At 44.5% G+C, this 114484-nt stretch overlaps 2 protein-coding genes across 2 annotated transcripts; both read right to left on the reverse strand.

Annotated features, from left to right (window-relative positions):
• Positions 1–15757: 15757 nt before the first annotated feature.
• LOC116991374 (late histone H2A.2.2-like) lies at positions 15758–17161 on the reverse strand. Its single transcript, XM_033049982.1, has one exon. The coding sequence runs from the start codon at positions 17108–17110 to the stop codon at positions 16658–16660; it is 453 nt and encodes a 150-aa protein (XP_032905873.1). The 5' UTR covers positions 17111–17161; the 3' UTR covers positions 15758–16657.
• A 5506-nt stretch (positions 17162–22667) lies between these two features.
• Positions 22668–102521, reverse strand: c2cd2l (C2CD2 like). Its single transcript, XM_033049986.1, has 14 exons — positions 101614–102521; positions 47604–47699; positions 45553–45672; positions 40332–40439; positions 37771–37884; positions 36205–36322; positions 33876–33999; positions 32729–32793; positions 32488–32615; positions 31574–31745; positions 30726–30818; positions 29366–29499; positions 27120–27408; positions 22668–25744 (listed from the first exon to the last, which is right to left on the reverse strand). The coding sequence occupies exons 1-14, from the start codon at positions 101971–101973 to the stop codon at positions 25509–25511; spliced, it is 2157 nt and encodes a 718-aa protein (XP_032905877.1). The 5' UTR covers positions 101974–102521; the 3' UTR covers positions 22668–25508.
• Between the last annotated feature and the right edge of the window lie 11963 nt (positions 102522–114484).

Here is a 114484-nt window from a genome sequence, read left to right on the forward strand (position 1 = left end):
TATGTGGAAAATGACGTGCTGCTCCTTAAGCTTGTGTTGAGCCTCTGTGTAATAGTGTAGGAGGCCACAAACGTATAGGTCAGAGAAAGGTGAATTGAAGTGACAGAAACAGTCCTGGGTTAGGAACACTCATCAATTAGACACTCCAACATAAAAAAACAAACTCGCATACAATTATTCAATTCAAAAGTCCAACGTATGTATATGTTCTTTCCTATACTCGGCAGAACTAATTTCCTCTCCACTTTTAGTAATTGCTCCTTCTTATCATGTGCTTTTTATGCCATTCCAACCCAAAATGTCATCTGTCCTTTACTTCCACAGATGCTACCTGACTCTTTAAGTTCCTCCAGTTTTGGTTTTGCTTATAAATCTTTTTAAGTATTCCAGTTAGCATCAAGAATTGCCTTTTGTACATCTGACTCAGGATGGTAATGGGAAGGGCTTCAAATTGGAATGAATTGCCACCTAGTGGTGATCGGGATATTGGCAACTTCAGAATTCATCAAAATGCACTGCCCTCTAGTGAAAATTAAAACTTTCATTGAACTGGTTCAAGATGTTCCCCTTTGAGAAACTCGGAACCTGAAAATGGGCAGTCCTCAATTTCAAGATGGACATGCGAAGGCAAATTTTATGACATGAGAAAGTATTTGTGGGAAATGGCATATCCTCTAGAAAGAAATTCCACAGTGACAGTCAGATAATCGAAAGGAACTGGCAGATATTAAAACAGAAAATGCTGCTAACAATCAGCAGGTCTAGCAACATCTGTGGGGAGAGAAGTAGCGTTAATGTTTTGGGGCCAAGACCCTTTGTCAGAACTAGGAAAGAGAGAAAATAATTATCTGAAAAAAGGGTCCCGATCCAAAACGTCATCTGCCCATTCCCTCCACAGATGCTGCCTGACTGGCCGAGTTCCTCCAGCACTTAGTGTTCTGCTCAAGATTCAAGCATCTGCAGTCTCTTGTGTCTCCATTGATGAGTTAGTGCTAGTTTACACAGAAGATGGAGGTTGAATCAGTGGGAAGGAATGGCGGAAATGGGAAGAACAAATGAAATATTATCGATAGGGTGAGACCAACTGAGTAAATGTGACAAATAAGACCAGTGTGCTTTCTCTGTGTAATGCTAAGTCTGTGGGACTAACCCAACAGAGTAAATTGTACAAATAAAATAAAAACTGGACCACAATGAAAACATGCAGATATAGCTACCTCTGATACAGAAAGGCAGAGTGAGTCGCTGACGTTGTAGAATTGGATACTACCGCCCAAAGGCTGTAACATGCCAAGAAAGAACCAGGATGGCAGAGACTTGCACTGGCCCTCATTGTAACAGTGCAGGAGGTCATACAAAGAATGATTAGAATGGGAGTGGAATGATGAATTAAAGTGCTCGGCAACAGCAAGCTTAGGGTCAATTAATGCAGAATGAATGCAGGTGCCCAGCAGAGCTATCAACCAATATGAGTTTGTTTTCTTCAATATGAACAAGGCCACATGGTGAACAGTGAATAGAATCAACTACATTTCACGTATGTGTCAATCGGTGTTTCCTGGAGGCGGGAAGGGAGAAAGTGAAAGGCATCGCTTCTCCTGCAATTGTATGGGAAGGTGCCAATAAAATGGGGAGTGCTAGGGATGGAATGGAAGAGTGGAGTGATTCTTTCAAAATGCCAGAAGGCTTTAGTTTAGTGATACAGTGTGGAAACAGGCCCTTCGACCCAACGGGTCCGTGCCAACCAGCAATCAGCCACACACTAGTTCTAACCTACATATAAAGGAACCCGGGTGAGTGGCGCTGTGCTGCCTGAGTGGGTAAATCTGGTGGTGAGATTTTGTTGGAGCTGGTGGTAAGTGCGAAGGATAGAGTTGAATGCTGAGATTGTCGTGGTGGAATGTAAGAAGACAGGGCCAAAGCAGAATTGTAGGGAATTAACAGAATGCAGTCGAGCAAAAGCCATAGTTCAAGAAGGAGGAAGACATTTCTGAGGCAACTGTGTAATGTTTTCTCAGCAGAATAATCTGTATGTATTCTTATTGCGTGTTTTGAAAGGCATTGCTACAAACCTCAGCTATTGTGCAAGCATTTCAATTAGACGGGCCATTTAAAGACTGTACATTCAGTCAATTATCAGGTAATGATGCGACTAATCAGAAATGACTATTATATTCTAGAGATGAGAATTAATTTGTCCTTCCCAGAGATTTTCACATTGAGAATTTAGAAACAGACATCATCACTTTGCATTGAATTTGCTTGATGGGGGATTCCATATCAGTATTGACTTCTCCCCTGATTCTGACTATGCAACAAAGCCTTTTCACAATTAATTGTTTAAGTTGAATTTTAAAGCAAGAAAATATGGCATTTGGGATTGTCCTTTAGGAGTAAAAAGTCTTCCATGGAGCATTGTGGCACTGAGTCAGCCATGGTTCAGCAGAGAACACTTGTAAGTCCACAGCCTTTGCAATCAGTTGACACTCTGTGCAACACTGTCCTCTGCCTGAGATGTTAAACTGAGGCCCTGTTTTTGCACTCCGCAAGATCCTGCGATTGTGTACCAAGATAACCAAAGACATTAATTATTCAACGAACATTCACCCGTTGCTATTAAAAGGCACCCACAAATCTCACACAATTCATACACACTATCTAACGCCAGCATATCTAGGCTATCAATCTCCAATTTCAATTGAACAGCACTGACATCCAGTAATAATTGTTTTAATAAGTGTGCAACAATAGTGACTAGTTAAAATTAATGGTTTATTTTAATTTTGCTACAATAATTATGGAAAGCACAACATTGATTTAAAAATGTGATGAAATTAACATGATTTAATCTGGTATTCTAATGTGAGAGAATACATGAATTAACATACATTTCAGATTTTGTCAGCCAATAAGACTTGCATTTATATTACGCCTTTTACAATCTCTGAGTGCAGAGATGTATTACAAAAATAAACAATTACAGTTGTAGGAAACAGCAGCCATTTTACACACAGCAAACAGCAATGCGAGAATGATCAAATCATCTGTTTTTGTGATATTAATAGTGATAAATATCAGCCAGGAAGCCAGGGATAATTCCCTTCTCATTTTTGAAGAAATCATATGGTACTTTCTCTACCATTCATACACAAGACAAAATGAAAAAACAAAGAACCAGAATTTGCTTTGAGAATAACAACGAGGCTCTCAGTGCTCACCATTATAAGAGAGAAAGCTTCATAGCAACAGCTGGAGAAACCACGTATAATTAGGTAGGAACTCCAGACCTCACTCTCTGAGATAACTTGTTGAAGCTTGGTTGCTGGGTTTTCCAGTACGATCATAAATTGATAGGATCTCCAAATGCGTGCCAACTATTCTGGCTGTAAAGTACCCTGACAATGTTACACATTGTTGATTGAGATGTGAGTTTTAAACAGCATAGTAAGCCATAATTACTATTTAGCAAACTCTGACCTTGAACTTCTAATCTTTTGTGAACTATCATTTCCTCGGCCAATAATTTCACAATTTCAGTTTTAAATGTTTAGGATCTATTTTAATTTCATGTGTATGCTTCTAATCTTTATTTTACTTTCTGCAAAATGTTTGAAGCAAATTAAAAATTAGCGGATAATGCTGTTCTACCATTCCCGAGAATTCAAAACTGTTATTGGTTGCTCAGTTACTTGGATCACATCCACACCAATAATATTGTGAGTACCTTTCTCTGAGATTGGCTGTTGCTTTATAATAACGCCCAGGTTATTATGAGTATCTTTAGGATAAAATCACATTTTTGTGAGATGTCCCTATCATTTAAGGGCCTTTCCCACTTTCACGACCTCTGCCGAGTTTGCCCTTGACTCGTACTCGCAGCATGGTCGTCACGAGGTCGAAGGTAGCTTGTGATGCTAGTCGTAGGTACTCGTGGCATCAAGTAGGTCGGGGCGTTTTTTCAACATGATGAAAAATGTCCACGAGTAAAAAAGGTCGTGAATTAGTTTGTGAAAGTGGGACAGGCCCTTTAGTAAGGAATGACTCCTGATGAAGGTGAATCTTCTTAACACCTGTGCGCATCATGAATGGGGTCAAGAAGACAAAGAACTGACGATCGTCTTCACTGATTTGGCCAAAGCATTCGATTCTGTTGGACACATTTGTGTAAGTCACTGGAAAGAATGGGATTGCCACGAAAGTTTATAGATCGCTAATAAGATCTATATTCAGAAACAACAAGGCCTTTCACTAATATGATCTATATGCAGAAACAACAACTATGGTCAAACCCGGCAGAGAAAACAAAGCCCAACTTGATAAACAGGAGTCAAACAAGGGGATCCTATGTCTCCGAACCTCTCCAATATCGCATTGGACTCACTGATTTGTACATTCCAGAAGAACGGACAAGGAGTGCTTTTGAAAAATGGAGAACAGCAGGTTAGCTGTACAGCTCTAACCTTCGCAGAAGGTATTGCAATCCTTAGTGATTCATGTAAAGGTATGATTGAAAATCCTGCAAACATTCTGCATGCATACAGGCTGGAAATTAATGTGAGAAAGACCAAGAGCTTCCATATGGTCACCAAAAGGAAGACATATGTCTTCAACCCTTTAAACAACTGGTTAATAAATAAGGGCTCAATCGAATACATAAATCCAGGGGAGATCTAGAAATACCTTCGTGCACGTATCGATCCCTGGTCTGGAACTACTGAAGAGAACTAGTACTCCAAGTTCGATAAATCGCTTGGCAGCCTAAAAGAACCCACCAACATTTGTTTTTATCTTAAAGCTACTTGGGTTAACGTGGGTTTTGTAATTGGCCATGAAGCAACAACCAAATCCACAGTCAAAACCATTGCAAAGGATTGAGACACTTATCCCTGTCCCACTTAAGCGATTTTTCAGGCGACTGTCAAGTCAAGTCAATTCAATTAAGACAATGAAAGCAGTGTACGGGAAGGGTCACTTAAGTCCTTTAAAAGAGGGGGGGGGGGGGGGGAGAGAAGTGGGGAGAAAGAGTGGACACAACTTTTAAGAAGCCAACAATACACGGCTGTGAAGTTCGGCGGACATTAACATTACCGGTCGGTTATCCTTGGTTCTGAAAACTACTGTTTACGTTTTTGTCCCCAATGAGCCAATGAAATTGGTCAGCACCAGCGACAACCTACGACCTCCTGGCGACCCACTACCACTGCACCTACAGCACGAGAATCCCCGCTACTCTCCATGGCAGCTTCATTCTGGTCGCTGCTAATTTTTCAACATGTTGCGGCGTTCAGTATGAAGCCGCGACTAGTTCCAAGAATGCGGGGACTATTCACGACCATGAAGGCGAACCCCCGGCAACTACGTGCGATCATTTGCCGACCGCATAGTCTCCTGTAGTCGCCTATAAGTGGGACAGGCCCATTAGGCCTCATGAGGTCCCAAACCTATATTTCCACCTTATCCTTATGAAAGCATCCCAGAAATCTAATAAAGACAACAGTGAAAGAGAGATGCCGAGTGCCGAGTGAGACCACAGACGATATCCTTCATGCACGGAACTTAAATGGAAGACTGAGCCTTCCAAGACTGGAAGTGCAAATACCATCAGCCGTCATCAGAAAAATACTATCTTTGGAAGTCAGATACAAACATCTGACCAAATAAGTAAGAACAAAATCAAAAGGACGAGCTGTGGAATACCTGAAAATAAGCCATTTTAAGACACTCGCAAAATATGTCTCCAACTTCACGGCACGGCTGACATGTTCATGGACCAGTAACTAAGACCAGACTGGAGCCAGAAACAAAGAACATAGCCACTTCCGATCATCACACTCGAACGTCCCCGGTAGAATGTGCAAGAAAAATCCTCTCAGGCAGCTCACAATGAATGCCTGAGTAAGGACGCTGTAACCCAGAGGCTCGTACCGGGTGAACAACAACCCATCAGGAGAGCTTGCAGCAGTCTACTGTGAACAGAAGCTACAAAATAGTTAGTTAGAGCACATTAATGACACATCAACGCGAATTTCAGTCGGGTTCACAACTCAACCACACCAAATAATGGAGGTATGTTATAAATATTACCTGTACTCACGAACGAGGGCACGCATCTAACGGCTAGGACAAGGAACCAATGTATTAAAATCAAATACCAAAAGAAATCCTGTGGTACAGAATCAACAGATTCAAGATCTTAAGAAATCTTAAACATTGACCACCCATAGAGAGCCCAGACCATTGGCTTTGTAGTGTAGAGTCGCAATGACCTCGCGCACAAGGCACATTAAACCTCGGAAAATGCACTTTTTGAGTGTGATAAATATGTCAATTTGGATCTCCCAAGAAAGCTGTGGATTACTGTGGTAGATGTATCGAATGGTGCAATGAAATACTGACACCACTTGAGGGAGACGTCCATCCACAGTAATACAGCAGTGATTCAAATGTTATCTGAGACATTGCAATGATCCAAATTGAAGTTCCTAAAAACTAGATGTTCTGGTGCCAATTTCTAGTTGATGCAATTCACAGAACATAATCAAGACGTCATGGGCAAATATTCAGCAAGTTTTGATCAATTTGTTTATTGCTAATGTGTCAGTGAAGGGTCTATTGTAAGTTAATCTTGGAGAAAATAAGTGTGGCAACATCAAGGTGTGTGCAGAGGAATAATGTTGGGTTTTACAATGGTCCATGTTTTACTTATTTCTGTTTTTATATCACAGAGAAAGGCTGTGCAAAGAAGTTTAAGGATCGAAAGCTGGGAGATCACACAACCAAGCACATAAAGCTTGACACCATCCCTGGAAAAACAAAGTGCTGAAGTAACTGAGCAGTTCCAGACAGCATCGGCGTAGAACAGGGACAGATGAGTCTGAAGAAGGGTCCTTGATTAGCAAGGCTTCTTGATTAGCAAGGGTGTCAGGGGTTGGCAAGGCAGGAGAATGGGGTTGGAAGGGAAAGACAGATAAGCCATGATTGAATGGTGCCATAGACTTGATGGGCTGAATGGCCTATTTCTGCTCCTTTCACCTATGAAGTTATAATGATTGGTAAATGAGTCAGGCAGGGAGAGAAGGGTGATGATAGACACCAGAACTGAATAGTTATCAGGAAAGATTAATGGGCGGGGACAGTTCTTCCAGATGAAAGGCCTGTTAGGGTCTTTTGAAATAGAAGGCTTTGATGGAGTAGGTATAGAAAATTAGATTTGCGGGCAAGACCAGAAGCAGCAACTATAAATGTGGGCTAGTTACTAAGCCATCCATAAAATTCAGGAAAGCGATAAGCACGTGGAACCAGAAATAGGTGAGATGATTAGCATTTAAAGGGAAACCAGATAAGCACCTGAAGGAAAAGAGATAGATGGTGTTCAGTTGGAGAGCAGAGAGGCGTTCACTTACACACACATGTTGGACACAAATGCCTGTTATGTTTTAGCTACTTTGTAAATATAAGCCAAAGTTGAAAATGTGATAATTACACTGAGACAGACCTGTGATAAGACTCTGCCAAGGAAGATAGAGGACATGAAGAACAGAGGTGCAGTAATTTAAAACATCACTGGCCATGTGGATCACTGTTACTTAAGTAGTATTGTAAAAGAGCAAAAGCACCAGGAAATTATTTGCTGGAATAGAATCAGGAATGAAATCTTTGATCGTATAGAGAAGTCAAGGTCGTTCTCCTTACAGCAGAGGTTAAACAGCAACTTAATAGTATAATAGTGAAGCTTTGATAATGGATTTCCGGTGAGAGGAAGGTAACCTTACAATAAAATGTGACAAAAGCGGCTGAAAGAAAAAAAGAGGGCATTTGGTAATAATTAGTGAATTATGCTCCAGAATACTCAGGTTAAGAACCAGATACGAGTTGCAGAAACAGTGTGTGATTAATGGTTAGATCCTATTTGGCAAAGTAGATTGCTTGGCAGTGATACCTGTATTTTGAAAAATACAGGTATCTTGCACATTGATTTCTGTTCAATTCTAAATTTGATCTCAGCTTGGATAGCAGAAGACATAACTGTGATTGGCAGACTTCCACCTCTCACTATTTGTGGCCAAGGAAGGAAATAATTTCCTTCTCCTCACTATTAGACCAATCCTCCCACAAAATTGCATAAATGAATATTGAGTGTGTGGGTTGAATCACTTGCTCATATTCAGTATTTAAATGTGAAAGAACCACTTATGAACAGGTTTCCCTAAACTGCTAAATTATTCTCTCCCATCCTTCCCCCAACCAAGCCTTAAAGAACTTGTACTAAAAAGTTAAATTGCAATCTCTTTGAATACTTAACAGAATGAACACCTAATTACCCATAAATATTATGTTGCAATACAACTTTACATAGAAACATAGAAATTAGGTGCAGGAGTAGGCCATTCGGCCCTTCGAGCCTGCACCGCCATTCAATATGATCATGGCTGATCATCCAACTCAGTATCCCGTACCTGCCTTCTCTCCATACCCTCTGATCCCCTTAGCCACAAGGGCCACATCTAACTCCCTCTTAAATATAGCCAATGAACTGGCCTCGACTACCCTCTGTGGCAGGGAGTTCCAGAGATTCACCACTCTCTGTGTGAAAAACGTTCTTCTCATCTCGGTTTTAAAGGATTTCCCCCTTATCCTTAAGCTGTGACCCCTTGTCCTGGACTTCCGCAACATCGGGAGCAATCTTCCTGCATCTAGCCTGTCCAACCCCATAAGAATTTTGTAAGTTTCTATAAGATCCCCTCTCAATCTCCTAAATTCTAGAGAGTATAAACCAAGTCTATCCAGTCTTTCTTCATAAGACAGTCCTGACATCCCAGGAATCAGTCTGGTGAACCTTCTCTGCACTCCCTCTATGGCAATAATGTCCTTCCTCAGATTTGGAGACCAAAACTGTACGCAATACTCCAGGTGTGGTCTCACCAAGACCCTGTACAACTGCAGTAGAACCTCCCTGCTCCTATACTCAAATCCTTTTGCTATGAAAGCTAACATACCATTCGCTTTCTTCACTGCCTGCTGCACCTGCATGCCCACTTTCAATGACTGGTGTACCATGACACCCAGGTCTCGCTGCATCTCCCCTTTTCCTAGTCGGCCACCATTTAGATAATAGTCTGCTTTCCTGTTTTTGCCACCAAAATGGATAACCTCACATTTATCCACATTATACTGCATCTGCCAAACATTTGCCCACTCACCCAGCCTATCCAAGTCACCTTGCTGTCTCCTAGCATCCTCCTCACAGCTAACACTGCCCCCCAGCTTAGTGTCATCCGCAAACTTGGAGATATTGCCTTCAATTCCCTCATCCAGATCATTCATATATATTGTAAATAGCTGGGGTCCCAGCACTGAGCCTTGCGGTACCCCACTAGTCACTGCCTGCCATTGTGAAAAGGACCCGTTTACTCCTACTCTTTGCTTCCTGTTTGCCAGCCAGTTCTCTATCCACATCAATACTGAACCCCCAATGCCGTGTGCTTTAAGTTTGTAAGCTAATCTCTTATGTGGGACCTTGTCGAAAGCCTTCTGGAAGTCCAGATACACCACATCCACTGGTTCTCCCCTATCCACGCTACTAGTTACATCCTCGAAAAATTCTATAAGATTCGTCAGACATGATTTACCTTTTGTAAATCCATGCTGACTTTGTCCAATGATTTCACCACTTTCCAAATGTGCTGCTATCCCATCTTTAATAACTGACTCTAGCAGTTTCCCCTTTACAGTGGGTGAAGTTCAACACACTCCCTAATACACATGGGGAAACTTTCCTTATTCACTGCCTACAGATTTTAACATTATGATTTTTCACTACGGGGTGGTGGAATAGCTTCTCAGGGAAGTTTGACCTCAAAATGAATCCAAAGCTGGTTGAAATGTAATGTATTCAAAAATGATAAAAAAACATTCAAGTTTCTCACAAATCTCCTTCCACCAAGATTTAAAGTATGTATAAATAGGATTAAATTAGCATAAATGTGCATTTTGTGTATGGAAGCATATCTTGGAAACCCCAATGTATTTAAATTTCCAATTCCTTCAGCCCATCCTCCACTGCAATTTCCCTTGTGGCCATCCCCCTCTGCAAAGATGATTTCCTGGAGCCACTGTTGCAATCTGCACTGTGGCAGATTGTTTAATCATCCCATTGACAGATGAAAATGCAGAAGGCTACAAATATCAACATATAAGGACACACGACTGCAATCTGGTGCAAAAAAAAATTTGATGGAAGAACTCAAGTGGAGATGCGGAGGGAAAGGGCCTCGACCAGAAATGTTGAGTAGTCCTTCCTTCTACACAGATGCTGCTTGACCCGCTAGAGTTCCTCCAGTGATTTGACATGTGACATTTTCCTATCTCCCCTCTTTGTCCAATGTTCACAGGTGTCCTTCCTTCTCAAATGTCTGGACCCAAATTCTACACTTCATCCCCTCACCAAAACTGTCTCAGCCTCCTTACCAACAATCAGTCAGGGAGTTCATGAAGTCTGTGAGTTCTGCCACCGCGCCCTCCATAATGTTTGGGACAAAGACCCATCATTAATTTATTTGCCTCTGTACTCCACAATTTGAGATTTGTTATAGAAAAAAAATAGCATGTGAAGTGCACTTTGTCAGATTTTAATAAAGGCAATGTTTATACATTTTGGTTTCACCATGTAGAAATCACAGCAGTGTTTACACAGAGCCCCCCCCCCCCCCCATTTCAGAGCACCATAATGTTTGGGACACACCAATGCCATATAAATGAAAGTAATAATAATAATAATAATGGATGGGATTTATATAGCGCCTTTCTAATACTCAAGGCGCTTTACATCGCATTATTCATTCACTCCTCAGTCACACTCGGTGGTGGTAAGCTACTTCTGTAGCCACAGCTGCCCTGGGGCAGACTGACGGAAGCGTGGCTGCCAATCTGCGCCTACGGCCCCTCCGACCACCACCAATCACTCACACACAGGCAAAGGTGGGTGAAGTGTCTTGCCCAAGGACACAACGACAGTATGCACTCCAAGCGGGATTCGAACCGGCTACCTTCCGGTTGCCAGCAATGCACGCCTAGTGTAGATACAAGGAACAGCAGATGCTGGTTTACAAAAAGAGACAATCTCCTGGAGTAACTTGCACCTCTGGAGAGCATGGACAGGCAACATTCTAGGTCAGGACCCTTCTTCAGACTGCTTGGTGTGGGGGGTGGAGAAAGTTGGAAAGGAGAGGTGGGAGTGGTCGCCTTATATTCCCTTCCCTCTACAGATGCGGCCTGACCCACTGAGTTCCTACACCGCTTTAGAGGGAATGGCTAGACAACATTTTGTGTCAGGACCCTTCTTCAGACTGATTGGAGAGGGTGGGGGGAGGAAGCTGGAAAAGAGAGATGGGGGCTGGACAGAGCCTGGCAAGTGATAGGTGGATACAAAATGCTGGAGTAACTCAGCAGGACAGGCAGCATCACTAGAGAGAAGGAATGGGTGATGTTTCAGCTTGAGACCCTTCTTCAAAAGTGATAGGTGGATATGTGTGAGGGAGACACAAGAAACTGCAGATGCTGGAATCTTGCATAGAACATAATTTAGTTAGATGCACAGAATCTCTTGCCCAGAGTAGGGGAATCGAGGACCAGAGGACATGGGTTCAAGGTGAAGGGGAAAAGATTTAATAGGAATCTGAGGGGTGACTTTTCAACAGAGGGTGGTGGGTGTATGGAAGAAGCTGCCGGAGGAGATATTTGAGGCTGGGACTATCCCAACATTTAAGAAACAGTTATAGTCAGGTACATAGATAGGCCAAGTTTGGAGGGATATGGACCAAATGCAGGCAGGTGGGAATAGTGTAGCCGGGACATGTTGGTCGGTGTGGGCATGTTTAGTAGTCATGTTTAGTATTTTGTTGCATATCCTTTGCATGCAATGACTGCTTGAAGTATGTGATTCATGGGCATCACCAGTTGCTTTGTGTCTTCTCTGGTGATGGTTTGCCAGGCCTGTATTGCAGCCATATTTCAGACTATGTATAAACACTGCTGTAATTTCTACATGGTGAAACTAAAATGTATAAAAATGTCCCTTATTAAAATCTGAAAATGTGCACTTTAACTAATGTGATTATTTTATATTACAAATCTCAAATTGTGAAGTACAGAGGCAAATAAATAAATGAGTCTGTCCCAAACATTATGGAGGGCACTGTATCTAAACTACACTTCTTCCCACCCTGCTCCCAATTCCTCCAACTACACATCTGCACTCAAGATGAGTTGTTCCATACAAGGACATCTGAGATGTCCTCATTCCTTTCTTTAGGGCATAGGGTTACACTAGGGCTTCCTCGATATCCCGCAGCTGTGCTCTTGCTCCCTACTTTTCTCCCCCCTCCCCCCCCCCCCCATCAGTCGCAAGAGTCCCCCTACTCCTCACCTTTCACCTCAGCCGTCACATACAGCACATAATCCTCCGAGTTTCCCAACCTCCAACGCGATTCCACCACTACACATCTTCCCATCTCCACCCCTTTCCGCAACTCCCAAGTTAACTCGTTTCTTCCCATTCAAACCACCCACTCCCCAGGTACTTTCTCCTGCAACCAAAAGAGGTGCAACACCTCCTCCCTTGACTCCGTCCAAGGATCCAGACAGTCTTTTCAGGCGAGGCGGAGGTTCACTTGCACTTCTTTCAACATTATCTGCTGTTCCAGGTATGGACTCCTATATATTGGCGAGACCAAGCACAGGCTCAGCAATCGTTTCGTGGTATGAATATTGACTTATCTAACTTTGTAGCCCTTGCTTTCCATCTCTCCATCCCTGCCCCTTCTCAGTCAGATCACATTTTACCTGTTTGCTATGTAGTTACACCTTCTCCTAGCTAACAATGATCTATTCTACATTTTCCCTGAACTTTGTCTCTTTTGATGTCTCATTTTCATACCTTACCCTTCCTTATCTGTGTCTCCCTCTCCCGACTGTCTGAATGCTCTTGGCCCAGTCACCCAATCCTTCTATCCAGTGATGCTGCCTGGAGGTTCCATTTCCGACACTTCCCTACCATTCCTTGACCTCACCATCTCCATCGCAGGGGACAGACTTCTGACCGACATACACTACAAACCAACTGACTCACATGGTTATCTGGACTACACGTCTTCCCACCCTGCCCCCTGTAAAGACTCCATACCCTACTCCCAATTCCTCCGCCTACGCCGCATCTGCTCCCAGGATGAGACGTTCCACACCACGGCATCGGAAATGTCCTCGTTCTTCAGGGAACGGGGATTCCCCTCCGCCACCATAGATGAGGCTCGCACCAGGGTCTCATCCATACCCCGCAACACTGCTCTCTCCCCATCCCCGCACTCGCAACAAGGGCAGAGTCCCCCTAGTCCTCACCTTTCACCCCACCAGCCGGCAAATACAACAAATAGCCCTTGCTGTCTCCTCCCCTTCCTTAACCCTCGAGCTGTCTCCTCCCATCCCCCCGCCCTCGGGCTCCTCCTCCTCCCTTTTTCCTTCCTTCTCCCCCCCACCCCCCATCAGTCTGAAGAAGGGTTTCGGCCCGAAACGTCGCCCATTTCCTTAGCTCCATAGATGCTGCTGCACCCGCTGAGTTTCTCCAGCATTTTTGTGTACCTTCGATCTTCCAGCATCTGCAGTTCCTTCTTGAACAACATGCTGCCTGGCTCGCTGTGTCTGTCATTCTCAGTAGCTCTTTTAGTAATTTTTCTGACTTTAAAAAAAGTTATATTAATACAAATGTCATATTTATTTTAATGAGTTGCATGAAGTACAATTTTCCAATGATCTCAATTGTTAACTGTGAATGATCTCATTTAAAAAAAAAAAGGTTACAGCGTGGAAACAGGCCCTTCGGTCCATTGAGTCTGCAATGACTAGTCAACACCCTCTACAAGAGCACTATCCTACACATTAGAGACAATTTACAGAAGCCAATTAACTTGCAAATTCAGTCAGGATTGAACCTGAGTCTGTAAGGCAGCAAGTTTACATGCCAGCCTCCAGATCTGCATGTACAAGTTGTGTGTAGGCTGTACCTCAATGTTAACAGCTATTTTATACAAGTTTTCAAAAATGTAAACTGCTTCTGAGGTATAAATAAACAAGACTCCTGCTGACAGCAATCAGTTTTTTTTTTAAAGAAATATTAAAAACCCTAAAACTATGACCAAACCTTTGACACTAACTACGACTTTTGACTTTTAAACACTACTCTCTGTGGCGGACTACAGAGGTAAGACTAAAATATTTCTTGATGTTTGGTATCAAAGCAGGCTAAATATTTAGTCAGCTCAAGCTGACTGAATTGGTGGAATAGATTCAATTTCCCTCCTGTATGGTCATCTACTACTCCTCCCATCCCCATTTATTCCCCTCAATCTGGCTTCACATTTCACTCATTCATTTGACACAATTCTTCCCCCCCCCCCCCCCCCCCCGCCCCGCCCCCGTCACTTACTCACCTGCTTAAACATCAACCTGCTAACACTTAATACCAATGGTCATGAAGAGGATCATGGAGATTTAGCTGGGAAGTTGAGAAATGTACAAACTAGTTTGTCGATGAAGGATAATTTGATGAAAAACTATTTCTTGCAAAGAAACACAATAGGACATTAAGTCAAGCCAATTAAAGGTGGAAAACACTGGTGGAACAGAGTACTGGATAGGTCAAGCATCACAGGGGAACACATCATTGATATGCATAATCTCTGGAAAGCAGGTGATGTTTGGGGTCAGGAGCCTTCTTCCAACTGAATGTCAGACATAACCATGTTTTCCAGATGTCGCCGAACCTTCAGAGTTGTCCAACATGTTGCATGTTTTAGGAAAACCAGCATCTGCAGTTCCTAGTTTCTAAATCATTGATATTTTGTGTCAAACACATGCGAGAACTGGAATTTTTTTGGAAAAGTTGCATTTTATGATTGCCATTGTCGGCATCTCTTCTTTACTCCACAACCCCACCTCAGAACTGGAGAAAAAAGGTAGTTTGACCGATAACAAAAAAATATTCCACATCCCACTAATACTGCTGAAATGCTGAATGATTTGGGCCAGACTCTGATGGGTGGAACTGGTGTAAATGGGGCATCAATATCAACATGGGCACGTCAGGCCTATTTCTGTGCTGCCTAACCATCTATATTCATGCTCCAATTATAGCATAAGATGACTGTTGATAAAAGTAATTATATATTAGCCATAATGTCACTAACAATTGTTTGAGCCAAATGCTATCCCATCATCCCTGGTGCTAAACATGCTCTATAATCATTTGCTGTTAATTGTGCCTTTTCAAATGGTCTATTGGAAGAACCATCAATTTTCCCAATTTCACATCGCCAGTTAAAAAATTGATTTCCTTGACATGTTTCAAAGTACATATTTTGATCGTAATCTCTTTAGTATCACAGCAAACATTGACAATTTCCCTATATAATGCCTGGCTGGCATTGTAGTCTGTGTATATGTATTGGTGGGCAGTAAACCAGGGTCAAGTGGGATATTCACAAGTCCATGTTATTGTGCAGTTATATTGCTGGAAAACCTTGTTTACAATGGAGAAACATCAAGGCCAGTGCAAAGAATGGTTTCACAACACAAGGATTAACCAGCAATAGACTTGAGTGTCTCATAGCAAAGTGTCGTTCTAAACTCACCAGGTGCAATATGCTACTCAATACACTACTGATGCTTCTGAGCAAAAAACCATAACAGAATCTATACAAATTCCAAGTTTATGTAAATAGGAAAATCTTTATTCTGAACCAGCAGTGTACACCTGCTAAAAAGGCAGCTTACTGGGTCTTCAAAAGTTAAACAATTCTTCTGGCCCCTGTACAAACTTACAGAATAATTGATTATGCAGTTTTTGAAATCCAACTCCAGTTATCAGACAGAAACCTACATGAGAACACAACCACCTCAACATTGTTACAAGAAGCCTAGTTGCAACAGCGGAGCCAGGCACGTTACAAAGGTAGCATCACATTTGTCGAAAACAAAAATGGTCACATCACCATTGCGCACAGGATCGGAGTAACCCAGGACTCCACTAAAATACACCCCACATTGGACAGCCATGTGCGTTTTGTTACAGGTCTCTGCACAACATCCTGAAGAAGGCACTGTTGAGAAATTGCTTGTGCAAGTTAATGGACCGAAACAACTTGAACAAGCCACTAACAGCCTATGTTAACACGGTAACTTGAACATAGACTTTAGCGCGCCAATTCAAAGAAATCAAAGGGGGGGGTGGGGGCAAAAATACATGAAGTGTAGACCTCCATCCGCTTACGTGGCAAAAAAACTCAAATTGCAATCACTTGACCAATTCTCACACCCCCAGAAAACAAAAAAATACATTTCCTTGTAGAAATAGCAGAACTACTTCAGGTTTCCCCCACCAAAATAAAATGAAACCAAAAAGAATTACAGATATTGAAAAGATTTTTTAAAAAATGGAAGTTTGTTCTTAAAAAAAAAAGCGTAAAACACAGGAAAAGCTAGGAGCCTCGCAGCCCCTTGTGTCCATGTAAGGTCCGAGAAGGGGTTCATGTTTAGTCTTTTTAAGGTCCATTTGCATGATTTCTCTTACGGCTTGGGGACGAGTCCTCCCGCTGGTTCTTGTCCCCCTCTAGAAGTCTTGCGACTGCTGCGAGCTCTTCTTGGCGCCGGACTTGCCGCCGCTGCCGCCGCCGCTCCCGGTCGCCGGCCCCGAGCCCGACTTCTTGGGCAACAAGACGGCCTGGATGTTGGGCAGGACGCCGCCCTGGGCGATGGTGACGCCGCCCAGCAGCTTGTTGAGCTCCTCGTCGTTGCGGATGGCCAGCTGGAGGTGGCGGGGGATGATGCGAGACTTCTTGTTGTCGCGGGCCGCGTTGCCCGCCAACTCCAGGATCTCGGCCGTCAGGTACTCGAGCACAGCCGCCAGGTAAACCGGCGCCCCGGCCCCCACCCGGTCGGCGTAGTTCCCCTTGCGCAGCAGACGGTGCACTCGGCCGACTGGGAACTGCAACCCGGCCCGGGAAGACCTCGTCTTGGCTTTAGCGCGGACTTTCCCGCCACTGCTTTTACCTCTCCCCGACATGTTGTGCGTCCCTCTGGTCACCTGTAAAATGGCGCCTGCAGCTTGGCGGCTGCGCGCCTTTATAGTCAGCCCGCCCCTCTGCGTCACGACGCCGACGCTCCGCCCCTCTGCGTCACGACGCCGACGCTCTGCGTCATGGTCTCGCCCGCCGCCTATTGGAGAACCCGACCCTCGGTCGGGACTCCTATTGGTCAGTCCCCACGTCAACCACGGATTTGCTCGCGCCATTCCGCGCCTCGCCCTGATTGGACGAGCCGCTCGGCCCTGCACCAATGGCTGGCCTTCCCGCTGCAAAACAGGGTTTCATTTTTTTCAATGAAAAAAGGCGCGCTGATTATAGAGTCAGGAGTGTTTCATTGTCGTATGTCCCAGATACAACAATGAAATACTTGCTTACAGCAGCACAACAGAATATGTAAACATAGTACAGTGTAATATAGTATATATAATATATGAGAAAATGTTCTGTGTGGGTATATATATATATATATTGCTCCCGTAGGTCAAAGTTCAGAGAAAGATATATATATATATATCTTTCTGAACTTTGACCTACGGGAGTACTATATATATACCCACACAGAACTTTTTCTCATATATTATATATACTATATTACACAGTGTACTATGTTTACATATTCTGTTGTGCTGCTGTAAGCAAGTATTTCATTGTTGTATCTGGGACATACGACAATGAAACATCGTATATATTTGCGTGTGTACGATACACACATGCACATATATATATATATATATATATATATATATGTGTGTGTGTGTGTGTGTATATATATGTGTGTGTGTGTGTGTGCGTGTGTGTATATATATGTGTGTGTATATATTTAAGTGTATATATTTTTATGTGTATATAATATATTTATATATATATATATACACACACATATAAAAGACAAACAATAATAGTGCAAAAAGACAAAACCAACTACCAAAGATTGAAGTTCAGAGCTTATTTGGAGGTTGTAGTGTTTGCTGTAGGGAAATAGCTGTTCATGAAGCGGGTTTTGCAGCGAAATCAAAGCAAAACAATCTATTTTTAATTATGCATTCTATTTAATTGTGCTGCATTAAAATATGATACTTTTTTTTCATTTTTTGTCTATTTTTAATCGAAAATAAAAACAATGTCAAGGCAGCGTGAATGTAGATACTGCGCCTAAAACTCGATTTCTGTGTGCTCTTTGTCAACTTTTGTAAAACACGGGCAAACTTTGTCGGGTTCAGCAAATGTCTTGTTTCTTTGTGAGTTCTTAGTTCTGCCTCTTTGGTTGTGCCGTGAGTGTTCCTGCAGCGGAAATGCTGTATCCAGAGTCTGTTTCAGCAAAGATACACAAAATGCTGGAGTTTCTGCAACTTTGTTTCCATCTGGCGATCGAGCCGTTTGAATGAAGATAAAATAACTCCAAAATTGACTGCAAATAACGCACGATTGAAAGTTTTATACAGCTCACGAACGTTAATTTTGCCACAATTGTCCATTTATTCACTTTCTATCATTTACTGCCTGTAATATTTAATGTAAAACATTCACAGATTGCAATGTGTGGGAGGAATAACAATTTCAGCTTCGCCTTGTTGCAAGAAATAGCCCACGCAAAAGAAAAGCGCCACCATGTTCATGTTGTACATCGTAACTGCGACAGGAAAATTGTTTTGAAATGAAAATGCTGTTTAGATCCTGAATCGACTTAGCGACGTTTCAATACATATTATGGGAGTGTGCAAGCCCTCTGCTGTTGTTTAATGGGAAGGCACTCGGCTCCACTTTCACCCTCTTAACATAAGTAGTCTTTTAGAGTATGGGTTTAGGTCAGGAGGGGCAGTGGAAACTTCTGAACACTTCCTCTTTAGATAACACGCTCTGTCTTCCTATCGTATCAGAAACATTTCCAACTGCCAAACTTTTTCCCCCTCTGTCTATATTCTGGCTTTTTGAACGGATCCCTGTGTGCTAGAATCTTATCAACCACAAGTAATAGTTCATAGAAGGTATCTTTGAACTATAGTGCATTATCTCATCTGCCACATGTGTTCACTCCAACAGAAATGTTGGTTTCACTCACATTTTGCTGCTATCCAGACTTGGTTTATTTTTTTCTTTCTCAGGTCTAATGGAGGATCCCTCATCTGAAACATTAACTGTTTCTCTTTGCACAAATGGAGACACAAGGAAATGCAGAAGCTGGGATCTTGAGCACAACAGACAATGCTAGAGTAACACAGCAGGTCAGTCAGGCAGCATCTTTGATAGGAATGGATAGACAACATTTCTGGTCAGGACCCTTCCTCAGACTGGATCCCGAACCAAAACATCACCATCTATTCCCTACCAACTCCATAGATGCTGCCTGACCCATTGAGTTACTCTAGCACTTTGTGTTTTGCTCCCTTTCCACGGTTGCTGTTCGACCAGCATCTTGCATTTTCTGTGTGTTTTTTAATCCCACTCGCTATGTTTGGCCTGCCAGACAAAACCCTTATCACTTTATCATAAACAACTCACTAAATTGGCCGAGAAGCTGAATGTGCTGATAACTGTTCTCGAGATCCCCTGCCCACCGCCCCGAGCAAAAAAAAACAAACTGGTGGAGAAAAAACAAGTCACAAAGTGCTGGAGTAACTCGGCAGGTCAGGCAGCATCTCTGGAGAATGTTTCCGGTCGGGACCGTTCTTCAGGCTGACTGTGAGGGGGACGGGAAGAAAGCCGGGAGAGAAGAAGGGCAGGACCAAAGATCATAGCGCTCTATGATGCTCTATGATCTTTGGGCAGGAGCACGCATGGTACATAATCGGTGGATGCAGGCGAGATGGGTGGGGGTTGATAGGCAGGTAGTTGGACAAAGGGCAGAGATGAAAATACAGGAGGTAGACAAAAGTGCTGGAGAAACTCAGTGAGTGCAGCAGCATCTATGGAGTGAATTTTCTTCACTAATAGAACTATGTGAACATCAGTTAATCTGCCTAATGTGCCGGTCACGTGATACTGATAGGCACTATTGCAGTTAAATGAATTGAAACTATTAGATTATAAAGAATGGCATTTTGCCTGTACAGTGATACAGATATAATTCTTTCCCATGTATTTGCAATAGGACCCTCCAAATTAAAACCTGAAAATCCAATGATGTTCTCAGAGAAGATGCTTCCACAGTATATTTTTGACCTATAGGAGATAAGAATTGCCATGTTAAAGGATTTTCAAGTCTAGTATTAAAGCTATTGAGACTAGAGGAGTTCATGCACAGCTCAAAACTCAGAATAGCAAAGTGAGCAAATGATTGGCATCAGTTAGATGGCAACCGTGCAGGTGGCATCACACACTGTGGGGTAAGGCTCTGTTGACAGTACTAGGCCACTTCATAAATGAGCTTTCAAAAGATATTACAATAAAGGTTAATTGCAATTCATTTTTAAAGTAAGATTTTGTACTCAGCTGTCATAAAATCACCAGAATTTGACAGCAGCATTATCACGCCACCCTCTGTTCCATTACCATCCATGGAATAAAAGGGAGGCTGGCATGCAGTGGTGTTCTGGCGATATAATTGTTCATCTACTCCACGGGAAAACTGTTGTAGCAAGAAATAAACTAGGTTTTAAAACATGTTCTGGTCATATTTCTCTGATCTATTAAAAGTGGGAAAGAGAATGTCACACAGAAAGAGCCTTTTTGATTTAGTAAGTCAATAGTTCTTTACAACCTAGGCTGATCTTCTTTCCAAACGTTGTTAATTCTGGCCAAATTGGAGCTGCCAGGACATTAATATTGAGACAAAGGCTTCTGTGCTGGCTAGGCCATTTGGTCAATTTAAATGTGCCTTCTGCAGAACTGGGACAAGCTGCTGAATGATGCCAGTTTGTCTGGAGCCTAGATAAGAGCTGCAGGGAAAGAATGGGACATTCTGCAGATTCTTACAATTAGGTGTAAATTGCATGAAACGGATTGGGTGACTGCAAACCAGACATACACATTGTAAATAATGTTGCAAAACTTTACTTTGCTAGATGTTGATTGGGTCAAGTGTTGAGCCTTGTCTGGGTTTCTTGAATATCTAGGCAAATGTTGCTATGTTTGCTTCCTTCCAGAAGCTCTTTTCGAATACAATGTATTAGTTACTGTATTATTGGGCTAGAGAACTGTATCATGTACTGTGTTAATCGATATTTGTTATTGAACTGTAGAGAGACCACCCCCATGTGGTTCGGCCCCTCTAGGTTCAGGGACCTATGAAAGGTGGCTCCCACGAGGTCCGATGTCGATATTCTGGAAGAACGCTTGGGACTGCAGGACCTTTTGGAGCGTCTCTGCTTGCACGCCGCTAGAAGGGCTTGGCCAGGCAGATACAAGGATCGAACCCACAGTGATTAGGTATAGTAGTGGGGAACTGTTATTTTGTTTTCCAATATAAAGTTTAGTTGCGCAAGTGCAACTAAGTATTTTATTTCAAAGAAAATGTATGTGATTTAAAAACTCAGCATAGCATGAAAAATGACTCACCTGGTCCTTAATGTGTTTGTAAAGTGAGACGAGAGGGGTGAACAAACTACAGCTCAATTAATACCTTGCCTCTACTTCTCAGTTTATTCGGTGATGTCTTAACTCGCCAACACATTGAAAGTTGAAGTGGAAATAGCAAATAACAGGTTGAAAATAAATGTTCAGCTCTCTAGTCACAACCCTAATGTAGGCACCATTCCAAAATCAGCACCTCATTAGGTCAGCCACAATCTTATTGAAAGCTGCAGAAACAAGGAAATGCAGATGCTGGTGTACAAAAAAACAACACAAAGTACTCGAGTAACTCGGTTGGTAAGGCAGCATCTCTGGAGAAGATGGAAAGGCGACAATAGACAATAGGTGCAGGAGTAAGCCATTCGAGCCAGCACCGCCATTCAATGTGATCATGGCTGATCATCCCCAATCAGTACCCCGTTCCTGCCTTCTCCCCATATCCCCAGACTCCACTATTATTAAGAGCCCTATCTAGCTCTCTCTTGAAAGCATCCATAGAACCTGACGTATCGGGTTGAGATCCTTCTTTAGAGCCAAAGTCTGAAACATCACCAATTCATGTTCTTCAAAGATGCCGCCTGACCTGCTGAGTTACTCCAGCACCTGCCATTGTTTATTGAGCAAGTACGAGGGATTAAATGGCCTGCTCTGGTAATTCCCAAATATTTGTGTTCTTGTCATTCCTAAGTGCCTTCAAAAAAGAGTTGAGATGCCTGGCTTGTTGTAGTTCCCTTTGTATGGCGTGATGTTAGATTGGGAGTTTCAGCATTTTTGATTGAAAGAAGAGCAGTTTATTTCCAAAGCAGGCAGTTTGGTTCTCATGTGCTTCCTACTATGGTCATTCTAAATGGAGAGATGGTGGGATTGGGAAATGCAGCCTGAAGAAGAAACATTGCCTAGATGATACATCAGCACCATGGTGGACAAGAGGGCGATGAATGGAATGTCAGTCGGGGAGAGTTGCTTTTTTCCAGGATGGAGCCAGGCCAGCTTTATGCAAATTGTAAATATACACATTAAAAAAAAAACAATCAAAATCTTTATTAAAACATGCAGTTGCCAGTGTGAACAATATGTTTTTTTAAATCAATATTTATTTTCAAGGAATTTAAGGAAATGTGTACACTCTTTTGAGTTTGGATTTAAAGTAGCATTCAGGACAGTGCAGCCCATAGTAATTTATGGGATAGTACCTACAGATCCCTCTTGAAATGGTATTTGTTACCTGGGGTTGAACCAGCCCCCATCATAACGGCTTGTACCACTTTGCAAACCAGTAGCATCTTCACTGTCTCGGCAGTTCAGGCTTTGAGCCAACTAACTGGTTATTCTTCAGAGGCAAATAAAACATCCACTATCTTTATCTTCCCACGTCTCTAGGAGGATTAATTATTGAGGTTTTTAAGGTTTTTTTTAAAATTATTTTTCACTCTCAGCAAAAACTAATTTCAGTATAGAGTCCATCCCATTGTCCCACCCTCTTCAAGAAATGGAAGCCAAATGGCTGTTAGTTATTTCCAAATCGTCACCTGCGCTACGAAATGACTAGAAGCTACAACAAAGTCGCATCATCATTATATTCATTCACCACCCTTTCCCCCAGCCCCAAAAAAGAGGCGATTAATGGTACAATGCTTTTTACATATGTATCTCCCAAGGAGCCACCTGCGGGGAGTATCGGAACAGTCACCCATCTCCTCAATATGGTAACTGAGATGCCTCAGTATTTGCCCATGATGGAGCAAAATCTAAACCAAAAACATTGTGGGTGGGAATCTAGTTCAGAAAACCAATGTGCTTCAAGAACTGGGCACAAAGCATTTGTTGTAGGCAGTCTCACCAAGTACTGCAGATTAGACCTTGCACTAACTTAAATCTATCTATATATATACAATGTGTATCATGAACAAGCCTCAGGCACCATACTAACTATTCCATTGTGGCTATGCCAAAGGCTATGCACCCTCTGGATATACGCGATAATGGTTGGGGAGGTCTCGCGTCAGTCCTTTCACCTGGGGTAAATATTACCTTCATGCTCAATTCCAGTCCAAACGTCACCCCTGTGCATGATTTTCTTTGACAAACACTAAAATACCGATGAGTGCCAGAAATCTCAAATAACATCTCAAAATACACGAAAAGCACTACAGGTCATAAAGCATCTTTGGAGAGGGTAACAGTTCATCTTTCAGGGCAAGGACATTTCACCAAACAGCACAGTGTCACAGCTGGTGGAGCTGCTACCTCACAGCCCTAAAGACCCGGGTTCGATCCTGATCTCGGGTGCTATCTGTATGGAGTATGCGCGTTCTCCCTGTGACCCCATGGGTTTCCTCCGGGTGCTCTGGTTTCCTCCCACATCCAAAAGACGTGCGGATGTGTAAATTAATTGGCCTCTGTTTCATAAACATTTACCCCAAATGTGTTGGGAGTGGGAGTGTGAACAGGTCGGGGGACTGAGGTTCTGTTTCTATGTTGTATCACTTAACTAAATTAAACTAACTGTTTGTAATGAACCTGACTGCATCAGCCTGAAATATTAACCCTGTTTTGCTCTCTTTCAATGTTCCCTGATCCGTGCAGTGTTTTGAAACAATTTCTAAGGACGTTAATTCAAGCAGTACAGTCTCTGGATCCAATTGAGGTGATGCGACATTCATAGAATCAAAGCATGATATATTAAGGAAGACATCGAAGCTCATTGTGCCTATGCCACTGTTTGAAAGCGAGATCCAAATAGTCGCACTTCTCTGTTCTCCCCCCATATCCCTGCAAATATTCTCCACTTCAAGTATTTCTCCATTTCCTCTTTGAGATTTGCTATTGAATTCATTTCTACTCTCTTTTGAGCATTTTACATCAAATAACTCGCATCAAATAAAATCTCTAAAAGCTTCTACCATTGGAAATTTCCCACCATTTACTTGTACCAAATGTCATCAACATTTTGGACAACTCTTAAACCTTTCACTCTACCTCTGCTCCAAAATGTCAGTTTGCCAAGTCTTTCCCTGTCACCTCAGACCTACATCTTGTTCCTGATCTCACAAATCTTCTCCGTACCTTCACTGGACTTTGACTGGACTTAGATTCAACGTCACAGCTTGCAAGGATAAAAAAACTGGATGCAATCTGCCAAAAGATCAGCGAATACAAAAAGTGCGACAATTGCAACTGGCCAGCATCATCTCCGTCACCCTCTGAAAGCACGCTCTGCCCCTCATTGATTTCCCATTGGTTTGGGTGCCATTCAGGGTCCAAAGAGTGCAATGATGTTATTTCAAGGTGACTTCCCTTTCTTTTCAAATGGAGAAAGAGTTAAAATTTATCTATTTGTTTATATTTTCAAAACAACAAGAAGATACAAATCAGTAAATGCAAGAATAGGCAGCAATCAGTGACAGTTAATTCCTCCCAATTATAACATTACAACAGTATTTCTATTAAAACATCTTGTACAGCTGCCAAAACCTGGCAAAGTTATAGACTTTCAATAAATAAAATTGGGGAAAGGTTAAGTCAGGTTGATAGTTTACATTCAAAACTAGTGTCACCAAACAAAGGCCTTTGCATCTTAGTCCTTGACTCAAGAATTTCCTTGGCTTCAGAGTGTCGAAAGGTCCGTTGTTTTTTTTGCCATCAACACATGATCAGACTTGGGAGAAAGTTTACTGCACAGTGGCTTTCACAAGTGACGGCACCACTCCAACCATCAAAGAAAGTCACCGAAAAGAAACCCAGGACAAAAGTTACTGCAACAATCATGGTTGGGCTCCTTGTGCTTTGCCCCTTGTTGTCCTGTCCCCAGATAGTTGACCCACCAGGTATCTAATCCAACAATGCTGTCTGGGTATCCTAGTGCATTCAGTTCCCCGTTGCCCCAGTATTGCCGTTGGTGTTAGCCTTTGACTTGGACTTGGACTTGGACTTGAAGGAGAAACGTTTGATCAGCTTCCGAGAGAAGCTTCCCGACTTCTTCCGCGTAGATGAAGGGCTATCACTGACGTGGGACAGGTCGTCGTGCGAGTGGCTGAAACCCGGCTCCTTCTGCTTGTGTTTCCTCCTGAACAAGAGCTTTGTTCCACTTCGGAGAAAGCCAACTACAGGGGAAAGGAAGAGAAAACGGAGAATAACCTGGGCAGAACCAGCAAGGGTCATGCATACAAGAATGGAGGAAAGATACACTACAATATAAAGAACATTCAAGTGGATGGTGGTCTAACAGTTCTGAAAATAGTTCAATGACCTAGAATTCTGACCCTGCCTCTTGTTCCCCATATGTTTTCTGGACCTCCTTCTGATTTTATTTTAGATTTACAGCATCTGTAATATTTTGCTTTGGGTTCCAGGCAAAAATCTATGCATGTGAATGTTTTGTTAGGATTAACGATTTTGGGCTTAAACACAATGTAATTAATAGCTCAATGTCCTGTGCCCTATAAAGACGAGAACAATACCATACTAATGTCTTAACATAGAAACATAGAAAATAGGTGCAGGAGTAGGCCATTCGGCCCTTCGAGCCTGCACCGCCATTCGATATGATCATGGCTGATCATCCAACTCAGTATCCCATCCCTGCCTTCTCTCCATACCCCCTGATCCCTTTAGCCACAAGCGCCACATCTAACTCCCTCTTAAACATAGCCAATGAACTGGCCTCAACTACCTACTGTGGCAGAGAATTCCACAGATATCAAATATCAAAACATGCCCATCAGGGCACTTCAGATGACTTTGGTCAGGAGCAGCACATCTATTGCAACCCCGAACAACGATATAATTACTAACCATCTAATCTTATCACCTGACAACACTTGTACGATCACAAAAGGTGGCAAAAGGAACTGGAATTAAACCTCTGCAGGTTGTTTCGTTAGATCGGATGAGGCCTAGGGATCTCACGTAGTTGAATGGATACCAAGGCCTCAATGGCACTTCTGCCTCAGCATACAAATGTACCTCAGGTGCGGCTGTGAACTACAGAGAGCAGGAAAATCCCAGACTTGGGTCTCTGGTGCGTTCATACATCTCAATCAGCTGAGCTAATGGCAAGCTGCAATTGGGCTCAGCGCCATCTAGCTTTCGGCTGTCTGGGAGTTGGGGAGGGGGCGGAAAAGCATCCAGTTTTTCCCGCTTATTTTCCCATGACTCCTGGAGCATGCATGAGGGTGGATAAGATCGATCTTTTATGTCATTGACTAATTGCTGACCCCATGACCCTAACGTGTGAAGAAGCACTTCATTGAAGTAGGAGGCTGCTACAAGCAACCAAATTATACTCCAGCAAGAAATATCACCAACTGGAAACAAAGAGTGGAGAAACCTGAGATCAGTCGCTACCATTTGCTCCACTGATGATGTGCACAGTATTGAGCATTGAATATAACTTGCATACCGTATGGAGGATTTACAGAGTGGAGAGGAGTCGGAGAGCCGCTAAAGAATGTCACGATTGACTCCCTTTCAGTTTACCTTTGTGATCCTTCAAGCTTCTGGTTTCAAGTGCTCCTGTTGACCCTGTTTCAGATTCGACATCATCCACCGACGGTCGCTCGGAAATGTCGGATGCAATGGCCTCGTCCGGCTCCTGGCTGACCGACTGCCGCTGGTTCGAAGGAGGATCCGTGGACTTGGGCGACTCCAGTGCAGTCTGGGTGCTGCAGTGGGGCAGGGCAGGCAACCCAGCCTCAGACTGCAGCGAGGCATCCATCGCAGCTGCGTAACCCACAGAGAGAGCCATTTCGTCCTGATCAATGGGGGACTAGATCGGAGTGAAAGAGAGGACATCACCTTGTACCTGTATATGTAGAGCAGACAATCCCTGTCACCATTATGTCAGCCCTCCTCCTCTCTGCAGCTTTCTCTGATTCTAAAATGCTCTCTGTTCCTCCAATTCTGGCTTCTCGTGGAACTCCATTTTAACCCCTGCACTGCCATCACCTGAGTACACTCGGGTCAGAGTATACAAGTGAAAAAAAATCTTGGCAGTGAACAGGTTAATCTACCTGCTACTGATGGTCATATTTCAAGCAGCCCAGGCCCTCAGCTCCCAAATTTCCTCCCCAAATCACTCTGGCTCTCTTTTTCCTCCTTTAAGTCACTCCTTGAAGCTTGGTGTCACATTTTGTTTGATCATTTTCTGAGAAGCCTTGGAATGTTTTACAGTGTTAATGAATCCATGCAGACATGGAGCAGTAGAGCACGGGAATAGGCCCTTCAGCCCACAATGACTGTGCCGAACATAATGCCCAAATAAACTAATCTAATCTGCCTGCACATGATCCATTTCCTCCTGTCTCCAGAATATCCATGTGGTTATCTAAATCCCTCTTAAATTACACCATAATAGTTGCCTTCAACACCACCCCCTGGCAGTGTGATCCAGGCATCCAACACCTCTTGTCAATGGCTACTTTTAGGTACCTTGAAGCAAATGATGAAGCAACGCTATGTAAATGGAATATAGGTACCTGATTAAACTATCAGTAAAATCTCAGTACGTACACACGACTTGTACATATATAGAACCTTAATGTTACAAGCTCATTACAATACATATACACTTTGACAATAAGCTCAGCAAGGATATTTTAGAACAGGTTAGGCTTGATCAAAAAGGTAGGTTTTTGTTGAAATGGAGAGAGAAGCTGAGAAGATTCAGATCTCCCCAGATCTGATTAAAATTGACGCTAAAGTTTGCTATGGCATGGCCAAGCAAGATAGTGCTCGCTCTCTACCTTCTCGTTTTCATTTTCACTCAATAGATGCAAGAACAATCTTCCAATTCTCTTATCCAAGGCTACAGCACAATGGAACACACCAGCACAGGTCACCTTGGCCTTTAAGTAAACACTTTGAGTAGCTCCTTTTTCTTGCCATTACCTACAAACCTTTCTCCCTCCAGGACACAAGCATGTGCCTGAAAAACACTCAATGCACCGACTGGTCAATCAAAATTATTCAAGCTGCCACTTGAATTTTTTAATTGTTCCCTTCAATGTCCCTATGGCCATGAGGGGTTGCATACCTTCTTGGTGTACTTCACTAGTTACTAGTAGGGTGGCGCAGCGGTAGAGTTGCTGCCTTATAGCGCCGAAGACCAGGGTTCAATCCTGACTACGGTTGCTGTCTGTACGGAGTTTATACGTTCTCCCCATGACCGCGTGGGTTAATTATGTAGGTAGGTTAATTGCTTGGTGTATGTGTAAATTGTCCCTTGTGTGTAGGATAGTGTTAATGTGCGGGGATCGCTGGTCGGTGCGGACTCTCTGGGTCGAAGGGCCTGTTTCCGCATTGTATCTCTAAACTAAACTAAAGTATAGGTCTTGCACGTCAAAATGAGCAACTGATTTATGTAAGGATTAAGCAAAAATGCAGTCTGAGATTTTGACTTTTTGGTCATTTGGCCATGTGTTCGTCTATAGCTTCCCATTGCATTGCAGCCTCTGTTAGGTACATAGAAACATAGAAAATAGGTGCAGGAGTAGGCCATTCGGCCCTTCGAGCCTGCACCGCCATTCGATATGATCATGGCTGATCATCCAACTCAGTATCCCATCCCTGCCTTCTCTCCATACCCCCTGATCCCTTTAGCCACAAGGGCCACATCTAACGTGCTGTGAGGCCGTATCTGACTGGAAGTTAAAGAGGCTAAGTAAAATTAATAATCCCACAAAACGCTGAAACCTAGTTCAAGCTCATGAGTGGAGAAAGGTTACCTTTGATATGCCGGATATGATCAGCGTGCTGCGTTTGGTGGGTGTCTTTTTGCTGGGCTTGTTAGCAGATTCTGTCAGTTGCTGTATCGCTGTCTGTACGACTGGATCCAGACCATTAGCAAGCTGGTTGCCCACTGTTTTCCAAACATACAAGGTTATTGTTAACATGGAAGCATGTGGGAGGATGAGAAATGGACTGGGACAGTGGGAGAGGTGCGATGGAGAGAAACGGGCTGGGGAGGATAGGTCGATAGACAAATTCGGAGGAGAGGTTTAGAGGAGAAGGAAAGAAAATGGATAGGGGGAAGGACAGAGCGGGTTAGATAAATGGAGATGCACATCGGCACACATGTATGAACGAACACACACACACACACACACACACACACACACACATACACGCACAAAGGGAAGCAGAGAGACAGAGGGAGACATAGCTTGGAGGTTCTGAGTGAGATCATCATTCACATTGCAAGCGTTGACTCCTTGTCTATGTAGAGTTCAACAGAAACTCCATTATCGCTGTGCATGGTTTGCCAATAAATGCCAGCTGGCATAAATATCACTAAGACGCATCATCAGACTTTCCAGAAATGCTTCACTTCACCAAAAGGTAGGATATGTGTTCACTGGCAGTTGCTTCCCTAACCCATGAGATTAACACAGACCTGGGACCAAACATGGAGATATTCACCAGGTGGATTCACCAAGCCAGAGATGAACAATGACTCATTCTGATGGAGCAGGAAGGGCAATGATCTCCTATCCTTGTGACTGGAAATGTTATAGAGTCATACCGCACAGATTCACACCCTCTGGTTCATCATATCGTTACTGATCCTAAATTACCCATCTACACTAATCCCATTTACAAACCGTTGGGACCCAGAGGATTTCAGAAAGAAAATAATGTAAAGGTTTAATGAAACATTTAAAACACAAAGAAAAATGCTGGAAATATTCAGAGGATCCAAAGCCTCTGTGGAGAGAGTCACATTCAACGTTTTAAGCTGATGCATGATCATTGCTTTGATAACAAAACCCCTCAGATGCTGCCTGACGTGAGACTTGCCAGCATTCTATCATTTTGTTTACAGCACCTACAGTTTTGTTTTTTTGATAAAGTGTTTGGTCATTTATTCCAAAGTCAGCACAATTGGATTGTAGCCCAGAATACACTGTTTCCCAAGTTTCATTTCCTTTGAAATAAATTAACATCTTTTAGGAGGTGGACCCAACACTGCTCATTTTGTCTAAGTCAGAATGATCCTCATCGGCTCAAAAGGGGCTACAGTCCCAGAGGCTTTGAAAAGGAGCAGCATGCCTAAAATCAGCGCATCCCCAGAGGAACACAATTTACCATTGTAGGGAAGTTGGCTGACTGGGCTATCATCCAGCTTGATGGATCTCTTCTCCGTTACTTCCACCTTGGAGGGTGACCTTGTGGGAGAATCTGAAACCAACAAACACATAAGTTTGTAGACCTTTAGCTTAGTTTAGAGATATGGCGTGGAAACAGGCCAACCCGCCCACGTGAACCAGCAATCCCCGCACACTTACACTACCCTACACTAGAGACAATTTTATTATTATACAAAGCCAATTAACCTACAAACCAGTACGTCTTTGGAGTGCGGGAGGAAACCGGAGAAACCCCAATGCAGGTCATGGGGAGAACGTATAAACTCCATACAGACAGCACCCGTAGTCATGATCAAAGATCCTGTAGCGAGCAAGATGGTCCACTCGGCGATAAAGACGTAGTACGGTCATGGGCAGATTCATGGGTAATTTAAGGTCTCATTTCCGTAACCGGCTTCCGTCTCCACACGAAAGATCCCATAGGAAGGATTACATTTAGCAGGAGTGGTCTATCTTGCTCCGCCATAGGATCTTTGGTCAGGATCAAACCCGGATCGCTTACATTGTAAGGCAGCAGGTCTACTGCTACACCACCGTGTAGCTCCAACTTGTTAGTTGAAAAGCTCTGAATATATAGCTGCAGCCATGTTTGATGGAGATTTCCAGGGGTGCAGTGCATCTTAATGGCGTCAAACATTAAATAGACTCCTTTATATAGAAGTAAATAAGAATACCAGAAAGAAAATGCACATTCAATCAGCTGTCTCCAGAAAGGAACTGCTAAACTAGATGAGCTGATTGTACAGCATCTAGATGAGTAAGCACAGTTATAAACAGGAGCCTCACCTGTTTTGCTGTCGAACTTAGGCCGCGATTGGATAGTTGTTACTGTGGTCACTATAGTTCCGTCCGGCATTACGGTTCGTTCCATTTCAATTTTTTTCGTTGGGGTAACAGTGGTCCGCAGTGGGACCTGTGACTGGGCTGTCTTGGCATCTGTGCGCTCCATGTAAATCAGCTGTGAAATAAAACGTTGAATATTTAATACTATACGAGCCATCTCTACTTCCTCCCCCGTCTCTACACCCGTTGTGCTCTTCCAACATTCATTATAGACAATAGACAGTAGGTGCAGGAGTAGGCCATTCGGCCCTTCGAGCCAGCACCGCCATTCAATGTGATCATGGCTGATCATCCCCAATCAGTACCCAGTTCCTGCCTTCTCCACATATCCCCTGACTCCGCTATCTTTATGAGGTGTTTTAACTTCAGATTTCCAGAATCAACAGTATCTTGCTTTCACAATTTTTTGAGACCAAGGTTTGAACGTGAATCCTTCACGTTCACGTGTTAAGTATTCACTCGTACAAGACGGATAGAAAATCACCTTTGGTTTTTTTTAAATACTAAATATAAAATATATTGCCGAATTGGCAGAAGAGACTGGAGGATGATTTTTACCTCAAGCCTTTCAAAGTTATTGTTTTCAGTTTCACTCTTTATCATTGCTGAGAGAAGGATGCAGCTGGAAGATACTTGTGGCATCCGTGTTGTGGTAACCAATTCGCAAATTCGTGCCAACAACATAATGAGCGGAAAACTGGATGCTTCGATTTAAGTACCCACTGGCTCAAGAACATGTCACAGCCTTCTCACTAAAGGAGGAACAATCACGCAGGCAACAGCACAGACCAACGATGACCTGAGATGAGGAAAATTAAAGCAACTAATAAAGATGAAATGTAGGGGAGCAAGACTACCTCCAGTGAGACTGATCCAGCAGAAGTGTTCGACGTTTCTGGAGAGGCTGCTAATGGAAAGCTCTGGCATCCAGATGGTGATCTCTGGGATAAATCCAGTGGGATCACACTCTGTCCCAATAGCACATCTGGAAAATAGTGAACGTGCAGGCTCTGTGAGCAATTAGATCAGTAAACGGCGCCATTGCTATCTCAACATGTGTTGTTAATGAGGATCTTCTTGCTTCGAATTGATACTTACTCTCACTTTGTTCAGACTTTTCCAGGACTTTCACTTTCATTTCCTTGCTTCCTGCTCCCAACTCACTAATGAGGAACACAAAACACATCATGTTACTTAAGACACAACAGTGAAGTGCTTAATGCCAGGCAATCGTATAGCAAAAAGAAACTCGGAGCGGGCAGGAACGATTAGGCACATCTTTCAAACCACCAGATGGATGGCCTCTTTGTGTGCCATCTGATGCTGTGACTTACGCTGACTTCACTTCTCCGCAACTCCCTGGTCAACACGTCCCTTCCCACCCAAACCACGCCCTCCCCAGGTAATTTCCCCTGCAATCGCAGGAGATGCAACACCTGTCCCTTTACCTCCCCCCTCGCCTCCATCCAAGGACCATGACAGTCTTTTCAGGTGAGGCAGAGGCTCACTTGAACCTCCTGCAAACTCATCTACTGTATCCACTGTTCCAGGTGTCAACTCCTGTATATTAGCGAGACCAAGTGCAGGCTCGGATAGCGTTTCACTGAACACCTCCGCTCAGTCCGCCTCAACCTATCTGATCTCCCCGTTTCTCAGCACTTTAACTCCCCCTCCCATTCCCAATCTGACCTTTCTGTCCTGGGCCTCCTCCATTGTCAGAGTGAGGAACAGCACCTCATATTTTCGCTAGGTTAGCTTACACCCCAGCGGTAGGAACATTGACTTCTCTAACTTCAAATAACCCTTACTTTCCCTCTCTCTCCATCCCTTCCCCTTCCCATCTCTCCAACCAGTCTCACTGTCTCTGACTACATTCTATCTCTGTCCCGCCCACTCCCCTGACATCAGTCTGAAGAAGGGTCTTGACCCGAAATATCACCCAATCCTTCTCTCCAGAGATGCTGCCCGACCCGCTGAGTTACTCCAGTGTCTACTTTTGTTGATTAGATACTCGTCAATTTGACCAACAGTTAGAACATAACGATCCACTCGTCAAAGCAGCAGAATATTTCAGGATTCTTAAATTATCAACTTATCATGTGGTCAACAAGTGGAATCTGCTCTTAAATCTATCTCTGTCCTATGATGATCTTCATGTGGCTAGATTCTGGAAATATTTCATCTCCTCTTAAGATTCCATATCTTGCAGTAAGGTATACGCGATGAACCATATAAAGATGCTCACAAGGATACTTCATCGTTCCACTTCAGAACAGAGTTTGGGCTCTGGGACTTGGGCATCACATATCTTGTTCGTTTCATCTGTGACGGGCTGTCAAGTTCCAGCACACAACACAACTCTCCACAACCTGCAAGTTACGAGATAAAAACATCAGGTCACACAACAAGATAGTACAGCTTTAATCCATGACAGCAGCGATGTTCTCACGACAGTTAAGACGTTTGGCATTGCTCAGTGCTCCCCGAATTATGGAGATTGGTGGTTAATGTCCCACTGCCAGATGTACACAGAAAACCAGAGAACATAGGTTTAAGGTGAGGGGGGGGGGAAGATTTAATAGGAACCTGCGGGATAACTTTTTCACACATAGTGTGGTAGGTGTATGGAACCAGCAGGCGGAGGAGGTAGTGGTAGCATGTACTATCGCAAGTTTAAGAAACATTTAGACAGGTACGTGGATAGGACAGGTATAGAGGGATATGGGTCAAATGCTAGAGTGGACAAATTCGGGCCTGTTTCCACACTGTAAGACTCTATGATACTGTGACATCATCTGTGCTGACATTTCAATGCATAATGGAGAGGGTGCTGCAATGTTTGAGATTATGCCTTTCTTTAATTAAGACTGCAAAATCATTCAATACTGTTGGTGGCACCTTGTGTCCAGAAAATACTTCCGCTGACTACAAAATTGCATTAGAAGTATTTGATTTAGTGTGAAACAATTTGTCCCCTGCCAAGGATGCAAAGGCAATCGTCAATATAGCTTTTTCTTCAATTGTCTCCGGCTGGCAGATTTAATGTCCATTACAATTTCCCATCTCATTTTCTTCTACAACCACTCTGCAGACAACAATCGATGGGAACCCATTAATAACCTCCTCCCATCTTCTCCGCTTCTGACAGGGAAATGCTTGGCTTGTTATTTACAGGATACCTTGAACCGAATGTCTGAGACTGTAAATAAGGGGAAAGTGGGTGATGCATGCATTGCCCCTCCTCCAGTGTGACATTTGTTACTAATATTTCTCCCTTTGAAGGAAGGATTTATTGCAGGCAATACCTCAAAAAGGCAGCCAATATCATCAAAGTCTCTCCCCACCCTGACCGCACTCAGTTTCCTCCTACCATTGGGAAGAAAATACAGGAGAATGAAATCAGTGATCACCAGGTTCAAGAATAGCTTCTTTCCAGCAACCATCAGGCTCCTGAACACGACATAACACAAATCTCAGCAACTATGAACTTCTGTGGACTGTGTCTATGGTTGTACTACAAATTTGTTTTTCTGCACCATGACTGTGTCTATGGTCTTAATTGATTGAATTTAAAAATATATTATATTTATCTGTGTGTATTGCATTTACTGCCCTGTTTAGCTGCTGCAAGTCAGAATTTTATTCTGTTGTCAGTACATATCGCAATGAAACACTCTTGACTATTGACTCTTTGATGTTATTTTCTTCCTAGTTCTGCCCTTCTCCCCGGGAACAATATGTTGACTAAAAAGGCACTGAACTTTCTGCGAATACTAAAGGGCCTGTCCCAGTGTACGAGTTCACCCAAGAGCTCTCCCGAGTTTAAAAAGAAAATCAAAATCGTGGTAAGCACGTAGAATGTACGTAGCGGCTATGTTGGAGCTCGGGGGCGTCTCTTAGTGGCTTGTAACGCTCACGGCAGGTACTTGGGAAACGCGGTAAGCTCGTGAAGACTCGTGAAGATTTTTCAACGTTGAAAAATGTCCAGGAGAGCCCCGAATGCCTACGAGTGGCTATTACCGTAATTCTCCGAGTTCGAATCAGGGGAAACTCGGGAGAACTCTAGAATTAGCTCGTACAGTGCGACAGGCCCATTAGACTGCACATTTGTGCCATATTCATGCACAGAAAATGTAGGACAATATAAGGAATGAACATGAACTGAAGCAGTCTTTTAGGTACAGACTAGAAGGTGACGTGAGAGAAGTCTTCTGAACAATGAAGACCTACAATCTCTAAAGGGAACAGATTTGTTCACATACTTTGTCACAAACCATTGTTAAACCAGAATTTTTAAGATTCATTTAAAAGAAAATTAGGTTGTTCTTTAATGGAGAGGAAGATGGAAGATGTGGTGCTGGCTCAAACGGCCAAATGGCCTACTCCTGCACCTATTGTCTATTGGAACATGGAAGGAGACTTGACATATATCAGCACTGATTTATGAGCTGAACCTCTTTCTGCACTCTTATGCAGGAACCCAAATGATCACCTCTCTGTCAATAACTGAAGGGCACTCTGAGCATCACCAAATTAGGGGATCAATAGCCTCACATGTAATCCAAAAGCCTTACCCGCTTCTTCCACTCTGCTGATATTTGCCTTCAGCTGTCTGATCACCAGCTTACCCCCTGCATTAAGAGCGACCTTTGATGGGGGAGCTGATGTCTTACCAAGTTTCTCCCCTGGCACCTGAATGGAAGGTGAAGAAATTATTACTTGGACAGATTAGCATGAATTCCATTGGGACAAATCCGTGCTTCCATGGTTCCAATTACAGACGCCAGCCTCTGTGGATCGGGAACTCATTCTGATTATTAGTCCAGATCTCTGGATTTCCAGCAAAATGCTAATGTTTACTTTAGAGATACACTATGGAAGCGGGTTCATCGGCCCACCGAGTCCACGCTGACCAGCGATCACTAGTACTACCCTACACACTTGGGACAATGTACAATTCTTACCAAAGCCAATTAGCCCACAAACCTGTACATCTTTGGAGTGTGGAAGGAAACTGAGTTTGGAAGTGGAAGGAGCTACGGTCACCCAGAGTAAACCCAGGGAGAACGAACAAACTCCGTACAAAGAGCGCCCGTCGTCAGGATCGAAACCGGGTCTCTGGCGCAGCTCTACTGCTGTGCCACTGTGTACCTACCATGGAACTTATCCGCCAATTAACCATGGATGTGAGAGCAGTGGTGGCAGCAAAATTCATAACACAATGCTGACAAGAGAAAACTGTACAGGGGCCGAACAGAAATTATACTCCACATTTTCTGCACATCACACATGGGCTGTCAACCTTCAACCGCAATAGGCCCGACTATGGGTGAACTGGGGATGGGGACTGGACATTGTGCCTTCCCCCACAGTGGGAACCATTGTGGGGGGATGTTTTTATGTTTATTGGTAAATTACTTTAATGTTATATCTAATCTTTATCTGTGTGCTGCATGGCAAGACAAATTTCACTACACCATTTGGTGTATGTGACAATAAATGTCCTTTGTCCTTTGAATACTCTTGCTCCTACCTAGTCTCTGAGTCCAACACTAGGTGACCAGTGATCACTGACTTCAACAGGATAGTGGCTGAATGGTACAACAGCCAGCAAATGCAAAGCTTTTGAGAAATAATTATGATCCTGCTATCTTCTGGCATGTATTTTTTAATTTTAGAGATACAGCATGGAAAGAGGCCCTTTGGCCCACCGAGTCCACCATGACCATTGATCACCCGTACACTAGTTCCATGTCCTACACACTGGGGGCAATTTACAGAAGCTAATGAACCTACAAACCTGCAGGTGTTTGGAATGTGGGAGGCATACAGAGCACCCGGAGGAAACCTATGCGGTCACAGGGAGAACGTACAAACTCCGCACAGACAGCACCGGAGGTCAGGATCAAACCCGGGTCTCTGGTGCTGGGAGGCAGCAGCTCCATGGCTGTGCCACCTCTGTGGCTAAAAAAGAAGCAAAGAACTCTACCCTATAAGCACTTATGTACGATACTGTGATAGAGGGGGATGTTTATCATATTGTTTACAGTGTATGAAATTCATTGTTCTATCCGGGACACATGACAGTAAAACATTCTTTACTCTTGTTTTCCTATACAAGTAATCCTTGTGTTACCTACCACAGTGTTTCCTATATGTGCCTTGAGATTGATCAACATGGCTGGACTGGTGCTGACAATTGTATCTTCAATCAATTCTTTGATGGTGGAGATGTCGGCTTTTCCATCATTCCCCTGTGCAGACAAAAATACAAGAAAAATAAATCCAGCAGCTCCCGCCCGGTGTGTTGTGTTGCAGAATTGACTTGCTAGCAGAACACAGAAAACAGACAACAACACAAAAGATCCAACAGAAGTAACAGCCGTCTCCTCCACGTGTGGTCTGTTGGCTTTGAGCAAATGCTGAAGAGAAGTCTAACGTCAATTTGACAAAGGGAATCACGCAGGTGGCATGGACCCACGTAATTCTGAAGAAATACCAACCTGCACTACACTGCACCTGGCTACAAAATGTTGTGAATGCCATGCATGCATTACCGCAATGCATTGTTTTATGAAAGGTAAAAACTGAAAGATTGATCCACTGATGGTGATGCCTTGAAAATAGCAATGTTGGAATAACACTAACTAGAAGATCAAGGTTTAGGTTTAAATTGTCACGTGTACCAAGGTGTACAATGAAAAACTTTCTTTCATATGCTATCCAATCAAATCAGACAATACAAAATATAAATACAATCAAACCACACTTGGAAAGATTCAGAGTGCAGAATATAGTTATGCCCCTAACCCACTTAGGAAACCTGAACAGAAACCTCTGGAGACTTTGCGCCCCACCCAAGGTTTCCATGCGGTTCCCGGAGGTTGCAGGTGGTTGCCGGAGGTTGCAGGTGGTGGAAGCAGGTAGGGAGACTGACAAAAACCTCCGGGAACCGCACGGAAACCTTGGGTGGGGCGCAAAGTCTCCACAGGTTTCCGTTCAGGTTTCCTAAGTGGGACAGGGGCATAATAACATCTAGAAATGGTGCTAGATTTACAGGTAATAATGAGGTTGAAAAGAGTAGGGTGACTGTATCGGATGATAGTAGATCCTCCTCTGGGACCAGCACATAAAGAATCAGCAGTCTCCAGAACTATCTTACAATGATGTGGAAAGAGTGGTGATCTGGATCAGGTTGTCGCTCTTCCAAGTATAAAGACATTTGCGATGGTTTATTTATATGAATGTGGTTTCAGGACAGAGTTTTAAAGCACACTTTTGCTGTTAAAAACCAAAGAGCAGGAAAGCTTTCACCATTCATTGTTGTACCAACTGATTGTTAACACAGTAATAACCACAAGCTGTTTTATAAAGAAAACCCGAATTATCTGGGGATTCCGTTTCAAATACTCAGGAAAGTATAATTGACCTGTGACCAGCAACACATGGAGAACAGAAATCAGATTCAGATTCAGATTCAATTTTAATTGTCATTGTCAGTGTACAGTACAGAGACAACGAAATGCATTTAGCATCTCCCTGGAAGAGCGACATAGCAAATGATTTGAATAAATAATAATAAGTGTCCGGGGGGGGGGGGGGTGATTGGCAGTCACCGAGGTACGTTGTTGAGTAGAGTGACAGCCGCCGGGAAGAAGCTGTTCCTGGACCTGCTGGTTCGGCAACGGAGAGACCTGTAGCGCCTCCCGGATGGTAGGAGGGTAAACAGTCCATGGTTGGGGTGAGAGCAGTCCTTGGCGATGCTGAGCGCCCTCCGCAGACAACGCTTGCTTTGGACAGACTCAATGGAGGGGAGCGAGGAACCGGTGATGCATTGGGCAATTTTCACCACCCTCTGCAAAGCTTCCTGTTATCTGTAATGACTTCCATTTAATACTTCCTCACTAAGACAATGATACATAAATATACACTTTTCCTAATCTGTTTTCATTGTTCCCTGTGCCTCGGGAAGAATTATAGGAGTCTGTTATCATCCCACGGGAAGAAGGTATAAGGGTCTTAAAGCCTGGTTCAGGAACAACTTCTTCCCAACAACCACCAGGCTACTGAAAACTACAAATACCAACTAAACTACAAACTGTCTTGAGAAACTCAGCGGGTGCAGCAGCATCTATGGAGCGAAGGAAATAGGCAACGTTTCGGGCCGAAACGTTGCCTATTTCCTTCGCTCCATAGATGCTGCTGCACCCGCTGAGTTTCTCCAGCTTATTTGTGTACCTTCGATTTTCCAGCATCTGCAGTTCCTTCTTAAATACAAACTGTCTTGGTTGTACTGGGGAATTCAGGCTTTTGCGTTGTATTGCACTAATATGTTTTTTTCTATTTATTGACCTTTTTTATGTTTGTCTTGTTATGTTATCTGTGTTTACAAACCTGTTATGCTGTTCCAAGTAGGAAGTTCATTGTTCCGTTTCAGTACATGTGATAATTCAACATTCTTGACTCATTGGAACACTTCACAGATCGTTGTGTGCTGGTCAACCATCACATGGATGAAATCACAAGCAGCAGCAAGCAGCAGAAATTGCCTGACTTCCGCACAAGGACAGGTGACCCGTAGGTCAACAAATCGAATCGCCTTTCATTATAAATCTTGCTCCCCTATTCACATATCATCACTCGATTACAATTCTAGTAGCAAGTAAAATTAAATTATTAAACTATTTTTGCATTCCCTTACCCCTCTCTGTAGTTTAGGGGTGACCGTGAGGGACAGAACAGGAGGCTCCTTGAACGACCATGTGACCAGCAGGCCTTTGATCTCTGCTTCTTCCAAACAGATCTCCATCTGTAATAACAAAATAAATCAGTTCACCAAACAGAGGTCCCGTCAAATGTACATTATCAACACACATCCATTTTTCGTCCTCACTGCCTCTCCTACTTCTGTCAACTTGCAACTTCAAGAATGTTCTCAATTCTGATGAAAACCCCTTCAGCCTGAAACATTCAGTCTGTCCGCAGGTGCTGCCTGACCTGTTGAGTGTTTCCAGCATTCTCAGCTTTGATTTCAGAGATTTCTAGAAATACTTTGCTTTTGGATCACAAGTTCTCTGGATCTATTGCCGTCTACTTTCACCTCGTATCACCATGTCTTCAGCCATTCCATTTTTCCTGCCTTCTCATCCCAGACCCTTCCAGTTGTCCTCCGCACCCCTCTGCCCTTACCCCGCAGTTTAAAACATATTTTGCATCCAAACTCTGTCTTAAAATAATTGACCAGAAATATGAATTCTCTTCCATCACATTTCCCAGTGTCCTGACCTGCTAAGTGTTGTCAGTATTTTCTGTTTTTATTTCACGATACACATTGATCCTGGCACCTTGAGCATGTGGTACACTGAACAAAGGAGCCAGCACCTCCTTAAAAGGTGTTTTATATAGAACCAATATATTTCTGTTAATAGACACAAAATGCTGGAGTAACTCAGCAGGACAAGCAGCATCTCTGGAGAGAAGGAATGGGTGACGTTTTGGGTCGAGACGCTTCTTCAGAATGACACTCAGCCACCCATTCCTTCTCTCCAGTGATGCAGCCTGGCCCGCTGAGTTACTCCAGCATTTTGTGTCTATCTTTGGTGCAAAGTAGCATCTGCAGTTCCTTCCTACACAATATATTACTGTTGTGGGCATGCGCCAAATGGAAAAAATAAAGATCTCCTTAATTTCCACCTTGTATTAGATTTCATAAATCAAATAGTGTAACCAGATTACAGCTTGCAAATGTGAGTGCCTGCAGCAGCAATCTAATTTATGAGTAATGCCTTCACAATCCCTTTTTCAGCAAAGAATAATAATCTCATCATCAAATAAACAATTTAAGAATATATAGGTAGGAAAAATTACATTGATTTCTTACTATCTTTGCAATAAATTCACATTAACAGGCAGCTCTTAGTAGCCATTAAGCTTTTTGCTATTCAGTTGCAAAGAATTTAAGTGCTTTTTTTCTGCAGAATAATAATAATAATTGCAATCACTCTGAAGAAGAGTTTCGACCCAAAACATCATCTATCCATATTCCCCAGGGTTACTGCCTGACCCGCTGAATTACTCCAGCTTTTTGTGTCTTATTCTTCAGTAATAATAGCTTGATTCCTTTTTTGTGAGATCCTGCTTGCTCTCTATCAGCTGGGAGACAGGTGGCGCCATTACAGGAGGGTGCAGCAGTGTCATGTATCTTTGTTCTGCTTTTATCAATTAATTAACAGCTCGTTAACAAGGCACAGGGGGCAAAGATCCGCTATAAGATCTTTGGACAGGGGAGCGAACTGGCCGTCTGGCTGTTTTCTCTGCATTGAACTAGTTTTGTGATGGAGAAATTAGAGAGAGAGTGAGGGAAAGATGCTCTCTTGGGGCCTCTTTCTACAAGGTGTCAACTGACTGATCTATTCTAATCACTTTGATCTACGCCAAACAAAGCATCCCACCATAGCCACAGTGCACAAAACGCAGTGCAATTAGTTTCTCAGGCTGCTCAGACAGTGCTTCATAAACTCGTGATCTCTACTCTCCAGAAGGAAGGGGAATATAATGACCTGGAGCTTTTCTTGCAAACTGCATAGCAGCCTTATGTGGAAATATATTGCTGTTCATTCACACTGATAGATCTAAATCCTGGCCCCATCTAATCAACAGCAAAGATCCGATAGGATCTTTGATCAACAGTGGGTGTATTGACCAGAAAGAATGCAGTGGCACCAGGGAGTAGCTCACCTTCTCTGGGGTGATATGGGCCAGGCAATAGATACTGGACCGCTCAGTCCGCAATAACCAACCTGACCTCCCGGTGGCTCAGCACTTCAACTCCCCCTCCCATTCCCAATCCGACCTCTCTGTCCTGGGTCTCCTCCATTGCCAGAGTGAGCAACAGCGGAAATTGGAGGAACAGCACCTCATATTCCGTCTGGGGACCTTGCGTCCGGATGGCATTAACATTGAATTCTCCCAATTTTGCTAGTCCTTGCTGTCTCCTCCCCTTCCTCAACCCTCTAGCTGTCTCCTCCCACCCTCCCATCCGCCCGCCCTCGGGCTCCTCCTCCTCCCCTTTTCCTTCCTTCTCCCCCCCCCACCCCCCATCAGTCTGAAGAAGGGTTTCGGCCCGAAACGTCGCCTATTTCCTTCGCTCCATAGATGCTGCTGCACCCGCTGAGTTTCTCCAGCAATTTTGTGTACCAATAGATACTGGCCTCTCCCTTAGCAACTCAGTAAATAAATAATTCCTGGCACAGGAGAAGTATCCCACAAAGAAAATAAAATGAATACAATCAGTAATATATCGTCTGGTGTTCAGAACAATGAGGATAGACATAACAGACCTCAACGGGACAGGCAACATCTCTGGAGAGAAGGAATGGGTGATGATATGGATCGAGATCCTTCCCTCTGAGGAAGGGTCTCGACCCAAAACTATGGGTTAAGTATGGGTTTTCTCCGGGTGCTCCGGTTTCCTCCCACACTCCAAAGAGATGCAGATTTGTAGGTTAATTGGCTTCAGTAAAAAGTTGTAAATTATCCCGAGTGGGTAGGATAGTGCTGGTCAGCGGGGGCTTGGTGGATTGAATGCGCTGCTCTGTATCTCTGTATCTCTGTATCTCTCAAATCTAAAAATAAAATTGCTGTGAAGCAATTTTAAGGCACAAAGAGGAGTTGCTGGCATCAATAGGTAGCCACAAAATAGCAGGCAAGTAACTCTAAGCAGGGCTTATTTGCTTATTTGTTCATTATTTTTTCGAGAGAAGATTCCAACCACCTTCGGGATAATGCTGTGGAGAACATTGGCAGCAGGAGGGAGCCACTCCGACCAGCTCCAACTCCAGGCATGCCAAATGACATCCCCAACAGGGTTGTGTGAGTTCAGCTATGCTTTTTACCTTTTACACTGATGATTGTCATACAGATACACCGAATCAATATATTCTAAAGTGCTCAGATGATACAGTTCTATTATCTCTGTTATGTAACTCAGACAACCCTGGGCTGCACCAATTCGGCGTGAACAAATAAAATAATTAGTGATTAGTGGACTGATAATAATGACCTTGAGATTAACACAAAGAAAACAGAAGAGATTGTATTTGGTTCACCATCTAACTCATAAAGTTTCTCTTGTTATCCATTATGAAAAAAATCAAGCAGGTATTTTCATTTAAATACTTGGGGGTAACGATAGACCATCAGTTATCATTGAATGACCACATTGATAAGATTTGCAATAAGACAAAACAAAGAATCTGGTTTCTCCGCCGACTTAGATCATTCGGAGCAAGTAGACAAATCCTTTTGTTATTTTTTTTACCGCTGTGATAATGAGTGTTTTGCAATAGTGTAAGATTACATGGTACAAGAGTTTGTCTGCTGCCACAAAATCAAAACTGCTCCAACAATTAAAAATCTGCTCAAAGATTGTAGGTCAACCACTTCAGAAATTGTATGAATCATCCTACCATAAAAACATACTAGGATGGCCAACAATATTTCTTCTGACCCCAACCACTGTCTGAACAGTGAGTACAATTTGTTACCATCAAATCGGAGATATAGGGTTCCAAAATTTAATAAGGTTAGACTGAAACACTCTTTTGTGTACTCCTGTCAATCCTCGAGCTAAATATGACGCTAAATCCCAGATCAAATGCATGCTGATGGGCCTCAAATGCTGTCTTCTGTTATTGTAATGTTGTGATTAGATTAGATTCGTTTATTGTCATTCAGACCTTTCGGTCTGAACAAAATTTCGTTTCCCTGCAGTCATACATATAATAAAAAATGACAAAAACACACAATCAACACAAATTTAACATCCACCACAGTGAGTTCACCAAACACCTCCTCACTGTGGTGGAAGGCAAAATCTTAAAGTCTCTGTCTGAATGTATGTATTTTTGGATCCTGTCTTGATGTCTTAATGCATGACTTGTCAAGTCTCTTTTATCTTTTATGTGATGCTGTTAAATGGAGCTGCTGCGATGCAAAACAAATTTCAGACTTTGTTCTGACAATAAAGTAACATCGTATCGTTTCGTACTCCCATTTTCCTTCAATGAATCCGAATCCATCTAAACATCCATCGAGAATAGTGAAAGGCCTGGAAGAGTGAATTTGGAGAGGATGTTTCCACTCGTGCGAGAGTCTAGGACCAGAGGCCACAGCCTCAGAATAAAAGAAAGGAGAGGAAGAGGAATTTCTTTAGTCAGAGGGCGGTGAATCTGTGGAATTCATCGCCACAGATGGCTATGGAGGCCAAGTCAATGGATATTTTTAAGGCGGAGATTGGCAAATTCTTGATTAGTGTTGGGTTAGGGCAGGAGAATGGGTTTGAGAGGGACTGAAGAGCAGAGTAGACTTGTTGGGCCAAATGGCTTAATTCTGCTCCTAGAACCTATGAACTTATGAAAACCCTTTCCTGCCAACCATGTATTGATCTTGCTTTTGAAATCGATACACTAGGCGACATCTACAGTGTTTTGACAGGAAGTTGTAAATTCTAACCGCCACATTATTCCCCAACATTCAGCTCTCATTAGAGGATCATGATTCCTCTACATTGACCCTACTGAACCCATTCAACACTTTAGACACTTCTGACAAGGATCCAAATTCATTAGAGCTGTTATAATAATGAAATCACTTCAACTTATGTGCCATGCTGACAAGTCTGCACTGTAACTCTGCACTCAAGAACCCCTTCTTGAGTTGGTGGGTTCAGTGTACCATCCCAGACTGGAAAGCTGGGAGAGGAGGGGGGCAGTGCAGGTAGCTGGTAGAAGAGCCGAGTGGGAGAAGCAGGTGGAGGTGATGAGGGGGCAAGAGGAGATGTAGAACAAGCATAGGATCGATGGTTTGCCTGGGCACGATGGGCCGAAGGGCCTGTTTCCATGCTGTTTAACTACACTGATTACCTGAGCCTGAAGTGGAGCCAGAATGACTTGGTAGGAATCCATAGACACGGCAGCTGGAGACTGCTGAGTGACAGACACGGGGAACTGTATTGCATCCACCGCTAAATTGCAGCAAAGTACCTAGAGGAAACAAATGGTTAACAATTTAACCCTTGTATAAAAAATATTTCAATCCCTGTCATTTTATTCCCGAATATTCCATAGGCTGTCATTTATAATTCAAAGAAGGGCAGTACATGGATATGGATTCTGTTGTGCCGAAGCAAAGCAAGAATCTCATTGTCCCATCTGGGACACATGACAATAAACTCTCTTGAACTTGAACTCTTGAAATAGATTAGAGGGATGTGGGCCAAACACGGGCAGGTGGGACTGGTGTAAAAGAGGCATCTTGGTCGACATGGGCAAGTTGGGCCGAAGGGCCTGTTTATGTGTTATGCGAGTCCATGAGTAAAGGTCTCCCTGGTGCCTTGGTCAACACTTACCCAATATCTAACATGATTAAGGATAGGTTAACTAACTATTACATGCCGTTACAGGGATGTGAATGCCCAACTTATGAACACTCCCACACACAAACAAACTCCCATGTTATTAAATTAAAACTATTAGAATCCATAGACACGGCAGCTGGTAGAGCTGCTGCCTCACCGCACCAGAGACCCAGGTTCTATCCTAACCTTGAGTGCTGTCTGAGTGGAGTTTGCATGTTCTCCCTGTGACCGGGTAAGTTTCTTCTGGTTTCCTCCCACACCCCAAATGTCGGTTAATTGGCAGCTGCAAATTGCCCCGAGTGTGTAGACAGTGGATGAGAAAGTGGGATAATATAGAACCAGTGAGCATGGGTGAGTGATGGTCAGCGTGGGCCAAAGGGCCTGCTTCCATGCTGTATCTCTACACTAAACTAAACTGAACGTTTGATTTATGTACTTACGTTTATTCCTACTAATGGCAGAACTAATTTCCCCCCTCTCTCTGCCCCTCTATATTTAGCAATAGTTTTTTCTTAACAACCTGATGAACTTTTGGCACCATTCATTACAGATGGCACAATGGGCTAAGTGTTCGGCTGGCGACCGGAAGGTGGCCGGTTCGAATCCCGCTTGGAGTGCATACTGTCGTTGTGTCCTTGGGCAAGACACTTCACCCACCTTTGCCTGTGTGTGAATGTGTGTGAATGTGTGTGAGTGATTGGTGGTGGTCGGAGGGGCCGTAGGCGCAGAATGGCAGCCACGCTTCCGTCAGTCTGCCCCAGGGCAGCTGTGGCTACAGAAGTAGCTTACCACCACCAAGTGTGACTGAGGAGTGAATGAATAATGCGATGTAAAGCGCCTTGAGTATTAGAAAGGCGCTATATAAATCCCATCCATTATTATTAATACCACGGAGGTATAGTTGCCATGGACTCATTTGTAGCATTTTCCACTTTGAGGACAGAATCAGCTTATGGCCGTCTGTGAAGATGGAACTTGTCTGTTACTGGGACTTCCTGTAAATGACCACTGCTCCACTGTCTCCAAGGACATTGTCTGCCATATTTCCCACATTGCAAACCATAGTTACTGGAAGTTATAGATCTACAGGGTATTGATGATAGCTTGAGTAATGATCAACAAAGCTGTAATGAACTAAGTAAAATCTATCTGTACTTACAGTCTGGTGCACAGCAGCTTAAGAGACGGCAAAAGTCACAGAATAAATTGTTCTTTTTCCTTATTTAACAGTTATTATTGTACTGCAATTAAAATATAACTGCACTAAAATGCAGTTGCACTAAACTCTAAATGACAGATGCAGGCCAATCGCCCCGCAATGTTTGCTCTGATTTATTACACCAGAGCTGATTTTTACTTCAGCACCATCTTTCCCCACTTAAACCCTTGTTTCCCTAATGTTTAAAATTCCTATTGATCAGTCTCAAATATATTCAGTGCCCAGGTTCCCACATCCCTCTTGTCTTGTGAATTCCAAAGGAGCACAATGCACAGCATGGAGTTGGTGGGCCGAAGGGCCTGATCCCATTCTCTGTCATTCGGATCAATCACACTTACCATGCTCTGCTCCGACTGGTCTATGCAAGTCACTTGGCTGATGCAGGCCGTTGATGGCAGCTGGGGACTTTCCTCAAAGCTGATTTGCACCGAGCTCTGGAGTAAAGAAAAGAAGATTAATCAAGCAAACTCATTACCAAACTCAGATTCTCAGAGCTTGCCCAAAGAACCGGAATTATCAATAAATCAGTGTAAAGCAATTATTTGATTACATTTTATCTCTGTTTGCTTTATTGTTAGCTTCGTCAAGGTAACAATGATCTATTCTACATTTCCTTTGACTCCATTCCCTTTGACCTATTTTCACACCTTACACTTCCTTATCTATGTAGCTCCCCCTGCCCTGACATCAGTCTGAAGAAGGGTCTTGACCCGAAACGTCACCCTTTCCTTCTCTCCAGAAATGCTGCCTCTCCCGCTGAGTTACTCCAGCATTTTGCGTGTATCTTCAGCGTAAAGAAATGCCTGACAACCAGTTTCCAATACGATGGCCACTTGAGATTGATTTAGGTCTCCCATACCCAATACATCCTCCAGTTGCAAACATCTGCCTCAATCCAGCTGTTTGCCAGTGGTGTAGTGGGCAAGAATGCTCAACGCTCGCTGACTCAGCATCCTGCGGTTTGATGACACTGGGCTCAGTATCACATTCCTCAACAAGTTAAAAGATTAAATGCTGCTGCTGTAACGTTTCCTAATTGATTTACACAGCAAGTTTCCTCAAAGCGACAATGGAATGCAATGAAAACAAGCCATATATTAATGACTTGGACGATGGAAGCAGATTGCAGATCTGGCCAAATTTGCAGATGACACAAAAATAACGAGAAGGCAAGTCATTAGGAAAATGCAAGCAGTTGACTGAAAGATATTGAGAGATTAAGTGCGTGGGCGAAACATTGGCAAATGCACCACGATGTGAGAAAATGTGAATTTGCTCATACTGGAAGGAGGAACAATTTTTCAAATGGAGTAAGGACTCACAATGCTGCCGTGCACAAGGCTTGGGGAGCCCTTGTGCATGAAACAAAGAAACCTAGCATACAATACAAGAGCAGCTGGTGACAGGGAAGGCTAATGGAGTGTATGCTCTGACTTCAAAGGGGTTAGAGCATTAAAGTGGGGAATTCTTACTGCATCTGCACAAGGCACGACAAAAATAAGTTTATGCACAGGCACAAAATGACAACCAAAACCACCTCAGCATCTCTTATGGACCTGCATTCATGCATCACCTTTAATACAGTGAATGTGCTTCAGCACTTTGTACTCCAAGGAACAGTGAACAGTTTTTGTTTAAAATGAGACGTCTCCATTTTAGCAGAGAGCAAACGAGATGATCATAAGGTCATAAGTGGTAGGAATAGAATTAGGCCATTCGGCCCATTCAATCATGGCTGATCTATCTCTCCCTCCTAACCCCATTCTCCTGCCTTCTCACAAATAACCTCTGACACCCGTACTAATCAATAATCTATCTATCTCTGATACAAGGAGTGTTTCCATTTATGTACCCAGCTAATAACTGCATTGCTGCATCCCCAACATTAAAATCTTCCACAAAGTCCCTTGGTGTACTAGCCCATTATTTACACCATCACAGCATCACAGTGCTCTCCTCTTTTAATTCAAGTCACTACACCTCAACACAGTTATGTAAGTGTGAATCATTGGGAAATATTTCTAATCTGATTAAAAAATTGCTCATTTTGTTTCTAGAAAGGACATGGCTACAACAGGAAGCAAGGAGTAACAATCATCCCTAACTACTCTAGGGAAGGCTCCAGGTTTGGTAGGGAATTTCACAAGACAATGGGTCTGGAGTCTGTGACTAGATAAGGGAAGCAGGTTGCAGTCCATGAGAGATATCAATGGCTGAATATTTACAGTTACCATTAGTGAAGCAAGTGTTTAATCACAGCTGCCATGGTAGCATTATAATTTGTGATTATTCCAGATTTCTAGATTACTCATCCGGTAACACCCATTTAATGGGAGAGTTAAATAATGGCTATAAAACAGAACTATTGATTTAGAGATTAAACTCCACCATTGTAAACTGCGAAAGTAATTCAGTAGTAACAAGCAAATTGCTGGAGAAACTCCCTCATTCGTCCTATCGTGACAACGCAGGCTGATCAAAAAAAACACACAAAGTGCTGGAGCACTTTGCCCGAAACGTCATCTGTCCATGTTCTCCAGAGATGCTGCCTGGCCCACTGTTACTCCAGCACTTTATGGCCTTTTTTTTAGTAAACCAGCATCTGCAGTTCCTTGTATTCACATTTTTAACTGGCTGATCAAAATCTAGTTAGGACTGAGACTTGGGAAGTATCATGAGCATGGCAAGTGGACATCCCGCCACTTATCAAATGCTGCACAGCACCTGTCTGAACTACCCATACTACTGTTTGGGTGACAAAGTTTCATAATCACTAATTATTTTCTTTTCTGCTTTGCAAATTGACTCCTTCCCAGGCATAAATTTATTTTAAAAAAGGATCCATTCGGCCCATCACTTCATTCATCTTTCCCTCTCAATCCCATTCTCCTGCCTTCTCCCCGTAGCCCCTGACACCCGTACTAATCAAATCATAATCATAATGGGAATGTTACCGTGCCAGCTTGCCATAGGACCCACAATCCTTGGCACCCAGCAACTCATCCTGCAGTGTGCAATGTTCCATTAAACATTCATAATCTGAGCCACCAGGAAAGGAAAATCTCTCTCGCCGCAAGCTAAGCACCCAGCACTTAGCAACTTGTGGAGAGGCTGCCCTCAGCCTAATTACAATAAGTAATCTGGGTGTGATTGGCACTCACAGTCAGCTACCAGCACTAATATATTCAGAACTGCAGCGAGCTGCTGTAACCCCAGTGGTGAGCGACAGAAGGTCATGCACATGGAAAGCGTAGGAGTGTGAAGTACGTCTGTGGGGAACAGCGCGGGAGTTAGACTACTTCAGGGGTGCAGGACACCTCTGACATTCACATTTTTCACAGCTTAAATCATCTTTGTGAGTGAAGTAAATTTAAGGCAGAGATAGATAGATTCTTGATTAGTACGGGTGTCAGAGGCTCGCTGCAGTTCTGAATATATTAGTGCTGGTAGCTGAAGGCAGGAGAATGGGGTTAGGAGGGAGAGATAGATCAGCCATGATTGAATGGCAGAGCAGGCTTGATGGGCCGAATGGCCTAATTCTGCTCCAAATGCTTATGAAACATTTCAAGATTTTTCACTGTACCCTGTACCTCGTGAGACTCTAGACTCTGACATGAACCTGAATACTTCCCTGCACACTCTCCATCCTTCCAAGAGTGTGGTGACGAAAACTGCAAGTGTGTTAACAAGGATTGAAGAGTGGTTATTCCATGGATGTCAGAGAATTGGAATAAATGGGTCTTTTTGCGATTGGAAAGACATAAACAGTGGAAGACCCCAAGGAACAGTCTTTGTTCCGCAATTATTATCTATACTAATGATTTTGGGGGGAGGGGCACAGTGTGTAGGTGTGGAGGTTTGATGATGACTCAGATAGGCGTGCTGCAATGATGACATTTGGACTCTGAATGGGCAAAAGTTTAGCAAATGCAGTTTCATGTGTGAGGAAGAGGAATCAAATGGTTTGAAATTGCAAATGAGGAGAATACAGAGTAATCGAAGGGTTTTTGTGCACATACCAGAAAAACAATTACCCACGCAGATGCAGTGAGGAATTAAGCAGGTGATTCGGCCTTGGTTGTTGTGGAGTTTAAACAAAGAGATAATGTAATAATTATACAGGGTGTTAATGAGGTTATACTATGCTATATATGGAGTACTGAGCACAGCTGTGATCCCCTTATGTAAGGCAGGATATACTAAACCGGAGGCAGTCCAGAAGTGATGCACTATACCAATTCCAGATTCCAGAATGTCCAATCATGAAACGCTGAAAAGGTTAATTTTGTACAGTTTGGAGTTTAGAAGAGTGGGATATTATATATGAATTATACAAGAGCCTGAGGGGGAATGAGATGGTCGATGTTGCTGATGGCAGTGGTTGAGATGTTGCTGTAAGTGCGATCATGTCAAACAAGGGAACGTAGTGATTAGATCAGAGGCTAGTCACTTCAAACCAAGACATGTCGGAATTTCAACTTGCAGAGAATGGGGAATCTCCGGAATTCTCTATCGTGGGGAGTTATGGGGGCGGGATCGTTGGACGTATTTAAAGAAGATCATGACGGATATTGAGCTCGACTGGAGCAAGTCTGCCATGATATTTGAGTTTAGTTTATTGTCACGTGTACCGAGGTACAGTGAAATGCTTTTCTAGCGTGCTAACCAGTCTGCGGGAAGACAATACATGATTACAATCGAGTCATTCACAGTGTACAGATACATGATAAAGGGAATAACATTCAGTGCAAGATAAAGCCAGTAAAGTGTGATGCAAAGATCTCCAATGAGGTAGATGGTAGTTCAGGACTACTCTCTAGTTGTGGGTAGAATGATTCAGTTGCCTGATAGCAGCTGGGAAGCTTATATTGAATGATGGAGCATGTTTGAGGGTGGCTGGTGGCCTCCTCACACTCCTATTTTCATGTGTGTTATTATCTAGAAATAGACTGTCTATAGAACAGGTGGAAAAAGATGAATGTTGGGATTAATTTGCAGGACTTTGGGGAAAGAGTGTGGGAATTCTGTACAAGGGGCCGGCATAGACTCAATGGACTGAAGAGCCTCAGCTTGTGCTGTAGCAATGCTGGTTCTAAGAACAGTAGAGAGAGAGGAATATTCAGACAGGTGCAGTTCAGGGAGAGAGCGATGTTGACTGTGTGAGGCTGCAGCTGAGGTACGCCTGCTGAGACAGAGCTGCTGATTGTTCTGTGGCTGTCACCCTACACCTGACCTCACGACTGAAGATGCATTCAGCCCCGAGCACTGACGAGCCACACATCTGCACACCCCCAAGCCACTTAAACAGCAGGGGAGGACAGGACAGGTCAGCCATCATTTAATTCAGCAAAGCTGAACTCCCGCTGAGCAGCCCAAGGATACACTGCAAATGTCGGAGATTCGGTCAAATCGAGCTCCTCTACTTTATCAGACACAAAGTGCTGGAATAACTCAGCGGGTCAGGTAGCATCCATGGCGGGCGTGGATAGGCGACGTATTTGGCCTGTCCATGTACTCCGCAGATGTTGCCTGACCCGCTGAGTTGCTCCAGCATTTTGTGTCTTTTTTGAAATATAAACCAGCATCTGCTGTTCCTTAGGTACACAAAATTGCTGGGGAAACTCAGCGGGTGCAGCAGCATCTATGGAGCGAAGGAAATAGGCGATGTTTCGGGCGTTGTTCCTTGTGTCTATAATTTACTTAGAAATTGGGCGAATCTCATCAGCAACGTATCACTTGGAATTTCGACAGAGCAACAATCCATCAGATTCCATGTATCTTTGAAATCCATGACAACCTTAAGACATCGAGGCTTTCCAAACATTTCTTTAACCATGGAAAGTTAACGGCAAGCAATATTTTTCCTTGTGTGCTGCACAAGGCACCTGTCACAGATTACAATAGTGGGCTTCATATTTAAACAGTGTTGCTCCTTTTAGATTTTAACACAATAGTATCGGTTTCATCTCTGGCTCACACTTGCAACTTGTGACTGACAATGGACTTGCAGCACACAGGAAATTCTCACCGTCCCGCTCCTAAGCAAGTTGTCACCTAGCACATTCGATCCTACCCCTGCTCAAGTGATCATCTCACACTGGCATCTTGATACAGTGAAGACTACATTCGACATAACCCAGCGACGCTCAAAGAGACAAACAATCTACCAGGTTAATTCCCGGGATGGCGGGACTGACACACAGTGCCCTCCATAATGTTTGGGACAAAGGCCCATGGTGAAACCAAAATGTATAGATAGATTAGATTAAACTTTATTAAGGTCATTTAATAAAAATGGCCTTTACTAAAATCTGCCGACGTGCACTTTAACCACATGTGATTTTTTTCTATTACAAATCTCAAATTGTGGAGCACAGAGGCAAATAAATAAATGATGGGTCTTTGTCCCAAACATTATGGAGGGCACTGTATGATGAAATAATTGGTCCACTGAGCTTGTATTCACTGAATCTTGAAGGATGAGAGGCAAAATATATTCTTATAGAAACATATACAATTCTCAACGGATTGGACAGGCTAGATGCAGGAAAAGTGGTCCCGATGTTGGGGGAGTCCAGAACCAGGGAATAAGGAGTAGGCCATTTAGGACTGACATGAGGATTTTTTTTTTTCCCCCAGAGAGTTGGAATTCTCTGCCACAGAAGGCAGTGGAGGCTAATTCACTGGATGTTTTCAAGAGAGAGTTAGATTTAGCTCTTAGGGTTAACAGAATCACGGTATATGGGGAAAAAGCAGGAAAGCATTACTGAATTTGGATGACCAGCCATGATCATATTGAATGGCGGTGCTGGCTCGAAGGGCCAAATAGCCTATTCCTGCACCTATTTTCCATGTTTCCACTTTTCTCCCTCATGATAAAATGAACACAAAGTGCTGGAGAAACTCAGCAGGTCAGGCAGCATCTGTGGAAACATGGAAAGGTGATGTTTCCAGTCGGGACTCTTCATGATTGATTGTAGTGAGGGAAAGAAAGCTGGAAAAGAGGTGGGGGGAAGTCAGTATCAGTAGTTTCTGGTTTCTCCATTCTACCTCATGCTTATTAAGCTCATCTTAAATGCGTCCATTATTTTCCACATAACTCCCACATATTAGAAAAGACAAATGTGTTAATCAACATGAACAACTTAAGGTTGGGGAGGAATGTTCATAAGTCTAGTTTAAAAGATTTGCCAGGCAAATGTTTTTTTTTAACACAGCAGGTGGTGGGTGCCTGGAACGCGCTGCTAAGGGTAGTGGAGGAGGCAGATGTATTAGTGACATTTAAGAGGCTTTAAGATAGGCGCATAGAATTGCAAGGAATGGAGGGATATGAATCAGGTTTAAATAGAGGAGATTAGTTTATCTAGGCATTATGTTCAGCATAGACATTGTGGGATAATGAGCCTGTTCTGGTGCTGTACTTTTCTATGTTCTATACAGGGAGATATTTAGTAGCACTGTTCAAAATCATGAATTTATATTTTGAAGGGTCCAATCCTGAAACGTCGCTATCCATTCCGTCTACAAATGCTGCCTGACCCACTAAATTACTCCAGTACTTTGTGTTTTGCTCATGAATTGATATGTTGTGTAAAATCGTGGAAGTTATTTCCAGTGGCTAACGTTTGCTAAAGTGAGGAGACAGATTTAAGGTTATTGTTTAGTTTAGTTTAGAGATACAGCGTGGAAACAGGCCCTTTGGCCCACGCCGACCAGCGATCCCCGTACACTAACAATATCCTACACACTAGGACCAATTTACAATTTTTTTACCAAAGCCAAATTACCCTACAAACCTGGACGTCTTTGGAGTGTGGGAGGAAACCGGAGCACCCGGGGAAAACCCATGCGGTCCCAGGGAGAACATAAATAACTCTGAACAGACAGCACCCGCAGTCAGGATCGAACCCGGTTCTCTGGCGCTGTAAGGCAGCAACTCTATCGCTGCACCACCGTGCAGCCCCTAAGTGGAGATGTCAGGGAAAACACACATGCTCTTATCGGGGAGAGTTTTGTCTGGAATATACTGGAGCATAATGGGAGTACCTTCAATAGTGGCTGTCAATAGAGACTTGCTCCAAATAACAGTGAATGTACTCCCAAATTAATTTCTTGATGAATGAAACACTTTGAAATGATCTAAGGGCATAATGAGGCCCTACAAGGATGCTAGTGCACTCTTTTGAATTCCTGCAGCAAACATTTGTGTTTCACATCCATTATCACCAGCATAAAGGCACTTGACTGGGAGATGCGATCAGAGCTAGTTGCAACTTGCAGGAAATATGTGCAGCAACTGATAGTGGAACATACAAACTTCTGACCTTAAGATTTCAGAACCCACATCGACCCACTACCAATGAAGAGTGATTCATAGGTTGATTGAAAGATACAGCGTTAGTTTTGGTCTCTTTAGAAAGATATGGTCTCCTTTCAATGATTCATTACAAGTATAGTATGATGCAACACAATTTTGGAATTAAACCGATTTACGGACAGGGTGATGGGTGTGGTGAGAAATGAAGCAGGTATATCAACATGTTTTGGTCCCTTCTTATTCTTTTTTATTCTTCTTATTCTTTTTAAGGTTTTTACATATTCACTCTTTGACTACACTATTTGATAGTTTAGGGGTTTACACATTCACTATTTCTTTCACTCTTTCTTGCACTTTCTCTCTTTTTCTATTTCTTCTTTGTCAAAATTAAAATGGAAGATGTACAATAAATGTATTTTGTCATATGCCACCGTTAATACTACTGTACACTGCTTCTAATAAAAATATTAATTATTATTATATATTTTTTTTAAAGATACAGCATTAAAAAGTACAAGCCCTTTAGCCCACCAAGCCGACACTGATCAATGTGCAGAGGTCAGTTAACCTACAAACCTGCACACCTTTGGAATGTGGAAGAAACCAGATCACGCAGGAGGAAACCCACACAGCTGCGGGGAGAACATGCACACTCCACGCAGGCAGCACCCAAGGTAAGGATCGAACCCAGGTCTCTGGCACTGTGATACAGCAGCTTCATCAGCTGAGCCAGTGTGCTGCCCTTGATATTGGCTCATCTAGCAGCAAAGGGATATTCTATCACAGACCTCCCTGCATTTATGACACACTCACAGTCCCAATCAATAGTTAAGCTCACAAGGAACATTGACAAATACTGTCACACTCACCCAAATCCCCACAAGTACCCACACATATCCCCATCCCAAATGCTTGGCACTTCCACATACCACTGTCCCAACGTCACAAGGGAATGTCCAAAGCCCTATCAGTATGTTTAATCCTTTCCCAATGAGCAACAGAATATTGTAGGCATAAGGAACTGCAGATGCTGGAGGCTTGCATAGGGCACTAAGTGCTGGAGTAACCCAGCAGGCCAGGCAGCATCTCTGGAGGACATGGATAGGTGACGTTTTGGTTGGGACTCCTCTTCAGACTCAACCCGACTCAAAACTTTGCCAAGCCATGTCCTCCAGAGTTGTTGCCTGATCTGCTCAGTTACTCCAACACTTTGTTCTAAAAATAAATACTGTGGCAATAGGTGAATAGATGCAGAGATTAATATACGATCATGGGAAAATGGAGAGTCTCCATTTTAGCAGAGAGCAAGCATGATGTTCATGTCATAAGTGATAGGAGTAGAATTAGTCCATTCGGCCCATCAAGTCAACTCTACCATTCAAGCGCGGCTGATCTACCTCTCCCTCCTAACCCCATTCTCCCTCCCGTACTAATCAATATAATGTGTATCCCTCAAGCTCTGGCCCTTCTGGTGTATCTAACAGCTGAAGATTATTGTTGAGATCTTTCCACTCGATGTCCTGAAACCCTACCATGTAGGATCAAGCAATGTCAATGAGGGTTTTGAGGCTGAGATAACCAAGCCCCTCCTTTGTCCTTGGATTAGATAACAACAACAGGGGCACAGGGGTCACGACAGCCAGCTCCCAAACAGGTATGACTAACACTGGCATCTCTGGCTCACTGCTCTAACTCGGAGTAACCCCAGCCGCTGGCTAAGCATCGAGTTACCGGCTCCGTCGCCGGATACAACAAACAGATCAATTCCCTCGCTGGCAGATGTCTGATACATGAAGTCTCAATCGGTGCAAAGCTCACGTGAGATCCGTAGTTGGAACCTCAACCATCCACCCAACGGTAATCGGTTCGTTTTCAACCCTACTGCTGGAATCGGGTAGGATTTCTCAAGTGCTTCCCCTTTTTTTCCCCAGCCAGTAAGCTTCATTCTCCTTTAGTGAGAGCTGCCTTGTACCTCATGGAACAAGGACAGTCTCAATTGTAGCTGAATTTAGTCAGCTGAGCTTTTAATCGGTCTGACGAACGGTTTCGGCCCAAAACGTTGCCTATTTCCTTCACTCCATAGATGCTGCTGCACCCGCTGAGTTTCTCCAGCATTATTGTGTACCTTTTAATCGGCCTTCTGGATCAGGGCTTTGCGACAAGAAATGACAACCTGAAGGCTGATTTTTGATTTGCATCAATTAATATGGTCTGGGATTAGAAACCTCCTTTCAATCCACTGATTGAGTAAAATCTCCCAGTGATGGCGTTTTAAAAGCAACAGTGCACTGTTTCTAAATAAATAGTACGTCACCTTACATGGTTTAATGAAGCATTCTAGTTTTACATGCAAAAGCTTCATGTGTAAATTTACTCAAAGTCTTGAATGACACATGACTCTTGAATGTTAATTCCAAAATTGAGGCCTAATTTGTAGGTCCTCTCTCCAGATTTGAACTGTCATCATAGGGGGTCAGTTGACTTTAGACTTTATAGAGATACAGCGTGGAAACAGGCCCTTCGGCCCACCGAGTCCATGCTGACCAATGATAATGCTGTACACTAGCAGTACACTGGCAGTATCCAGAGACAATTCGCAATTATTTTACGCAAGCCCACAAACTTTACGTCTTTGGAGTGTGGGAGGAAACCGGAGCACCGTGGGAAAACCCATGCGGTCACAGGTCAGGATGCAACGCGAGTCTCTGGCGCTGTAAGGCAGCAACTCTACCGCTGCACCACTGTGCCAGCCGGACTCTTTAAAAGAGGCCATACCAAGTAACAATGCAGGCTCAGTACATCAGCAGATTCTATTCAATGAATGATCCCAAGGAAAGGCATCTGGGATGTGTTAGTTTTTGGTAAGTAGGCTTGAATTAAGGTAAGATATTCTGAGGTCACATCGTGGTATGTTACACTACATACTTATGCTTGCACTATCAAAGTCATGTTTACCTAGAATATCTGATAATGTATTGGACATTTATTTGTTGAGTTGTTGCGTTTAATATGCCCGTAAAGCTGCAGCAAGCAAGAATTTTATTGACCCAGTCCCGGTGCATTTAACAATTAAACACTCTTGAACCTTTTTGATTACAGGACATCTGGAAAGATACCTTAGTCGGTGAAAAATGTCTACTTTAATGATCATTCACTTAATTTGCATCAGAGGTCGCCCCGATCATAAGAAAGGCTAGATGTTAGTATTAACTAGAAGGGGTTGTGGAGATGAGTAGCAGTGAAGGATTTAAAGCAAAGCCAAAAATGCACAATACATAAGGAGAAATTGGTGAAACACAAAAGGGATTATGGATGAGAGGGTCATGGAGATACATTGAGAGGGGAGAAGGTTTGGAGCAGCAGTGAATGCAACATCAACATCAGCAAGCACGAGATGGCCACGTTTGTGTGGTATAACATATGATGAGCGTTTGACGGCACTGGTCCTGTACTCGCTGGAGTTTAGAAGAATGAGGGGGGACCTCATTGAAATGTACAAAATAGGGAAAGCGAGGGTGATCATGAGGTGATTCCTCTTCCCTACCTTCAGATAAAAACAATTCCTTTTCTTGTTGATAAAGCAGCATCTGTGGAATGAGAAAAGGTTGATTTTCTGGGTCAAAAACCTTTCATCAGAACTCTCTTTCCTGAGATGTTTCAAACATTGCGCAAGTTCTCCTATCTGCTGTGATCCATCTGCTGCTGGGCCTTTGATCTGAAGCGTTAATATTCTCCCTCTACAGATGCTGCCCTACCTACCGAGTCTCTCCAGCGTTTCCTGATTTCATTTCTGTTTCCAACATCTGCAATTCTTTCAATTGTCCATTTCATGACACGTGCCTGGGTCATTAATATAAACACTGGAATCTACGGCATTTTGAATCCTTTGCAAAAACTACTTGCGGTGAGATTACTCTTCTCTAAAGCGGCTTAAACGTTGCCTTCAGTACGGAGCAATCTCATTTAATCCTGCAGTCTAGGTCGGTGAGCATCTCTGATCAGTGATCAGATCTGAACTTCAGGTCAGGAGCCTAACCACTCTGCTGATAACTTCAGCAAGCGGGGCATTAATAATTCTCTGTGCTAAGTCTTAGCTTTCATTTTAGTTAAATCGTTCTTCAGGGAAAGAAAAAAAAGAAAATGAAATGAAAATAGAAAAAATTAAATTTATCACTCGGTAGGTTAGATAAGAGGGAGGGGGAGGGGGAGAGAGCGAGGGTGGGAGAGAGGGTCTGTGTGTGTGTGTGTGTGTGTGTCAGCTTGACAACTAATTTAGATGGATGCAGCACAGTGGCGCACCTGGTAGAGCTGCCTAGTTCGATCCTGACCTCGGGTGCTGTCTGTGTGGGGTTTTCACACTATCCCTGTGACCTCGTGGGTTTCCTCCTGGTGCTCTAGTTACCGTCCACGATGTCACCTAGTCTCCAGTTCTATTTGAAGACAATCTGAACCTTTTTCCTCAGGGTGGAATTGTGAAGGACTAGAGGCCATAGCTTTAAGATCAGCGGGTGAAAGTTGGAAGGAGATATGTGGGTACGTTTTATTTTTACACAGAGAGTGGTGGGTACCTGGAAGACGTTGCCTGGGGTGGAAGTGGAAGCAGAACAATAGAGGTGTTAAAGAGGCTTTTTAATAGGTGCATGGATATGCAGGGAATGCTTGCCGATGGATCACGTGGGGGCAGAAGAGATTAGTTTAATTTGGCATCATGTCGGCACTTGTGGGCCGAATGGCCTGTTTCAGTGCTGTCCTGTTCTATCTTTAACTCTGCTACCTCCTGCATTAAAGTATAACCTTTAAAGTCCGCCTCTGTGGTCAACTTCCGGCCAATATCTCATCTCATCATTCCTTCCTCATCAAATTTTATCTTGTGATTTCCTTTAAAGATATTTTGCTGCTTTACAGATAATGAACAAATGCAAATTATACTTGAAAGAGACCGGCATACAAAGCAGACCATGCTGGCAAAGATGATTAAACAGGCAGGAAAGCTACACACAGATAATCTTCGGAATCTAATTTAAGAAACAGCACTTCTTAAATTAGATGAAATTTAGTGTTTACTGCTGGCAGCCAGGATATGAGACCATCAAATGAGGGCAGAAATGTTTGCTAACTGAGGAAGCAGAAAACATCAAAGGAAAAGAGGAGCATATTGTTGGGAAAGAGGTGGGAGTGACCTTGTGTGGAGGATTTTTATCAACACTTAACTCTTGGTTCAAGGCGTGTGTCTGTCTGTCACTTTGGCTGTGTGCCCGTGTGTGTGTGTGTGTGTGTGTGTGTGTGTGTGTGCCCGTGTGTGTGTGTGCGCGTGTGTGTGTGTGTGTGTGTGTGTGTGTGTGTGTGTGTGTGTGTGTGTGTGTGTGTGTGTGTGTGTGTGTGTGTGATCTTGTCTGTGTGTGTGAGTGTGCGTTTGTGTCTCTGTGCACAAATGCATGCCACGGGGACATTGCAGATAGTTGCGGTGCATCAGAGAATCTTTCAGATCAGCAGACTCTCCTTCCTGGAGGATGTTCTTGTCAAGAGATGCCCTCCAAGTTCTCCCACTGACCAGTGAATCCGAGAAGCGTACCCCACAGAAACAGGCCCTTGAGGCCCACCTCATCCACGCCAATGGTGGTGCCTACCTAAAGTAATTCCATTGGCCTGCATTAGGCCCCTATCCCTCTGCTCATTTGTTATCCAATTCCCTGTCCCTTTAGACACTGTATTTACTACTGCCTCCACTCCTTCCTTTGGCAGCTCGATCCAAATATCCACTAGCACCTGCGTGAAAAACATCCCCCTCAGAGCTCCAGAGGTAGCACAGTAGTACAGCTAGTAGACTTGGTGTCGCAGATAGCAATGAGCCATTTAAAAGACATTTGGACATGTACTTGGATAGTAGTTTAGAGGGATATGGGCCAAACACGGGGAAATGGGACTAACTCAGAAGTGGCACAGCTTGGTTGGCACAGACAAAGTTGGGCAGAAGAGCATGTTTCCATGCTATATGATTGTAATCCGGATTTGACCCTGACGTTCATTCATTATTCTTTATCTCTCCACATCACCGTCTATATGTCTTGTTTCCCTTATCCCTAACCAGTTTGAAGAAGGGTCTCGACCCAAAAATGTATCGACCCATTCCTTCTCTCCAGAGATGATGCCTGCCTGAGCTACTCCAGTTTTTTGTGTCTATCTTCAATGTAATGAAAAGTAGCTTAAATCTCTCTGCAATCAGGTCACAGCATTACGATTGCTGATTTAACCCACATGTATTAATTGTGTCGCCCACTTTCTTACCAGTTGCGTCAGATGGCTTAGTTTCACCACTGGAGACGAGCCAACTTTACCAATCTGGTGTGGAACCAGGTAATGTAAGCAGTGCACAATGCAGAGATGAGTGACTAACTGGAGGTCTCTCCACAAAGGCCTGTAGAAGACAGCCAGTGGAGGCTTCAAGTCGAGGAAGGGTGGTTATTTGTTTTAGATAAGGCAATGAGGGATAAAGTGCTCAGCAACCAAATTGAGTAAAGGCAGAAATCAGTCAAAAACTAATTGAAGAGCTCGGTCAATGCCCTTCCCCCTGTTCCAGGGGTTGAATGAGATTGGCAGTAGGATTGGACTGCCTTTGTTTCCAAAGTGCTGATCTCTGCTAATCCCCAAAGCACAGACATTAATATACATCGTGTGCCAGCAACGTCAATTCATCATGTCAACTTGAATTTAACAGCAGTATTTGCATTTTATTAGCTCTTTATCACATCAAGAAGCTTCTGTCAAGCAATTTCAGATGATTTAATGTGCGGCAAAGCAGGCAAATACAGGAGCTGTTTTGTCCCAGGAGGTGTGGGGAAAGGCCACTTCATTTGCTTCTCATTGCTGCTGACTGGGGAAGGGATTGTGGCCCGAACTCCTGCTCTGTGAATCATGTTTAGGGAGTTTCAGAGCACATTGGTGGGTCCCCTGACACAAAACGTCACCATCCTTTTACTCCAGAGATGCTGCCTGACCCGCTGTTAAGGTCAGGAGAGGGTTCAGAAATGATATATTAGTGGGAGATATTAATGTTGTTAGTATTCACGTTAGTTTCACTGCAGCCACTGCAGCCGATACGGACACAGCTGACAGACACAAAGTGCTGGAGTAACACAGCGGGACAGGCAGCATCCCTGGAGAGAAGGAATGGGCGACATTTCGAGTCGAGACCCTTCTTCAGACTGGTTAGGGATAAGGGAAACAAGATATATAGACGATGATGTGGAGAGATAAAGAATGTAGTTGAGGCCACAGAAGGTAGTTGAGGCCAGTTCATTGGCTATATTTAAGAGGGAGCTAGATGTGGCCCTTGTGGCTAAAGGGATCAGGGGGTATGGAGAGAAGGCAGGTACAGGATACTGAGTTGGATTATCAGCCATGATCATATTGAATGGCGGTGCAGGCTCGAAGGGCCGAATGGCCTCTACTCCTGCACCTATTTTTCTATGTTTCTAAGAATGAATAAAAGATATGCAAAAAAGTAACAGTGATAAAGGAAACAGGTCATTGTAATTTCCTTGCTTTTGTGTTCTGTTTATGAAACCAAGGATCTGAGCACATTGGTAGACCCCATTGTTACCCTACATCAGATGGCTCAGCAAACCCCTCAACATAACAAGCCCACTTTAGCTGATATTATACCCACAAGGGTAAGGAAAAGCCGTCAACGGTTCACTACCGACTGAGCTAAGCCAGCACATCTAAAATGTGTGTACGTGAACAAGTGGCGTAGGGGGAGAATCAGTCACTCGGGCAAGGGCAAGCACAGAGGAGGGGCCACGTCAGTTGGCAAAGATACCGTCGTGAACCCACAAACCCACTGCCCTACGGACAATCAGCCAGGGGAGGGAGGAGGGGAGGGTTCATTTTCCTCATCCACATGATTCCAGACTTCTAGACCCCTCCCAGCGCCTGGAGATTGCTGCGGGGTCAGAAGCAATCAAAGTCTAGAACGAGAGATCATAATCTCAGAATTAAAGGACGTTCTTTCAGGAAGGAGGTGAGGAGACATTTCTTTAGTCAGGGGGTGGTGAGTCTGTGGAATTCTTTGCCAGAGAAGGCTGTGGAGGCCAAGTCCGTGGATATTTTTAAGGCAGAGATAGATAGATTCTTGATTAGTACCGGTATCAGAGGTAATGGGGAGAAGGCAGGAGAATGGGGTTAGGAGAGATAGATCAGCCATGATTGAATGACGGAGCAGACTTGATGGGCCGAATGGCCTAATTCTACTTATGACTTTATGAATCACTGTTGAAAGTGAGATAAAGTGAAGCCATTACCGGCGAAGCTGCTGCCTGGCATCTGCTCATTCGTGCAGTGAGTGAGTGAGTATCATGGACGGGGTGACAGGCTGAAGACACACAGGCTACGTGGCTCTCAGCCCAGAGATGTAATTACCAGGTACTGTTGATGCGGATAGTTGCATTAGTGACGTGGGTTTTAAATCAGAAAATTATGCTGGCAAATTACCGGAGGTGCCAACTTTGACTTAGTTGGTGGCTCGCTCTCATCAGTAGATCGTGAACCCAAACTCCTACGGCGGAGATGTAAGCACAGAATGCAGGCGGGCACCATCACAGGGAATGCTGCACTGTTGCACGGGACATTACGCTGACACATTAAGCCAAGGACGCTGCCCCGTCTTTATTTATTTATTTATCTAGTTATCTATTTATTTATTTGTTTATTTTTTTAATTTTTATTTATTAGAAGTACAATGCATTGGTACAAAAATTATGTTAACATATTACATTCTCTGTACAACTTCCTTTTAAAAAAAAAATTTTAAAGAGAGAAGTGAGAAAAGAGAGGTTGTGAAAAGTGAAGAATAGACTAGTGAACGTGAGTGAAAAACAGATAAAGAAAAAGTGGGAAAAAAAGGAATAAGTGAAGAAGGAATGACTCTGCCTCGTTTAAAAGATCCAAGGGACTATTTCGATTTCCACGGTGCCCTGACCAACCTTCATCCTAATGGCTGAAGCAACGATGTTAAGAGGTTTTAGGGGAGACTTGATAGTAAGCATAGATAGGGTAAACAGTCAGAACCTTTTTCCTCAGGGTGGAAATGTCCAACACTAGAGGGGGTAGCTAGCTATACGGTGAGACCGGGAATGTTTAATGGAGATGTGCGGGGCAAGTTTTTTTTTTTTAGAGAGAGTGGCGGGGGCTTGGAACGCATTGGAGGAGGCTGATACAATAATGGGATTTGAGAGGATTTTAGACAGGAACATGGATGTGCGGGGAATAGAGGGAAACGGAACACGTACAGGTGGATGAGATAAGATCAGCTACAATCATCATGTACAGCACAAACAATGTGGGCCGAAGAGCCTGTTCCTGTGCTGTACTTTATACTGTTCTATGGGGTGAAAACTATTTACAGGATTAGAGTACATATAACAAATTATTAGCATAAAGGTGCAGCAAGTGATTAGGATGGCTGGTGGAATGTTGGCCTTTGTTGCAAAGGGCGTGGAGTTTAAAAATAGGACATTTCTGACACAATATTGTGGGGCGGTGTTGGAAATACACCTGCAGTACTGAGTGTGGCTCTTGGTCCCCATGTATAAGGAAGAATCTAGTTGGATTGGAGCTGAGCAGTGAAAGTTCAGTATTTCAGTCGGTTGAAGGAGTTAGATTTTATTTTATTTTTCATATTTTCCCATAACCTAGCAGGCCGTTTGGTCCATCGAGTTTATGCCAACTCCCCATGCAATCCTCACTTTCCCCGCCCCCATTATTTTTGCTGTAACCAGCTCTCTACCGCCCATCTATGCAGCCAATCCTGATTCTCCTCCTGCCCGCCTACACTGGGGGAAACGCACAGGAGCCAATTAACCCACCTACGCACTGTGTACGGGTTGTAGGAAGAAACCGGAGCACCCGGTGGAGGGGGGGGGGACCCATGCAGTGGTAGGGAGAACATGCAAACTCCACACAGGTAGGCTTGAGGCCAGAATTGAACTCGGATCTCTGGAGCTGTAAGGCAGCATCACCACCTCATGTACCACTGCACTGCCAATCCGTGGGGGGAAGTGACAAAGAAATAACAGTTAAAGAAAGTTGAGTAGTTGAGGCCTTTTAGTCAGTGGATTGTGATAGAACCATAGGAGATCGTACTGGAATATAAGATTCTAAGGAGGATTGATAGTGTAAATGCTGAGAGGATATTTCCCATAGTGAGAGTATCTAAACGTTACGAGTCCAATTCAAAATAAGGGGGTGGGGGTCACCCATTTAAGGTGGAGCTGGAGAGGAATTTCGTCTCTCAATGGGATGTAATGCTTTTGGAATTCTCCACCCAAGAGAGCTGCAGAGGGGATCACAATGACACCCGGAGGAAAGCCAAGTGGTTTCAGAGGACATGCAGGGGTGGAAGATTGCAACCTTCACATGGTCCGCCCTGTTTCGACTAATGCAATCAACTCGACGTGCTTAAACGGAAGATCAAATAGAACAAGTTGTCCAACAACTTTAGGCTGTGCAAGCCACACGAAAGAAGAAGAGGAGGACATGCACAAAATCTGAGCTCTGCCCCACGATCTAATCTATCCCAATAACTTGTGACGTACTGCATTTCAACAAAGAATTATCTGTGACTGCAAATAGCAGCAGTAGGTGGTGGTTAATAAAGGAAAAAATGCAGTCGGGCGAGAATAATCATCACAAACACATTATTTGTTGGACCGGTGCACTGACAAGATCTCTGGCTTACCGTCCCCTCAATACTAACTGCAAGCTCTGCACATTGGACCCTTCCAGCAAACCGCAAACTGCAACTCAAATCTCCATGGAGACGGCAGATGCCTTAGGGTACGGTACAGAATGCCACCCAATGGTGCACAATGATCTACAGCTGGAGTTTAAAGTCTTGGATTAGTCAGCTTTCACTGAACCTGACTCTTGGCTCACCCCTGGAAAGCATTAACTCCTTTGCATGCCATCACCCTGTCTACTTTTGCTATTTGAAGGCCACAAAATGATCCAGTTTAAGGTCATAAGGAATAGGAGTAGAATCAGGCCATTCGGCCCATCAAGTCTACTCCGCCATTCAATCATGGCTGATCTATCCCTCCCGCCGAACCGCATTCTCCTGCCTTCTCCCCATAACTTCTGACACCTGTACTAATCAAGAATCTATCTATCTCTGCCTTAAAAATATCCACTGACTTGGCCTCCACAGCCTTCTATGGCAAAGCTATTAGGAAGTTTAGTTATTAAAACATGTACGAAGGAACTGCAGACGCTGGTTTTTACCAAAGATCCTACAGCGAGCAAGATAGATCACTCGACGAAAAATACGTAGTACGGTCATGGGCAGATTCATGGGTCATTTTCGGCCCCATTTCCGTAACCGGCTTCCGTCTCCGCACAAAAGATCCCAAAGGATACTAGTGCGGAGACGGAAACCGGTTACGGAAACATCCAAGGAAAAATAAAAGTTATTTGGGAAAAATCTTCCCCTCATTTTCAGAATTTTAATTTATTAACACAAACTGTTCCCCCGCAACGTTGATTACACTGCGAGTCGGGTCATGTCGGGTTATGGAAATGGATGAAAAAAAGGCCCACGTTCCGTTCCGTTGCGTACTACACGTCAGCCCATTGCATTTAGAAGATCCGCTATAGGATCTTTGGTTTTTACACCGAAGACAGACACAAAATGCTGGAGTAACTCAGCATCTCTGGAGACACCATCCCTGGAGACCCATTCCTTTTCTCCAAAGATGCTGCCAATCCTGCTGAGTTACTCTGACATTGTGCATCTATCTTAGTTATTAGAACAGGGGCTCTAAAGGACTAATAATGCATTAACAGCAAACACAGTAACACCACGTCCTGACGGAGCAGATGCTTGGAAACTACTTTCTCTGGTCGGGGGAACTGTGATACCATGGCTCAGAGGTTCAGGAAAAGGTGTGGCCATTGAGGTCAGAGATAAGGAGAAAATTCTTCGCCAAAGGATTGTGAATCTCTGAACTCTCCACCCCAGAGAATAGAGGGAGCTCCATTCTTCATTGAAACCAGGTGCTGGTTTACAAACAAAGACACAAAGTATTGGGGTAACTCAGGAGGTCTGGCAGCATCCCTGGAGAACATGGATAGGTGATGTTTTGGCTCTTCAGCCCTTCAGCCACCAAGTCGCGCTGACCAGCGATCACCCGTACATTAGCTCGATCCTACACCCCAGGTGACAATTTATAGAAGACAATTAACCTACAAACCTGCATGTCTTTGGAATGAGGAAACCAGAGCACCTGGCGGAAACCCACACGGTCACAGGGAGAATGTACAAACTCCATAGCCTGTAATCAGAATCAAACCCGTGTCACTGGCGCTGTAAGGCAGTAACTGTCCTGCTGTGCCATTGTGCTGCCCCAAATTGGATAAGTAATTTGTAAGACTCATTGCACTTTGGGGAACGAGTGGCACAGAGCAATTAATTAAATAGATCTCTAAGAGTCAGTACATATTCACATTTAGACACACAAACAAACAGGACTTCTTTTATGACCAGGGAATCTGATTCATCGAGTGCAACCATGGATGCTCCGTAAATGAGAGATCAACAAATCCACTAAATTCACTATGACCTTGTGGCTATCAAGCAAATTCCAACATCAGATAGATTCTTTTGGAGCAGGGTACCAGGGAGTTTACTCTAAGGGGAAACATATCCAATCGTACAAATGAAATGAAGGAAACACTCATGTGCAGCTTGCAAAAAAAAAAAAAAAAAGATGCTCTAGAATTTCAAGAGCTTCAGGGTTCGTGGCTCTTCCAATAGACTGCTATTTCCCTGGGTTTAAACAGCCTAGACCAGTTTTATTTTGGTTACGCAGGGAATCATGACGCACAAGGTATCATGGCCAAGGCCACTCCCAACATGGGAATTTTAGGTCCCTGAATCTTCCCCAGGAACTCTGAAAGACACAGCTCCCATCACCAAAACACAAAGTGCTAGAACACAAAGTGCACCACAGCATCTGTGGACCCTTCTACAGATGCTACCTGCCTGTTGAGTTCTTCCAGCGTTAGTTTCTTGCTCAAGATTCCGGCGTCCACGGTCTCCAGGTCTCATTAATGTCTCTCCAGGGCAGCACAGTGGCGCAGCAATAGAGCTGCTGCTTTACAGCGCCAGAGACCCGAGTTCGATCCTGACTTAAGGGGCTGTCCTTCTGCAGCAACCTAATCCACGAGTTTAGAAGAGTTTAGGAGAGATTGAAAAAATGTCATGTTGAAGACCTCCTTCGACTATATTGAAGACTATCCACGACTACCTTCGACTACCCTCGATTACCTACGAATATCACGCCGACCTACTACGACTAAACCTACGAGTAAAAAATATATAGATATTTTCCATGGCGGCCTTTTTTTACTCACGGGCATTTATCAGCATGTTGAAAAAAATGCCGTGACCTAGCTGAGGCCTCGAGTACGCGGGGACTACTCTCGAGCATGAAGGAGAGTTACCAAAACCTCCTAGGACCTCGTGTCGACCATGCTACGAGTATGAGTCGAGGGCAAATGCTTCTGAACTCGCGGATTAGGTCTCCGCAGTGGGACAGCCCCTTAAGGGTGCTGTCTGTATGGAGTTTATACGTTCCCCCCACACTCCAAAGACGTACAGGTTTGCGGGTTAATTGGCTTGGTAACATTGTAAATTGTCCCCCATGTGTACAGGATAGTGCTAGTAGTTGAGGATTGCTGGTCAGCACAGACTCGGTGGGTCGAAGGGCCTGTTTCTGTGCTGTATCTCCAACCTAGCCCAAACTAACATTTAGATGCTAGCACTGCATAACAGTTATAAAGTCATACCGCACAGAAACAGGCCCTTCAGCCCAACTCATCCATGCTGACCAAGATGCCCCCATCCAAGTTTGTCCCATTTTCTGGCACCTAGACAATCCCTCTAAAACTTTTCCTATCCACATCCCTCTCCAAATGCCTTTTAAATGTATTTATAATACCTGCTCAATTACTTCCTCTGGCAGCTCATTCCATATACCTATGTGAAGAAGTTGCCGTTCAGGCTCCTATTAAATCTTCTGCCTCTCACCTTAAACCTATGCCCTCTAGTTCTTGATAATGTGCCCTGGGAAAAATACTCAGTGCACTCTCCCCATCTATTCCCCTCCTGATTTTATACATCTCCGTGAAGAGGAGAGCCTGCAACTGTGCTGCGTGGGGGGGGTGGGGTCGTCTGGCCCTGCCTGCCAGAAGCATGGAACAGGGCTGGGCTAGATCCTACATGGGACACATGGAAGTTGATGTTAGCCCCCTCCATTCATCATAGGGTCCCATGCAGCAGAAGTACTCCAGTGCTGTTGGGAATCCAACCCACTGATGTGATCACCTGCACCACCGCAGCTCAAAGCAGCAACTCGCCAACACATTCACGAGGGCAACCACGAGCTACGTATGTTGGAACCGCCGACTATCACTGACGTCGCTGTAAATGAATAAACTCCTGGGCAAGAAAACCATGTTCGTTAAATCCTCACCCCTACCTGGCAGCTCCCAGTTTTCCAGCACCCCACCATTGTAAAGACACGGGTAAAAATTAAAAGACATACATCATTTGGTCTTTATCGTATCTCTCAAACGACCAAATGTTTTACGTTCAATGAGTTACTTTGAAAGGTGCGGAGGGTTACGTTACTGAATGCAACAGTCTTGTTGTGCAAGGCACGCTCCAACACCAGTGGGATGGGTGCAAGGCCGAGATGCCTTTATTGGAGGATTAACTTTCAGAAGCCCGATCCACTGAGACGTAAACTTATGTTACAACAGAGTTACCGCTAAATGTTTCTGAAGGGATTGTATGGCCAAGTCTGCACTCGCACGCGTGCCTTGTCCTGCACGTGACCAGTAAGGCTGAGGTTCCAGGCCAAATCTGTCTTTGAAAATCATCATCACAAAGACAACATCGGGCAGAGGTTCATGTAGAGACACAAGCTACTGCAAAGGCTGGAATATTAAGTAAAGCACAAAATGGTGGAGTAACTCAGCATCCCCAGAGGGAAATGGTGGGCAACATCTTATGTCATTATCCTTCTTCAGACCTGACCTGCTGAGTTCCCTCAGCACTTTATGTTTTAACACAGAGTCAACAGTGACTCCAACTATTGCTACTAAGCACCAAGCCAATTCAAATTAGCAGAACATTTAATCTAATGGATTAATCTCGGCTGTCTGTCAGTCTGAAATAAATAGTTCCAGACGTGATGGGGCCTTGATGGAGGTAATGAGGAAGAACCTGTTCACACAGGTGGAGTGGTCGAGAAACGAGTGCAAAGTCATTCACAGAGAAAAAGAGGGAGAGTGAGGACTTTTCAATGCAGTGAGTTTCTATACTGATAAGAGCTGCCAGAGGAGGTAGTTGAGGCAAGTACTATCACAACCATTAAAAATACATTTGGACAGGGTCATAGATAGGACAGGTTTAGAGAGATACCTAGAGAGAAGTAACTTACAAAATTCTTAAGGGGTTGGACAGGCTAGATGCAGGAAGATTGCTCCCGATGTTGGGGAAGTCCAGGACAAGGGGTCACAGCTTAAGGATAAGTGGGAAATCCTTTAAAACCGAGAGGAGAAGAACTTTTTTCACACAGAGAGTGGTGAATCTCTGGAACTCCCTGCCACAGAGGGTAGTCGAGGCCAGTTCATTGGCTATATTTAAGAGGGAGTTAGATGTGGCCCTTGTGGCTAAGGGGATCAGAGGGTATGGAGAGAAGGCAGGTACGGGATACTGAGTTGGATGATCAGCCATGATCATATTGAATGGCGGTGCAGGCTCGAAGGGCCGAATGGCCTACTCCTGCACCTAATTTCTATGTTTCTATGTTTCTATACGAGCCAAACACTGGTGGGTGGGACTAGTGCAGATGGGGCATGTTGGTCAGTGTGGGCTTTGGGCTGAAGGGCCTGTTTCCATGTTGTATGATTATGATTGTAGTCTGGATGAGTATATACATCAAGGGGTAAAATCTAGTGAACCACATATAAAGAGCAGTAAGCCGGCAGCTATTTCAAAGCCTCAAGACAGATACAATTGACCTTGGTGTTTGTTCCATCTGTCAGTTTTCACTCCTTCCACATGACTCCATATCACAATCTTTTTGGGGCAGTTTAGGAATTTTTAATTAATTCTTCCAGGTGTGGTTGGTTACCTGTGTGGTTGTCCTGTTGCTCAGCACATTAACTATCATGACTTTCTCTGGTCACACACAATGGAGCAATTTCCTCCACAAGACATGAGGCCAATCAAGAGGTTCGGTGTGGAGATATGCTGAGCTTAAAAAAAAAAAAAATAAGCCAACCCAACCATAGTTGATCCAAGGTACACAAAAATGCTGGAGAAACTCAGCGGGTGCAGCAGCATCTATGGAGCGAAGGAAATAGGCAACGTTGCAAGCCACTGCCTCCCACCCTGTCCACTCCTGCAAGGAGTACCCATTCCTTCTCTCCAGAGATGCTGCCTGTCTGGCTGAGTTATGCCCCTGTTCCACTTAGGAAACCTGAACGGAAACCTCTGGAGACTTTGCACCCCACCCAAGGTTTCCGTGCGGTTCCCGGAGGTTTTTGTCAGTCTCCCTACCTGCTTCCACTACCTGCAACCTCCGGCAACCACCTGCAACATCCGGGAACCGCACGGAAACCGTGGGTGGGGCGCAAAGTCTCCCGAGGTTTCCGTTCAGGTTTCCTAAGTGGGACAGGGGCATTACTCCGGCATTTTGTGTCGAATTCCTGCAAGGATCCATGCTTACTTCAGTCCCTGTTTACATTTTAAAAAGTTTAGCTATTGGTTGAGGGATATATTACGCACAGGAAATACTTCAATGCTCTTCTTTATCAACAGTGACAACAAACTAAAACAAAAAAACTTCTTCAAAAATCGTGTCACAGGTGCTTTTACACCCATCTCTCGGCTTGAAGTTTGGTACTTTTCATCCAAAACACTGCTGTATTCCCTCAGCTTTAACCAACTGGTGCTCTTTTGTTCGACCTCGCAGTGCACGTTGGCTGCTGGATTTACCTCCATTGCAACAACCGGACCCAATTTACCCGAGGAAAGGATGTCCTGTGAGACCCGGGTGGGTTCTAAGTAAATGCAAGTCTTTACAAGCTCTTTGGTTTCAGTGAGCGCACGCTGTTGTTTGAGCAAGCACAAAGCGTTGATGCAGCTTGGCTTGTTTATGGTCCGCTGCGCTCTGAAAAAAGCGCCTGTTTGCTGAGGTCAGGGGAGATGATTAAATTATAAGCGGCAGGCCATTTATTATTAAACTAATGTGTCTGGAACGTTATGGTGATTGCTATGAAGGATTCTCTAACAGATTCTCTAACCCCATGAACTGAAGTGGAATTTTCCCTCGATAATTCTTACATTGAACTTTCAAATCCAGTTGTTACTTAACACATTAAAGGTCAATACTTTGGTTTTAATCTTTGGGGAGGCAGGGGGCACATCTCCATCCGAGGAGAGATTTTTATGCTCTGAGATTGGGTGTAGGGGGATGCAGGATTGGTCGGCGAGGATATTGGACTGATGTTGTGAGCAACAGTATCAGAAAAAGCTCATTCACTCTCTACATCTGCCTCTGCCATTGGCTTGGCTAACAACCTTCAAATCACCTCACTTCACAAAGACCAACAGATCACACTTCTAAATACAAAATTATATCCCAGTCTGTCTCTGGGAGTTAGAGTACAAGACTTCCACTGTTCTTTGTATCTGTTACCTTTTGACCTCACTTTTTGACCTCACTTCAGGCCAGTCCTGACTATAAGATTCTGGACCTCCACCACATGGAACAGCGCAACGACAGAGCAACCCGTTCACCCCTTTATCCATTTCACCTATATTACAATTTGAAAACATTCCATATTGTAGGCTGCTCTGGAAGATTGAATTACATAGGATCCAGAATTGGTTTCACGGAAGGAAGCAGAGGGTGGTGGTGGTGGAAATTGATTTTCAGGCTGGAGGCCTGTGACGAGTGGTTGAGTTGAGCTGAATTTATTGTCACATGTACTGAGGTGCAGTGAAAAAATTGTGTTGCGTGCTAACCAGTCAGCGGAAAGTCAAAACATGATTACAATCGACCCATCCACAGTGATAAAGGGAATAATATGAATGTTTAGTGCAAGATAAAGTCCAGTAAAGTGCGATCAAAGATAGTCCAAGGGTCACCAATGGGGTAGATAGTAGCTTGGGACTGCTATCTATCTGTTAGTAGGATGGTTCAGTTTCCCGATAACAGCTGGGAAGAAACTGCCCCTGTCCCTGATTGTGAAGGTGTGCGTTTTCACACTTCTATATCTCTTGCTTGATGGGAGAGGGGGAGAAGAGAGAGTGTGTCTTTTGGATTGATGCTGGGCCCATTGGTGTTTGTGGCATATCAACGATTTGGATGAGAACGTACAAGGCATGATTAGTATGTTTGCAGATGGCGGTATCGCAAACAGTGAAGATGGTTATCAAAATGTCAGCCGGATCTTGATAGCAGCGTGGGTGGAATGTGGAGCATTCTGTACGAATGGGCAGCAAAGTGGGGGAGAACACTTGGTGGAGAGACAAAAATCTCAAATTCCTGGGAGTGGATATCTCTGAAGATCTGTCCTGGACCCAGCACACTGATGCAATGAGAAAGAAAGCCCATCAACGCCTCCGCTTCCTTAGACGATCGAGGCAACGAATACTCTCTTGAACTTTTATAGCTATACAGTAGAGAGCATATTGACTGGTTACATCACAGCCTGGTTCAGCAACTGGAACGCCCAGGGAATAAAGAAGATTACACACTGTGGTGAACAATGCCCAGTCCATCATGGATATTGACCTCCCCACCATTGAAGGGATCGACAAGAGTCGCTGCCTCAAAAAGGCATCCAGTATCATCAGAGACTCAACTCACACCACCCTGGACATGCTCTCATTTCTCTCCCGCAATCAGGAAGATGGAACAGGAGCCTGAAAGTTGTAATGTGTGGGTTCTTCCAAACAACCATCGGGCTATTAAACACAACAACCTCCAACTAAGCTCCAAATAAGATAGACTTACAGACTTTGTTTTAGTCTTTGCACTATTATGGGTCATTTAATTTTTTGTATACTGAACTTATTTGTTGTTGTTTATCATGGTGTTTACAGGGTACATGTTGTTGTGCTGCTGCAAGTAAGAATTTGTTCTGTTTCAGGATATGGTGTATGACAATAAAACACTCATGACCCTTGAACTTCTCCTCACAGGGAGTGATTGAGGACACAGCACTAATGTGTTGAAGGAGAACCTATACTGTACATGAGGGAGAAAGTAGCTGAGAACGTGGATGTTCATAAGTGTTAGGGGCAGAATTAGGCCATTCGGCCCATCAAGTCTACTCCACCATTCAATCATGGCTGATCTATCTTCCCCTCTGAACCCCATTCTCATGCCTTCTCCCCATAACCCCTGACACCCATACTAATCAAGAATTTATCTATCTGCCTTAAAAATACCCATTAACGGCTTCCACAGCCTCCTGTAGCAAGGAATTCCACAGATTCACCACCATCTGACTGAAGAAATTCCTCCTCATCTACTTCCTTATGGGGAACATGAAGATTGGCACAAACCGCCTGTTTCTCTGCTTTAAATCCCATGCAATCCCTGTGTATCATCTCCTCACTTGCCAGAGGCAAAGCTAATCTTTATAAATGAAACTTCTAAACACAAACTCCACCCCACTCACTGAATACCTGGAAATCATACAGGAAAGAAATGCGTAATATTCTTCCCCTGCTCTCCCACGTCATGCATCCCAAATACCACCAGATGTTCTGCCTCCCTCAGACCCCTTCCAATTAAATAATGCTCGCAATCTTATCCCAATCATAATCCTTTGAAAAACCAAAAAAAATAATTTTGAAAAAGAAAGCCAGCCCTGAGGAGCTGAATCATCTGTCAGATTTGCTGCAGTGCAGCAGTACATTTCGCAACACAGTTCCTGTGTTGAGTCATGCAGAAGCAGTAAGTATAACAAGCCTCTATCTGCAGAGACCCTCAGCTTCCCTTTAGGAGCTCGCCTCAGTGCTTGAAAACAAACTGCTCAAAGCTTTCCCCAGTCCCCTTGCACATAAATCGCAAGCCCAGTTAAGAATCATCTGTCGACGTATCATGGATTTATTTTTCTTTGTGGACGTGTCAAAATTCCCAGGCACACAATGTGGTTTCGAGGCACTTTCACTTGATTTGCATATGCCATTGGCAGGCATCCATCATAATTCCATTTGAAACCCGCACAGGATGTCTCTCACGTGCAGGAATAGAGTCATAGATTATAAGATCAGAGAGTCGTGGATTCACAGAGCAACAGGCCTTTCGGCCCAACTTGCTCACACTGACCAACATGCCATATCTGCACTAGACCCACCTGCCTGCGCTTGACCCATATCCCTCTAAACCCTAGCCTATCCCTGCAAATTAGTATTCCACATCCGGGTCCCAGCTAGTGAAAGATTTGTTCCTCAATGGTCTCAATAACTCAGCCCTGCTCTTCGAAGAAACAAACATCCGATGATGAATTACTCAGTCAAGGTCTCGGATCTTGATCTCAGTCTGTTGGTGTAGGAAGGGACTGCAGATGTTGGTTTACAGGGAAGACAAACGCAGAAAGCTGGAGTAACTCAGCAGGTCAGGCTGCATCTCGGGAGCAAAGGAATAGGTGACATTTTCAGGTCGAGACCCTTCTTATGACTGAGTCAGGGGAGAGTTAAACGAGAGATATGGAAGGTAGGTAGAACAAATTAATGAAAGATATGCAAAAAAGCAATGATGATCAAGGAAAGATGGAGCTCACAATGGTCCAATGTTAGCTGTGTGGTAGGTGATAACGAGTTATACCAGCAGTGAAACTCAATAGGACGACAGTGAAACTAGTACGACAACTAGGGTGGGGGAGAGACGGAGAGAGAGGGGATGCAAGGGTTACTTGAAGTCTTCCATTCATTTGTTCTATGTATCAAGGGTATCTTGCACAGAACACAAAGTGCTGGAGTAACTCAGCGGGTAAAGGGCCTGTCCCACGAGCATGCGACTGCATGCAGCAAGCGCGACCAAACTGGAAGCGGGGGTCGCGCGGAGGTCGAGTGATCCCGTACGAGTTGACGTGAAGTTCGAGCGAAGTCCGCGGGAAGTTCGCGCTAGGCGTACGCCGTCAAGACGCTGCGTACACCCGTCGAGGCGGTGCGCACGGCCACAATGCGGTTGCGGGCCGGCAGGCCGTTGCCGCGTGGAATTTTTGAACAGTGTCAGTTTTCCGGAGCCCCGCGCGATGTCGGGACCAGCCCCGCACAACTCCATACGGCTCTGGCGATCGAAGTGGGACCGGCCCCACGAGGCCGTACGGCTCAAACGATCACGTTAGGCCGCGCTTGCCGCATGCAGTCGCACGCTCGTGGGACAGGCCCTTTAGACAGCATCCGTGGAGGACATGGATAGGTAACGTTCAGGGTCAGGACCCGTCTTTAAACTGATTGCAAGTTGGAAAAGAGGTGGCAGCTGGATAAACCTGGCAAGTAATCGTAGGTACAGGTGGGGGAGGGTTATGATGGACAGATGGGTGGACAAAGGTTAGAGATGAAAAGGGGCCAGAAATGAGGCAAAAGGATGTCAGATAAGAAGAGAAGAGGAGGGACATTTAAAAGCCAGAGGGAGGGATATAGGTGGAAGAGGACAGGGGAAGGGGCAAGGGTGGAAGGGCGATGAGATAGTGGGAGAAATCTTTGGAGAACATGGATAGATGATATTTCGGTTTGGGACCATTCTTCAGACTTGCTGTGGTCAGAGTGGAGGGGGGGGGGGGGGGGTGAGGGAAACTGGGCGGGGCAGGTCAAAGTCTGAACTGGTCATGACTTTACAGAAGGTACACAAAAAAGTTGGAGAAACTCAGCGGGTGCAGCAGCATCTATGGAGCGAAGGAAATAGGCAACGTTTCGGCCCGAAACGTTGCCTATTTCCTTCGCTCCATAGATGCTGCTGCACCCGCTGAGTTTCTCCAGCTTTTTTGTGTACCTTCGATTTTCCAGCATCTGCAGTTCCTTCTTAAACAAATGACTTTACAGAATCCTGATTCCTGAAGAGATTATTTTGTGCAACAACATTCAATGACTCCAGGTAGAAGACTTGGTTACTCCAGCACGGCATTTAGTGTTTGCAACTGTAGTCCACTTCTGGCCTTGAACTTCGGGAGTTAATGCTCTCCATGTGATGTTCTGTGTTTAGTGTGCGGGTAGCACAGGCAAACACAGCAGTCATTATGGGAAAACAAAAGCGCAGGACCAGCCACAAAATAAATGAAGCAAAAACAGACATTGCCAAAAGCACAGAGCAGGTGAATGCAGCTCGTTCTGCCAGACTCCTTCATGAGTCCTGAGTATGTAGCTAGTCAGACCGTTTACCATAAACACAAATCCCTCCCAATGATACCAATATTTATGGCTCATTCTCATTTACCCTCAAGAGGTCACAATAGATACATAGAAAATAGGTGCAGGAGTAGGACATTCGGCCCTTCGAGCCTGCACCTCCATTCAATATGATCATGGCTGATCATCCAAGTCAATATCCCATCCCTGCCTTCTCTCCATACTCCCTGATCCCTTTAGCCACAAGGGCCACATCTAACTCCCTCTTAAATCTAGCCAATGAACTGGCCTCAACTACCTTCTGTGGCAGAGAATTCCACAGATTCACCACTCTCTGTGTAAAAAATGATTTTCTCATCTCGGTCCTCCAAGACTTCCCTCTTATCCTTAAACTGTGACCCCTTGTTCTGGACTTCCCCAACATCGGGAATAATCTTCCTGCATCTAGCCTGTCCAACCCCTTAAGAATTTTGTAAGTTTCTATAAGATCCCCCCACAATATTCTCTTTCAAGAGCCACCATTAGCATCATGGTTAGATTACAGGACCAACCCTTCCGAGACTTAAGAAGGATCCCCACCTGAAACCTCACCCATCCATGTTCTCCAGAGGTGCTACCTGAACCGCCGAGTTACTCCAGCACTTTGTGACCTTCCGAGACACAAGCACAAATCGCACCTCACCAGACTCAATTCAAGTTCAATTAAATTCAATTTACAGAGACAATGTGCTAGAGTATCACAGTGGGTCGGGCAGCATCTCTGGAGAACATGGGTAGGTGACTTTTCAGGTCAGGACCCTACTTCAGACATTTCAAATTAGTTTAGTTTTGAGATTCAGCTTGGCAACATGCCCTCCCGCCTACCGAGTCCACACTGATCATCACCAGTCACACTAGTTCTACATTATCCCATTTTCACAACCACTCCCCACTCATTAAGGGAAATTTACAGAGGACAACCTACAAATCTGCACGTCTTCAGGATGTTGGAGATAACCGGAGCACCAGGAGGAAACCCACACAGTCACAGGGAGAACATGCAATCTCCACACACAGGTCAGGATCGAGCCCGGTGTTTTTTTTCCACTTTAAGGCAGCAGCTCTACCAGCGGCGCTATCATTCTGCACTAATTAAATAATATCAGTTATGATTCATGTGAAGCTGTTAAAAAACACCGTCTCGGTTAATAATATAATTCCAGGAAGGAAACATGCTCTCTTTATTTACACTGATCTATGTGTGACTAGCAGCTGACTCTGCTGCATTCTGAATTGGCCATGCAAGTCACAAGGTTCAAGGGCAATTAGGGGTGGGCAATAAATGCTAGCCTTCCACCCAGTCCCACAAACGAATACAGAAACAATTATGTAGTGGAGGAACCCCTACAGAATCATTGAGGAAGGTGTAGGGAGATTTTGACTGGACTGGAACAAAATGACGGCTTAAATGCATTTTTTTTTTAAATTCAAGGGCTGTGAAATGCACGAGCAATTAATCTACTTGATGGAACCGCACGTTCATCTCATCAACACCGTGATCCGTCAGATCAAAACATTTGTAACTTATACCCCCTTCAGTCCCAGATCCACTTACAAATGAACCCAGCCTGGGGACTGGGAGCAGTGCCAAAGTAGATGACTTGAACTTTCACGCTACCTCCACCCTCAGTCCCTTGCACAGGGTATTTACAACATCGAACACACAAGTCTTCAAACCGTTGACTTTGCCGAGGTGCTGTAACACTGCCCCCCCATTCCTAAAGCAGTACCAATTACAGCATTCGTTGACAGAAAACCCCAACTCTTCCTTGTAAACACATTCCATCAAAACAAAACACTTCCAGAGTTTGGAGCTGAAATTTCTCTCGGCAGAAACAGGTTCGGATCGAATTTCCATTTGAAGTTTCAATTAAGTGGGTTACTGACAACTTTAAAATGTCCTTCGACATTGGCTTCAACTATCACGTGTTAACTGGGGTTGACTGACCAGCGAGATAATTTTTCTTTTAAACTTTTGATATACCAAGTGTGTAACCAGGGAGATGAAGCTAAGATGGAGAGATGAAGTCAGAGACCCAACACCGGGTCTCAAAGGCCGATGTTGCTAGGTTACAATTCTAAAGCTGAGAGTTAAGAAAATGTTCGGGAAGAAATGTTCAGGAGTTTGGTATTCTGGGGAATAACTCCAAGGAAGTTCAGCCCCAGGTTTTTACATCGACTGGGGATCAATTTTGTCGTTGAGAAATATCAAAAATGGCTGCCCAGCCCACCAAATCACTATACGAGTCATTTCATCTACCTTTGCCATTTCCTGTGGACAATATCCCCCATCAAACATCCAATTCACTTTCCAAAGAAAGAAAAGACAATTTCATAGAGAGTTGACTAAAATATATTTCCATATTCAGTGTGAACAGATTTCCAACCAACACTGTAACCCTCTTTTGAACTCATTTTATGTTTCCCCTCCTGCTCACTCAACCAGCAGAATCAACTCATCAGCGATTCATTTGAATCATAATCCACCAGGTCATGGTTTAACTTTTTAAGCTCCAGTGGGGAAAAAATCCACGCTTTTCGGCTCTTCGAAATTATAATCCCATCCTGGGATATTGTATATCCTTCATCTCCTCCCAAACAATGTCTTAAATTCTCAGCTTTAGAATTGCAAGCTAGCAGCCTTGCCCATTGAATTGAATTGAATTGAATAAATTTTACATACAAGGAATTTGCCTCGGTGCTTTGCTCGCAGGTAACAACACGATATATAGTAGAGAATTAAAAATAAAACATTATAATTTAAACATGTGAAGAATTAAATACAAAACCAGAGCAAATGGAGGCTACAGACTTTTGGCTGTTGAGTAGAGCTATTGTTTGTGTAAAAAAGCTCCACTCCAATGAACTGCCTTGTTGGTGTCTGCAACTTCAACTACCGATCTTAGCTCCTAACCCTTCTTACAACTTGTTTTTAATTAAAAAAAACTAATCTCACCGGTCGATCAATCCACAGTGCCTCTGCCTTACTGTATTCTGATACAAATTAGAATGGGAGATATCCAATATGTAATGGATGGCAGTACAAGTTATTATTCGGCCTTCTCTGCTCTTCAATAAGATCATGTCTAATCTGATCATCTCCATTCCCTGTTCAATCCCCATAACCCTGCATAATTGAATGGCCCAAAAACTATTGCAGCCTTGAATATAATCAGTAAACTGATATAATCTGGGTAAGATACTGTAGACATAAATTGCTCTTCATCTCAGTCTTGATAGAGTGGTGATATTTCTGAGACTATTCCCCTGGCTCCAGATGCTTCACTAATGGAAGTATGCTCTGGATTTGCCAAGCCCTGTCCTATCTTAAATGAAGATGCACCTTACAGTAGGGAATGTCATCCAGAGAACAAGGGTCACTGCCTTTGGCCAATCCCACTCTACTATCCCTCTTGCTCCCATGTGATCTGTGGGGAAGGTCAGCATTTCCTGCTCATCTCTTATTGCCCCAGACAAGGTGGTGGTAGCCACTTTATTGAACCCCACACAGTCCTTGTGGTAAAGGTGCTCCCACACACTGTTGGTAAGGAAGTTCCAGGGATATGGATCAAGCGCAGGCCGTGGACATTAGTTTAACCTGGTATCATGTTTGGTACCAGGGTCGCCAACTTCCTCACTCCCAAATAAGGGACAAAAGGTCAAAATACGGGACAAATTCCCGACGGCAATTCGTTGACCGCCTCGGCCGTGGCTGGGTGAATGATGAGTTGGGACCCTGCTTCAGAACACACTTCGCAAACAGTGCAGTCAGTGTCGACCTGTGTACGATGCACAAAACTCTGCTGAACCACAGCAGAGACGAGGCTGATTCATGCCCAGATGGCACTAAAGAATTATCCAGTGAAATTCTAACCTCAAAATGATTTATGGGCGTTTGATGCAAATTGAGGTTAAATAACTTCTCTCCTCTCAAGGACAAGTCCGTGTTGACACTGGGCCTATTTACTACTGCACTGCAGGACGTAAAACAACTAAGGCTAAATCGAACACACACCTCATTTTGCTTCATGTTGTGCAACATGAGTTGGCCCGGGTACTGGACTGCACACAAAGCCCAGCCGGAGGGCCAGCTGAGGAGCTGGGTGAATTAGGGGAGCATGTTAAAGTGGACGTGAGTGAATATAGATGCCAGGGAAATAAGTAAGTAAGAGACAAAGGGAACTTCAGATGCTGGTTTACAAAACAAAAAGACACACAGTGCTAGAGTATCTCAGTGGGTCACACAGCAACTGTAGAGAACATGGGTCAGCAACGATTCGGGTCGGGTCCCTTCTTTAGACAGGGAAATAAGAATGGGAATGGGATTGGCTTTGATAGAATTGCTCCAAGAGCTAGCATAAGCCCAATGGGCTGACCGGCCTCCTTCCATGTTGCAAGGAAACATGAAACCAGATTGTGTGAAATTTGACCGAGATATTCTGCCGGGGTGAACTTATTGCAGCTTGAAAGCTCACAGCTACTGGTCCTGGCCACTCTCAATTACTTCAATCATCCCAACCTTTTGTTTGATCAGAACTTTGGAAATAAAAGCAGCTGGTGACTGACCTCATTCTTTTGGATGTGTGCGGTGTTATATTCACATTGGGCCATCTCAGGAGAGAGTACCAGAGAGGAGGAGGCGGAGTCCTTCCTTGCCCAGCCAAAGCCGAAGACAAGGTTTGCCGCAAGGCTCTCACTGTCTCTGTGCGGAAGTGGGTGGGGGGGACAGGGATTAAACCTGGATCATTCCCATCATGTGTGGCACAGATTCACATCGAGCTGCTCATTTGTCAATTGAAGGCTTTATTTAATGGCCATGTCTTACTCACCACCTAAAAATTTACAGATGAACAGTCAATCGTTAAATATTTACCATCCTCCCCATGTGTTTTTTGGTTTCAGAGATACAGTGTAGAAACAGGCACGTCGGCCCACCAAGTCCACACTGACCAGCAATCCCTGCATATTAACACCACCCTACACACACAAGGGACAATTTTACACCAAGCCAATTAACCTACAAACCTCCACGTCTTTGGAGTGTGGAAGAAAACCGAAGATCTCAATGAAAACCCACACAGGTCATGGAGAAAACATACAAACTCCGTACAGACAGCGCCCTTGGTCTGGATCAAACCCGGGTCTCTGACGCTGCAAGGCAGCAACTCTACCGCTGTGCCACCATGCCATGTTGTGTTCTGGAACATAACAGTTTCAACGGGAAAGGGTTAATGTGAGCATCCAAAATCATATTTTAAGCCCTATGCATGAATCAGTGTGTTGGCGCTGGTGTGGAAAATTAAGAGCTTTACGAGTAAGTGTGGCTTCCCTACTTATCACATTCCAACAGTGATGATATGTCTTCAAGTGCTAATCTTAAAGAGGTGCTGATCTTATAGAGGTGTAAAAAATGATGAGAGGAATAGATCGGGTGGACGCTCAAAGTCTCTTGCCCACAGGAGGGAAATCGAGAACCAGAGGGCACAGGTTTAAGGTAAAGGGTGAAGCATTTATTAGGAATTTGAGGGGTAACATTTTCCACATAAAGGCTGGTGGGTGTAAGGTACGAGCTGCCGGAAGAGGTAGTTGAGGCGGGGACTATTGCAATGTTTAAGAAGCAATTAGACAGGTACATGGATAGGACAGGTTTAGAGGGATATGGGCCAAACGCAGGCAAGTGGGACTTGTGTAGATGGGGCATGTTGGTTGGTGTGGGCAAGTTAGGTTGCAGGGCCTGTTCCCATGCTGTATGATTCTATGACTAATTAGTGTAAATCAGTCGACACTTCCCAACCATGAGGGAATGCAGCACTGGAGGAGTTACAGACTAATCTCCTGAAGACTTGCCCAGGACATCTCGTTTGCCCAGCACATCTCGCTGAAACATTGTCCCCTTCCTTAATGCTCTGCCCTCTCGTCTTTGACATTTCCACCCTTGGATAAAGGTTCTGATTGTTGCGTGCAAGATCTTTCTGTGCTTCCTTCAAAGATGCAATGGAAATGCAAGTCTTTAGCAAACTTCACAGAATTGATAACCTTATTGAAAAGTATTCAGCTCTCAAAGAGGGCATGAAAGGGTAGGTATTGAATGGAAGTGAGAGAAGAACAAGGGCTTAGGTGAATGATCAGCCATTTTGGATTGAGACAAGGAGAATTATTTTTCTTCATAGATTCTGGTTGCTAATGGTACCACGGATATATGAATAGGAGGGAAAGGGAGGGGCAAAGATCGGCCATGATCAAATTGAATCGAGATGCAGGCTTGATGGGCTGAATGGCCTATTCTTACTCTTATCATCTACTTTGGGGAAATTATAGCGTGAAAGTCCTCAACAAAGTTTATCCACCCTACTAACAAGACGACAGATTTTTGTTTCTTTTCATACCATTATAAATCCACTTTTAACCAAATAGCAGGGTCACTATGTTGCTGTGTTTGTTCACTCAAACACAGGCCATTCATACTGACCATTTATCACATGCAAGACTGGGAGGAACATTCCAATACCAAGGCCCAAATTGCCACCTTTAATCCCATTTGCTCTCGTTTCCTTGCACCGTGATTGAAGAATATTCTTCACTTGTCTAGGAGAACCATTCCAATAATTAAGCACTTACCGCGATGCTGCCTTTCAGATGTTAGACCCCCAGGTCTTTGTCTGACCTTCGATATATGCGGAGGGATCTAGATGTGTTTGTGCATAGGTGTATGTGCAGTACATGATTGTGAAAGCTATAAGAATGTTGCTGTTTATTGCTTGGGGAACTGAAAACGAGCAAGGAAGTCAAGCGAAGTTATTTAAGGCATTGGAGAAGCTGCACGTGGAGTACTGCCAACTCTCCTGGCCTCATTTCAGGAAGGGTGTCAATGCATTTGGAAGTTGTTCACAGAAGGCTTAACACAGAAGGCAGAACATTACAGCACAGGAACAGGCCTTTCAGCCCACAAGGCCCATTCCCACCATAACACCACTTTAAACAAACCCCTTTGGTTTAGAGATCTTTGGTTTCCTCCCACACTCAGGTATGTAAGTGTAAAAATTGTACCTAGTGGGTGTAGGATAGTGTTAATGTGCAGGGATCGCTGGTTAGGCCCGGTAGGCAGAAGGGCCTGTTTCCGTGCTGTATCTCTAAACTAAACATATGACCTTTGGTTTTTCAGGCCTCATGCGCTCAATGCTGGATTCATAGCCATTACTGGGAACTGCGTGTGCCAGTCGGAGCCTGCATCTCAGTACCAGTGCTCTTGAGAAGGTTGTCAGGGGCAACGGATCACAGCATAACATTCTGGTTAATTCTCATGGGGAGAATGGGAGAATTCTCCCCCTGGGGACAATTTCCTCAGGAGATTTTAACAAAATTGGAGGCAACCTGCTTTCACACTTGAAAGCCTAAGAAATCCATTTAAAGAATTGTAGCCACTCCTCGCCTCTTCCCAGCTTCTGATTTTTGACTTCTTGCTTAGGTTTTTCCAATAGAACAAAACAGCTCCATCACTCTCGTCCCCAAAACCTGCAGGCGTCACTTAGGCTGAAGCTTCCCCTCCCCCTTCACCTCCTCACCCACCCCTCCCACACCCAGCATTATTGGTGAGCCAGTCTGCGATTATCCAAGCCACAGTACTTATATTATCTCTAACAGCTCTGACACAAGAGGAAGGAACTAAGAGATAAGATTAAACGCCGTCGGCACTTGAGTTCATCGAAAGCCAGGAGTGGGACAAAGGGGCTGAGTGACGTGTGTTTGTGACACTTTTGGAGAGGCCCAGTAACGCAGCTTGCAGAGCTGCTGCCTCAAAGCACTCAGAGACCCTGGTTCAATCCTGACCTCGGATGCTGTCTATGTGGAGTTAGCATGTTCTCCCTGTGACCACGTGGGTTTCCTCCAGTTTCCTCCCACATTCCAAAGGCGTGCAGGCTTGCAGGTTTATAGGGCCTTTGTAAATTGCCCCTAGTGTGTAGGGAGTGGACGGGAATGCGGGATAACATGGAACTAGTGTAAACGGGTGATCAACATTTCTCTAGAACGGGTATAAATGCCTCCCCACTGCTGGGACCCTGCTTCAGAACACACTTGGCAAACAGTGCAGTCAGTGTCGACCTGTGTACGATGCACAAAACTCTGCTGAACCACAGCAGGGGCGAGGCTGATTCATGCCCAGATGGCACTAAAGAATTATCCAGTGAAATTCTAACCTCAAAATGATTTATGGGCGTTTGATGCAAATTGAGGTTAAATAACTTCTCTCCTCTCAAGGACAAGTCCGTGTTGACACTGGGCCTATTTACTACTGCACTGCAGGACGTAAAACAACTAAAGCTAAATCGAACACACACCTCATTTTGCTTCATGTTGTGCAACATGCTTTAATAATCCTGGTGATTTATCACCCTGGGTTCCTAATACTTCAAGCTGTTGGCACACATTCACAAGTGCTCGGTCTGTACTCACATGCCTTGTTAAACTCACACACCCATAAATTCAATTTGTCACCTGTTATATCTGTTCAACCATACCCCACCTCTCCGCGATAGGTCTATCCATGAGCTGCAGAGAACAAACAAAGCTGGACAATGTGCCGTGTCTCAGTGCTTTCAACTCTGAGTGCAGTGGGGGGTGCCCATGGTACACTACATAGCAGGTGGAGTCGGCTGATCAATCCTTCAAGCCTGCCCCACGATTCCAAGATCGCCCACTTACAGTGCTCTCTTCCAACCTTTCTCCTCATCGCTTTCGATGCCTCCATTCCAGAGAAAAATACCCGACTTTCGGGAACAAGAACAGGGAGCGTGGAAGAGGTATGGAGAAACAACCACAGCCCAGATGTACCAGTGAAATGACGGTCAAATGAGTCCTTATTGATTGAGTTTTGTAGTGTCTTTTTTATTGAAAGATACAACATAGAAATAGGCCCTTCGGCCCTCTGAGTCCATGCCGGCTATCGGTCCTTCTCCGAAGCATTTTATCATCCAGTGTTAGTTTATATATATGACATGGGCTTCTCAATCTGGATTTAGAATGTGTTAAGTATGAGATATGATGATTGGGTCGAAGGCAATTGTAATAAATCACACACATCACCCATTATTGGTCAGAAGAAAATTATCTTTGCTCAAAGTTCAATGTTATCCCACTTTCTCACCCATTCTCTACACATTAGGGGCAAACTCACGAGGCCAATGAACCCATAAACCTGCACGTCTTTGGGATGTGGGAGGAATCCGGAGCACCCAGAGGAAACCCATGTGATCGCAACGCGCAAACTGCCGAGGCAAGGATCGAACCCAGGTCTCTGGCGCTATGAGACAGTGGCTCTACCGGCTAAGTATCCGAGCCACCACTGTTGTCTGTCATACTGCATGTAATACAACTGGTGGAGTCTGCAGCAGGTGACAAAAAAACCCAACATTTACAAAGAATGTTTCAGAAACTCAAGATATCGTCAATGATTTTGCACCTTTCCAAGTATATCTGAAGTTTAATCACTGCTGTAGTCTACTAGTAAACATAACAGATTAACAGATATTACATCCACATTCCCCTCCACCGATCAACCCACCCCATCAGAAGTGCGAGCGGCGAACTGCCCTGGATTGAAAGCACAAACTCACTTACAATCATAGAAGCAAAATCTGCTCATGTCGGGAATTGATAAATGAGTTATGGTGTGTGGACTGTAGCATTGCAGTTAAGTTATCAGACTAGTAACCTGAGGCCAGGAATATTGTAATCCATCCTTGCCTCCAGGCAAGTTCCCCGTGTGACACTAATCTGATTCATACTAAACTGCCCCTCCTTCAGGCACAGTGAAGGGTGGACAATATCTGCCAGTGTTGTCCACAAAGAGGTCCACCATAACCTGAAGCAGGAACGTAAAAGCCCACAGACAACGGGTGCAAAAGCATACCCAACCCCACCCTCAACCTGATGGCCACATTCATGTATGGCTGCATCAGGCCTTGTGTACATGGGCACCAAGTGACACTCCATGCTGAGGTTCTACCTGTCCACAGTGTTGTGTAGGATTGACCTGGCACCAATGCCACGCAATGTGCCAGTCAGCTGGATATTGCCACACCTCCCACCCTTCATTGGAAAGTTCTTCCAAACCAACCCCTTTGACCACGTCCATCAGGCAGTGGGCAGTATGGAACATCCTGTAGACAAGACAGTGTAGAACAAGGGCTCGATGCATCCTGTGAGATTTTTTTCTCGAAGCAGACTGCCCAGTTCGCCCTTCAGAATACTTCATTGCCAGAACTCACTAACAAGCACCAAGACCCTACTTGGCTGGTGGTGACAGCAGCCCTCCCAGTCAGATCCTTTCTGTAGAGTTGGGATCTCACCACCAACTTGGGATGGCAGCAATGGAGACTGTTGCCCACCTTTTTGCCTAGTGTGTCTTTGCCAAGAGGGTCTGGAGAAAGATGAAAGGGGCCTTGTCAGGGTTCATCCCAAGCAGCAGTGTAACAGAAGACTTTGATTCACAGACTGTTCTCAAGTTAACACTCCGTGATGGACATCAAGTGCTGCTGGAAGACCATCAATCAGTGAAAGATGCTCTTTGATCTGCCCGACATGTGATGGTGTTCCAGTACAGCCAGATGTCCATCAGGGAATGTTGTTGATTGCAACATCCCGGACTGTGGGACTGCGTGCTGAGGGATGCCCTGAAGCTTGGTGCAGCCACCGCCAAGGCACTGCGGGGGGAGTCCAGGGGGGACACCCCTCAAACAAGGGAGGGGATCTCACCCTGGACCCACTGGTTCCATGTGTAAAAAAAGGGATGTGGTAATACCACTGTATACAAAACCAGCAAAACTACACTGTATATAAAGACCAACAGCGAGGATGTCTTGAGAACTTTGCCCAGTTTCATTTTGTATAGTTTTTTAAATTATGAATAAAGGAAATATTTGAAATAAAAGAGATTACTCTTTCCAATACCTTGTTCAAAAACTGTAAAATTACCACTTGCTATTATTGATTTTGCCATAACAAGAACTTTGAGTAGCTTTGTGCTGAAGACTTCTGACCCCATGCTACTTTCATTATTAGCCAGGCTGAAAGGATTGGAAATGCTGAAGGTGTATTTCAAATGAGACAGATGAAACAGTTTCGTCTTTGGACTTTAGAGTTACAACTTGGAAAAAGGCACTTCGGCTCACCGAGTCCGCACCAACCAGCGATCACCCCGTACACTAGAACTTTCCTACACACTAGGGACAATTTACAATTTACAGAAGCCAATTGACCTACAAACCTGTACATCTTTGAAGTGTGGGAGAAAACCAGAGTGCCTGGAGAAAACCTTTGCAGTCACGGGGAGAGCGTACAAACTCCTTACTGACAGCATCCGTAGTCAGGATCGAACCCATGTCTCTGGCGCTGTATGGTAGCAACTCAACCGCTGCGCCACTGTTAGTTGTGCATAACTGGAGCATACACAGCTGATAGACACAAAATGCTAGAGTAACTCAGCGGGACAGGCAGCATTCTGGAGTGAAGGAATGGGTGACGTTTCGGGTCGAGACCCTTCTTCAACCATACATAGCTGGTTGGTTGCACCACTTGATCTATCGCTAGAATCTGCATTTGCATAGCACCTTCAATGGTGAGAAAGATCTCATTGTTCATTATGATGGACTAATGATTCGTGCAAATGTTCGTGGAGAGTAATTTAACGCTGGAGTTTTTAAAAAGCTGGAACTTAAAGAGGGCAGATAGCAGCATGGAAAGTGTTAGATAGGCAGTTTATCAATGGAAAATGGCCAAAAGAATGGAGCAAACATCTATTATTTCAGTTTCAGATTAGTTTATTGTCATACATCCTTGTCACATGAAGCTCACAAAGTAACCAGTGCACATACAGTAATGATAAATACAACAATAAATATAAGAATGAGTATGCGGAGCAGCAGGATGGTGCAAGATTGTAGTGCAATTTGAAGAAATGCAGAAAAATGTAGAGTAACAACAACAATAAGTGGTAAAGATAAGAATAAGATTATATGCAGCCCCTCTGGGACAGGGTGTGGGAGAGGCGATTGGATCTGGAGTTTAATTAAGTTGTTCTTAATTCTGGACACCTGGGCTTCCAAGATCCTGTATCTTCTTCCAGAAAGTAGAAGAAAAGGCAATAGTCAGGGTGGCAGGCATCCGTGACGATACTTCCGGCCTTCCTGACCGACTGGGGGGACAAGCTTGTGATAGACTGGGCTCAGTGCAGGAAGGAAGTGCAGATGCTGGTTTATAACTAGTTCATGGCAGATACCAGGCTGAGATGCATCTCATCAGGATACTTTCCATTGTGCATCTTTATTAAGACTACACATTTGTTTCATGAATCTTGTGTTTTATGACAGTTGGCAGATCAATTTCCTTCCTGGGATAAATAAAGTTCTATCGTGTCGTATTGTATCGTTGTACCAAAGATAGACACAAGATGCTGGAGTAACTCAACGGGTCAGGCAGCATCCCTGGAGAAAAGGAATAGGTGGCAACACTTATTCCCTCTCTCCAGAGATGTTGCCTGACCCGCTGAGTTACTCCGGCATCTTGTGTCTGGGCTGCGTTCACCACTCTCTGCAGGATCAGGCGGTCAAGAGCTGAGCCATTGCCCTACCAGGCTGAGATGATGCATTCCATCAGGATACCTTCTATTGTGCAAAGTCTGATGTGAAGCAAACCATGTTATCGTTTACCATAAGTTTTATTTAACTTTGGCGCAAACCTCGAATCCCCGCGGCATGTGAGCACCATTGTGCAGGGACAGCTCCAATGTCTCACACCTCACTAGCATTCTGAACTATGTTCATGTTGACGAGAAACTCAAACAAGTGCACGTGGCAGCAGGAGGTGGTATAAATGCCCGCCCGTACATCCTGTTATGTGGGGGCGTCACATGCCACTGTAATTTCCTGCCTGGGGTTTAATACTGCCAACCACCTGCCCCTGGCACTCACTGTGAATATAAATAACTTCAAGATTTCCTTCAGCAGGGTCAATGTGTAGGATTCCAGAGGGAGGAGGTGGGGGGGGGGGATATCGGGATAAGAAGGAAGACATCCCATTGTCAAGTTCAGTTGCAGAATGGATAGAGTAGAACAATAGTGGGAAGAAGTTCTGAGATAAAAGTCATGATGGGACCTTGAGCAAGTGACACAGGGAGGATCATAGATCCCCACCATTCAGGCAATGCCCTCCCCCTGCTGCTAGTGCCAGGCAGGAGCGACAGAAGCCTAAAGTCCCACACCACCAGCTCCAGGAACATCTTCTTTCCTACAACTGTCAGGTTCTTGAACTGACTTGCCCAACCCTAATCCTACCTCGGCAACAGAACATTACCAGCCACTCTTGTGCTACTATGGACTTGCTTTCAAATTGTGGCTTGTTTTCTGCACAGTCTTTGTCTTTTCACGGTCGTCTACAATTTGTGCAATTTATTTACAATTTTCTGTGTGCGAATGTGCTTGTGATGTTGCTGCAAGCAAGGTTTGTGCATTGTGCTTGATCGCACTTGTACATGTGACAAACTCGACTTAATTAAGAGCATGGGCAAATGAACAATTCTGCAACTGGATCTTGTCATTATTTGTTAATGACCTTTTATCCTTCCATTGTAGGATCAAAAGTTCAGAGGGGGCAAAAATCAGCCTGTAGTAATCACTGAGCATCTGGTTACACCCCAAGTTATGTCTACGGAGCAGTGATGGGACGGTGGGACGGTCACCTTCACTGGCCACAGCATTAAATACAAGAGGCGGGTAAGCATGGAGCAGCCCTATAGAACTTTACTTAGGCCGTATCTGGAGTATTGCGCGCAGCTCAGATCGCCCCATTACAAGGAAGGATATGGACGCTTTGGAAGGGGTGCAGAGGAGGAGGTTTACCAGAACGATGCCTGGATTACAGGGCATTGTCTGCAGGCAGAGGTTGATCAGACTTGGGTGTTTTTTTCAAAGGCTGGAGGTTGTAGGAATAGAAGTATATAAAATGATGAGAGGGTTGACAGAAACTTTTTCTCCCCTATGGTGGAATAATCAAAGACTAGAGGGTACAGCTATAAGGTGAGAGGGCAGACTTTAAAGGAGTGTTGGGCAAGTTTGTTTTTGCACAGATGGTGATGAATGTCTGGAATGCACTGCCAGAGGTGGTGGCTGAGGCAGATACAATAGTGGCATGGAAGAGGATTTCCATAGGCACTTGGAAGTGCAGGGAATGGAGGGATATGGATCATGTGCAGGTGCTGTAGATGAGATATGTTCATCTAGTACACAACAAACAATGTGGGCTGAAGGGCCTGTTTCCCTGCTGTGTTGTTCTACATTCTCTGTACTACCTTCAACCTAATAAAGATTTTTATATATTTGCAGGTTCTCTGGCGTCTAATATTTAAATAGGGTGTGAATGGTAACTGGGAACCCAGTGTATGGGAACTCCACCCTTAAAGGCAGGATGTCATTAACACATATAAAAATGATTCGAGATTAAACTTTACAGCACGGCAGTTTACCATCCCCCACTCTAGTGACTCAACCTGCATGTATGTTGCAGATGCAAGTTGCCAAGCAACAGAATGCACTGCTCACAGAATTACGCTGCACTGCTGGTGTTGATGAAGCATCTCTCAAAGGTCCAAGAGCAGATTGTCAAAGTGAAAGCGATCCAAAACTCATCCGTAAAATGCCTTTGCTCTCACTCTCCAACACATTGAACAAGATTCGCTCTGCCGATGTGAACACTCTATGACACGAAGTAAGAATTTCACTCTTCCATTCCCGCTGCGCATGAGAATTAAACGCTCTTGACGATCGCTCCTGTCATTAAATATTCCGTCTGTGGGAAATCATGTGGGAAGCCAGCGATAACTGCAGATGCTATAGGATTTCAGCGGCTTCAGTGATGAGACTCTTCAATGCCGCGCTGACCAAGGAGCCTCGCTGACCAAGGAGCCTCGCTGACCAAGGGGGCCTTGCTGACCAAGGAGCCTCGCTGACCAAGGGGGCCTCGCTGACCAAGGAGCCTCGCTGACCAAGGAGCCTCGCTGACCAAGGAGCCTCGCTGACCAAGGGGGCCTCGCTGGCCAAGGAGCCTCGCTGACCAAGGAGCCTCGCTGACCAAGGAGCCTCGCTGGCCAAGGAGCCTCGCTGGCCAAGGAGCCTCGCTGACCAAGGGGGCCTCGCTGGCCAAGGGGGCCTCGCTGACCAAGGGGCCTCGCTGACCAAGGGGCCTCGCTGACCAAGGGGCCTCGCTGACCAAGGGGCCTCGCTGACCAAGGGGCCTCGCTGACCAAGGGGCCTCGCTGACCAAGGGGTCTTGCTGACACAGGGGCCTCACTGACCAGGGGGCCTCGCTGACCAAAGGGGCCTCGCTGACCAGGGGGCCTCGCTGACCAAAGGGGCCTCGCTGAGAAAGGGCCACATTGTGTTTTAGATAAGCTGCAAAACCAAACCTCTACTGAAGACCAAAACAAAATTCTAAAAGTACGCAGCGTCGGTGGAGCAAGGAAGCACCAGGGCGACTGCAACAGTGTGCGAGCAAGTTGTAGGTTCAGATGGAAGCTCGTCTTCTTGTTATTCTCTCCAGATGCTGCCAGTACAGCGAGTATTCCCATCATTTTCTGTTCCCATTTCACATTTCTGGCACCTGTAGTTTGCTTTGTTAAACTGATCCAAGACCTGACCAATATTCCTGCCCAAAAAACAGATTAACTTGCTGACTCGCATCTCTTCCCATTTCTCTGATATTGGTGCTTTGATTGATAGATTTATTTATTGGTTGTTACAGCACGGAATCAGGCCCACCAGCCCACACTGACCATCGATCACTAGTTTTAGGTTATCCCACCATCTCATCCACGCCATACACAGGACTATTAACCAACATCTTTTGAATGTGGGAGGAAACTGGAGTACCTGGAGAAAACCCACGAGGTCCACAGGAGGAACATGCAAACTCCACACAGACAGCACCCGAGGTCAGGATTGAACCTGGGTCTCTGGTGCCATGAGACAGCAGCTCTGCCAGCTTGTTCCTCTGTTTTCCACACAGCAACCGTCACTGCACCACCCTAATTATTTCCAATGAAATATTGCCAGAAATGGGAAAGACGTTGCTTAAAATCCAAATTATTTTTTTACCCCCCCAAGAAATTGTCCCTCGTCACCTGCTCACTTTGCCTCTCACTGTGAACTGCTCTGCTCAACCCTCAGATCTTATCATTGGCAAACTCAAAAGCTCCATGTAAACATGGACAAAAGCAAACTTCACAAAATACAAAAAATAAAAATAAAATAAAAATAAAAAAATAAAAAAATCACACCAGTATTTAGATTTGGTGCACAGCTTAGAAAGACCATTGCAATCACACACGTCCACTCTCCCCCTCGCCCGAAGCATAAACCGTCTCCTTCGCTGCAATAACATGCCAGAGCTTGGCCCTGCCAGGCTATTGTTGTGATTTTCCCCAACTGAAGTTGAGACTGTTTTCTCTAAGAGCAACAGCTTCCAACAGCCTGCACATTGACATACTTTCTGACAGCACAATTAGTTGCCAAGTAGCAGGCGGTTTAACCTCTGGTCCTGACAGCGTCAAACACACTCGCCATTGTATTAGCAAGAATAGGAGATCGTGATTTTTAAAAAAATGATTTAATTAAAATTAGTTCTTGGATTAAAGTCACATTTGCAACATTCACTGCCCAGTTCAACTGCCCCTGAACTGGTTGGCTTGCAAGGCCTCTTTGAAGAGTAGTTAAGAGTTAAGGGCCTGTCCCACTGTACGAGGTAATTCAAGAGTTCTCCCGCGTTTTCCCCTGATGCGAACTCGGAGAATGTCCGTCGCTCCAGCTGAAACAATCCCAGATGTCCCAGTCTCTCCTCATAACTCAGACCCATCTGTTCCAGCATTAGATGCTTTCTAGGGCGATGCAACTGATTTGCAATGCTGTTTTATGGCATTGTTTAGTTTAGTTTAGAGAAACAGCGCAGAAACAGCCCACCGAGTCCGCGCCGACCAGCGATCCCCGTACACAAACACAATCCTACAAACCAGGGACAATTTACAATCTTTACAGACGCCTATTAACCTACAAACCTGTGTGTCTTTGGAGTGTGGGAGAAACCCACGCAGTCACAAAGAGAACACAGGCACGGGTTATTGATTGGGGATGATCAGCCATGATCACAATGAATGGCGGTGCTGTCTCGAAGGGCCAAATGGCCTCCTCCTGCGCCTATTTTCTATGTTTCTAACGTACAAACTCCGTACAGACAGCGCCCATAGTTAGGATCGAACCTGGGTCTCTGGGCAGGAACCTGGGTCTAAGGCTGGAACCATACTGCTGCGCCACCGTGCCACCCTCTGTAACATGGTGAATCTGTGGAACTCTCTGCCACAGAAGGTAGTTGAGGCCAGTTCATTGGCTATATTTAAGAGAGAGTTAGATGTGGCCCTTGTGGCTAAAGGGATCAGGAGGTATGGAGAGAAGGCAGGTATGGGATACTGAGTTGGATGACTCCTGCACCCATTTTCTATGTTTCTATTCGGCACTCTGGTATTTTTCTCTTTGCCCTACCTGTTGATTGGTACCCATGTATAATATGATTTGAACTGACTGAACAACACGCAAACAAAAGCATTCCACTGTATCTCGGTGTACATGACAATAATATACCGATAATAATAGGTGCTAAAGGAGGAAATTGCTTGCAAAGTCGAGTTCCATTGCTAGATACACACAGATCCCAGGTATTAATGCCAGCAACTGCTTCCTATAAATCACTCTTCCTCCTCCCTGTGCCTCGCAGCATGCGTGTACAACTGCCAGCACTCAGTGAGAGATTCACACACGCACCGTATACACAGATCCAGCGCACAAGCTGTGGGCCAAGAGGTGGATGCCACACAATCTTGTTTCCAGCAAAGGAAATACATGCCATGCTGCTAATGGATAGTGCAGGGTTGGGTCCTCAGTACCACTTAAAGGGTGCATTGTTCAAAGTGGCCACATGACTGGCAGTGGTGCTTTGTACAAAGAATGTTGACAATAAGTACAAAAGAATACTGTTGTCAGGCGACTGAACCATCCGACCAACAACTAGAGAGCAGTCCTTAGCTACTGTCTATCTCATTGGAGACCCTCGGATATCTTTGATCAGATTTTTTCGGGCACTAAATGTTATTCAAGTTATTCCCTTTATCATGTACCTGTACACTGTGGATGGCTCGAGTGGAATCATGTATTGTATTTCCGCTGACTGGATAGCACGCAGCAAAAGCTTTTCACTGCACCTCAGTACATGTGACAATAAACTAAAGTAAACCACACTAGAATATATTAGCAACGTTCCTAATGCTTAGTCCTGACTACACCTTGAATGTGCTGTATAAACTGGAAGACACCAGGGAGGTAGATGTAACGTACTGTCTCTTCTTCCTTGTATATTATTCCATTGAATAAAGTCTATTCTGAAATAGTAAAAGCAACAATCTTACAAGCCAGAGTGTGTGGGCGACAGGAGACATGGTCATTCAGGAGAGTGTTCAAGCTACCAGAGAGGAGGGACAGGTAATCCAGGCAAATTCCTTAGCTACCTCCAAGGGCGAGACACCACCCCTGACCACGGCACTGAGGCCAAGTGGCGCAGCGGTAGAACTGCTGCCTCACAGCCCCTGAGACCCAGGTTTGATCCTGACTACGCGGGGGGTGGGGGGGGGGGGGGGTGTCTGTAAGGAGGTTTGTACGTTCTCCCTGTGACTTGGGCTTCCATGGGATTTCTCCGGGTGCTCCGCTTTCCTCCCACATTCCAAAGACGTGCAGGTTTGTAGGTTAATTGGCTTCTGTAAATGACCTCTAATGTGTAGGTTACGAAAGTGGAATAACATGGAACTAGTGTGAACGGGTAAACAATGATTGGCATGGACTCGATGGGCCGAAGGGACTGTGTCGCTAAAACTGCAAATTTGGCGCCAACACCTGGGAAAGTGATCTGATATCAAGCAACACCATCATTCAGTCTATACACCAGTGTAGTCATGTGGAAGCTCCAGGATAAATCAGGTGACACAACCTATAAACAAACTGAAGAAGGGTCCCGACCTGAAACGCTACCTATCCATCTTCTCCAGAGATGCTGTCTGACCCGCTGAGTTCCTCCAGCACTTGGTATTGTGCTCAAAATTCCAGCATCTGCAGTCCCCTATCTCCAACACCCACTAACACGGAGTCAGACTGACCCAACTCCAAATGCTGACCTGATCCAACACTGGCACAGTGCTGCCAGGTGCCACTGGGCTGGGGCAAAGTATTCAGGCACTCCCTGTGTTTACTGATACCACTTCAATCTCATTTCCATAAAACCCAACCAGCACCTACACGGGAGTGAAAGAAGACTAACAGCACACATTGACAGTGTGACTCACGGAGCTCTTGTACAGCAGGCGTTAAGCAGATTTCACCGATTAGATCATTGAATGAATATTCACAAATATAAATGCTTCACTTGGGTTTTGCTGCATAAAATTAAACACCTGAAGCAAAATTTTAATTTTAAATGTTGCAGCGGAAATGAATCTGCATCCTTCGCAACCCAGATCAGAAAATCTCAAAAGAACTGCATCTTTAAAGCAGCTTCATTAATCAACTGGTTGCTGTGCTTATTTAAACAAATACTGGAACACAGACTATTCTGTTCCTCAAACTGGTTCTGCTATTCAATTTGAGCTGAGTTCACCTCAGACTATTTACCAGCTCTATATAATACTCCAATCTTTCCAGATATTAACAATACGTGCTCTCAACTGACCCTCAGTAAACAGACACTCCTTTGGGTGAGAATTTGTTTCCATATTTCACTCCGGTGCACATGGAACATATTCCAGGAACAGGCCTTTCAGCCCTCTATGCCTGTCCTGAACATGATGCCAATAAACTAACCATCTCTGCCTGCATGTGATCTAGATATCTCCATTCCCTGCATATCCATGACCTCATCTGAAGGCTTCTTAAATCACCACTATTGCATCTGCCTCCACCACCCCTCTGGATTCCAAACACATACAACCCTCTGTACATAAAAAAACATGCCACACACGTCTCCTGTGATCCCATTACCCCTGGGGCACAATGGTGAAGGGGTGAAGAGAGGGACGTCATGTCCAAGGTAGGCGATGGCTGGAGGCCGGCAGCAGCCTGGGGCTTGCCTGGATCGGGCACCACACATAATACCTAGAGCGCGGACTGGACTTATCAAAATACTGTCAAAACATGGCGTATTTGCAGGTGGAATCAGTAGACTATTCCTATACACTTGTTAATCGAGGATGTGTTTAGGTATGAGAATACTGTGCTGGACTGTATATCAGAAAATAATTTCACTGTGCATGTGCATGAGAAAAGCACCATGGAACCATTCTACGCTTCTGCTCTGTTCAAGGAAAGATTTCCTCTGCAGTGACCCAGTCAAAGCATTTGATCATCTTAGACACAATAATCAATTTATTCCTCAACTTCTAATGTAAGAGGATTACCAGCCAGGGTTATGTGACATTAGCTCATACTTTAACCATTTAAAATCAATGTTATTTTTGTTAATCAGCACGTTGATCCCTTTAGAAATAACCACAACACTGGTGCCCAACACCACTAACCAACAACAACTTCCATTAGTATATCATCTTTGACCTGCTACTTCAGGGAAGCTTGTCCCAATAAAACTGATGTCAAGCCACAGAAGTCAATGTAAGTAGGTAGTCACAAAATGCTGGAGTAACTCAACTGGTCAGGTAGCATCTCTGGAGAGAAGTAATAGGCGATGTTTCGGGTCGAGATCCTTATTCACACTTGGGGAAGATGACAAACAGTTAAGTAGTTGTTACGTGGCATCATAATAAAAAAAACACGCGCTCACAGGGAGAATGTACAATCTCCGTACAGACAGCACCTGTAGTCAGAATCGAGCCCGAGTCACTAGCGCTATAAGGCAGCAACTCTACCGCTGCACCACTGTACCGCCCTTAAGAGAGTGTTTTTTTTTAAAGGACCAACAACCAGCATCCCCCCCCCCCCCCCCCTAGATAAAAATGTACCGAATGTATCGAGCGCTAGTTCTGTGCATTTCCTTTACAAGTGTCCATTGCAGAGTACATATAGGTCAAGAATCAATCAAGGGCAGCAAACCTCATTCTAACCCCAATTTCAGCAGATAATGCAACAGCAATGTAGACTCTGCCTTCTTCCACAGCCAAGTTTATGCTGCGATCCAAAGGGGATTTTTCATTCCAGCTCATTTCAGGGCAGTTCTGCGATTTTGCTCATCGGCATTTAGGAAAAGGCTTCCAACTAACTGTAGCAACTCAGCCTCCATCAGCCTGGATTTGGATAAGCAGCGGAATTCCAATCCACTGAGTCATTCAGCTTAATATTATTCAAGTCAACTGGCCAGGATACATTTGAACGCATCCAGCTATCCAATGTCGCAGGCGAACCTCTCGATTCTCCAGAGATGCAGGAGGTCAGGCTTCCCTGTATGAACTCAGTATCAGGAACCGGTGCTCTTGTACAAATCAGGAGACGCAAGACTATAAACCAGCTGAATTTGAAGCCACTGTTGCTGTAGACTTAGCTCTATATTACATTGTGGAGCAACTCCAGGGCATAACAGGATACAGAATGCACATCAACCATGAAAACTGCCCTTTCCCATACAAGTCATATGCTAGGGTCAACTTACCTGCTCACACCAAGGGGCTCAAGACAAATCAGGACTTGAAGGGCCTCCTCTTGTTCCCATTTTTTGTGTTATGTTGGTAAACAGCAGCAAGTGCCTGTGGTACTGTGGCATGGACAGGAGAGATTGAATAGACAGACACCGTGGCACTGGAAGACCAAGTAACGCTATGAAGAAAACATAGGCCAACTGTGTCACTTCCACCAACATGTACTGGTCGACCATGGCCTCCATTAATTCACCAGCTGCACACGCATGCCCAGCAACAGGCACAACCTCACCTTAGTCTTGGGTTGCTGTATGCCATTTACACCTCTGTGCTTCATCAGTTAAAGGAGCAGAATTAGGCCATTCGGCCCATCGTCAACTCTGCTATTCACTCATGGCTGATCTATCTTTCCCTCTCAACCCCATTCTCCCCGCAACTCCTGACACTCCAACGAAGATTCTGGCAATCTCAGCCGTAAAAACATCCATTGACTTGGCCTCCACAGCCTTTTGCGGCAATGACTTCCACAGATTCACCACCCTCTGGCTAAAGTATGACCTTCAGTATGGGAAGGGAATTTGTTCACGTTTATAAAGAGCGAAAGCTTCGGTGAAAGATTAGGAAGAGGGTAAATATGATTTGAAGGATGCAACATGGAAACAGGCACCTCGACCCACCGAGTCCACGCCGACCAAGTCACACGAAATCTATCCCACTGGTTATCCCACTTTCTCATCCACTCCCTGCACAGTAGAGGCGATTTACAGAGGACAATCAGTCTAAAAACGCGCCTGTCTTTGGGATGTGGGAGAAAATTGGAGCACCTGGGGCAAACCCAGTCACAAGGAGAACGTGCAAACTCCACACAGATTGTATCCGGGGTCAGGATCGAACTCGGGTCTCTGGCTCGATGAGGCAGCACCTCTACCAGCTGACATAGGGATGAGGGGAAATTCTGAATTATTAAGGCCATGCTTCGTTTCTTGATCGTTTGTTGATTTAAATCTCATGTTTAGATTTTTTTTTAAACTGGATGTAGAGATAATGGTGAAGGGTCTCAACCCGAAACGTCACCTATTCCTTATCTCCAGAGAAGCTGCCTGACCCGCTGAGTTACTCCAGCTTTTCGTGCCGGACTGTTTGGAGTTTTGTTTTTATTATAAATATACACGTTTTTAAATATTAGATCACCATTCACTGCACACATTTCTCAGGCCTGACATCAGTGAATTGTACATTCCTCTCCACTCAGGGATGCCCAATGGTCTATTTGACATTGGCATGCCAAACACTCACTTCTTCACAGAGGTCCATGATAAATCTATGCGCCAGACCCAACAGAATCAACTAACCACTAAGGCAACTGGGGAGATGTCCCACTCCAGTATAGTGGGGCCCAGTAATGGAGCAGAGGGGACCTTGTACCTTCTGAACCTTCTGAATTTTGTAGTTGGCAGGGCAGTACTCTGCATATCGCCAACTTGGACAATTTTACCAAGCCAATTAACCTACAAACCTGTAGGTCTTTGGAGTGTGGGAGGAAACCGAAGCTCTCGGAGAGAGATCCCGGGGAGAACGTACACACTACATACAGACAGCACCTGTAAGGCAGCAACTCTAGCTGTGCCACCGTGACTGCCCGAGTACCGAGACCAGCAGAGAAGGAAGAGGGGGTGGTTCATAGAAACATACAAAAATAGGTCCAGGAGTAGGCCATTCGGCCCATCAAGCCTACTCCGCCATTCCATCATAGTTGATCTATCTTTCCCTCTGCCCCCCTGACTGAGGCAAGGAGACGTGTGGGGGAGAGATTGTAGTGAATGGACTCTGACAACATACCCCCATGCGACAAGCCTGGTCGTTCAGCGCCTTGATCCACGCATTCTGCCAATTGTCTCTGAAGGACTTGAAGGAGGAGAGGGAGGCGAGTAGATGGCGAAGCCCAGAGCTGGAGGCGCTGTCTTCCCGGGAGCAGCCGAGCTGCAGGAGCGAGGTCCACAAGCCCAGCGCGCCGGGAGGACGGTGTTGGAGAGCGGCCGTCCCGGAGCGCCGGAGAATCCCGAACGAGTACTGCACCAGCCAAGTCAGCACAGTCACTATGGAGGCCGCAAACAGTAGCAGCAGGAGCAGCCAGCCGGCGTCGTGGAGAGTTGACTGGGGAGAGGCGGCGCCACCGCCGCCGAGCAGACCAAGGGCCATGGTGGGTGAGACAGACTCTCACCCTCGGCCCGAGATGTGGCAAACAAATCCAACTTGCAGATAACACCGGCTCATTGGGCAAACAGTGCGTATCCTCCTCGTCCGTTCACCAGCTCCGTCTGGGATCGGCGGCGCTACATTAGATCAGGCAGCGGCCGGGGCGCAACATTGAAACTGCAGCTGAAATTGCATTGGGGTGTAATTTCAACTCTACCCGCTGCCGGCTGCTGCTGCTCCCGTCCTCACAGCGAGGCGACCCATGGACGGGCCGGGGTGTAAAGCTCAAATTGATGGCAGGGCTGGAGTGTCAGTCTGTTGATTAGTTACAGTCACTCGTTACAGTCGCTGATTACACTGGTTAAACTGTGACTGGTTACAGTCACTCGCTACACTCTCCCTGGCAAATGTATCGATTTCCCTTCGCAGACCGTCCTCCCTGCGCCGCGGTTGTGAAGGTCGGGGAGGGGAGGGTGTAGATGAGCCGCCAGCTCCTCACCCCGGTTCAGCTCCCGGGAGCGGAGTGATAGCGCTCTGTGGCCCCAGCATTCAGAGCGCAGGCGGAGGCAGGGAGCTGGCAATGCGCAGCCATGGGCGGGGGCAAAGGTGGGGTGGAGAGGAGAGGAGAGGAGGAGGGGTTGGTATGGAGGGGAAGGATGGAGGGAGCGGGGGGGGGGGGGGGGGGGGGTCGATTGAAAGTGGGGGGAGTAGGAGATGGAGGGACCGGGCAAGGGATGGGAGATAGTTAAACAGCACGGAAACAGGTCCTTGCCGACAAAGGTGTCGACCCGGGCTATCCCTACATGCGTACATTTGGCCCATTTCAAATTAATAAAATTTTAAACGCAATTCATTTTGCCATTTAAATCATCTCTGAAACTATGAATGCACTGGGATCACTCCAGCATTCAAGTCAAGTCAAGAGAGTTTATTGTCATGTGTCCCAGATAGGACAATGAAATGCTTGCATTGCTGCAGCACGACAGAATATTGTGGGCATAAACACAGAACAGATCTTTGTGTCCATATACCATAGAATATATATACACACACACATAAATACACAGATAAAGTGCAATAGGCTGTTATAATTCGTAGTCTGTTTGAAGTTGTGTTTAATAGCCTGATGGCTGTGGGGAAGTAGCTGTTCCTGAACCTGGTGTTGCAGATTTCATGCTCCTGTACCTTCTACCTGATGGCAGCGGAGAGATGAGTGTGTGGCCAGGATGGTGTGGGTCCTTGATGATGCTGCCAGCCTTTTTGAGGCAGCGCCTGCGATAGATCCCCTCGATGGACGGGAGGTCAGAGCCGATGATGGACTGGGCAGCGTTTACAACTTTTTGCAGCATTTTCCGCTCCTGGACGTTCAGGTTGCCGAACCAGGCCACGATGCAACCGGTCAGCATGCCCTCTACTCTGCACCTGTAGAAGTTCGAGAGAGTCTTCCTTGACATACTTTATCTTTATTGCACGTAACTTTCAATATTAATGTTGGGGCTTTGAGCCAATCATAATTATGTAATAAAATGGAAAATTTCCCTAAAGATGTTCTTGTTTAGCTGTGGTTGCTACTTCCACTTACTCATGTTGTTTTTTATTCCAGTAGTTTTGTAATTTATTGATCTGTAACCAAGAAGCCATAATCTATAATACAATCTGTGTAAACATACACAGACTGTGAAATTGCCTGAAGCACATTTGCTGTAGGAATGGGTATTTATTTGTGAAAGATAACAGTGATGGCAGGTAGTCGTGAGAAGCACCATTTAAATAACCCCATCTAATCATAGCATACGGCACTGGATGTCATATGCTAATTTCTTGTTCCACCATTAAAGATCGAGTTTCATCAACGACTATCCAGACACACACACACACACTTTACCTAGATTTTAGTGGTTTTAAAGTCTCATAAAGTGTGTGAGTGTGGAGACAGGCCCTTCAGCCCACACCGATCAACATGTCCCATCAACACTCGCGCAAACGCTACACTCGGGCCGTTTGGCTACACTTAGAGAGGAACTGCAGATGCTGGTTTACACCGAAGATAGGCACAAAATGCTGGAGTAACTCAGCGGGTCAGGCAGCATCTCTGGGGAAAATGATTATGGGATGTTTTGGGTCGAGACCTGAAGTCTGAATAAATCTTCAGTCTGAAGAAGGGTGTTGACCCGAAATGGTAGGCTATTTAGAATGGAGATGAGGAAAAACGTTTTCACCCCTAGAGTTGTGAATCTGTGGAATTCTCTGCCTCAGAAGGCAGTGGAGGCCAATTCTCTGGATGCTTTCAAGAGCGAGTTAGATAGAGCTCTTAAAGATAGCTGAGTCAAGGGATATGGGGAGAAGGCAGGAACGGAGTACTGATTGTGAATGATCAGCCATGATCACAGTGAATGGCAGTGCTGGCTTGAAGGGCCAAATTACCTACTCCTGCACCTATTGTCTAGTGTCACCTATTCCTTTTCTCTAGAGATGCTGCCTGACCCGCTGAGTAATTCCAGCATTTTGTGTCTTATCTATCCTTATCGAACCTATCCCATCCTATCCATGTACTTGGCTAAATGTTTCTTAAACATTACAATAGTACCTGCATCTTTTTTGGACTTCCTTCGGATGGCAGGGATGTATTGTTTACACCTCAGAGTGCACAGCCCAGGGCATAGCCCAGGGTTTGCAGAATGAATGGCTTAATTCCAAGGAGACCATTCAGCTTTATAACCCCATTCAGAGATGTACTGTAGGTTTTGACTTCGCTATATGTCAGGAGAAAGACCCAAAATGCTGGAGTAACACTTGCGGGACAGACATCATCTCCGGAGAGAAGGAATAGATGACGTTTCGGGTCGTGACAAATGCAAACCAGCATCTGCTGGTTTGGAACTCCTTCGTACGCATTTTGTTTGCTCTACTGCGAAGTCTCCTCAAGGCATGAATAAGTTCTCCTCCTCTCTCCGACGAGTTCTGCAACGCCCCCTCTGTCTGAAGGAGGGTCTGGACCCGAAACGTCACCCATTCCTTCTCTCCAGAGATGCTGCCTGTACCGCTGAGTTACTCCAGCAATGTGTGTCTATCTTCGGTGTAAACCAGCATGTGCAGTTCCTTCCCACACATCATTTCGGGAATGTTGGTTTGCATTGGGCTGCTGTGGGCTTGCTCCGTTGTCAGAAGTGACACGCACCACCTTGTATCTGTCAGTGGCGATGCCTGGAGTGGATCTGTCAGAGCCACCATCTGTTGCTCCGTCTCCATTAATGTTGCCTCTCTAGCCTTTCCCCTGCCAGGTGCCGAGACCTCTCTCACTAAGGCGGATGCCAGCAGCCCGCTCACATCTTGTTCACACTCCACCTTGGCCGGTGAAGGTCGAAGGACTAAACTGTGGAGGCCATTACCAATTAACCCAATGCTGTTTACATTTTTACCTGATAAATAAGGACTGATGAAGCTCTTCCACTGATAGAGAATCATTTCCAATGAATTCTGTGCAGTCAGAGCTGAGATGTATTGCACATAGGAAGATCTGACAATCTACAAATTACTTTCTTGCAGAAATATTGGTCAAGATACCGTAAGACAATAAGACATAGGAGCAGAATTAGGCCATTCGGCCCATTACGTCTGCTCTGCCATTTGATCATGGCTAATCTATTCTTCCCTCTCAGCCCCCTTCTCCTGCCTTCTCGTCATAACCTTCGACACCCTTACTAATCAAGAACCGATCAATCTCCACTTTAGAAATACACAATGACTTGGCCTCCACAGCAGTCTGTGGCAATGAATTCCACAGATTCACCACCCTCTGGCTGAAGAAATTCCTCCTCGTGTCCATTCTAAAGGTATGTCCTTTTATTCTGAGGCTGTGCTCTCGTGTCCTAGACTCTCCAACAAATGAAAACACCCTCTCCACATCCACTCTGTCCAGGCTTTTCATTATTCAGTAGGTTTCAATGAGATCCCCCACCCTCTCATCCCTCTAAACTCCAGCGAGTACAGGCCCAGAGCCATCAATGCTACGGGGGGAACCATTGGATGAGACTTGGTTTAGTACATCAACAGCTGAGTGAAATAATAAATAACAGTGTGTGCAAAATACAGCAGCTCCGCCACAACACAGTAAGTCAGGCAGCACCTGCGGAGAGAGAAACTGAGTTAATTATTCCAATCAATGCACATTCATCAGAGCCTGATGCTATTTTAATTTCCATTCTCCCCCTTGGCTGTGGCCAGCGATCTATTTAAACAATCTTTCACAGTAATCCCTCTTTATAATGAGCTTGGACCCTAATTATTCAATTAATTCCATCTAAATTACTCGACAATTAGGAAAGATAGACAGGAAAGAAAGGGAGGAGGGGTGGCCCTTTTAATAAGGGAGGGAATAACGGCAATAGAGAGGAAGGATATTGCGTTGAAGGATCAGGATAGTGAAACAGCTTGGGTACAGATAGAGAATAACAAGGGGAAAAAAACACTAGTGGGTGTAATTTATAGACCTCCAAATAGCTGTGACGCTGTTAGTCAGAACATAAATCTGCAAATAGTTGACGCATGTAAAAAGGGAACTGCTGTAATCATGGGGGACTTCAATTTTCATATTAATTGGGCAAACCAAACTGGGCAGGGTAGACTAGAGGAAGAATTTATAGAATGTATTAGAGACGGGTTCCTAGAACAGTATGTCACAGAACCGACAAGGGGGGAGGCAATCTTGGATCTGGTCCTGTGTAATGAAGCAGGATTAATTAAAAATGTCATAGTTAGGGACTCGTTGGGAACAAGTGACCACAATATGGTCGAATTCCATATTCAAATAGAAGGGGAGCAGGTTGAAACTCAGGCTAGGGTGCTTAGTCTAAATAAGGGGGATTATGAAGGTATGAGGACTGAGCTGATCAAAGTTGACTGGGATAGCAGACTCAAGAATAAGACGGTACATGAGCAGTGGTGTACGTTTAAGGGTCTACTGTATAACCTTCAAGAAAAATTTATTCCTATGAAGAAAAAAAGGGGTAAGGGTAAGAACAGTCAGCCATGGCTCAGTAAAACTATAAAGGATAGTATTCGGCTGAAGGCAAGGGCATATAAGGTAGCCAGAGATAGTGGGAGGGTAGAGGATTGGGAAGCATTTAAAGGTCAGCAAAAAATAACTAAGAGATTAATTAAGACGGGGAAAATAGACTATGAAAGGAATTTAGCAAACAACATAAAAACTAATAGTAAGAGTTTTTATAGCTATATAAAAAGAAAAAGGGTGGCTAAGGTGAACGTTGGTCCATTGGAGGGTGAGACTGGAGAGTTGTTGGTGGGGAACATGGAAATGGCAAAGGCATTAAACGAGTATTTTGTATCAGTCTTCACCATAGAAGACACAAAAAATATTCCAACGTTGGATAAACAGGGGGCGGTAGGAATGGAGGAGCTAAATACTATTAAGATCACCAAGGAGGTGGTATTAGGGAAATTAATGAGACTGAAGGAGGATAAATCCCCTGGGCCTGATGGATTACATCCAAGGGTCTTGAGGGAGATAGCGGTGGGGATTGTGGATGCATTGGTGATAATTTTCCAAAACTCCCTGGAGGCAGGAACGGTCCCAGTGGATTGGAAAATGGCCAATGTAACACCTATATTTAAAAAAGGAAGTAAACAGAAAGCGGGTAACTATAGACCGGTTAGTCTAACATCGGTGGTGGGTAAAATGTTAGAGACAATTATTAAAGAAACACTAACGGGGCACTTGGATAAACATGACTTCATCGGACAGAACCAGCATGGTTTTGTGAAGGGGAAGTCCTGTTTAACGAATTTGCTCGAATTCTTTGAGGAAGTAACAACCCGGGTGGATAAAGGGGAACCGGTGGATGTGGTATACTTGGACTTCCAAAAGGCTTTTGACAAGGTGCCACATAAGAGACTATTGCTAAAAATAAAAAATTATGGAATTGGGGGTAATATATTAGCATGGGTAGAGGATTGGCTAACAAATAGGAAGCAGAGAGTGGGGATAAATGGTTCATACTCGGGATGGCAACCGGTAACTAGCGGGGTTCCGCAAGGGTCGGTGCTGGGACCCCAGTTGTTCACAATTTATATAAATGATTTGGAGGAGGGAACCAAGTGTAATATATCAAAATTTGCGGACGATACAAAAATGGGAGGAAAAGTAGGGGATGAGGAGGATAGGAAGAGTCTGCAAAAGGATATAGATAAGCTAGGTGAGTGGGCAACAACTTGGCAGATGAAGTTTAATACTAATAAATGTGAAGTCATTCACTTTGGGAAAAAAAATGATAGGGCAAGTTATTTTCTAAATGAGGAGGAGCTGCGTTGTAATGCAACGCAAAGGGATCTAGGGGTATTAGTACATGAATCACTAAAAGTTAGTATGCAGGTGCAGCAAGCAATCAGGAAGGCCAATGGAGTTTTGGCCTTTATTGCTAGGGGGATTGAGTATAAAAACACGGAGGTCTTGCTGCAGCTGTACACAGTATTAGTGAGACCACATTTGGAATACTGTGTACAGTTCTGGGGTCCATACTTAAGAAAGGATGTACTAGCCCTGGAGGCAGTGCAGCGAAGGTTTACAAGATTAATTCCTGCAATGAGGGGATTGACATATGAGGAAAGGTTAAGTAGGCTGGAACTCTACTCTTTGGAGTTTAGAAGAATGAGAGGCGATCTCATTGAAACATATAAGATCGTGAGGGGCCTTGATCGGGTGGATGCACCGAGGATGTTCCCAATGATCGGGGAAACTAGAACTAGGGGACATAGTTGCAGAATAAGGGGGGGCTCTTTTAAAACTGAGATGAGGAAGAACTTCTTCACCCAGAGGGTGGTTAATTTATGGAATTCACTGCCCCAGGGAGCAGTGGAAGCAGAAACTTTAAATATATTTAAGACTAAAATAGATGGTTTTTTAGCTGCCAAGGGGATAAGGGGCTACGGGGAGAGGGCAGGGATATGGACCTAGGTATGGTTAGTATAGTAAGACCTGAGTGATCTCCTGGACAAGTGTCGATCGCCTAGATTGGGGTCGGAGAGGAATTTCCCGGATTTTTTTCCCGAATTGGACCTGGGTTTTTATCCGGTTTTTTGCCTCCCCCAGGAGATCACGAGGTTTTTGGGGTGGAGAGGGGTGATAGCGGTATAAAGGGGAGGGTAGTGTCTTGTGTTCTGTGTCTTGTGTCTACTGTTTGTGGGTAAGTGTGTCTGTTTAGTGTTCAGCCATGAGCGAATGGCGGTGCGGGCTCGACGGACCTGGTGGTCTACTCTCGCACCTACTTTCTATGTTTCTATGTTTCTATGTAAACATCCTAGTGCAAGATTTATTTCCTGCTCAGAATTCTCTTGGTCTTTATACCATTTGTCATTTATAGAATAGGTTTTATAGGGCCAGCTGTTTACCCTTACCTTTAGACTAATAGAGATACAGTGGGGAAACAGGCCCTTTGGCCCACCGAGTCCATGCCGGCCATTGATCACCCCATACACTAACACTGACCAACACACCAGGGGGCAATTTTACCGAAGCCAATTAACCTACAAACCTGCATGTCTTTGGGATGTGGGAGGAAACCGAGCACCAGAAGAAAACACATGTCAAATGTACAAATTCCGTACAGGCAGCACCCAGAGTCAGGATTGAACCCAGGTCTCTGGCACTGCTGCGCCACTGTGTCACCTTGTGAAGGGATCAGTGGAGTTTTGTTCAGCTCATGGGCGGACATCATCACCTGAGCACGACACCGAGGCCAACTCAAAAGCCAGTTCCTCAATGCCCATCTCTAAGCCACAATCTCCAATCACGCTCTTGGCGATTATCATCCCTTCCACTGATACCAAGTCAAACTTGAAATCAACAGCCAAAACTTGGGTCATCCATTGTCCACTCGTATTGATGCACTGCTGGGAGAGGTACTTCCTCCCCCTCCCTCTCCCCTCTATTTTATATTTACCCAGTTTTCCCCCTCCCCCCCTCAATGCACACCTTTCTTCCCCATACGCCCCACCCATTCTTTCCCTCTTCTCCATCCCCTCCATTCACTCATCATCCGTCCCCCCCTACTCTGGGTCCCCCTTCCGCCTTCCCCCTCCCCCGTTCACTTCTAGACATCTTCCCTTCCTTTGGTTCCACATTTCATTCCTCGTCTTTTCTTATTTGATGCTAACACTTGCACTCCTTTTGTCTTCTCCACTCACCACCTCCACACTTTGCTGCTCTATCCACCCATCTCACTCATCTGCTAACCTACCCACCCCTTACCCGCATTCAGTATCATTTGCCAGCTGTTGCCCCATCCCATCTCCTCACCACTTTCGACCTATTATCTCTCCTCTACTCCAGTCTTGAAGAAGGGTCCCGACCCAGAACGTCATCTGTCCATTCCCTCCACAGATGCTGCCTGACCCACTGCGTTTCTCCAGCACTTAGTGTTTTGCTCCAGAGTCCTGTAACCTGCAGTCTCTTTCCAAATGGAAATGTTCTGCAGATTGAGAAGCAGGAAACTTGGTATGTTTCTCTCATCTGAACTGACCCCCGGGGGCTTTAGACTGGGAGAGTGGTGCATTGTTAGTATCACTTTATACAATAAAATGCTGGGCTGAATGAATGAAAATATTCGACCTAACTATTCGATCTGGCTCTCGGGTGAAAGGACATGTGTCCTAACCCACTGCACCACCTAATGGACAAAGTAACTCATGGTATATGGAAATCACAATTTGCTGGAAGTAAAGGCTAACCATCACTTCAATTATTGGTAAAACCAAATGAAATTAAAAAATGTGCACTGATTAGACCTTTATTTGTATAGAACAGGGCAGGATCTTGGCAGTCACTCAGTAATGGAGTGGCCATTGTTTATAGGTGTAATGCTCAGTCAAGGTTTACGCAGATCGATGTTGTAATTCAGTCTCGCAGGTGTTCCTACCAGCATCCCACCTACCTCTCTCCCCCCCCCCCCCCCCCCCCCCCCCCCCTTCTTAAAAGTATTTAACTTATTTGCTGTTTATGGCAATTTAATGTAGGCAACTTTTGACTAACACCAACTAGAGAGCAGGCCTGAGTTGAATCCTTAGACGATCAATAGTCAGACTCTACTGGATCTTATCTCGCACTAAACGTTATTCATGGAATTAGGTACATGGCAGTGAAAAATCAACGTTTTAATATGTTAATTTAAAACGTCCACTCATTTATTCCCCAATGACTGCATAATGTATAACACAAGGAACTCTCCTCTGCATTTACTATCACAACTGTTTAGTCAATGCAGCAACTGAGATTGTGGTGTCTCCTTTGAACAAGCAAAGTTATACTGAGGATATTTACATCCCCACATTTCACTTGTTCTAGATTAATATATCTTATCATTCATCTTAATATAACCCGGCTCAGCTGAAAGGCTTAAAAGGTTTCGAATGCCTCAGCATCTCGGCCTCTGCAAGGCTGAAGATCTAACAAACGTGTCACCTGTATCTGACAAAAGCAACGAAGCCTGCAACACGAGATGCTCGTCAGCTGGGCCCGACCACAGCACTCTGACAAAACAAGCTTCACAAGTAGACTTGTTTTTCTTCCCAACACTGAGTAAGAGTGAGTAGAAAGGAACATAATGCAGATGCTGGTTTATTCCGAAGATAGATACAAAGTGCTGCAGTAACTCAGCCGGCCAGGCAGCTTCGCTGGAGAAAAAGGATGGGTGACGTTTTGGGTCCACCCCCGAATCGTTACCCATCCCTTTTCTCCCGAGATGCTGCCTGGCCCGTTGAGTTACTCCCTGACTCGTTGAGTTACTCCAGCATTTTGGGTCTATCTGAGTAAGAGGTAGTTGGAGTTTCTCATTTATATATATGAGCCTTCAATGTAGACAGTCGTACTTCCAGGATTTTAAACACCTTTTAATCAGTGTATTTCTTCTCATGTTTCATTAACAGTTTAGACAAAAATAAAATGATACGAGGTTCATCTCACTCCCCAAAATCACTTTGCCTCCCTCCACAACTGAAAGCTCAGAGCCAAATCAAGTTGCATTTAAACAAATTACCAATGACTGCAGAAGGGCTCTTTGAAGTCTATGCTAATTTGTATAATGCAAGTCCATAATTAAGCGATACATCTTTGGTGAGGAGTTTAAGCTACACTGATAAGCTTTGCTTAATAACTTGCTTGGCTGATTTTCAGAGTTACTATATAATACTCTCCAGCCTCATCACTGAGTTGCAAGCGATATTCCCAATGGAGACATTGGAGACTACAGATGCTGGAATCTGGAGCAACTCAGCAAGGGTCAGTCCTGATGCACGGATTTGGCCTTTGGTCTGGAGGCTTGTGATGAGTGGTGTGCCTCAGGGATCGGTGCTGGGACCCATTGCTGTTTATATCAAGTTTGGATGAGAATTTAAAAGGCATTAAAGTGAGTGGCATTGTAGATAGCAAAGATGATTATCAAATATTACAACAGGGTCTTAATCAGATGGGCGAGTCGGGTGAGAAATGGTTAATAGAGTTTAATGCAGATAAGTGTGACGTTTTATTTTGGGAAGTCAAACCAGGCAGGACCTTCATTGTGAATGGCAGGGCCCTGGAGAATGTTGCAAAGCAAGGGGATCTAGGACATAAAGTAGCGCCACAGGTAGATAGGGTGGTAAAGGAGGCTTTTGGTACATTTGCCTTCTTCAGTATGGAGTACAGAAGTTGAGACATTATGTTACAGAAGTACAAGACATTAGTGAGACTGCATTAGAAATATTGTATTCAGTTTTGGTTACAATGTCATAGGAAGGAAGTCATTAAACTGGAAAGAGTGCAGAGAAGATTTGAGGATGTTGCCAGGACTCAAGTGTTGGAGCTACAGGAAGAGAATGGGCAAGCTAGGACATTATTCCTTGGAGCAGAGAGGGTTGGGAGGTGTATAAAATCATGTTGGGAATTGCTAGGGGGAATGTTTTGTTTTCACCCAGAAAGTGGAATGAAGAAACCGAGGTGAGTGTGGAAAGATTTAATGGGAAATGTGGGAGCAATATTTTTCACTCAGAGGTTCATGAGTAAACAGAACGAGCGGTTAGAGGAAGCACAATATCATTTCAAAGGCTTTGGTTAAGTAAGTGAATAGGAAACGTTTGAATGGATTTGAGCCAAATGGGAAGAAATGGGACTAGTTTAGATGGGGCATCTTGGTTGAGTTGAGCTGCAGGGCTCGTTTCCATGCTGTCTGACTCTATGGCTGAGAGTCCAGGGTACATACTTAGCAATTCCATCTATTGTCCCAGACCGACCTTCAGGATTATTCCAGGTGAATTTCCTGAACTCTGATGGTGATGAGGGCAGAGCTTTGCATCGGTACATCACAGTACCGCCCAGCCCTGATATTCTTCAGGCTGCATGTAAAATGGAACGGGCAAATCCATTGCACGTTATTCCCTGGTTCTAAAGGTGCTGCTGTGCCAAAGATACAGAGAATGACACTCTCTTCATTTCCAATTCAGAACATGCAGTCATCCCTACATGGTGATGCAAAGCAGGGCCTTGATGCAGGAAATAAGATGCCAACAACAGGCAGAAGATAGGAGGGAAAATCTAATTCAACAAGAATTTTAGTCTTAATGTCTGCAAGTTCAAGGAATTGGTGACTTTAGAAGAGGAAATCCAAGGATTCACAACATGTATATTATACGTATATTTTCTGTGCATTGTGTATGGGCTAACTGCTGCAATTAAGAATCAAATTGTTCTGATGTTGGTATATTTAAATATTCTTGATGCTCGAATAAAGATGACAAAGAACAGTGCACCCAGATCTTTGTGGCACTCCACTGGTCACAGGCCTCCAATCAGAAAACCAACACTCCGCTACCACCCTGAGCCTCTTTCCAACAAGCCAATTTTGAATCGTTTGCTAGCTCAATCCAGTTCCCACGTGATCTAACCTTCTAGACTAGCCTATCATGCAAGACCTTGTCAAAGACCGACAACACCCACCGCCCTAAATTCATCAATCGTCTTGGTGACTTCAAAAGACCTTCCATTTTTTGTGAGATGATTTCCCATGCACAAAGCCACACTATCTCAAATTAATCCTTGCCTAACATAAATGTTGGTAGATCCTGAACCTCAGAATCCCCTGCTGTAACTTACCCACCACCAAAGTCAATCTCACTGACTGGTAGTTCCCCGTCTTGCCTTTGCACCACTTCTAGAGTGGCGTAACAGTTGGGCTGCTGCCTCACAGCGCCGGAGACCCGGGTTCGATCCCAACTACTGGTGTCTGTACGAAGTTTGTACATTTTCCCTGTGACTGGAAAGGTTTTCTCCGGGTGCTCTGGTTTCCTCCCACACTCCAAAGATATACAGGTTTGTAGATTAATTGGCTTTGGTAAAATTGTAAATGGTCTCTAGTGTGTAGGATAGTGTTAGTGGGCCGAACTATTAGTTTTCGTGCTGTATCTCTAAAGTGAAGTAAAGGTACAATATCAAGCACCCTCCGGTCTTCCAGTACCTCCTCTGTGACTATAG

This window comes from Amblyraja radiata, chromosome 33 (assembly GCF_010909765.2).
Source record: "Amblyraja radiata isolate CabotCenter1 chromosome 33, sAmbRad1.1.pri, whole genome shotgun sequence".
NCBI lineage: Eukaryota > Metazoa > Chordata > Chondrichthyes > Rajiformes > Rajidae > Amblyraja > Amblyraja radiata.

Coding starts and splice junctions, on each gene's coding strand:
- LOC116991374 (XM_033049982.1), bottom strand. CDS start 17,110: ATGTCGGGGAGAGGTAAAAGCAGTGGCGGGAAAGTCCGCGCTAAAGCC.
- c2cd2l (XM_033049986.1), bottom strand. CDS start 101,973: ATGGCCCTTGGTCTGCTCGGCGGCGGTGGCGCCGCCTCTCCCCAGTCA. Junction 45,673..47,603: donor ACCAGTCGGAGCAGAGCATG/GTAAGTGTGATT, acceptor TGTTTCCTCTAG/GTACTTTGCTGCAATTTAGC. Junction 40,440..45,552: donor TGGCTCCACTTCAGGCTCAG/GTAATCAGTGTA, acceptor TTGTTATTACAG/ATGGAGATCTGTTTGGAAGA.